This window comes from Nothobranchius furzeri, chromosome 16 (genome assembly GCF_043380555.1).
Source record: "Nothobranchius furzeri strain GRZ-AD chromosome 16, NfurGRZ-RIMD1, whole genome shotgun sequence".
Lineage (NCBI taxonomy): Eukaryota > Metazoa > Chordata > Actinopteri > Cyprinodontiformes > Nothobranchiidae > Nothobranchius > Nothobranchius furzeri.
This window is the reverse complement of record NC_091756.1, coordinates 31,605,804-31,746,449: the sequence shown is the minus strand read 5'-3', so window position 1 is coordinate 31,746,449 and position 140,646 is coordinate 31,605,804. Positions and strand designations below refer to the sequence as shown.

At 41.9% G+C, this 140,646-nt stretch overlaps 8 protein-coding genes across 19 annotated transcripts; 3 read left to right on the top strand and 5 right to left on the bottom strand.

The window, feature by feature from the left end:
• Nucleotides 1–492: 492 nt before the first annotated feature.
• On the bottom strand, nt 493–23,298 carry LOC107388083 (vesicular glutamate transporter 1). The gene is made up of 13 exons (XM_015963458.3): nt 22,944–23,298; nt 14,101–14,353; nt 12,362–12,480; nt 12,164–12,278; nt 11,979–12,066; nt 11,474–11,560; nt 9,931–10,067; nt 9,335–9,484; nt 9,123–9,255; nt 5,143–5,253; nt 4,909–5,036; nt 4,697–4,766; nt 493–4,564 (listed from the first exon to the last, which is right to left on the bottom strand). The coding sequence occupies exons 1-13, from the start codon at nt 23,003–23,005 to the stop codon at nt 4,287–4,289; spliced, it is 1,731 nt and encodes a 576-aa protein (XP_015818944.1). The 5' UTR covers nt 23,006–23,298; the 3' UTR covers nt 493–4,286.
• A 14,678-nt stretch (nt 23,299–37,976) lies between these two features.
• On the bottom strand, nt 37,977–46,526 carry LOC107388084 (sodium-dependent neutral amino acid transporter B(0)AT2). Of its 3 annotated transcripts, none has more exons than XM_015963462.3 (12): nt 46,434–46,526; nt 44,193–44,413; nt 43,852–44,009; nt 43,371–43,491; nt 43,095–43,270; nt 42,057–42,167; nt 41,734–41,975; nt 41,469–41,646; nt 41,181–41,382; nt 38,974–39,133; nt 38,726–38,888; nt 37,977–38,438 (listed from the first exon to the last, which is right to left on the bottom strand). In XM_015963462.3, the coding sequence occupies exons 2-12, from the start codon at nt 44,404–44,406 to the stop codon at nt 38,208–38,210; spliced, it is 1,956 nt and encodes a 651-aa protein (XP_015818948.1). In that variant the 5' UTR covers nt 44,407–44,413; nt 46,434–46,526; the 3' UTR covers nt 37,977–38,207. The 3 variants fall into 3 exon arrangements, with proteins under 3 accessions (XP_015818948.1, XP_015818949.1, XP_015818946.1); XM_015963463.3 differs by lacking the exon at nt 46,434–46,526 and adding an exon at nt 45,374–45,491; XM_015963460.3 differs by lacking the exon at nt 46,434–46,526 and adding an exon at nt 45,137–45,271.
• Nucleotides 46,527–49,896: 3,370 nt separating this feature from the next.
• LOC107388085 (epidermal growth factor receptor kinase substrate 8-like protein 1) lies at nt 49,897–65,301 on the top strand. 4 transcript variants are annotated; one of them, XR_008565529.2, is made up of 20 exons: nt 49,897–49,988; nt 50,699–50,750; nt 50,825–50,983; nt 52,907–53,056; nt 53,151–53,227; nt 54,212–54,324; nt 54,484–54,539; nt 54,624–54,753; nt 54,838–54,926; nt 55,006–55,080; nt 58,385–58,533; nt 59,994–60,138; nt 60,343–60,377; nt 60,466–60,568; nt 60,688–60,813; nt 60,890–61,040; nt 61,125–61,290; nt 61,376–61,508; nt 62,143–63,945; nt 65,109–65,301. XR_008565529.2 is itself a non-coding variant. In XM_015963464.3 (19 exons), the coding sequence occupies exons 2-19, from the start codon at nt 50,721–50,723 to the stop codon at nt 65,193–65,195; spliced, it is 1,974 nt and encodes a 657-aa protein (XP_015818950.1). In that variant the 5' UTR covers nt 49,897–49,988; nt 50,699–50,720; the 3' UTR covers nt 65,196–65,301. The 4 variants fall into 4 exon arrangements, 3 of the variants coding, with proteins under 3 accessions (XP_015818950.1, XP_070401648.1, XP_015818951.1); XM_015963464.3 differs by lacking the exon at nt 62,143–63,945; XM_070545547.1 differs by lacking the exon at nt 65,109–65,301 and having other exon boundaries at nt 62,143–64,046.
• Nucleotides 65,302–65,448: 147 nt separating this feature from the next.
• On the bottom strand, nt 65,449–83,148 carry luc7l (LUC7-like (S. cerevisiae)). Of its 4 annotated transcripts, none has more exons than XM_054749128.2 (11): nt 82,924–83,144; nt 76,697–77,602; nt 69,048–69,142; nt 68,817–68,915; nt 68,173–68,283; nt 67,924–68,067; nt 67,649–67,825; nt 67,396–67,484; nt 67,284–67,313; nt 67,020–67,181; nt 65,449–66,407 (listed from the first exon to the last, which is right to left on the bottom strand). In XM_054749128.2, exons 4-11 carry the CDS (start codon nt 68,910–68,912, stop codon nt 66,314–66,316), a joined length of 903 nt encoding a protein of 300 aa, XP_054605103.1. In that variant the 5' UTR covers nt 68,913–68,915; nt 69,048–69,142; nt 76,697–77,602; nt 82,924–83,144; the 3' UTR covers nt 65,449–66,313. The 4 variants fall into 4 exon arrangements, with proteins under 4 accessions (XP_054605103.1, XP_070401649.1, XP_015818953.1 ...); XM_070545548.1 differs by lacking the exon at nt 76,697–77,602 and adding an exon at nt 70,164–70,234 and having other exon boundaries at nt 82,924–82,977; XM_015963467.3 differs by lacking the exon at nt 76,697–77,602 and having other exon boundaries at nt 82,924–83,148.
• A 242-nt stretch (nt 83,149–83,390) lies between these two features.
• On the top strand, nt 83,391–90,738 carry fam234a (family with sequence similarity 234 member A). 2 transcript variants are annotated; one of them, XM_015963473.3, is made up of 12 exons: nt 83,391–83,526; nt 84,143–84,449; nt 84,543–84,653; nt 84,776–84,958; nt 85,322–85,446; nt 85,569–85,701; nt 87,207–87,321; nt 87,405–87,545; nt 88,803–88,884; nt 88,954–89,106; nt 89,193–89,295; nt 89,377–90,738. In XM_015963473.3, the coding sequence occupies exons 2-12, from the start codon at nt 84,179–84,181 to the stop codon at nt 89,577–89,579; spliced, it is 1,620 nt and encodes a 539-aa protein (XP_015818959.1). In that variant the 5' UTR covers nt 83,391–83,526; nt 84,143–84,178; the 3' UTR covers nt 89,580–90,738. The 2 variants fall into 2 exon arrangements, with proteins under 2 accessions (XP_015818959.1, XP_015818960.1); XM_015963474.3 differs by having other exon boundaries at nt 83,426–83,526; nt 84,146–84,449.
• A 1,102-nt stretch (nt 90,739–91,840) lies between these two features.
• cox6b1 (cytochrome c oxidase subunit 6B1) lies at nt 91,841–97,007 on the top strand. Its single transcript, XM_015963476.3, has 4 exons — nt 91,841–92,490; nt 92,966–93,078; nt 93,309–93,409; nt 96,779–97,007. The coding sequence occupies exons 2-4, from the start codon at nt 92,973–92,975 to the stop codon at nt 96,830–96,832; spliced, it is 261 nt and encodes an 86-aa protein (XP_015818962.1). The 5' UTR covers nt 91,841–92,490; nt 92,966–92,972; the 3' UTR covers nt 96,833–97,007.
• Nucleotides 97,008–97,169: 162 nt separating this feature from the next.
• On the bottom strand, nt 97,170–112,837 carry katnip (katanin interacting protein). Of its 3 annotated transcripts, XM_054749125.2 has the most exons (30): nt 112,568–112,837; nt 112,161–112,255; nt 110,560–110,648; nt 110,121–110,296; nt 109,651–109,763; nt 109,458–109,559; nt 109,170–109,319; nt 108,734–108,974; nt 108,484–108,615; nt 108,177–108,313; nt 107,221–107,318; nt 106,785–106,881; nt 106,482–106,691; nt 106,251–106,388; nt 104,898–105,717; nt 104,749–104,814; nt 103,490–104,257; nt 103,193–103,401; nt 102,996–103,074; nt 102,736–102,913; nt 102,491–102,656; nt 102,245–102,405; nt 102,108–102,172; nt 99,772–99,882; nt 99,527–99,666; nt 99,356–99,457; nt 99,099–99,259; nt 98,930–98,956; nt 98,561–98,646; nt 97,170–98,474 (listed from the first exon to the last, which is right to left on the bottom strand). In XM_054749125.2, exons 1-30 carry the CDS (start codon nt 112,608–112,610, stop codon nt 98,416–98,418), a joined length of 5,019 nt encoding a protein of 1,672 aa, XP_054605100.1. In that variant the 5' UTR covers nt 112,611–112,837; the 3' UTR covers nt 97,170–98,415. The 3 variants fall into 3 exon arrangements, with proteins under 3 accessions (XP_054605100.1, XP_054605101.1, XP_015818956.1); XM_054749126.2 differs by lacking the exon at nt 104,749–104,814; XM_015963470.3 differs by lacking the exon at nt 98,930–98,956 and having other exon boundaries at nt 112,568–112,836.
• A 291-nt stretch (nt 112,838–113,128) lies between these two features.
• dcun1d3 (defective in cullin neddylation 1 domain containing 3) lies at nt 113,129–123,800 on the bottom strand. The gene is made up of 5 exons (XM_015963477.3): nt 123,416–123,800; nt 122,343–122,409; nt 117,700–117,749; nt 117,052–117,599; nt 113,129–115,483 (listed from the first exon to the last, which is right to left on the bottom strand). The coding sequence occupies exons 4-5, from the start codon at nt 117,486–117,488 to the stop codon at nt 114,937–114,939; spliced, it is 984 nt and encodes a 327-aa protein (XP_015818963.1). The 5' UTR covers nt 117,489–117,599; nt 117,700–117,749; nt 122,343–122,409; nt 123,416–123,800; the 3' UTR covers nt 113,129–114,936.
• Nucleotides 123,801–140,646: the final 16,846 nt, after the last annotated feature.

Below are 140,646 nucleotides of genomic sequence, written 5' to 3'. Positions count from 1 at the left end.
TAACCATGCACGTGCTTATTTTGTTTACGTGCTCAAAGAGCGAAGGGGCTGTTTGTTTTTTGCCACCACGCACCCAAGCACCGATTCAGGCCTGCAACGTGTTTATATTGATTATCTTTTTTCATTCAACTGTAAGTTGCTCATGTTTGTTAAATGTTAATTAAAATGTTCATATAAATTTTATTCTCAAGTTGCCTATTGGGTTTCAGTAATTTCTTAGCAGGGCTAAACGGGTTAAGAAAATTTATTATATTCCTGCTAAGTGGAGGCACTGCCATAAATAGATTTAAACATTAGATAAAAACGTAAACGTGTAAATAATTGTATCTCCTGTGAGCCCTTGTGTAAATGCTTTTAGCGCTTCGACTTGTTGTTTTAAAGACGTGTCCAAGTCATTTAGAACAGAGGAAAGAGCCACAGCGAACTCCGCTTTGGTCGCCATGTTCGACAAACTCTGCATTATGGTGTGTGACGTAGGCTGCTCAGCGCTGATTGGCTCGGTTAGAATTCTCACAGGGTGGGGTTATTTGAATAGGAGAGTTCCCAAACCCTTTCTCTGTGCAGAATTAAACTGGGGAGGAGTCTGGCAGGCCAGGCTAGTTAGAAAGATGACTTGTTACTTTATTTTTTTGTAAAGAAAGTGAATTTTACGCTTCATTTAACTGTTGTTGATGTTTTACCTGGAATTTTATGAAATTCAAGAGTAAAGTGATTCACTGTTGTTGTTTTGCATGTCTGTTGACATAAATGGAATAAAGTTCAACATATGACCTTATTTGATACACAGTGTTTATTCTGAACAATGTCAAACACAATTTTTATGTGTAAAATTGTTCCATTAAACATTCTAACAAATGAATTTGGAAATTCATCATTGAAGAAACAAATATTATCATATCTAAACAATGATACCCTTTTGATGCCCACATTCAGATTTAGACAAATCCAGGTCTGAGACACTGACACCAATAAGGACTGAGTTGGCATAGTCCAAACGTGAGGTGATAAAGGCGTGAACGGCAGACTGCAGATGTGGTCGTTTATCTATTGACTTTAAACGTAGCTGAAAAAAACAAGACCCGACTGTAGCATTAATTTGTAAACTCATTGACAGATCAGAGTCAAGTTTCACTCCCAGACTGGTTACACACGTTTTCCAATTTAAAAACGGTAGAGGGAAGTCACCAGGTGCATGCTTCGGATTGACTGGATTAAAAAGAATGGCGTCTGTCTTGTTTTCGTTGAGGCAAAGGAAGTTCTCTGACAGCCAGCCTTTAACTGCAGTAATACAGTCAACGAGAAGGCGAGTTGAGTCAGGTTTACTTAAAGCCAAATAAATCCGACAGTCGTCAGTGTAAAGGTGATAACTTATTCCAAAATTTGCAACAATCATCCCCAATGGCAATAAGTAAATCGAGAACAGGAGTGGCCCCAGAATCGAACCCTGAGGCACACCCCAGCAAAGTGGGGTAGATGGAGAGGAAAAGTTTTCAATGTGAACACCAAAATTGCCTATCAGACAAATAGGACCTGAACCAGTGAAGTGGGGTCCCTTTCACCCCCACCCACAACTCCAGCCTCCTAAGTAGGATGTCATGGTCCACTGTGTCGAAGGCAGCAGAGAGGTCCAGGAGTAACAGTTGGACATGGGAACCAGTATCAGTTGTCACCAGGATATCATTTAGTACACAAAGGTGTGCAGTTTCTGTGCTGTGGTGAGGCCTAAAGCCAGACTGAATGTGGTCAAGGCTTTGATCTCCCAAGTAATTGGAAAGTTGAGTGTGAACTACTTTCTCAATAATCTTGGATATTTACGTGGTTAGCAATGATATCGCTACATGCAACAATTTTAAACCCCGCTGCTTATATGTTAAAGCTAGGCTATCAGCTAAAACCTTCAACCTGCAACCACACAGGCTAGCTGTGTCCAAATCCAGTACCTGCTTCCTTTATGAGTATGCCTTAAAGGCCGATTACGTAACAATGAAGCTACAAGGCAAAATGTGTCCTTAAATATGTCTTTATTTACCCAAATGAAAAAGTAATACCTGAAAGCAATTGTGTCGGCTTTTTTCATTTGCACATTTGTTCTTTAAATGTTTTGTCGTCAAAATTAGCAAGAAATATGCTCGCAAATGAGCTCACATGATGGGTTTCATAGTTCTTCATGTATTACTGCTTAGTTTAGTTTTAACTTCTGCTTAGCAATGTCACGGTTGCTAAGCGGCAGGAGATAGGGAGGTCTTAGCATTCAAAGAAAGACCAGACCTACGTCGTGCATTGAAGATGAATACTCACAAGAATGCTCCAGTCAACTCAAGTCAAAGTAATGTCCAGTCTAGACAAGTCCTTCACATTAAGTCTAGTATGATTTGTTGAGTCAAGTCAAGCTGAGTCAAGCCATGTCACGCTGATCCAACCAGGTTTTCCTGCTGAATTAATGATCTTTTATTCCTTGTTCCGTCTGTTGTGTGTAGGTTGAATCCTTGGGTCCAAACCTTCTGAACATAACAACAATAATACATGTTTTTTGAAGGAGACATACAATGTAAAACCTTCCTTTTGCATCTTTTTGGGCTGCAATGTGGGTTTCCACATGAATAAATCCCATCCATCTGTTTCCTGTCAGTGATAGTTTTCAGGAATTTTGTGCCTAAAATGAGCCATTTCATAAAGTTCTCATCTCTAATATCAGCAAGGAACCACCTCTTACGTGCAAGATAGAGCTTCTACTGCAAGCAGCTGTTCTTTTCTCCTCCCACTTATCAGAGCTTCTCAGCTTATAGCAGCCTAAGAGGCGGAAGGTGGACATGGCCAGATCCAGCTTTCTTAAAGGGACAGAGCCCTGAAGTGGCTCATTCTGGAAGGTACTGAAACTTTCAAGAACAAATTGGCTATAATAGCTTCATGTGAGAGGAATTATATGCAACGAACTGCATGAACTACTATAACTAAAGAAAAAAAGTCAAAATGTCTCCCTTTTAATTCAGCTGTACACAAACTGACAAAACATTTGCTCTGGAACTGATTCCAGTGCAGCTAGCCGTTAGCTGTCACCCCGCTAAGGGATTTCTGCCTAATTCTCCAAACTGAGGTTGTTCTGATTGCTATCCACTGCAGATAAGATATTGACTGTTAATGAGTACTCTTCAAAACCCAACTTAAATCAAAACAAACCATTTCAACATAAAAAAAATGTTACACCTAAAAGGGATTGAAGAGCAAATTGTAAAAGAAAACGGACTCAAGGATACTTAAAAAATTCTTCATTTAACTCAAAAACAATTTGGAACAATCCTGTTTTGTTTTCACTTTTTGCTCCATCACAAGTCCTACAAGATGCAATTCCAGTCGTCAGTATTTAACCAAGCAGCTATTTTTGATGTGTCTGATGTGTTTAACCGAATCAGTTTTCCATTTACTTCACCAAAAGCTGCATACATCTGCAGCTGTTTATTTACTTACTCAGCAAACAGCTAAATACAGGGGTTTTCCTGCGTTCAAATTTGCATGGCGGCCGCCTCCAGCTTATTTTGTGCCGCCCCAGCCTGATTTCACTCTGCCCCCAGCTAAATGAATGTTATTTAACTGCAGTTGCAGCTTTGTGCCACTGTAGGGGCGCTGTATCAGCAGCGGTGCACCGAAAAGCACTAGAACCGCTGCAGAAAAAGAAGATCAAAAATTGCATGTGCTGGCGCATGGTCAGGATGGTACCACCTCTGCCTCAATTTGAGCCAGGAAAAACCCAGTAAATAATTATGCTACTAAAGGACAAAAGATTGAGATGTATTGGCACAGTGTTTTTTTTTTCATTAAGGACATAAAATAACACTGTTATTGCAATAATCTTCTTGTTAACATAGGTGGAGCTGGTTATTCCTCTGCCGATTGAACACACCTCCTTGACTACTCACCCAACATGAATATGACCGTGCACTTTTCCAGCAGTTAGTGAGAGGCGTTAACCTAAATACCGAGTGGTCTCTAGTAAAGACATTTCTACAACCGCCGAACATCACAGAAAGCTCGTCAGGCCTAAAGTTCAGACCAGACGGCTTCTGACTCCTAAAACATTCAGGATACACGACTTCACTCACAAACACACATTTTACATTTACTAATAAATTCACATCAACAGTCTTTATCAAATCTGTTATTTGGTGTTAATACAGTCAGACTTACTGAGAGTCATGTGATCCTGAACATGAATATAAATGCACTCCTTCCAAGTTCCTTTAGACAGAGATGTCACACAGTTTGTGCTTCTGTACAGGAAGCTGCTGCTTCTACGTTAGCTCTCGGTCTCCCTCGTCTCCGTAGAGGTAGTTGTTGGTGCCGGCTGGCTGGATGTATTCATCAGTTTTGTCCCAGTCTGAGACCCAGCCTCCCCCCGCTCCATTGGGGTCAGAAGCCAGGTTCATGGCGCCGTAGCCTGCTCCGCCGCTCGTACGGTACAGTTCCTCTGTCTCGTTTGCAAGCTCGTCCTCATCCAGGATGCCACATTTCTCCACGCTGAGCTCCTCTGGCTCGGCCCATGGTTGTTTCTCTCCAGAAGCAAAGATTCCTTCAAAGCACAAAATGAAAAGGAATTACGTGATTAAATTAGTGCAGAAAAGAAGTGTAAAGAACAGGTTTTCTTGAATTGATTCCAATAAAAACAGCATAAAGAGTTTAATAAATGGGATGAAATACAAACCATAGAATAGAACTCCTCCATAATGAACAATTGAAGCAATGAGAAACACACCCTGCCACTCTTCTCGTGTCTGTTTAAAGAAAGGCAAAAAGCATAGTATGAAAATAAAATCATGCTTCTTGTATGGATAAGTGTTCTGTAGTAACTCCGGTGATAATTCTGCTGGATGACCATGATGATAAAAAACTCGGAGATTCTGAATCAGCCCTCACCTTGTTTTTGGTCATGGCTCCAACTATTAGTGGACAAACCATCCCAGACAGAGTGCCCACACCGTTAGAAATGCCCATGAGGATACTAGCGTACCGTGGTGCGATGTCCAGGTGGTTCACATTAAAACCTTGGGAGGAAACACACAGTTACCTTGTGAGATGTTAAATTTAGACATTTAAATTTACATTTTTTAAAATCTGTGGGGCAAAGAATATGTTTGTATTTTCTTTCACCTGAAATGGCAAAACCAGAGAAACCCACGGCGAGGACCAGAAACGTGATGGCAACACCTTTAGTATGTGAGAAGCCAACTACCAGCAGGAGAGTGGCCTCCATTCCAAATCCTGGTGCACATAAACGCACACAAACAACAAGTCAGGTTCAACGTGAAATGTTTATTTGAAGCGCTTTATTTATTTGGTTTTCATCCTGTAAAAAGGGCTGTTTTATTCGGGTTGCTATGTGCACACTGCTCGCGTCTCTTTCTTCATTTTGATTTTATTACAATGGTGCAATTTAAAAGTATCAGACAAAGGCAGAACTTCTGTTTCACACTTAGTCACCGTTTGCCTCGTCTGAGCTGTGGTGTTTTCACAGCACTCACATGACTGAGAACTCAAGTCTGTGAAATCTTGCTAAAATTACTTTTAAGTGATCTCAGGTAACTGCGTAAAACGGTGAAGACTTGTCTTGGTCGGAACTTTGCAATAGTTTCCATCTCTCTTATATTTTTGGCTAAATACCAAGTTTACTAGTTTTTTCAACACATTTGCAGTGGTCTCTAGCATAAATGTGGAGGAGAAAGCCCCGGAGCTCCTGTTGCAGAAGTAAAAATTAGCCAGAGGAGCGGGGAGCAGAAGACGGCAGGATTTAGAGTGTTATTTCCTGATATTCAGACATCTAGCCTCTGATTGGCTTACAGCAACGTGACTTTTCCACTGACTCTGGTTGCTCTGCAACATTGATGTTTTATCTCCACAAAAAATACAAGCCTGGATGAGTTCTGCTGTGTGATGGAGTTGCTAATGCTAATGGTCAGCTTCTACTAGCCGAGATGTTGTCTGTTTGCTAATGCTAACAAGTAAAAACTGTTTTTTAGTGAACCTAGTCTTGGCAAATCTGCAAAAACAAACTGGGTTTTAAACAGACACAGTCGCAGATCCCCTCTTGTTGGGCCACATTGCTCTGATATGGGAACTCGTGCATTGCCACAGTAAAGGACAGTGCTAAAGACCAGCCACTGTTTTTTGGGTCCAAACATCTTTGTTTTCCGTGACTTTTAAATTGTGTTTTTCTTGTTGGGACTCTGGTAGTTTGTCTTAAATTTGAAGTATGGAAGAAAAATAGTCTCACCAGAATATGATTTATTCTTTACATTGAATTTATGACAATGTATTTTTATTCTGTGAAATTATATATTAGAAATGTTAATTAAATGCATAAAAATTCTACTGCAGAATTTCATGTTTAAAAATTCAACAGAGTTCCAATGTAAATACAGGGAGTGCCGAATTATTAGGCAAATGAGTATTTTGTCCACATCATCCTCTTCATGCATGTTGTCTTACTCCAAGCTGTATAGGCTCATAAGCCTACTACCATTTAAGCATATTAGGTGATGTGCATCTCTGTAATGAGAAGGGGTGTGGTCTAATGACATCAACACCCTATATCAGGTGCGCATAATTATTAGGCAACTTCCTTTCCTTTGGCAAAATGGGTCAAAAGAAGGACTTGACAGGCTCAGAAAGGTCAAAAATAGTGAGATATCTTGCAGAGGGATGCAGCAGTCTTAAAATTGCAAAGCTTCTGAAGCGTGATCATCGAACAATCAAGTGTTTCATTCAAAATAGTCAACAGGGTCGCAAGAAGCGTGTGGACAAACCAAGGTGCAAAATAACTGCCCATGAACTGAGAAAAGTCAAGCGTGCAGCTGCCAAGATGCCACTTGCCACCAGTTTGGCCATATCTCAGAGCTGCAGCATCACTGGAGTGCCCAAAAGCACAAGGTGTGCAATACTCAGAGACATGGCCAAGGTAAGAAAGGCTGAAAGACGACCACCACTGAACAAGACACACAAGCTGAAACGTCAAGACTGGGCCAAGAAATATCTCAAGACTGATTTTTCTAAGGTTTTATGGACTGATGAAATGAGAGGGAGCCTTGATGGGCCAGATGGATGGGCCCGTGGCTGGATTGGTAAAGGGCAGAGGGCTCCAGTCCGACTCAGACGCCAGCAAGGTGGAGGTGGAGTACTGGTTTGGGCTGGTATCATCAAAGATGAGCTTGTGGGGCCTTTTCGGGTTGAGGATGGAGTCAAGCTCAACTCCCAGTCCAACTGCCAGTTTCTGGAAGACACCTTCTTCAAGCAGTGGTACAGGAAGAAGTCTGCATCCTTCAAGAAAAACATGATTTTCATGCAGGACAATGCTCCATCACACACGTCCAAGTACTCCACAGCATGGCTGGCAAGAAAGGGTATAAAAGAAGAAAAACTAATGACATGGCCTCCTTGTTCACCTGATCTGAACCCCATTGAGAACCTGTGGTCCATCATCAAATGTGAGATTTACAAGGAGGGAAAACAGTACACCTCTCTGAAGGCTGTGGTTGCTGCTGCACGCAATGTTGATGGTGAACAGATCAAAACACTGACAGAATCCATGGATGGCAGGCTTTTGAGTGTCCTTGCAAAGAAAGGTGGCTATATTGGTCGCTGATTTGTTTTTGTACTGTTTTTGAATGTCAGAAATGTATATTTGTGAATTTGGAGATGTTATATTGGTTTCACTGGTAAAAATAAATAATTGAAATGGTTTTTTTTTGTTAAGTTGCCTAATAATTATGCACAGTAATAGTCACCTGCACACACAGATATCCCCCTAAAATAGCTCAAACTAAAAACAAACTAAAAACTACTTCCACAAACACTCAGCTTTGATATTAATGAGTTTTTGGGTTCATTGAGAACATGGTTGTTGTTCAATAATATAATTATTCCTCAAAAATACAACTTGCCAAATAATTCTGCACTCACTGTATTTCATTAGCATAAACTCAACAGCAAAACAACTAATGAGGTGACCTCCTGGTGACCCAAGCCAAAGTAATCGTCACTTGATTGAGTAAATGCCTCACCTGCGTCACGTGATCAGAGAAGCATGTCTTCATTGTGACTCGACAGAGACGGTTCCTTTGGCTTTGATTTTACTGAACAGAGAACCTCTCACATCAGTAGTGTTCTGTTGCTAAATACGCGAACGGACGACCCAGGGAAGTGCAGAAGAGCGGTGGTCCGGTGAAAAAGACAACTGGATAGTCCAATCGGTTTCGGACTGAGCCGTGTTTTTGGCTGAGGTTTTTGGACAAATCTGGCAGAACCACTTGATTTTTTTAAACCTCCTCAATATATTTATAGCTATACAATGTTAGAACTTTGTTAATAGGCGTTAAAAAATAAATCTCAGACTGTTTGCAGATTTTCCCAGAAGTGTGACCAAGTCACTGCTTTGCAAGTCACAAGTAAGTCACAAGTCTTTCCAGTCAACTATTGTTTTGTTTGAAAAGAAAAATTTTATGTTAATGCTATAAACCAAAATAAAGACCCAAAGAAAAAAAAAGAACTCTCGAGTCAAGTCCAAGTTAAAGACAATCAAGTCCAAGTCTAGCCCAAAGTCAATGATGTGGAAGTCCAAGTCAAGTCTAAGTCCTTAACTTAGAATTTTCAAGTCTTAATCAAGTCATCTGTCCAACTTCACTTTAATGATGATGACAATAAATAAATCCCAGAAATAAAACTTCTTAAAGCTTCATTTATTTGCTGAAACAAGCAGAAAGTGCAACTGAAACTGATTATAAACAAAGTGCTGCAACGAAGAATAATTTATGATTTTTGTCCATGTCGTGCCACTTTTGTGCTAAAATATCAAATATGCTCAAGTCGTCATCAAGTCATCATCAAGTCAACATATGCAAGTCGATTCAAGTCGCAAGTCATTGGTGTTCAAGTCTGTGTCCAGTCATAAGTCTTTATAGATTTTATCAAGTCATGTCAGAAGTCATTAAAATAATGACTCAAGTCTGACTTGAGTCCAAGTCATGTGACTCGAGTCCACACCTCTGGATTTTCCATTGTAGCTTTAAAGGTAAAACACCAGATATTGCTGTAAACTGACACCAAACACACAAATATGGTACTTTTTTAATTCTTACCCCCACAGTTCATAAGTTTCCTGACGTTAGTCGTGGTCATGATCTGGTTAGAGCGCAAATAGTCAGCGATTTGGCCTCCGATGGGCACAATGATGGTCATGACCAGATGGGGTAGAGCTGACACTATGCCAACCTAGACGTGTAAGAGAAAGCACCCATTGTAAGTGAGGTAGTCATTCATTTTAAAGTGGAGCAGGATTACATGGAGTTACCTTGCTAATTTCAAATCCAAACACCTCCTCAAAATAGGCCGGCTGGCTGATGAGGAGCAAGTAGAAGGTCCAGCTTCTGCAGAAATTGGCTACAATGATGGCGTACACTGGCATGGAGGTGAAGAAGGCCCTCCACGGTGTGTTAAATTTCTATAATACAAATAGTTTCACTTATTTCCTTTTACTTAACTGAATAGCTATATTCAACATATACACAAATGGATGCATATGAAACAGCTATAATTAGCCGAAACGTTAGCAAACAAAGTAAAGAACAACTCTTTTTCTCTGTGTTTCAAAAGAACAAAACAAGTTGACAAAATACACAAAATGAACATACAGAAGTTGTTTATAAGATCAGTTTGTTGGTAGAACCTTGAGCTCGGTGAGAAGGTGCTAGAGTGGAACGTTTTTTTTTTAGATTGTCAGGGTTTCTAAATCTGTCTGCTGCTGTCGGTGTGATAAGCTGTTACTTCTGCATGACTCAGCCTCTTCTTGTGTGCAGTTTCTCTACACTTTGTTTAAACACTGATGCAAGGATATAAAGTGCAGGCCTGAGATCTGATGCATACTAATCCAAATCTGCCTTAGCTGACCGTCACTGAGTGCTGGGCTGACTCGCCGATGCTCTCCTCGATATATTTCCTCTCCTCCTCTGTGATGGTGGGGTGTGCCGCTGGACTCTCGTATGAAACCAGGATCCAGAAGCAGTACCAGAGGATACCAAAACTTCCTGGTTCACAAGAAAACAAACAAATACATAAATAAAAGCTGAACAAGAGGAAGCTGGAGGAAACGTTTAAAAGAAAACAGGCTTGGACTCAGTGGATACGGTTGGAAAAGTCTAGAAACAAAGCGAATCAAGAGTAGCTACATCCAAGCATCTTGTCTGATTCAACTGGTTTTCATTCCATGCTTTTACGACCATGTAAATTTTTCATAAAACAAATATATCTTCCATTTATTAATTTGTTAAAAATGTCAAATTATTTCAATTGGAATTTTTTTTCTCAGCAATTTTGGTTTGCTTTAAGCGTCCCCTAGTGTCCGTTTGTAGAACTGAAACCAAAATCTATCTCCTTGCTGTTTGTTCGTCTTTTTAACACCTTAATCTAACAGCTGAAATGTCTCCTCAGCCTTCATTAGTGTCTACAGGAGTGGCTCATCACTAAATTAAACAAAACAGCTGTGTTTGTGATCTAAAACAAGCAGGAAATGTGCTGGAAGCAGAATTCAGCACCAGGTATGTCAGCGCTATGTTTTCTAAGTCACTTGATTCAGTGGTTGAATCACCTGTGCAGCAGCTCATCAGGCTCTGCAGAAGCCCGTTAATCACCTGCTGATGGAAATCAGGTGTGTTGAAGCAGAGTTAAAACTAAAACGTGTTGGATACCGACAATTAATCGTGCCCCTCACAGGGATAAAATGTGAATAAATGGGTTTAAACAACAGTAATTTTTATCACATCTTGTAAGTAAGTACATTGGTAACACTTTATAATAAGTGCACACTATTAAGCATTAGTTAATGTGCACTTATTATAAAGTGTTACCAGTACATTTTATGTATTTTAGCACTCATCACAGACAGAAAGTCACAAAGTGTTCCACATAAATCAAAACAAAACAAATAACGCAATAAACACATAAAGATAAAAACAAAGTCATAAAATTATACAATACAATGATCGATGATTACAAATTAGGGAAAAAAATAAGAAAATAAAAGATTTAGGTACAGGCCGCTGTAAATACAAGGGTATTTTGCTGTTTTTTTTATTTATTTCTTTGAATGATTTTTAGATATTTGTCTTATATCAAAATCAAAAGTTGTTTTCAGTGAAATTTATAAGAGAATAATTAATTTCCATGTCCAAACATTAAAGCTCCTCTGTAAATCATATGTGGGACATTCATTTCTATTTGCAATCCCTGCCAGTTGTGGTTTCGGGTCCTTTTTGTTTTGTATCAGCTCCTTTTGTGTTTCTGTGTCAGCACAAGCAGAACTATTGTCATGTCTAAACTTTTAATCCTTTTTCACTAATATTGAACCAGAGAACTCTGTTGTTGAGTTTTAAACACTAATTTCCTGAGTTTGGATCCATCTGACTGGAGGTTTAGATGGAAGTCGGTGTATTACCGTAGACGTAGAAGACAGACGACCACCCTGAGTACTGGACCAGGATCCCAGCTAAAGGCATGGCGATCACAGCTCCTGCATATGAGCCTAGGAAAGGAAAAACATCTGGTTTACCACAAGTCTTGCACATTTTTACAAAATCAACAGTATTTAGAAAAATAACATCACTGCTGGTCTTTAAGAGTTGCTTGAAGAATAAATTTTATCGTCTGACTTTTATGTAACATAATTTTTAGAATTTCATCATCTGTGTTTTATCTTCTTAATTACTATTTTGTGTGCTGCTACAACTTTTTTAGTTTTTCTCTGTTATTTTATGATTTAGTTAATGTCAGGTTCAGCGCCTTGGGCTCCCTTAAAGACAGGGGAAAGCACTACATGAACAAAATTGGATTTGTTCACGAAGTTAACGAATTAACTTAGTTTTTACTTATCAAGCTAACGATCTGAGCTCTGCTGTTTGGTGAGAATGTTTTAAAGACAGGATCAGTGTTCCTGAACTCACCACAAAAGGCAGTTGTGGCCAGTCGGCTTCTTTCAAGAGGAGGAGCCCATTTAGCCCAAATCCCATGACAGGCTGGATATGAAACACCCTGTAGGTCAGGACCAGACTTTGTGATTAAAACTCTAAAATGTACACATTTTTAGTGTTTGTAAACAGAAGTGCTAATTAGGAGGAGAATAACGCACCTCTACGAGACCTTGCAATATTCTCACGAGGATCACACATCCAAAGTGTATCCGTGCTGCTGAAGGGATCAGCATGTTCAGGCAGGATGTCGCCACGACAGCAAAGCCAAAAACCCTGAAACAATAATGAAAAAGAAGAGATTATTCAGAATTCAGAATTATTTTGAATATAATACACTTTAAGGAGAATAAGCAGACCTGTTTGCGGCAAACTTTTGGCAGATGAACCCTCCGGGGATTTGGGTGACTATGTATCCCCAGAAAAAAGAGCCATGGATCATTCCCACTGTTTCTGGATCCCAGCTGAACTGTGCTTCCTGTTTGGGATAGAGAGGGGAAATGATGCATCTGGAAATACATTTTACCTAAAGCTGCAATTTATAATAATAATAATAATAATAATAATAATGATGATGATGATGATGATGAAATTTGTATAGCATTAAAAACAGGCTCTGTTGGTGCACTTTGAGTTAAATTATAAGTGAACAGTGACCCCTACAGAAAAAACCACAGTACTTCACTTCATTTATAATAATCAATATGATCGTGTTATTTTTTCTCTTAGATTTGTTTTTCTTGTTGTTGACATTTGCTTTTTTATTTAGGTCGATCCTGGATTTGTTACAGTAATTATGGATGGTACTGTTGACTTTATTAAAGACATTTGCAGAGGTATGAGGGCCTTCCTCTACCTTGAGCATAACAAGAGGTACACTCTCTTGTGATAGCATAAAACATATCCCCTCATTGGAATTCTCATAGCAACACTTGATACTGAGTAATTGCAAAAAAAAGAAACCTGAAATTTAAAGGGAGACTAGGCAGTTTTGATTTGCTTTTAGCACACTCTAGTGTCCGTTTGTAGAACAGAAAGGAAAACGTATCTCCTCGCTGTGCGTTCGTGTTTTTAACACCTTAATCTAACAGCTGAAATGTCTCTCAGTCTTCTTTGGTGTCTACAGGAGTGTTTCCTCACTAAATTAAACAAATGCATTGTGTTCATGATCTAAAACAAGCAGGAAACATGCTGGAAGCAGACTGCAGCGCCAGGTATGTCAGCTACATTTTTTCTAAATTGCATCAGAGTGGCCTGCCAGTCTAAAGTTGCAAGTGGAATATTCTGGCCACAGGGGGTGATAGGGGCTGGATGGCCTTTCATTAAAGTTAGAATATGGAACATTTTAATAAAAAACTATATTAAAAAAACAAAAAATACCTCCGCGGGGCATTCAGAGGCGTGCAGAATGAATGTACAGTTTATCATTTAAAAGCTATATTTAAAAAGATAAATAATCAAATGTTTTTTCTGTCGGGCATGATGCTGTGTTTTTGTTTACATCGAACAGCCACTAGAGGGCGCCACTGCGCTAAAAGGTCTGCTCAGCAAGGCAAGGTTGGGACTGTGTAAAATGGCAGACGTAACAAGTCAAGCAGCTGATTCTGAGCCCAGAATCTAACAGCCCCAGTTCTAAAAGTAAATACTGCTGTAACATAAACATATTAGTAGAAATGAGTCCTCATTCTGTACGATTTGTCTCTGAACATGGTGCTGGAAAGTGTCAGCAGTGAACCATCATCCCGACTGCTGGAAAATTAGTCTTCTTGCTGCGATACCACCTCTGAACACCAGAGTTCGCCAGAGTGTCCGCCAGTGTCAGCATTCCATATTCAACCTTTAACCCTGAAAAGGATCGTTTTAGTACATGACAGCACAATTATTGTTAAATATAAAAAAGTTGCAAAGTATCCCTGTAAAAGAAACTTTTTCTTCAGTCAGTTCTAGAAAGTTGTGTCGGGACGTTTCAGAGATCCTGATGAAAATGAGTCGTCGATGATGAAACACTCGCCTAATTTACAGGCTGTTTTGAAAAGAAAGAGGCTATGTTCTGTTTAAAAACACTGAATACATCTGACACTGTTGAGTCATCACTCACCACTATGACCTCCTTGTTGTCTCTGAAGATGGTGTGGCTGTTGACCATGCTGACGATGGCCACGCCCAGGTTGCACCTGATACCAAAGGAGATGCAGAAGCCAATACCGGAGAGGATGGCAATAATGTAGCGCCTGGGCAGGCCAAAGCACGTGCAGTCCACCACGGGTAGCTCTTTCTCCTGCACCAGTTCAGGCCGGCCCTCGGCTGACAGCTCAATGGTTTCACCATTTTCCTGCTTCTTTTCTAGAGCTCTGAAAGAAGGAAGTCTGGGTGAGCTTCCAACACATCTTTGACTCCTGCAGAAGTTCTTACAGATAACGTAGTTGAAAACAGAAATCCAGAGTTTTTCTCAAAGAAGAAAGAGGTGGAAATAATTAACTGGACCTCTGTACTTCCATGATTAGAGCTGGAAGCAGCGCCTCTCATTCATGTGACTAACATCTGTGCGTAAGCAGATGTCTGAGGCCGCTGGCTAATGCTGAACAGTGCTCATTCAAATAGAAAAGTACGAGACAGGGAGGACATAGTAAAAGAAATTGATATATTTTTGACATTTTATTTCAGCATGGAGTAAAACTTTGACTTTCATGGATTTCCAACAATTCTACATAATCCCTGAAAATGGGAAAATTCTGATTGTGCTTTACGTATGACTCTGATTGTGAACAAGTACCTGTCCAAACAAGTCTCTGAAAAAAGCTTTAACCTGTCCTCAGGGGTGGATTTAATGTAGATTTTTATTTATTTGTCTCCAGTTAAAACTGACCAATAGTGAGGAAGAAGAGTTCAGAGGTGATTACAGAATCTTGTTCATCCGCTCCTCTTGCTGCTCGGGGAAGGTGTAGAGAAACGTGAAATTCTTCTGGCTTCCTGTCTAACAAGCATCAAGTGTTTAAGGTGTGGTTCACTTGTTTACTCAATACGTTTGCAACGGTCTCTAGTGGGATTGAAGGCCTTCAAAATCGTACTCTGGGGGAAAAAAGCCTAGGAGCACCTGATTTGGAGACTTCCTGATATTTGGACATCTTGCCTCTGATTGGATAACAGCAATTCAACTCTCCCACTGACTCTGTTTGCTCTGCAATGTTGATGTTTTATCTGCTGTTTTGTTGAGTAGCTAATGCTAATGGTTAGCTTCTACCAGTTGAGACATTGTCGGCTGTTTCCTGGACACTAAACCAACAACAGCCTTCCCCGTTGTGAGACAAGATGGCTGAGTCCATGAATGTTAAGTGACAGTGTGATGTAGATCTGTCAGGATTTTCAAATTCTAGAGTTTCACCATCTATTTTCTATCAGAAGCTAATGCAGGAGATAGGTGTAGGAGACTGTTTTCATGTTCAGCCTGCGTGAAACACTCAAAATGACTGATGATCAGAAATTATCATTGAAAATCATTTTTTCTGTGATCCACACCTTTAAGCACACCATGGCCTGGGCTGATCTCACATCTTTTTTCCATGCTGTAAGTGGAATCTGTTGTGGTGAAGAAGACCACAAGCTACAGTTTTAATGCATTTTTTGTAATGTTTGCCTTTCATTGGATTTTCACCCTTTCTTTTATTTAAATATGTTTAAAGGTTCCAGATCATGCTCTTTTAAACCTTTGAGAGCAGAGGTATTTGATAAAATATGATCTGATATGATAATATATTACTGTTGGCACTATTGAGGTATCATTTATCTTAAATACGAGTTATTTTCATCAGCCTAAATTTATACCTACAAATAAAATGGTTTGTTTAAGTGAAACTCCACCCACTCCGACAAAACGGGCCTACAACAGCGCCTTAGGCGAGTCAGTTGCTATTGGCTATGGTAGTCCATAGGTTAAGGTGTGCTAATGTGGGTTTGAATCCCGGTGGTGTTGGCAGTAATTTATTTAGGCAGCTGAAACAGATTTCATTTATTTCATAGTTTTGTTTTACTGATTATTTTCTGCAAAATATTTGGTGCCTCTACAGATCTTTGAATTTGGTCGTTTCCTACCAACATTTGGTCGTTTCCTAGCAACATTTAAGCAGATTTACTCTGCTCGCCTCACATGGACTCACACTGGCTAAATAAACAAAAAAGGTAAAAAATAAATAATTAAATAAATAAACAGATTAGTCCTTATAATTTAAACAGTTTACCAATAAAGTGTTGAAAACATCATACCGGCAAGTGTAGCTAAAAAAGAAGAAAACAAGTGACTGCTCAGACCAGGATGTGAACCTGCACTAAATGACATACCAGCCCAGCATACCAACCACTAGAGAATCAAGTTTGTTTCATGATGTTTGCTGCCTAAGCTCCATATCCGGAGACAGGTTTCAGACCAGAGACTAGCTTCCGGGAGAGGAGCAGGTCCTGATGACCAGATTAGTTTCCATTAAGGCTTTATAGGATTTTCAAAGTAAAACTCAAAATTTGCAGCTGAAACGGGGAGATGCATGAGTGGTGATAGAGAAAAAGTGGTTTTCGTTTACTTTACTGCTTAAAAACCATAACTGCCTTTTTAAGTAAAACACCTGATGCTTCATTAAATGCAAGTGTTATCCTGTGCCAGTCCTCCCATCCCAACATTTTGACGACAGCCTTCCTCAGATCATGCTGTTCTGTGTTATCGGATATACTCCCATGAGAAATAGAATGTTGACTGGAAGCACCTGGGTTTGCATGAAGGAAATGTTGTGACATTGTTTTCACTCCCTATGCTAAACAGCTTTCCATCTGACGGAGTAGTTTTGGAATGTGATGTGTGTGCGTTGTTTGTGTCTGTAACTCTGTAACTCGAGAAGGCCCCACCTTCTTCATCCTGTCTTATCAATAAAACTTACTGTGGGACAAGGAGGGGCAGAGAAGTATGGTGGAGACCCAGAGGGGTTTTGCCATGTCTTCCCTCCGCTGCTCTGGCTATACAGCGTAAAACGACCTCCCTCCTCTTTGTGTGTGTTCATTTCAAGTTTAAGGGTTAATGAATTTTAAAATAACCCAACAAGTGGGTTTTGGGAGAGTTCACGAGGGCATAACAATATCTCATGGTAAAAAGCTCCAAAAAGTGAATTTTCAATGATATGGCGTTAATATCAAACACCATTCTAATGTCCAGGGGAGAAGGCAAGACCTTCAGCAGTCAATCAGTGGCAGCAGAATTTAAAACAGATGCCTCCAGATGGAGCATGTTCATCATAAACCAAAGTTTAAATGTGAAGATATATTAACTCTCGAGTGTCCATATTAAGAAAAATGTCCCTTTTTTCTTTTGGGTAATTATTTTGTTTGGTGCAATAAAGAATAGAATCAAATCTAAAGTAGTAATATAAAAACAAATTAAATCAAGGTATAAATAATATAAGGTGGTATCATTTAACATTTTTTTATTCTCATATTTTCATGATAGTTGTAAATAAGATACAACAATTCAGGCATTTGTGAAAACTGAGTATTTACATCCAGCCTTGAAGAACCCAACACACTCCACGGATGTCGAGCCATCTGTAAGATTTCTGATGGTTTATCAGAGCAACATTCACAGCTCAGTTTTCATCTTTTTAACTATTTCGTTATCCACGTTCAGCTAGTTGTGCTCTAAGACCAAAACTCATGTCTCTGATGTTTCAGAGCTTCTCACATCCTACTGAGCCACCTCACCTCAGCACCTGAGTCAAGTCTGGACACATGCTTAGAGCAAGCACTCTGATTGGCTAAGGCACATCCATCGTAACCCTCTCTGAGCTGGTCTGCAGACGATTCCTGTATCAGGATGGATGAGGTTGACTTTAATACCATGCAGACCAAATGGAAATAACTGATGGGCCTATAGCCTGGGACCCATAGGTTGATGTCAAAATTGTCAAGTTGGAAATAATCATGGGGCACAAAATAGGAACGTTTTAATTTAAAAATCCAGAAATTAATAAGAATCTTACAGATATATTTTAAAAGTTGGTTTTCACATCAGCAGGCTGTGCCAAATTCTGTCATGTCCTGTGTCTTATGTCTTCCCAGTCCCTCCCATGTCTGTCCCCTTTTCCCTGTCTTTGGTTTTCCGGTCTTCTGTTCCCATATCCCCAGCATTCATTTTAGTTCTCTCACATTCCCGATGCAGTTTAGTTTCCCGTTGTATTGTTTAATCTATTTGGTATTCAGTGTAGTTCTTCTATTCGTGTGTCCATGACCTTTGACCTCTGTGTTTCCTCAGCTGTTTGTTTAGAGTAATCAAATCTCAGTTTTCCTCAGTTAACTTTTGTTTTGCTCCTTCCCTTCTGTCATCAGTTTTCATTTATAGATCCTGTTTAAGTTTCATAGTTTGTCCTTATTTCCTCCAAGCCTTTCCGTAATCTCCAGGTTTTGTTTTTCTTAGTTACATTAATCCTCCACCGTCTTTAGTTTGTTTTATTATCCAGTTATTTTATTTTCCTATCCTCCCAGTGTCTTGTGTTTCTGCCTCAGTGAACTAGGCACACCTGCTCATCATTGTAATCTGTAAGCATGACACCTGTTCCCTGTATCTACTCACCTCCTCAGTCTATTTAAACCCAGCTCAGTCCTCCACTCATCGACAGTTCCTTGTGTGTGTTAGTTCATTGCTCCCTCTGCTCCTCCTGCCCTTGCCCTCTATTCCATTAAAGAGTTTTAACTTCCTCTTGGGTTTACTGCATTTGGATTCCACTTCAACATCCACCATTTTTTGACAAATTCAACAGGAAACATTTAAAGGCCAGTAGTGACCCACGAGCCACTCTTTGGACATCCCTGCTCCACCATTAAACACAAGTTTATTAGATAAAAAACAAGCTGGGTGATGATTTGAAGTGCTGAAGAAAATAATTTTCATTAAAGATGGAGAGTCGGGGGGGCTTTGAGTTGGGCTCTCAAATCTCTGGTGCTGAGGCTACTGAGGTGGTTAAAAAGCTCCTCTGTGGCAAGGCTGCCCTTTGTCACCGATTCTGTTCATAACCTTTATGGACAGGATTTCTAGTCGCAGCCAAGGTGTTGAGCGCATCCATTTTGACGGTCTGAGGATCAGATCTCTGCTTTTTGCAGATGATGTGGTCCTGTTGGCTTCATCAGAATGGGATCTTCGGCTTTCGGTTTAGCGGTTTGCAGCCGAGTGTGAAGCGGCTGGGATGAGAATCAGCTCCTCCAGGTAAGGGATGAGGTCCTACCCCAAGTGGAGGAGTTTAAGTACCTGGGGGTCTTGTTCACGAGTGAGGGACAGATGGAGCGCGAGATTGATAGGCAGGTTGGTGCTGCATCTGCAGTGATGTGGGCATTGTACCAGTCTGTTCTGGTGAAGAGAGAGCTGAGTCAGAAGGCGAAGCTCTTGATTTACCGGTCGATCTACGTTCCTACCCTCACCTATGGTCATGAGCTTTGGGTAGTGACCGAAAGAACGAGATCGTGGATACAAGCGGCCAAAATGAGTTTTCTCCACAGGGTGGCTGGGCTCTCCCTTAGAGATAGGTTGAGAAGCTCAGTGACATCCGGGAGGGGTTCGGAGAAGATTCTCTGCTCCTCCACATCGAGAGGAGTCAGCTGAGGTGGCTCGGGCATCTGGTCAGGATGCCTCCTGGACGCCTCCCGGGTGAGGTTTTCCAGGCACATCCAACCGGGAGGAGACCTAAAGGTAGACCCAGGACACGGTGGAGGGACTATGTCTCTCACCTGTCCAGGGAACACCTTGGGATTCCCCCGGAAGAGCTGGCCCAAGTAGTTGGGGAGAGGGAAGTCTGAGCCTCTCGACTTAGGCTGCTGCCTCTTTGGTGTGTTCTTGCTGTGTTGAAGCAGCCTGACAAAGTCTGCAGCCGCAAACGAAACATTGCAGGTAAATAAAACCTTTCTGTGTTTTAAAAAGAACTAAAAGATGGAATTAGGCTACTGCCCTCGCGACCCGACTCTGAATATGAGGAAGAAAATGGATGGATGGATGGATGGATGGATGGATGGATGGATGGATGGATGGATATGGAACACTGAACAAACTTTTAAAAAATCATATTTCTGATTATAATCTGACGCTCTGAGTGTTTCATGCAAGTTAAACATGAAAGTTGTCTCCTACACCTATCTCCTGCAATAGCTTCTTATAGAAAATAGATGGTGAAACTCTATGATTGGAAAATCCTGACAGATCTACATCACACTGTCACTTAATATTCACAGACTCACCCATCTTGGCTCACGATGGGGAAGGCTGTTGTTGGTGTCTCATCCAGGAAACAGCAGAGAACATCTTGGCTAGTAGAAGCTAACTGTTAGCATTAGCAACACCACCACACAGCAGAACTCTTCCAGGCTTGTGTTATTTATGGAGATAAAACATCAAAGTCACGGAGCAAACAGAGTCAGCGGCAGAGTTGCATTGCTGATAGCCAATCAGAGACGAGATGTCCAAATATATGGAAATAATACACCAAATCCTGCCGTCTGAAGCTCAGCTGTGATGTGGGACACTTCTAGTTCCTGAAACTGATGCACTGGTGTATTTTTACCCCCAAATATGACATGCAAGGCATTTATTACAGTAATAATAAATATTATAATAGGTTTATCTGTATGCTACTAAATCCCACTGCAAATGTGAGCCACACCTGTACATTATACAGCAATAAACTGACTTGGAAACGTTTTAAACACACTTTTGATTTTATCTGTATTGGATGAGCAGAAATCTAAAGAAAGTGTGCTGACAAACATAAATCCTTGACCTGTTTCAGAGTTGTAGTAGATCACTCAGTTTATTTCAAACAAAAATGCGCTTGTTTGAATCATCATCATTAGTTACAAGCTCCACTCGAATAACCCAAGGCAGTTATCCAAAATCTTGCTAAAGGAAAGCTGCACAGCGATGTCGTTGGTTTGCTTTTACAGTCATAAAAAACCTGAATGTAATAATAATTTAAATGTTTCTGTCACAAGACTGTGTGTGACATTCACACAGACCTTCCCTTGGTAAAACAAACCTCTCTTATTTACTGTAGGCGAGCATTCAGGACTGTCGACCACTTTCTCCATGATGAAGTATTAATGATCCTCAACGTTCAATTATTAATAGGATATATCTCTGACTCTCGGTCTATTTTTGTCAGGGCGTGCCTCTCCTCCTTCTTCCTGTCTCCTCCTCATCATCTTCACCCTGCCTTTTTACCAGCATCTCCCCTGACTCACACATCGCCTCACACGCACGCATTCACTTCTTTGACACCAATTTATCTTCTGCTTTCCAGAGGATTTTCCTTGTGTGGTTTTATTTTTATTTGTTTGCGTGTGACTTTTTATCACTGCAATGCAGGAAATCTGACGTAATCCCGAAAAGCTACCTGGATTTCTTCCCATTACAACTTGAGACAAAAGCCTGAACAAAACAGTTTTTGCAGAATATTTTAAACAAACTAAAAAAAGAGTATTATTTGGGATCTAATGAGCTAAACTAGTATTGAAAGTTAATCTCTTAATTTATACGTCAAGGATGGATAAAGCAGATGAGCTAACTCAGAGTTTAGCAGCTTGGAATAACTGATTGGATAAAAGAGGGTCAACCAACTTCTCCAAACTGAAAGGATAAAATGACGTTGGACAGATGGAAGCCCTGGAGGGACATTATTCTTAAATGATGTGACTGTTTTCTAAATATTAAAAGGTTTGTACAAAGAAAACAGCTAGAACATCATGTCATATTCTGTTTTAAGCATCAGTGTGAGCCCTTTTGTCCTGATCTTGAAATTTGATGCATCCAAACAAGTGATGCACACAATAATTTGCATATTAGGAGACTATGTGAGTAAAGCTGAGATACAGCAAAGTAGACTTATGGTTCCATCTCAAAGCCACCTCCTCCTCCTCGGGATGTTGCGTTCAGAGGACAGGAAATGTTGGGTATAACTCAGCCGCAGAGGGAACACCTCAGAGCACGTGCACCTAACGGAAACGACAGCTTACAGCTTTCTGCCGTGTGGGCCGAGTGGTCTAATCCCGGTTGTTAGATGCCCTATAAGATGAGGGGGGAGGGAGGCACACAGTGACAGGCTACTTATGGGGGAGAGATAGCCCAGGTGAACATCCTACAGGGATTTACGCAGGCCGGCAGCTTGGAGAGGAGAGGCTATTTGTGGAGAGGATTTAAGTGTTGAGACAGTGCATCAAATCCCACGAGAGAGAAAGGGGACTCCATCAATAGCTGCTGGTCCTCACATCACTCCACTGATCTCAGCCTCAGAGGGGTGGGAGGTGTTAAAAAGTAGCCCCGCGATTCCACTGCTGGCTAAAAACAGTCCGGACTCATCATCGCATTTGTTGTTCTTTACCTGATCAGAATCTTACTGTGAAAACAAACTTTTTATTGACCTTTAAAAACCCAGAAATGTGTTTTTATCATTTTTCCAGAGATTCTGTCCACTGACAAACAGTGAGAAAATATCAAAGGTAACAAAAACACCCCATCAGACAAAGCCTGTTTTATATTCCAGGGCTGAAATGGAAAAATTATCCAACTTCCCTGAAGGTCGATACCATAAGAGCACAGCAGAAACGGATCCAGTTATTGATCCGGGATCAGCTTACACTGATGGGACACATTTGGACTAAAATGAAATTTAATTCTGTTCTTGGTCCCCAGAATGTAAATCAGGTCATTTGCAGTTTTACTGAACTGTTCGTGTTTAGGTTTCAAAGCCTTTAAACGCTCATAACTTAGTTGTTTATAGCTTAATCAAACATGTATCAGTCTGAAGACGTGGCAGATCATCCAGGGCTGAGAACATCTTGATCTTCCCAATAACGAGACACCTTCCAGCTGCAGCCTCCACATTCCCACCTACAGATAACTTGTTAATCCAATAAGAATAATTGACATACCCGTAGACTTTCCCCAGAGTCTTTGCTGCCACGCTCTTGAACCTGTCCGGCCGGATCTCCATCCTGACGACTCCAGGACCGGGACGCCGTGGACTCCTGGCGCGCGCCTTGTGAGAGCGCACAGCTTTGGGCTTTTTCCTCACAGATCCAGAGTCAGCTCTGATTGTCCTGCGATTTTCAATTAACTTCTAACGAGTTACCATCGTCCGCCCCGGTTTGAAACTTTCCAGGATCGCGAGTTTTTAACGCGTCTTTGGGTAACTTCCGACAGGATTCATGGCCACACGGTGCCTCTGGCCTTGGTCCTGAAAAGAGATTACAGCTGCCGGCGCGCTAATCTCTGCAAGTGTGTGCGGAGTGGAAGGTAGATGTCACTTCCTTCCACGCAGAGACGCAGGTTTAAGCACCGACTGTTCAGGAGGCTATTCTCGGAGCGCACCAGCCCTGGTGGTAAACACGGGTCCGCGGCGGTGGGCTTTAATGTAGCTAAATAAACGCCTAATAATCAATATCCTTCAATACATCTGGGAAAAATTAGATTATTGGATATTAAATGGAAATTTCCCGATTCTGTGCGACTTTTGTGACCGAAAAATACTCAAAATTTGATCACAAATGTGCAACAAGATCCTAAAGCTTTAGAGTTGTCTTTATTTATTCAATTTGTGTATTTATTATTATTTTTTTTACCTTTGTAAAAATTAATATTAATTAATAAAGTTGCTTTGATCATTATGGGGATGCATAAAGCTGCCTAAAATAATCCAGATTTTTAAAATTGATATAATAATTTATCCAGTTTCAGCCATTTCGAGAAATCTGCCTTTGCTGAATAACTAATAGATCTTTAATATTTTTGATGTGCAGAAATTTAGTTTGGCAGGATGCTGCAAAACACACAAGACACTGATTTATGTTGAAACTCAAGAAACTGCAAAATACAAATGGGGAGGAATAGAAAAAGTAAACTTAGTAATGACTGACTGTTCAAGGGTCACTAGAGGAATCAAAGAGTCCAGAAAGCTGGAATGCTGAGGGGGAAAAGTCAGAGAACTTTTGTTTTTGACCTAGTTTTTACTCTCTTCGTTATATTTTGGCCTTTGTTTTGACATTTCAAATGTTATCTTGGCATTGTATTTTGAGTTTAGTCTTTATGTTGGGTATTCTTATTCCTCTGCTGCACATGCACCATCCTATATTTAAATATTAAGGTTTTTTTTTCATTAAAACAATATTTTCTCAACTCAAAAACAACCTTCGGGGTGGATCCTACCCACATTATGAAAACACACTCATTTTCCATCCTGATTTAAAAATATATATAAGAATGTAAACAAACAAAACCGAAAAAAATCAACATGAAAATTTGTGTGAAAGAGTTAATAATGTCACCTTGCTCTGTTTATATTTTGTGTTATGTTTCTGATATTTGAAATTATGAAATGTCATTGAAGCCAGATTTGAGAAATGATCAGTGCAAAATGGCCAATGTGTCAGTGCGTGCCTTTGTTTAAGTATGGAATCTTTTAGATTTATTTCTGACCTTTCAAACAAAACCTCATAGCCAGTTAGTTTGTTATTAAAACCTTTGGAGGTTAGTCTGCAATAATAATCTGAAACAACTAAAAACAAAGCAGAACGACACGTTTCTGTCTCCGATGTACAACATTTCAACACCTCAGTGTGGCATTAAGGCCCTTTTAATATACAAATGTTTTTAACACATAAATGATTATATTGTTGTGTTTTATACCTTATATTTAAGAACATCAGTCCTCCCTCTGCTGGCTCCTTCCTGTTTCTGAAGCTGCTATGAGACGGAGGTGTGTTTCTGCCCCTAGTGGTCCCTCTGAACCATAGCCCTTTCATGTCTCCATTATGTCTCAGTACAATTTAATTTTTCAAATCATTTGACACAATTATGTAAACAAGGGACTGTTTTCCTAGAGATGATGTCGAGACTGTCTTTTCCCCAGCCATTTCTACTAGCTTCTCCAGTGGGATTATAGGTTTAATCCCTTTAACCTATCCTAAATTGACCCTGGAGGGGTCCCTATTAGAAGGCCTGATCAACCTCCCCACTCCTCCTGTACCTACCACCTTAGGGTGGCAGAGGAGTTAAGTGCCCACCCTCTAACCGGAGGGCTGCAGGTTCAAACCCTGCTCAGTATGTTGCAGTCTTTGTGTCCTTGGGCAAGACACCTCACTGCCTTTGTCTGCTGGTGGGGGTTGGAGGGACCGGTGGTGTCTGTGCATGGGAGCCTCACTTCTCAGTGTAGCTCATCATCACCAGTGTGTGAGTGTGTGTTTGAGTGGGTGAATGACTGTTTGTGTTGTAAAGCGCCTTTGGGGGTTGTGTAAGCCTAGAAGGCGCTATATCAAATGCTGGCCAAGGTCTGTTTACCTTAACTATTTTGTTACTTAGTGCATTATTAGGAATTGATAAACTATTACATAAAGTACTAACATCGTAATAATTATTTTTAATAAAATGACTCATTGTAAAGTGTTATCAAAGCATGCTCTGCATTTTTGTGGCTGCTTTGATGTGAAAATTACTCAGACAAAATGGGGCTAAAATGTCATGTTTGCATAATAAAAATAACATAAATCATCTGTGTGATGGACAGGAGACAGCTTCAGGGTGTCCCTCACCTCTCACCTCACTGCTGGGGATAATCACCAGCTCCTCGTGACCCTACTCAGGTATTAGTGGTACACAAAATGAATGAGTGAGTAAATGAATTAATTAATAAGTCTAACACTTCAGATTTGGTATGAGCTGTGGATTTAGTCTGATGAGTTCAATGAAGCATATGCGGTTTGTGTGTGTGTGTGTGTGTGTGTGTGTGTGTGTGTGTGTGTGTGTGTGTGCGTGCGTGCGTGCGTGCGTGCGTGCGTGCGTGCGTGCGTGCGTGCGTGCGTGCACTATTTATCTGAAGCTGGGATATTTAAAGTTTCCACATTTTATAGATTCCATCAAGAAAAAGGACCAAAAAGCCATCTAAAGCTGAAATCCCAATTTATGTAAAACACCACATTGCGCATTCTTACTGTTTTCAAGTTTAGCAAAAATCAAGAACTTCTGTTTGAAACAGAGTTTATTTTATTGAGTTGGTGACAAAAACATCTACTTAATGTAGCTAACATACAACAAGAATCCATACGTCACACATATGAATGATAGATGTTTGCAGCGTAGAATAAAAACAGAGTGGTTGAAGATCTCATTTCAAGTATGGATAAGTCATTTCTGTACCAATATTAGAAATAACACAAAAAAGCACATTTCACAGCTATTTTTCCTTACGGGCCATTATGTCAGATGCAACCTTTCTCCAAATCCTGAGCTGATATAGTCCTCAGGGAGCGAGAGGAGAGGAAGAGGGGAGGGAAGGGCATGGCAGAGGGAGGAGGGGAGAGACAGGGGGGAACAGAAATAATGGACGGAGTGTCTGAGAGGGAGCCATAACCAGATTTCAGCATGCACGTTGCACTGGAGTCAGCAGAGGTGTGGAAATACACAGGAGGGTCCATGGAGTCTGTGGTTGCATCTGCACACAGAAAAGCCAGAAAATCTTTAGACGTAGAAAACTGCAGGAAATAAAACCTCCAAAGTGGTGTGCTCACAACTTTCTACATGTCTTTATATTCAAGCTAAACTAAATATTTCCTGAAAGATGAAAACTGGTGTTATTAAACCAGACGAGAACCCCTTCCCACAGGGGGTTGGAATGAGGAGCAGCCATGGGAACCATAATGTTTCCGAGACATTTTAGGAAGGGGGAACCTTGACACGATGACTCGTTCTTTCAAGAACTTTGCATGTTCCACTCCTTCAGCAGTGAATGATGTCACTGATCAGTGTCAAAAAGCAACCGTGAATATTACTAACAACAAAAGTTTAATTCTATCAAAAGTGTGCCCTAATTTCATCTATTCTCCGCGGTGCTATTTAAAATGTGGCATTCAAAGACCAGAAGGAGCATCATTTTTTACAGTGCTCTGTGAGACAACAATGCCTCACGAATTATGTAGTTTGGGGGCATTTCCGCTGCATTTTTCAGTGTTGGGAGTTTAGAAATGGCGATTTTAAAGAAAACTTTACTTCTTCTCAACTCTTCTACTTTTACAAAAGTTGGTTGTTTTGAGTGATGGCTGCCTACTGGGTCACAACCAGTCAGCTTGAGTGAACCAAAAGTTCCCTTCATTGACTCTACCGGGTCATCTCCGAGGGTCTACCCCAGCTCGGGTCCTTTTGCTTGGCCCGCTGAAGTGGACACATGTGCATGCCGTGAAGTTTCAGTAAAATTACCCTCAAGTTCCGATAGTGGAAAAAGCCCTAAAGAAGATCTCGAAACAACAACATAATCTAAAGCCGTAACCGGAGTTTGTTTTATGCTTTTAATTTTTGCACCTAAATGATTCAGATCAGCAACAAATTCCAAGGTCAAAGATGACAAAATGTAGCTTTTAAACAATGATTTCATTCATTAAGGTCAAAAATCCAAATTAACTGGTTGCCATGTGAAAACGTAATCACCCCCTAAAGTTAATAACTGGCTGTAACATCTCTGAGGCAACAGCAACGTATGATAACAATAATGAGACTCAAATAACTGTGCAGGATTTTTGTCCCACTTTTTCACATACCTGTTCTAATTCAGCCACATTAGATGGTTTTCAAGCATGAAAGGTCTGTTTAGGTTCAAAGTTCAGGCAGTTTCTTTCAGGATGTTCTGCTAGAGATCAGAATTCATGGTTCCACTAGTTACAGCAGGTGATCCAGGTCCTGAGACAGCAGAGCAGCCTCAAACCATCACACTGCCCCCACCATGTTGGACTGTATGATGGAGTAACCACCAGGCCCCCTCTTTGGTGCAGCGCTGCCATCTAGCTGCTTTAAAATGAAACAAAGCCTACGCTCTCCTGCTCTGACTTTGTCACAGACCTGGATCGTTGTTGAGTTGGGTGTGCAGGTACTGCTGTTTGGTGTAGAACTTGTTGTAGATGCAGTAAACTGCAGCCATCAAAGCAAACGTCCCGAGGGACGCAGCGATGAAAAGGCCTATCTTATCGTTGTCTCTGTCACCAAGAGCATCTGAGGCACAGACACAATAAAATGCATCCATTATGCCAAAGTTACTGAGTCAACACTGTGAAAACTTGCAGTTCTATAGAGAAATGGCTGATTAAAGGCTTACGTGTCCGTCTAGCATTGAGATGGGGGACATTATCCTGTATGAGGAGGTCTCGTATGTGTGCAGGAGGTGGAGGAGGTGCTGCAGGGTCCTGGTGGATGCCGACCTCCTGCTTGGACTGGAACGTGCTCTGTGAGCTGCTCAGTGGAAATATCAGCAGCAGACTCAGAGCTGCCAGGGACCCCATGAGGATCATCAACTGGGAAAAAAAAACAACATTAAAAATAAAGACCGAAAAGTTTCAAAAGCTTCTGCTCACACACATTTTTCTCTGGTTGATGAAGTATCACAAAAATTATGTTTTGGTGTCAAATAAGTGTTTATCCACATAATTCTGCCTTCTTTACCTAATCGTAATTAACTCTTACCTGGTTTCCCCAAATGTACCTAACTCTGTGATCTACAAAGTTAAATGCAACATTTTAAATCGATCAGGTGTGTTTTACCTGATGTTGGAGCGAGGATGTCGTTTGTCTCCTGGTTGGGTGTTGTCCGCTCTGTGTCTCCAACTGACTGAAGTGAGACCGGATCCAAGACGACTGAAGTCCCCAGACACACAATTATATCTAAGGGGACACCTGAGGAGTCCATCATGTGGGCGTTTAACAAGAAGACAACAGATGGTGCACTCAAGGCTTGCTTGAGTACTTAAAGAGAGAACGTGTGAATCTCATGAACGATGAGGCTGTGCCTGGGCACATTTTTTCAGAGTGGGATCTACAAATGAGAAAAGTGGTCAGGTGGAGAACAATCGAGCTAGCCCTAAAGGACCCACCACAGCAGATGAAAGGTGTGTCACCAAGAAACAAGCAAAACTAGAAAAATTGCATTTATTGCACAAATGCTGTTTGAATGCTGGATAGCTGAAACTGTAAGCTGAAGCTGCTGAACAGCTGAACTGAAGCTGAAATTAAGCAAAACTGTCAAAATGAGCTGAATGTTTTGAAAGATGTAGAAGCAAAAAGCACCAACAAGCAAATAAAGCACAAAAAGTAAGTGAAGAATAGAGAAAAAATAATGCTAAATAGCAACAAAAAAAAAACGTACATCTGTGAACATTGTATAAAAATCTGGACAGCTTAAATGTCTAAACACCTGTTATTTCAGTTAGCCAAGTTTAACAGTTTAATCTTTACATTTAGCTGAACTGTGAAATTAGCAGTTTATGCTAAATTTGTTAACTGATTGCTGAAGTTGTTGAATAGCTGAAGTAAGCTGAAACTAAGCTAAACTGTTAAATGAGCTGAATGTAGTGAAAGATGTGAAAGCAAAAAGCACCAAGAAGCAAAAAAGCACAAAAAGTAAGTGAAGAATCAAGAAAACTAATCCTAAATAGCAGAAGACTCAAATCTGTGAACACTGTTTAAAAGAATTGGACAGCTAAAATGTCTAAACACCTGTTAATTCAGTAGGACTAGTTTAACAGTTTAATTTTTACATTTAGCTGAACTGTGGAATTAGCATCATATGCTGAATTCAGAAACTAATTACTGAAGCTGAAGCTAAGCAAAACTGTTAAAATGAGCTGAATGTTTTGAAAGATTTAGAAGCAAAAAGCACCAAAATGTAAATAAAGCACAAAAAGTGAAGAACGGAGAAAACAATCCTAAAACTCAGAAAACTGAAATCTGAACATTATTTAAAAATCTGGACAGCAAAAATGTCTAAACACTTGTTGTTTGAGTAGGACTAGTTTAACAGTTTAATTTTTATATTTAGTTTAACTGTGAAATGAGTAGCATAAGCCGAATTCAGAAACGGATTGCTGAAGCTGCTGAATAGCTGAAGTGAAGCTGAAACTAAGCCAAACTGTCAAAATGAGCTGAATGAATTTAAAGATTTAGATTTATTATAATTCCCAAAATGTTTATTAAAAACATTAAGATTTTTTAAAGCTTCATTTAGACATGGGGGGTGAAATCTTCTAATCCAGTGGTTCCCAAACTTATTTAGCCGCGCACCCCCTTCTATGTCCCGACCATGTCGACGCCCCCCCCCCCCCCCATCGGGGCATGGCTCTATATATATATATATATATATATATATATATATATATATATATATATATATATATCAGATGTCAAGCTAAACAGACAGGGTTAAAAAAATTCCCCATCACTTTCATTTTTTAAATAGTAATTAATGAACATTCGATACCATTACAATTTCCTTTGATTTCATTTTAAATAAATATTTAGAGTGCCCAGGTAGCACATAAACAATGCAATTTAACGGTTTTCTTAAAGTAGGAACGTTTAACCTGTGCGGCCAGAGCGCTCTCCTTCCTTCTGTTCTGCGTAAACCTGAGCTGATCACCTACTTGTGCGTAATCAAATGTCAATAGGGGACAAGATATAGCCATGATGTTCACTTTTACCTCAGACCGACTTATTGCTGTTTTATGGTGTGGCTGAATCTGTGATCCGCTGTCATGCGGACTGGAATGACAAATGCTGCAGTAACAGGAGTTGTGGTCAGGTTCATGAGGAGTCACTGGCTGTAGCGGACCCGACTCATCCCAGAAGCTAATATCTTAATTTGACCTTGAATGAAAAATAACCTCTTAAAAGTTTTGATCATGGTGGAGGCAGCGTTCATTTCTGCCTTCAGTCTGACCGCGCGCCGGAGTTAAAGCAGCGTGTGCGCTTATTGAATCTGTGTGTGTGTGCCGCGCGCGCCGCTCAAGTCACCGCGTCTCGCGCTATTTAAACCAATGTTGTAAAATGACTTCTGCCCAGCCCAGATGTGCTCACTTGTGCACCCGTGAGCCGTGGTTCAGCCGGAACGCGTCTGACCTCTGACAGACGCACTCTGAACTTCAGATCTTCAGCGCGCTGTCAATAGCCTGAATGGGAATCATTTCTTGTTATTTTGTTACATCCACAATGTTCTGTGTGTGAGGTTTACAATGTCAGAACACCTGCATGAGACAGGGTGTTAATTACAATCTGCCAGAATGACTCACCACCTTCAGATTCCTCCAACACCGTTAAAAATGATCAAATAAGGAACATATCAGCGTGCGCAGGCCAGAGTGCTGAAGCTCGGCACATTGTTATTATGAAGCTAGGGCACATGTGGAGGACACGCGCGCGCGCGCAAAAGTATACTTGTTTTCAATTACATTTATTGTGCCCACTTACTTTTTCTTTGGCCCACCCACAAATGAGTTTCTACGCTAATAGTGACATATGACAGTCTTCTCTGAGCTCCGCAGCCATTACAACTATTCACCTCGCGCACCCCCTAGTGGCAGCACCACACTTTGGGAATCCCTGAATCTGAATGGGTCAAACTGAACTGCTGTATGTATCCAGTGGCGCAATGGTTGGTGCTGTTGCCTGGCATCAAGAAGGTTCCGGGTTTGCCTCTCGGCTTGGGATAGTCCTTTGTGGAGTATGCATTTTCTAAGACTATTCTTAAGACTGTTTTAAAGCTTCATTAAGACAAGGAGGCTGAAACGATCTATTCTAAATGGCTAAAATGAAATAGGTGCATTTACAGCAAACAGCCACCGGAGGGCAGCATTTCCCACCTTCTCTTTATTCCTTACTGCTGTTTGTGGCCACCAGAGGGCGCAAATTTCCCACTCTTTTAAGCAAAAAAACAGTGTTTGGAAGAAATTAGTGTTTCTACTAAGGAAGTCTTTTATCTTTACCAATACAGGTTCACCCCCTTCAAATCCTCCTCCTTCATAATATTATAATTCCCAAAATGTTTATTAAAAACATTAAGATTTTTTAAAGCTTCATTTAGACATGGGGGGGTGAAATCTTCTAATTTAAATGGGTCACACTGAATTGCTATAGTTATGCAGTGGCGCAATGGTTAGAGATGTCGCCTGGCATCAAGAAGATTCCGGTTTGCCTCTCGGCTTGGGATAGTCCTTTGTGGAGTATGCATTTTCTAAGAATATTCTTAAGACTTTTTTAAATCTTCATTAAGACAAGGAGGCTGAAACGATCTGTTCTAAATGGCTAAAATGAAATAGGTGCATTTACAGCAAACAGCCACCGGAGGGCAGCATTTCCCACCTTCTCTTTATTCCTTACTGCTGTTTGTGGCCACCAGAGGGCGCAAATTTCCCACTCTTTTAAGCAAAAAAAACAGTGTTTGGAAGAAATTAGTGTTTCTACTAAGGAAGTCTTTTATCTTTACCAATACAGGTTCATCCCCTTCAAATCCTCCTCCTTCATAATATTATAATTCCCAAAATGTTTATTAAAAACATTAAGATTTTTTAAAGCTTCATTAAGACAAGGAGGCTAAAACGATCTATTCTAAATGGCTAAAATGAAATAGGTGCAGTTACCAATTTGGGATCTTTCTGCATGGAGTTTGCATTTTCTAAGACGTTCGGTAGATCCCTTTGGCTGGTTAGTTAGAAAGTAGGAAATCTAGGAAACAGTTTTTCTGGAAGACGGAGAAAACATGCAGCACGTAGGAAGTTTAGAGAGAGAAAGGGCAGGAATTTATTAAAATAAAATCAAGAAAAAAGTAGGCAGATTTATCCCCAATACACATTTTTACCAGCGAAAAGCAATAATATATAAGCATTTAATCTTTATACATGTGATAGAATCAGATCACCCCAGAAGTCGGTCTCCAGGGCCGTATCAAGGCATTTGGGGACCAAGGCAAATATGGTCTTGGATCCCCCACCACCTCACTCCTTGCTCAGTTAATACAAGATGGCAGCGTGCTGAGTACAGATTGTTGTTGCTTTTATTTAATAAACAATCATTCAAAAGAACTGTTTTTAACAGCAGTCCTAGCTCAGACACCACACCACTTTCCACATATATGTCATGAGCTCACTGAGCGTCAGATTACCAGATTCATACTGAAGTTGTTTTGGTGAAAGTAACTTAAAGTAATGCAAAAGTAGTGTAATGCCTTACATTTTAAAATCAGTGATCTTGTAATGTAATGAATTACTTTTAAATGAGGGTAACAAGTAATAAATAATGCATTACAGTTTTGAAGTAACTTGCCCGACACTGATTTTAAGTGTATAGAGCTGGTTGGTTGGTTGGTTGGTTGGATGGATGGATGGATGGATGGATTCCTTAGGCCTAGCCGATCGATTAGATGTCTCACACGTATGGGTGTGTAATTCCATTTAGCCAGAAGATGATTGACCTTTCTCAACCAATCAGGGGGCTAGGTGGGAGCGGGGCACTTTCCCACCTTCTGACGGTCAATCAAATTGAACTTGTTTCTAGTTTTAAGTACAGATAGTTCAAAAAGATCAAAAACAGGCGTCTGTTATTGGCTCATTGTTCAGCTTTTTAATATCCATTCCTGTGAGACTTGGTTAAAGTGATATGTAGTTCCTTGTGTTGCCATGGTAACAGATAACGCATTTAAAATTGATTACAAGATTCCTGAGACCAAACTGGTCGATTTGATGTGTCATATATATGGGTGCCGGATCCTGGTTGGACAGAAAATGGTTGAACACTCTCAACCAATCAGAGAGCAGCACTGCCTTTTCACCCAGCTATTTTTAGGCCTGCGGCTGTACTCCTGTTAATGAGAGAAGCCTTTAAATCTGTCCTTCAGATGTGAAATTGGACCTGTCAAACTTCTCATCACCATTCGAAAAGTACTGCACCGAACTGAAAATTTCAAAAAGCATGAGCGGCAGAAGGCTTTGTTGGTCATCTGTGTGGATTTTTATGTGCCTACCGTGAATTGTCTTGAAGCTATGACGAGAAACTTTTAGCTGCCTGAAGCCGATCAGAGGAGAAAATCTCTGTACCTTTAACATGGGTTTCAATGAGGCAGAATCTGGGTCTCTCCTCCTTCTGAGGCTTGTAGCGAAAGAACGGTAACACTTACAGAAAAAATGAAACCCATTCTGAAAAGCTGACAAAAGTTCCTAATTTTTGAGTTATAATTTGTTTTGGTAGTCCAAACAGTCTGGGGGTAGTAAAGAGTTGTTCACAGAAGATGTGAAGTTCAAAAGTTAGAGTGGGAACTTTCAGTTTAGAGTGGGGAGAGACATTTTTTTATTTGAATTTTCTCAAACAAATGAACCGTACGGCCACAATGTTTGGAGTACAGTCATGAATTATAGCTCAAAACGAAGGTATATTCGTTAGATGTAAGCCAGCATGTGTCTCATTTCAATCTGACCTACGGTTCTCTCGGGACAACGCCAGAAATGGAGCAAGGGAGGGTCACTGCTCCTTCCATTATAACTTTTGTGAATTTTTCTGAAAATTTCAAGTCGTACCTCAACTTCTACCTGCGATTTTACAAAAACCGTAAAAGATATTCAAAAATGCCTCTTTAATATGTTAAACAGGAAAGTCTTGTGAGTTTGTTAAACTTTGAATGAAGTCTCTAAGTTAAAAGGAACCCAATAGAGTTTTAGGTCAAAAAAGTGATAGGAATTTGCTGAAAATTGACCAATCCCATTCATTTCAATGGGAAAATTTTCGCAGAAAAAGCTTAATAACTCGAAAATTTTTAAAGATATCAATGCCAGAAGTAATAGCCGGAAAGAGCTTAACGAGCTGAACGTTTTGATATAAAATTGTTGAAATAGCTCAAAATTTGAAGGAGAAGAAGAGGTTCAAAAAGTGTACGGAAGCAGAATAAGAAGAAAAGAGGAAAACAATAGTTTGAATGCTTAACAGCATTCAAACAATGAATACAAATCCACCAAAGAGCACCAAGTTCTAGCTCTTTGGGACTCAGCTTGTTGGAGCTAAAATATTACTGTCAGAGAAATTCAGTTGTTTTTCTCTCAATCAGGTAATCCGGTAACAAGTGTATGAGCTCCCAGTTGTCATAACAACTTTTATTATTGTTAGGTTTTGTATCAAACTGATTAATCCTATTTCTTTTAAAGATGATCAAATTATTTCATCTTTTGTTGATTTTCTGATTTAGGATTTTCATCTAAAAATGAAAGTTAAATTAGATATTCTGCACACAACCATTTAATCTGGACTTGTGTCCTGTTAATAATCTGATATTTGACCCTTTTAGTGTTCTGGTTTGAATCCCCTTCCGTTAACGGAGCAGTTTCCCATTCCCAATCTCTTTCCACATAAAGCCGATTCAGAGAAGCGGACGGTCTTGGTGTCCTGACCACCTGCGCTTGCTGTCACAGACACGAGACTGTGGAGAGGGACTCTGATACTGACCTGCACTCACACAGGTGGGAACACACATCAGCTCCTCTGCGTGCAGTCTTCATTGCAGGCGCTGCAGATATTGGCCCCAGTCCCGATGTGCTGCAGCTTTCCCAAACAGATAGTGATACAGGCAGAGCGCAGAGAGCACAGCAGGTAACGGCTGCCTTTTGTTTGGGAACATGGGATCAGAATGTTCTACATCTGGTGGCATCAGGAAAAGGCTGAAGAGAAAACTCACCAAAATCACCGATAATAGGTTAACTTTGCTCTGCAGTGTTTAAATACAGCCTTTACACACACACACACACACACTCCTGATTTGAACTGAAATGCAATTTAAAAACTTTTTCAAGAAATGAGTTTACAATGATAATGTTCATGTCTATCGTTTCTCTGCCGAATTATTTTTAATAACAAAAATTAACTTTGGGGGCCAATTTTCTTTACCAGTTAAAATACGATTATTCAAGATTTATTAATTACAAAGCCTCTAATTAGATTTATCTTTAATCGAGTCCCAGCCCTGGTAAAAACGTGACTTTAAAGAATTGGAAGAGTAAGTAAAAGTTGAGGTGGCTCGAGCATCTACTTAGGATGCCTCTCTGGTGAGGTTTTCTGGGCACGTCCAACCGGTAGAAGCCCTAAAGGAAGACCCAGGACACGCTGGAGGGGCTATTTCTCCAGGCTGGAAGGAAAGGAGGAGCTGGCCCAGGTGGCTGGGGAGAGTTAAGTCTGGGCCTCCCTGCTTTGGCTGCTGCCCCCACGACCCGACCCCGGAAAAGCGTTCAAAAATGGATGGATGTGAAAAATTTTATTAAAAGAGCTAAAAACAAGACAGAAACTATGTACACACATCTACAGCAAAATAAGAGGTTTCATAATTACAAACACACTGGAATGATTCAACACTTTGTTCTCTCAAAGGCACTCAGAATACAAACAGCATTCACATTCCTGATCAATTCATTTTGACTGTAAACAACAACCGATAAAACAGTAACTAATCCACCGAGTCAACACAAGTCACAATACTCCCATAGCCAAGTCGAAAACAGGTTAAGTCCTCGGCGGGTTCAGGAAGCAGGTCACTACTCTTCTATTACAAAAAAAAAAAAAAAAAAAAAAAAAAAAAAAAAAGATTTAAGCCAATTCCTAATTTACAGCCACAAACTGCAGAACAACACATATTTATATATTACATTTTACATTATGAACATATTTACAACAGAACTTTCTGATTCAGGGGTGCGTGGTTAATGCTGACTTTTAAAGAGTCAGAACCAAATCCTCAGATACCATTTAAGAGACAAATGTCTCATAAATATCAATAATCTGCACAGAAAGCTATCGTAACAGATCAGGGCACAACAGAGACTTGAAGTGTTTTTTTTCCCTGATGGGCTTTGATTTAGCAGCAGCAACACTTTAGGGCTTGAAACAGAAAGGGAATAAAATTCAACAGGAAATGTTATTTTTGCCTTAAATGACAGAAAACATCTTTGGCAGTGTTACAAATGCCCAAAAGGACCTTTATAAAAGCTATACTCCTGTTGAGCCGTTTATGGAAGTGTTACTGAAAAGTTCATCTTTCATACATGCGTTTTAAAAAGCTCCGGCTTGGAGTGATTCAGATATAACGTAGCCCTTTGTTCAGCTCCTGGTTCTACGTCTGCTGAAACACTTGGTGTGGTGATAAACCTGACCTCTGAACGCTGTAACCAACAGTGGAAAAAATACAAATAAAACATGCAGCAGCATAAAGTGTGACAAATAGGGATGCAAGATCCATCGGCGCTGGCCGATGCTGGTCCTTTAACACATCGGTCCGTTTTCAGAGGGAAGGGGAGACGACGCGTAGTTGTTTACTCGTGTGAAAGTGACGGCAATCGTCTCTGAAGCATAAATGTGTGTGGTGTGTATACATTGGGGGGGGTGATGAGAACCTGGCAATACAATTTATATAACTTAATATGAGAGGACACGATAGATTGTGAAACTAAAAGTCAGAAAATATCTGCAGTGTTTTTACACTGATGTTATTGAGAAACTCGGGCCAGATGCTCATCCAGTGTTATCGCCAGGTCTTGTTCAGTCAGAGTGAGGGTGGTAAAAACTGTTGCCACCTAGCAGTCAGACTAGTTCACCATGCAAAAGGGAAAAAATGTATGTCTGCATGTAAATTCTTCATAAACAAATCTCTACACTGCTTTTATATGATTGAATAGGACACCAAATATTGCGATATTTTAGTGAATCGTTATTTTCTTACATCCCACATATACTAATGTAATACCGGTTATCAGATTAACAGCGATTTCATAATCGGATATTGATATCGGCCTTTACCTCGTCACATCGGTGCACCCCTGGTGACATCAGGATACGTTCTAGGGAGCTAGAGATAACTAGACGTGTGTGATAAAAACGTGATTACATCTATAAACTGAGCTTTTTTTGTTCCATGTTTTTCATGTACAAAACTTTCTAAAAGTTGTGCAAATTATAATTAAAATATAACAAGACCAGTATTGACAATAAAGGATTAGATTTATATAGCGCTTTCCATTATTCACGCGCTCTCACATTACTACGTAGCCACAGCCGCCCTGAGATGGCCCGACAGAGGCGAAGCTGCCATTATGCACCATCAGCCCCTCTGACCACCACCCATACAGGCAAATCAGGTAAAGTGTCTTGCCCAAGGACACAGCAGTAGAGAGCTGGAATCTATCCTGCTCTACCTCCTGAGCTACTGCTGCCCCAATATCCTCTGGATACACACGAACATAAGTTAAATAAAGATATGGGGGTTTAAATATTAAAAATAGAAGTTTCGGATTCACACTTGTGGTAAACTTTGTTGAATAATTTAAATGTCTTTAAAAACGGCCAATCTATCTTTCTTCCAGTGTTCAGGAAACAGAAGCAGGGAACGCGTTCCCGTTGTCCAGCTCCGACATGGGAGTCTCATCGGTGCTGACGATGCTGTAATGACCCGTCTCCGTGTCCCTGTGTGTCCGTCGTCTTCTGTCCCACACAACAGAGTGGACCAACCCCACTGGGACAGGCAGCATGGCGAAAATGATCAGTAATGACAGAACAGCCAGCGCCCAGCCAGGATACGGCAGATGGTCCTCAGACGCCTGAAAAGAAGAAATCCAAAAATTGACCTGAGTGGCACTTCTCATTTAGTTTATATTTAAAAAATACAGGAGTAGAGGAAAGAGCAGGACACAGCCCGTTGCACCTAAGCAATGTTGACTTTGAACAAGGCTTGATGTGTTTTGTAGCCGTCAAGCTGCCAAAACTGTTGAAGCATTAAACTTTCAGATGCACAAACCAAAATGTGTCAAAACCATTTCATGCAACAGTTCTGTGTCAGCAGGAATAAACCGGTGCGATTCTTCTACATCAGTGCACCTTCTCTCACCGTTTCCTGGTTCCACGCCATGTACGTTGGTGTTTTTATAAACATGCCGATAATGGTAGCTCCCAGCAGGCCCAGCATGGCCAGCAGGCACACGTATTTCCACAGGTACTTGTAAATGACGGGAGGACGCCAGCCCAGCATCCCCTCGATGTCGTCGAGGAATCTGGGACAAACAAAAAGCACACGATGCAGTGATGCTGACTTTAAACCTCCCATCAGACATTGGAAGGTGTGTGCAGAAACCTCACCTGTCAGCTCCATACAGCCACGACACGCTGAAGGTTTCAAACACGACAACAATGATGAGCGGAAGCGTGGCGGAGTAATCGTCAAACATGGTCACAAAGTAGTTCCCGCAGCGCTGGGTGAAGAGGAGGCCGATCAGGAAGCCGATGATGCAGCTGCCAACTGAAACGACAGAGACTACCGTGAGCCATCGGTCTGTGAGACAGCTGCTCTCTGGGCTGTTAGACACAAAAGTGTTAGAAAGTTACATAAACAGACCGGTCCCATGGGGCATAGGGTCATGGTTAGACTCACTGACCCCTCCTTTCCACCGGAGCCGTGACGGAGCAGTCAGCAGCACGTCATAGCTGCTGATAGGAACCGCTGTGGTCAACAGAACCTTTTCCACCGGAGCCGTCAGCAGCGCGAGTCGACCGGGTCTCAGGAGCAGCATGTCGCGGCCCTTATGCGCCGGTTCTATTTTCTACACGCGACGCCTCTGAAACGGGTCAAGTTCGACATTTTTGGGGAAGGAAAGACAGGAAATCGGACGCGGAAACGGAGCGAAGCTTCATGAGATTTTCAGAATAAAGAACGTACTGCCTTCCGGTCGCTTTACTTTAAAAAAAAGTTACTAACTGTGCGGCCCCGTGAGAAGTCATCACCCAGCTAGCGGTCTCCTTTGTTTTTCAGGTCCGTATTGGCAATTATAAAACGGACAGAACATAAAACACAAACCTTTTGGAGCCATGTTGTAGTTTTCTCCTGCTTGTTGTTGTGTTTACTGACGAAGTCACTCGTGTGACTTCGTGCTCCCCTGCTGCTACGCGTCTCTGGGGGGAAGGGACAAGCAGCAGCTTACGCGAGCAAGACGTGCTGCTGCAGTAACGTGCTGCTGACGGCTCCGGTGGAAAGGAGGGGTTAGTCTGTTTACCGAATAAGTTTTGCAACATTGACTGCAATGCTCTTCATATACTGATGGAAACCAGTAAATGAAATTGTTTTGTCAAAAAATAAATGTAAAAATGGCGGTTATTGTCTGGAAACACAGTCTGAACTTTTCCGGCTAGCAAAAGTGTGTGTTCTGGAACGTCTGTCACTCACTCACACACTCTCACACACACTCTCACACACACTCTCTCACACACTCACTCTCACACACACACACTCTCTCACACACACACACTCTCACACACACACACACTCACACACACACACACTCACACACACACACACTCACACACACACACACACACACACACACACACACACACACACACACACACACACACACACACACACACACACACACACGTCATGAGCCAGCAGAGAAGGGCAAGGTGGTGCTGAGCTGTGATTTTAAAGTTAAGAATAGGGCAAGAGAGCTAAGACCTGCCTTGTTCACCATAAAAACACCATGAAGTAGGTATAGGGTTATGAATGTAGGAGTTATAGCAGAACGATTGTGTTATTATGGTTGTTCGATGGTATCTGTTTCAGACTTGGTGACTTTTGAGGGGAGGAGGAGGAAAGAGGGTTGAACTCTAAAATGTTTTTAATGTAGTCTGCTTGAATGTCTTGTTCCAAGAACAACTACTCTACCTTTAATTCCATCTAAATGTATTTCATTTCATTCAGCCAGGTTTCCAACCCCTCTTGAAGTTCTTCACACTCTGGCTCATGGAAACCAACATGAGAAGGGTTCCAGACCCTTTCCAGATGCCCACAAACACTCTGGGGTAACTTGGACTTTAACCGTTGAATTAGACTCCCTCACCGTTGACCTTAAAGTTTAAAGAGCAAGTCACCCTCAAATCAACTTTTTTTTCCTGATAAATAAATGCGTGTCCAATCGTGCTGCAGACACGTGTAGTCAGTAGTTTTGCACTTTAGTGAAAATTTAAATTTTCTGCCTAAAACTGTCAGTGTTGTGCCGTTGTCAGGTAAAAACTCTGCACTACATTTGAATTTAAATCTGCCATCGCTATTCGCAAAGAGGTGCACTATGATGTTAGATGGTAGATTATGAAGTCACAATGTCGTGTGTGTATTTGTTAGCGGCTCTTCCCTCTTGGTCTGCTAGGCAACAGCATTTGTTGCATTTTTCAAACAGGAAGTGGGAGTTGAGTAAGAATCTGGCAGGGGGTGACTTGCTCTTTAAATTCCATTTCATCCTCAAATGCCAGACGAGCAGTAAGTTAACATTCCTGTAGTAGAATCAGGAGCTTACTTGTGAGTTTGGTCTTGTTCTTGGACAGACACTTGAAGCGGTCCCTCAGGGGGGCGAGGATGCCCTCCATGGTACCAAACATGGTGCTGAGACCCAAGTTGAGCAGCATTAGGAAGAACAGGGCCGACCAGAAGGGGCTTCCAGGTAGCAGGGTCATGGCCTCTGTGAAAGCGATGAAAGCCAGACCCGTTCCCTCAACGCCCTGAGCAGGACCAGAATCACCTGATGTAGTTTCAGTGTGCAGCGAAAAAAAGAATAAATCATGACATAAAGGACAGAGCTTGTCACCTTCTGCATCTCCTTTTCCAGGTCACAGGCTGTAATGTTACACGGTAGCTGGTGTTCATTCTGTTCAAGCCAGCGGGTGTAGTCCTCTAGAGCCACAGATCCTGGATCAGAGTAGTTGAAGGTGGGCAGCAGGTGTGTGTCCAGCACACAGCTGTGCTCTGACAACTTCTGTACATTACTGAAACACAACACAACAGACACTTGTGGTTCTCCGAGTTAATAATCAGTGTGTTTGAGTAGATTTTCCTCACTGCTGTAAACACACCTGGACACACACGCCATGACAGTTTTTTTGGCCCTGAATCCAAGCACAGCAAACACCACCAGAGTGGCCAGCACCGACGTGAGGAAGTTAATGAAGGAGACGGTGAAGGCGTCGCGGTGGCAGTTGTTGTTCTTTGGGTTGTATGAGGAGTAGGCGATGATGGAGCCGAATCCCAGGCCCAAAGCGAAGAACACCTGAGTGGCTGCCTGACGCCACACCTGTACATCCGCCCAGATCTCCAGCTGGAAAAGCAGAATAAAAGGTTAATCAGAGGAACCTGCCTTGCTCCCTTTCCTACAGCCACATGTTTAATTGTTGTGTACCTTGGGGTAAAACATGTAAGCGATTCCTTCTGAAGCTCCGTCCTGCAGGAGTCCTCGGATCAGGAAGCAGATCAGCACCACATAAGGGAAGATGGAGGAGAAATACATCACCTGCAAGATGGAGGGAAACAGATGTAATTCCTACTGATCATGTCCTCATGAATTCACATCTGGATTAGAGTCTTTGTGGGAATAGGTATAAATATTCACTATCTTACCAGCTTCCTGAACGACCTCTATTTGGAAAAACAGAGTTAACGTCTGACTGGCAAGATAATAAGCTGCAGCCAAGACCAAAGGGCACTGCTGTTACCTAATGTTTACACAACTGTAACGTGATGAAGGAGCCATTTCTCCCCTCTAACAGCTGTTAGAGTGCATGAAACAGCCCAAGGTCATGCATTCACTCCTAATGTTTACATTCCAGCAGTGAAGACAGAAGAACAAAGAATGAACTCTTTTCTTTTAATTAACCAAAGAACTCTATTTTAATAAAGCTAATCAAAACAATTGTTAGTCAATAATAACCATGTGACCGATCTGTGAAATCACAATGTTATGATTAATGTTTAATAAGGAATTGACGTATTGTAGCCACTAGACAGCTGATTCACAAGATAAATAATCATGACACATTCCGGTCGCAAAATCCAATCAGAACCTCCACATCTGAAGCGTGGCAGAGTCTCTGTGGTGTTTATTAATCTGTCAGCTGTGATTCGTCCAGAAACGAAAACATCAAAGATTAATAAGTCAGAACAACGCCATTTTGAATTCAGAATTCAGCCAGCACCCGGTTTCACCAGGCCGGCAGCCGACCGAAGTTCTAGAAGAGCCTCTCGGTCATAAGTCAGCAACAAAGTCACATTACACACGAAAACACTCAAAAATAATACAAAAATCAAATAACTGACAGGACACAGACGGCCTGCCACGTACACCGGCGCCATCTTGGACTCCAATCAATACCTCTTCAGAGGATGAGATGAATGAAACACTTGTTAAAGCCAGGGACATCCATGATTAAATGCTAAGTACCTTGACTGATGACTTGATGCCCTTGAACATTCCCAGGCACACGATGGTCCAGGCCAGCAGCAGACAGCCAACGATATACACATTAAAGGAGCCCATCTCATCGATCGAGTCCGTAACGTCCAAAGCTTTGCGGTACCAGAAATAGGATGTGGGAGAACTGCTCTTACATTCTTTTACTGGTAAAAAACAAATAAGCAGTTATGTGTCACATAAGACAAACTGGTCACATGTTCATTTATTTAACTGCTCATAGTTTTGAACTTTAATTTTGTTTACCAGTTATATTTCCCAGTTCCGGACACTGTTCCCACGGTAACGGGTACTGGAACGAGTTCCCAAAATAGTAAAGACTCCAGGCGAGGATCACGTTGTAGTAGAGCGCCACAAAGAAGCAAACCTGGAGGAGTTTAGTCAGGGTTATGTCTCAGTTAGTGGAAAAAGTAACATATTAAGGTGAAGCGTCTAAATCATTGAGTGTGCCTTTATCTACATTATACAAGTTATTTCTAATAGCAGAAATATCAACAAAATTCTGCAGTTACATAAACCGACTGTTTGCTTCAGTCTGAATATATAAATATGTTTTGAAAGGAAAGAGAAAAATAATTTAGTAGCTCTTTATCCAACTGCAGGATAAAGAGGCTCCAAGCAGGAAACTCCAGACCGAGGTGAAAGTGTGCTGAACCAACAGGCCTGAGGAAGGCTCTCTGTGGCCTCTCAGTATCAAAACAGTAGTAAGTGTGGAACATCTGTTTACCACACAGCTGGAGTAGCCGATGCCCGAGAGCTTTGGAGAGATGTACTTCCACACTCCGATGCTTCCCTGCCGGATGGCCTGACCGGCTGCCAGCTCCAGGAAGAACAGAGGGATCCCCACAATCAGCATCAGTAAGATGTACAGCAGGAGGAAAGCACCTGGGACGAGTAAATAAGGCTCCATTAGAAAAGACAATAACACACTGTTTTCCGTACACTGAGATTTTATAACAAATTCAACGATAAAAATGTTGAGGACCTGCTCAGCCATCAGGATAACAGCTGCATGCACTGCCCGCCTGTCATTCTGTCTCCTGTGAATGCAAAACAGTCAGGACTCACCGCCTCCATTCTGGTGGCACAAATACGGAAACCTCCAGACGTTGCCGAGTCCAACGCTGAATCCGACCTGAGCCAGAAAATACTCGATTTTACTGTTCCATCCCGCTCGAGAGGCCGGCTCAGAGGAGCCCTGCTCCGGGGCATAGCAATCGACCTCCGGCTCTGCGGCTTCAACCTTGTCATCATCATCGGTTGGCAGTGGCTGCTTCTCCATCTGAGACCTGAGGGACATCACAAAAGACAACTCTAAAAACAGAACTGAACTGAAGCTATTTCAGTGCAGAGCAGGCGTCCCCTAAAACAAGGCACGGTCAGAAATAGCTTTCATTTGACAACAGGTGACAATATTTTCACAGTTCCTCTCTAGTGTGCCACCTTTACAATCAAGAGCCATTTATTACATTAACCAAAACAAGCCTAGGGCTGCTTGAAACTGAGCATTGGGTGTTTATAAAAATGTAAAACATTAGTTGGCTAAAATATGAAATAAAGGAATCATAAAGAACTGGTGATATGTTGTCTTTAGGATTAAAACAAATGTATAAGTAGAACACTGCAATAACCTTTATTTCTGTATATTTTCGTGTTTATTTTATTTTTAAGTCTTAACTTATTAATCTTTAAAGCTAATGATATAATGCCTTAATAGTATACATAGTGCGTTATTTTAATGTAAATGTGCCTTACATACCTGGCCAGAAGGTAAACTAGTTGTTTACTTTGCTGCCCTAGTTTAGGATAATCCCAGATTAGAGGTCCCTAAATCCATTCACTCTTGTACTAATTCAAATAATTTAGAGGTAGTGAACGGTAATTAAATTACTTTTATGAAGTGAGGCCAGAGCTGCACACCAAACGACGTACACCCATAGCCTCCTCCCCCCTCTGGAGACCATCTTTATTCAACACGTAAAACATGAAATACTTTTAAAATAATGACTCACATTACGTCCAGGAAATATCTTTAGCAGAGAGGTAGAAGAAGCTGGTCTTGAAAAACGTAAAGATTATCTTTACCCTGCTTGTTGGGGGTACAAACGAGCACGTGCAGCTTTAATGTCGCGCTACGAAACAAGGCTCGCGCGACAAGTTTTGTTTTAAAAATACAGTTTAGATATTAAAACCATTATTAAAGTAAGGATATAGGTTATAAACCCAGGGAGACGAGGCAGCGCGTTTACCCGCGTGTTCCTGTGGTTTGTAGACACACGGAACCAGATCAGCGTGTGTTCCTCCTTCCGCGTGATGCAAGAGTTCCAGGAGGGATGCGCTCCTTGTTCTGTCGCCGGCGCAAAACTCAGCCAAGAGGTCATGGGTGTCGACCTGGTGTCGACGAGGGTTTTTCCGTGTGTTCATTTTAAATAAAAAGCATTTACAGCATTTGTTGAATCACAGATTTGATGATTATTTTAAAACTTCATTGCTAACGTGGCACAGAAACGGGTTCCCCGCAGGATCCGAGGAGCGCATTGACCGGTGCGGTGGATATGAACACCGCCCACTGGCCGCGCCTCCGCCTCAGCCACGCATACCCTTCTCCGATGATGTGGAGAGATGAGCGCTCCCTGAAAAAAATTAGATGCCAAAACAAACAAACAAACAAACAAAAAAACACTTATATTTGGCCTATTTGCGTTTGCGTTAGTTTTAAACCTCTTTTATTTGGGGCTCAATGTTGCCTCTTTTCTCTCCATATTTATAAATACAATTTTTATTTTCCCAGTTGGAACATCATGCGTTTCATACAAAACACAACAAAGTTTAGGCTTAACCTTCTCCTGTCATAAAGCCCATATATAAAAATAATTGGATAGTTCAAAAATGTAATAATTTGAGGAAATATTTTTCTACTGTTGAAACTGAAATCTAACTCAATTCAGCCTGTGACACGTTAAAATCTGTTTACCCTAGATTTAAAACTGTGCTTTTTAAATTTATTATAAAACACTAAAGTAACAGTCAGACACTTGATTATTAAGTATTTTAGTTACTCTGGCTTTCTGGTCAAAGACTAACCACGCGCGCGCGCACACACACACACACACACACACACACACACACACACACACACACACACACACACACACACACACACACACACACACACACACACACACACACACACACACTGCCACGTATGTCTGTTTAGAAGGTAAATAAAACACTGCAGTGAGTCATAAGTCACAAACTACTTCAAACACATAAAGCACTTCTCACAAACTCAGTAATAATGTTAAATACCTTGTGTTATCTTAGCTGGACCTTCTTGGATAAAGTTGTCCAAATGTCCAAACACAATGTCAAATGTAAAACTCTGAGATCCGGACTCCGCCCAAATCAACTCTCATTGGAGGATCAGGAGCAGCTGGCTGGAGAAGTCCATTTACACAACACGCGTGTCTGTGTGTGTGTCATGTGAATTAAATGTGTGTGTTCTCGTTTTTGACTCATTAAAAAACATTTTCTCTTTGTTGGAAATTCCTCCCTGCTCCCCTGGACACTTTATTCCTCCGCCTTTGGATGTATAGCTCTCTCTTCTGGAATTAACACGAACAGCACCTGAAGACTACAGAGTACATATATTTCGGGCTTTGTGTCATATTAATAAATTAATTTCTTACTATTTATGGATAGCTCTTTGAACGGCCTCAGTATGTAGAAACAGAGATTATTTCTGATTGACCAGACAAGCTAACAATTACTCATAAACAGAACAGATTCAAACCTCCCAAATTTAATAGCTTTTAAAGCAAATATTATTTTATGACTTTTATAGTGCCATAAATTTAACATTTCAAACAATTTTCCTTCATCCTGCCTGAGTTTTCCAACATGTCTCAAAGGTTTTATGCTTCAACACACCTGATTTTTATCAGCAGGTGATAAAAGCTGAAGAGCTGAGAAGGTAACTCAACCATTTAATCAGGTATGCTGGAGTACAAGACACAACCAAACAATGCTGGACAGGGGCGAGGACTAAGATTGGATACCCTGTCTCTAATTCAGCTGCAAATAAACCACATAATTCTATGTAAGGAGTTTAAAAATTAAGATATTGTCAGAAGTTTAATATTGTTGTCACTTGTTTCAGACAGTGAAACTTGTATATAAAAGTTTGTTTCTTGTAATGTTGATGATTGCCTATGCCTATCGCAACAGATATGAGTTGTGTTTTAAACAGGCTTCTGAAAAGAATGCTTATTCAATGCATCAAGTTTAGATTTGGCCTGTTTTTGCGTGAATTACTGCATCAATGCAGCATGGTGGCTATTAGCTTGTGTTAGGGTTAGCTTGCGCTGGGGCTCTGCTGAGGTGGCCCAGATTGCTCTGATAGCAGCCGTCAGGTCAACTTCATTGTTGGGTCTGATATCTTGAGAGTAACCCAGAAATTATCTTTGGGAGGTTCATGTCAGACAAGTTTATTGACCAAGTCATCCCAGTAACACCATGGCCCTAAAACCAGCTTCAGGTCAGTGATAAATACTGGATTTGTCTGAGAATGGGACCATCAAGGGGCCACATAGTAGTCAACATCCTTACACAATAGGTGTTTCTCAATGTCAAGGCACCTGGCCTTGTGAGGCGATGTCTTGCGAGGCCATGTGCCTTGCTTACGAGGACACGGTCCTTCCTTGGTCAAAGAAAACAGTTAAATGCAACAGACTTGCATCACGTGACCGCGGCTTCCACGGCGGTCACGTAACATCACGTGACACGGGAAATAATGTTATATTTTATACGTATTAGTTTTAATATAAATTTATAATGAGGCTTTTACTTTTTAAATTGTGTATACCGGTATGTTTATTGAATAAAAAATATAAGTGAGTTACTACCTGCTAGCCACCGAAGCTGCAACTACTAAGCAACTAATCAACTATGGATATGGATCTAAAAAAACATTTTAAATTAGTTGACTTACTTTTAAACTTGAAATTTGCCCCCGAAGTAGCTGCCAGCTTCTGATCCACCGTCCTTTTGAAAATACCGTGGTGTATTGTGGGTAATTTTTGACCAAGGCTAGACTACAAGACACCTCCCATGTATCTTTGCTCAGCTAGTTAAACGGCTAACAAACGGAGAACCCACGCCTCGGTAGAATATGAACAATATGTCTTGGCGGCTCCCGATGACGTATCTCCTAGGCAACCGGGGCGGGGCCAAGACATCAAGGCAAGGTTCCTTGGCATTGAGAAACACCCAATATTTTACACTGTAAGCTCATATTCAACTCATCAGCGACACTAGTGTTTGGACTTGAAATAGCACAAATCTATTACTAATCTATAATCTGATCATCATGCTAGGACAGATGAGTAACAGGACAGGGGCACTTAAGGAGACCAATCAGATTTCAGCAGGGCCTAGTGCCCCTGTGGCCCTGCCCCTAGAACCACCAATGCTTCATGTAGGATGGTTTTATTGGATAGATGTCTGTATTGCCCCTAGACTTCAGAAAGCCCAGTGGGCCGACACCAACAGAAGACATGGAACCCAAATCATGACACTTCCCCTGGACTTCCAACATTATGGATTCTCAGCCAATCCTATTTGTTCAGACTAGGGGATTTTGATTTCCAAATTACTTGCAGACTTCTAACAAAAGGACTCTGGACCACTGAGCAACAACCCAGCTGTTTTTCTCCCCAGCCCAGATGAGATGCTTCTGATGTCTCTGGTTCAGGAATGGACTGACACCAGGAATATGACATTTGTAGCCCATGTGTAGGATCGCTCTTTGTCTCTTGACTCCAGTCTCGGCTCCTGGTGAAGCTTCCTCAGATTCCCAAATGGATTTAGTTTCACAATCCTCAAGGTTCTGCTGCTGGTGTACCTTTTCCAGCCAACTTTCAATGAATATCCATGGATGCAGCGCTCTGTGAACAAGCAGCTTCTTTAGCCTTTTAGAGCTTTTTCTGGTTTCCCCTCTTTGTGAGTGAAATGTAAGTTTAACCCTCCCACTGTCCTAATGGGAGTGACCCCGCGAGGAAAGTTGACCATTGAGCAGGGTTGATGGTTTATCCCTTGGGTCCATGTGGCAGGGGTGAGGAGTGAGCACCACCTTACCCTTGCCACGTGGACCTCAAGGGATCAACCATCAATCCTGCTCAATGGTCAACTTTCCTCACAGGATCACCCATAAAGACAGCGGGAGGGTTAACTTTTTCACAATATTCCAAATTTCTGAGATGGCAGATCTACAGCAAAATGCCTGAATGCCTGAAACGGAAAAACCTGTCGCAACATTAAATTCCAAAGCAACTGAAATCCTGAAATGGCTCAGCCAAAGTTCCTCCATGGCCGGGAACATACTGTACCCGGCCACTGTACCTCAAAGACTTTGACCCATTCGACTCTGTCTGTGTTATTGGGATCAGTAAATGGTAATAACTGAAATTCAGATTATTAGAAAAAGTCTTCCAGTTATTGAGATCAGTTCAAGTTCATTTCTAAATCCCATTTAAACTACATGTGATCACATTTGACTAACTATGAAAACTGAGCCAGCATAAATGAACTTCAATTCTTGCAAAGATATATTTTTTTTACATTTAAAATGAAATAATTCTGACTTCTCCGACTCCCATCCGACTGACACGAGTGATTAATAGCAAAAATTTTTATCTGTGGGGTAGGGTTGTGTTTGGGCGGGACTGTGTGAGGTGAGGTGACACACCTTTGCTTTGTCATACCTCAGAAGTGGAGAAGGACGGATAGACCTGTAGTCACACGGAGATTCAGCACAACTTTTAGAATCAGATCACAGGTGAAGCAGCGGGAGCAAATATATCGGAGGTGAGTTGATCCAACACTGCTCACCATAGATGTTCCAGCATTTTAGACTATTTGACTCTAAAGTTAACATTAAACTAAACCAAAGTTTTATTTCCACCATCTAAAACCACATTCCGGCTTCCAACTTAACAGTTTCATAGAATTATTAATAAGAATAGTCGGAAAACCAAAACGCACCAAATTAACTTTATAATTTCTTCTTTATTCTATTTAATCAACAAAATTATTTATTATTTTTGGATAAATAAAAAGACAAATTAGTTTTTAAACCTTAGCAGCCATTTTCAATCAAACCAGAGTTATTCTTCCTGCATACATTAATTCTTATTGGAGTTTAAATCTAGTCTCTACTCTATTTTTGACTTAATAAACTAACATTATAGTCCAGCTAAAACCAGTATGAAGGAAGTATAAGTGATACTGAATGTTAGCTCTCTGTAATACCAGTGAGTCCTGTAATGGTCCCCACCAAGGAGCTGACTGAGCGATGAGATTGCGCTGTAGCCCGACTGGTTGGACAGCTTACTCCCTACAGGATGAACTTGTGTTGCTCAGATGCAAACAGCATGGAGAGATATGGTTCATTTGAAAAGCTGGAAAAGATTAGGTCTGCCGCAGGCATAAAACCACATCGGTACCAGATCACTAGATGGATCGGGTTCTGATCCTGCTTTCAGTTCAACCAGTTTAGATCTCTTTCTTCACAACAGAGCAGCTGACAGAGGTGGAAAAATGACAGGAATCACAAGGCACCTTGTTGACGTGAGTCCCTATCTAGATACTGTTTGGTGAAATGTTTTGAGTTTCTAATATTTACTTATTTCTCTGTTTTGCAGCATCTACTGACATTTTCACTCCAGAAAAACGATGTCCAGAGCGTAGAGGAGGCCCAGACCCGTCTCTCTTTCCTGGCTGAGAACAAGAAGCTGTGGAGTCAGAAGATGTTCCTGGATGTTGGCAGGGACTCCATTCTTCTCAGAGATATCAAAAGTCAGGTGGGAATGGGCATATAGTTTATTTGCAGCTCAACAGTAATTAAGAGGGAATGTTTGGCTCTGTCGGTGCACCCCAGGGCAGCTGTGGCTACATCGTAGCTCATCCCCACCAGGGTGTGAATGTGTGTGTGAATGGGTGAATGACTAGTTGTGTTGTAAAGTGCCTTGGAGGGTTGCAGGACTCTAGAGGGTGCTATATCAAATGCAGGCCACTTACTATTTGGCTCCGTTCATAGATTCAAATGTATCTCCTTTTTTTGTGGTGGAAGAATCATGTTTTGTCTTTTTCTGCCTGAAACCCTCCGTGCTTTCTTTTATCGGTCTTCTGAAGAGCTAAGGCTGCTGTAACAGATCAAAACGATCAGAATGCAAAACCAGTGCAGGTTCTGATCCGAGCTGTATTTGGTATTGGAAGCATGTAGATGAGCAGACTGGAACAGAAACCAGAAGTTACAATAATCACCTCTGCTGTAGGAAATGTTACCAAAGTAACTAAAGTAGAAGGACTCGGCTTAATTAATTGCTAATAAAAGAATTATGAAATGTCACCCCGCTGTAATTCTGCTTTAATCCTGGCAGGTGAGAAATGTTGGCTGTTGAAACAACACTGCCACTATTTGTAGCGGCAAAAGTAATAAAGAAAGCTGGAAAACCTGGTTTGAGGATCATCTGTGAGGTTTGGGAAAAATAGAAAAACGACTTGACTCAGATTTTATCACCAATGGATGGAACTAAAGAACAAACTTGGTCAAATGATTTGACCAGGGCTTGAAATGGAATGTTTAGAGCTTGGAATTGACATTTGCGAGTCTTAGGACTTGACTTGAGTTGAGACTAGAGTGAAAAGACTTGCTCGTGACTTAGTCCCAGCTCTGTGAATTGTTGTGGTGATAAACACTGATCCAGGGGCAGTGTCAGGATTTTATTTTCCAGCAGTTGCCTAGTGAGCGTCGGCCCTTCTATCCACTACACTTGAAAGCGTTGCAAAGCTTATCCTACTACGCAGCAGTTGGCCACCATTCTAGTGGATGACTTCCTTTCCAGTGGCAGCAAAGTGTCATGATTTGGATTCTGTCATTACGTTCGGAGTCTATTTTTTATGCATTGTGCTTCCAAAACACGTCAAACTCCACAGTTTAGATCACGCCAGACAGGAAGTAAAACACAACAGCAAAGTAAAACATTCAGAAACTTTCAAAATAAGTCACATGCAGGTAAACGTACGTCATTTCTTTTTTTAAAACCCTGTAGCCGATGTGAACAAAATAGAAAAGAAACCAGACCTTTTTGGTACATCCAGCTGTCTTTCTCCTTGTTATCGTGTGTGGACGTCTGAAATCAAGCGTGATGTTCAGTGATTTTGTGACATTACGAGATCAGCTGTGTGGAACGCTTTCACTCCCGTTTTGCTCAGAATTGCTCCCGGTCGGGAATGGGCTTGCGGGAAAAACGCCGCTATTACATTATGCAATCTCCTCAAACGAGCGGCGGAAAGAAGGGTGAGGGGTTGCTGTTACGTTGACGTGAACTGAAGAGTGGGCGAGGGATGTTCAAGAGTTGGGGTTGCTAAAGCGTTCCGAATCTGGCCGTTGCTTTAGCAACCCAAGGCTGCCGCCTGGCACCGCCCATGCACTGATCCCACTGCAGACATCATTTCTAGTGACGAAACTGATAAAATAAACAGAAAAAATGTTGTCATTTTGTCTCAGTTTGATACAAAAAGGCCCAGCAGAAGGCCTACTGAATGTAGAAGTTCTACCTGTCATAAGAATACGATGCAGACTCCACTGGAGACACATTGATGCAGAGTAACCATCTCCAGTGTGGACTTTGCAGATGATTCGGCGCTCAAAATGCTCAAACCTGTTTTTAGATTTTCTTTGTGTTGTGCTACACCCATAATGACCTTCAGCTTTTGCACAGGATGAGCTGGAGAAATATACCTTTGAAGCCATCTATCGCTGCCAAGCCATCTCCACAGAAAAACACTTCCCATCGCTGCTTCTTCTGGTCTGTCAGAGTTCAGACCAGAAGAAGCCCGACATTCACTTCTTTAGCTGTGAGACGGTAAAGGTGAGCATCCGAGCGCGTCCGGTTTCACACAGTGAGTCAGCTTGTTCCAGTTTTACAGTAGATGTTTTTTTTTTGTGTGTTGTTTTTTCCACAGGCAGAGAAAGTCTGTGATGACATTTCACGTGCTGTTTCCAGTTGCTCCACCAGAAGCAAGAAGACGACCAGCAACAGGTACTCTAAATGTCAGGGTCATGACTTTGCAGAAAATCCTAGAGAATACACGTGGCTTTTTAGAAAAAGGATTAAAATCACCGATCGGCACTATTTTTCATGGTTTCTACTCATTTTTGATGGGGGGAAAAAGTCCCAAAACACCAGAGGAAACCACAGCTCAAGGTAATCCTTGATAATTAGGTAATTTTTCCTAGAAAACAGGTTTGTTTCCTCCTTTTTCTGTCGTCACCATGTTTCGATTCTCTACTCAGTCAAAGCAGCCTTGTGTCACCAAGCCACCTGTTGAGACCAGGCAGGAACACAGGGAGGAGAGTGTAAACAGCTGAGAGAGAGGGACAAGGACTCGTTTTACCAGTTTCTGCATAACTTAAGAAGGTGTGACAGTGCGAGCAAGGCCATTGTGACAGAAATCTGCGAGAGCAGAAGATTGATGACAGCAGCGGTGCACAGATCCTCTGGATTTCCAGTTTTAAAATACTTTTGTTGTTTTTGGAAGGATACGTGAATGAAAGATTCCTCTGGTAAGACTGGCTGGTATTGGGGCTTAATCAGGAATCGTTTTAAACTCTCCTGAGGGTGTTTGATGAGTATCAGCCTATCAGCTGATGGGCTTTAAAAAGGATCAATCTAGATGCTGTTGTTTAAAGACGATGAGCCGATTCAGTTCAATTGGAACAATCCCGTGTTTAATTCCACTGTGTGAGAGAAATGAGGGCTGGGTTTGTGTTTCAGAGGAACCATTGTGTGAACCTGGGAGTGTAGAACTAGAACGACCAAACAAATCAAAGATCTACTCAAGCTGTGCATATTTAAAAATGGATCCATTTAATGTGTGTTTGATTCCTGGAGTCCTTGCTGAAGGGCGTTTCTGGTGGCAGGGCTGAGTGATCAGCAACGCCACCATCAACAAGAGGGTTGTTTTCACTAGTCTCCCTCAGCCCAAGAGCTGTGACCAGTGTGTAAAACACTCTCCTCTCTCAGACGGCCTCAGAGCGAAGAGGAGATGTACGAATTCTACGAGATACCAAATCATCCTTTCCTGCATGCTCCGAACCCTCCTCCAGTCAACCCTCCACCATATCCTGGACCCAGAGGTGAGAAACAAGAAATTCATTCAAGCCAATAGATTCTAAGCTCAATGGAGCACAGAGGGGTGTGTGTGTGTGTGTGGGGGGGGGGGACAGAAAATCCAAATCAAGGAGAGAGCAGAATGAAAATGGCTGAAGTGAAATCTCTGCCTCCTTTTAAAACAGCTAATGGACTGAACGGCGGGCCTGATATCTCCTTCCTGCGAGCAGAGAGAGAAGTGGTACGTCTTCTCTTTGCATTTGGGTCTTTTAGGTCAAGAATCATGTCTGGGATTTATTTCCAAAACATCTTTACTTTGCTTCAGGCGATCCTCAACCACTGCTTTGATGACATTGAGGGCTTCATGGCCAAGCTGCAGGAGACGGCAAATGCTACAATGACCCTAAACCAGAGGAAGAAGAAGAAGAAGAAAAGTAAAAAGCAAAGTGCTGAAGGTAAGAGGAGTTGTGAACTATGAAGGTGTCATGTTACTGCTGTCGTCATGTGTGATGACTGCAGTGTTTGTTGTGCTGAATCAGATGATTTACTTGCTGAGAAAGCTCGACCCCCACCAGAGGAGGAGTTTGTCGATATTTTCCAGAAATTCAAATACTGCTTCTGTCTTCTGGTGTGTAATCTACTCAAATCACATTTCACCTGGTGGCCAACTTAGTGGTTCATTTAACTATTATTATTGTTTTTTTTAGGCTCGTCTGAAATCAGCCATCACCAGTCCTTCATCAGAGGAGCTCGTCCACCATGTGTTCAAAGCTCTGGATATTGTAAGTGGGCATTAAAAACTTCCTCACCTGCTGCATCTATTGTTAAGATGACAAACCATTTTTCATGGTAGTGCTATGCAGAGAACAGGATGGATGTCTTAAAATAAATCCACAAGTCTTGTGATCATGGACTGGCTGAAGCCCAGGCAACAGGCTCTTAAAAAGGACCACATGTCCCAGTTAAGAGTTGGAAAAAAGCACACAACTACATCAGAAAGACAAAATTATTTGACGGGGGCTCTAAAAGGACTGAAAAAATGTTCCAAAAGATGCATCAACTGTTTGTTTCATAGTCCTTGATGCCATATTGTTTACCATTTTCAATGGGGATCAACCAGCAAATCAATGTAGGAAGCCTAAGCCTCCTGCCTCTCCGGTTGGATCATGGGTCCCCAGAAGAATGATAAAATGAATGCAATTAAGAGAGAATGAAAACAATCTTGTAAGGAATAAGGAGATGATCAGTCTTTATTTGTACAGCGCCTTCCACTGCCTTTACATGAGCCCAAGGTGCTGAACATAAAATACAGTTAAAAACACAGATGGCAATAAAAAGGAGGTAAAAACAACATACAGCCATAAAAGCACCAAACAAAATGTAAACTAGGACCATAAAAATATACAACCAGGTCACAAAAGCCAAACGATAAAAATAAGTCTTCAAACAACTCCTAAAAACCTGCAGCGACGGTGGCCATTTAATATCAAGTGGAAGCTCATTCCAGAGAGAAGCCCGTCACCTCTAGACCTGTACCTAGTCTGTGGGACAGTCCGTAGCTCCAGGTCCGCCGAACGTAGAGTGCGTGATGGGGTATGCCTTTTTATTAAATTATGGTGGGGCGCCACCATAAAGGGACTGGTAGACGTAGCACATAACTTTATGAAGGTCACACCAAAGCCAGCCTGATCAGGTGAGTTTTCAGCAGCTTCTTAAAGGAGACCACTGAGTCCACAGATCTCAGGCTCAGGGGGGGAGAGTTCCAGAGCCTGGGGGCCACAGCAGCAAATGATCTGTGACCTTTGGTCTTAAGCCTGGTGCGCTGCACATCCAGCAGACTTTGGTCACAAGTCATCGAGGCTAAGGAGCTATTTTCTAATCTGCTTTGCCTTACGCCCTGGATCACACACACATTATACGTCCATTTAAATGAAAAGTAATGATGTGCGTTTCGACCATGCCGGCATAGATGTAGTTTGGGGTGGGACATGTCCCCCCCCCCCCCCACACACACTTTTTCCAAAGTCATTTTTGTTCCCTGCACTTTTTACCATTCAAGAAAAGCAATTACGCTGATTTAAATAGACACAGGTTGAGCACTAGGACCAAGCAGAAAACAACCACTTGTATCCCCCCCCCGTCCCCCCCCCCCCCCCCATCCTCTTGCTGGTTGTGCACCCCCCACCCTCACCCCCACTTCTAAGTCAAAACTACGTCCATGCACGCCAGTTACATACTTGGCTTGTAAAAGTTCTTAATTGCCGTAATTTCCTGACTATGGAGCACACCTCAATATAAGCCGCACCTACTAAGTTTAAAAAAAAATGGAACTGTACTTATATAAGCCGCACCGGGCTAAAAGCCACAGATATCTACTGAGTTGAAAACGTAGTTTAACTGAACGTAACTGAACTGATCAGTATCAAACAAAACAGAAAAGTTATTGATTAGTTTATTCTTCATCCTCCTGCGCTCTGAAACCACTGAAGTCATCTTCTTCAGTGTCGGAGTTGAAGAGCTTCGTCACATACCTTTTTTGTGGCGATGTCAGTGTCGCTGTCCGTGTTGCTGTCATCATCCCGGGTGAAGCTGGCTTGAATGAGTTCTTCCCCCTGTCGTCTCCAGTGCCGAACCATGGATTCATTCATGCCAAGCTTACGTGTAGCAGCACTGTTTCCCTCCTTTACTGCCAGATCGATGGCCTTCAACTTAAATGTGGCAACATATGAACTCATACGTGTAGTTACCATGATGAGGGGGTATGGATTTGAAAAAAAATCTTCGTCGTGCCGGCTGCTTGCATGTGCTAAATTAAAATGAGCACTTCCTTCGATTTCCACTTTTGACTTCCACCTGTTTCACTTTCTGCTAAAGCGCCCCTGGCAGGTGAAGGAAAATCTTCAGTAAAGCTGCATGGTTCAAAGCGTGGGGAAAAAAGTAGCGGCTTATAGTCCGGAAAATACGGTAGCATGACTACAAATCGTACATCACCACAGAATCTCCTCTCCGCTAGCATAGCTGCTACTTACCACCATGGTCAGATTTATGGTGTTTCTTTCCTCCTGAAGGAAGGATTTGAAGTTTGCTGAACTTTCATCCATTGTTCTTCTGCTTTTCCTTGTGTCTGCTTCGATGACGCCAATTTGGTGATGCACATTTGTAGTCCTGGACGTGTTTTCGCACAAAACCTAAAATGTAAATTTTCCCCCATTGAAAAAGAAGCATTTTCTTGGCATCAAAATGTCTTTAAAATTCAAGGACATCATATGTGAAATCCATGACACACAACAGGATTAGAAAAAAACATTTTTAGCCCCATTAACTTATATTCATTTTTCATTCTTCTAGAGACCCATGGAAGTAGATGGGCGTGACTTAGACTTCCTCTATTAATGTTGGTCAGAGGATTTGATCTATCTCTTAGAAACAATTAGACATGCAGGTAAACTAAAGTGTAAACATGTGTCATGTCAAAATAATGAACAGGTCCCAGTGGCATTCAGCTGTGTTACTGGAAACCATGCGTGCCTTCAATGTTGACACAGAGCTCGTCCAAGATGGAGGCTAAAGTCTCCAGGACCTGTCTGATCTGCTCTGATGAGATGCAGGAATGAACTTTCTGTTGGGACTTTTTACAACATTTGGTTTAGATCCGAGCTCCACTCAGCTGCCCTTTGCTGCTTTGAATTATAAAATAAAAAGAAACTAAAATAAGGGTTGCTTTTGCTTTTTATTAATAAACTTTACAGTAATAATCTGATTTTACTTTAATTCTGCAGAAACTCTTAACTTCTGTAAAAGTTGATTTAAAAGCATCATGTGAGGATTTGAGGTGTTTGACGCAAATCAAACCTGAGGAAAATAATCAAACCAGTTTGTTTGATTTGTGTTTGTTGACACAACTGAGTGAAACCATGCAGCTGCACCTCCCAGGGCCTCTTTATGCATCTCAGTTTGCTGCTTTTGTGATCAGATCATCTATCATTTTATCCCTGCCTTTGCTCTGACAGATTAATGGGTCATAATGTTTAGTATCTTTAATGGCTCTGATGTTCTGTGTGTGTGTGTGATCTCTGCATCTCACAGATGGTGAAAACCACAAGCGGACCAGCTCTCGCGGCCTCGGTGTCCAGCCCTGCAATGACCAACTCTGCTGTCTCACTGTTACAAGACACCCTGAACGAGGAGGAGCGGGAACTGTGGACGTTCCTGGGCTCCAACTGGACGCTCCCTCTGTCAGTATCAGCAAACACAACACAACACAAACGGTCGTACTCCGCAGGACAAAGAGACCACTTCGGCTTTCCTTTTCTTGATTTCTTGTTTTTTAAGGTAGCTTTTGTTTTATCTGAAGAAAATATTATAAATAACCCCTGGTGAGGTTTTTCCGGGCACATCCAACCTGAAGGAGGCCAAAAGGAAGACCCAGGACACGTTGGAGGGGCTGTTTCTCACCTAGCCAGGGAATGCGTCGGTATTCCCCCGGAGGAGGCTGGGGAGAGGGAAGTCTGGGCCTCTCGACTTAGGCTGCTGCCCCCACGATTCGACTCCGGATAAGCGGAAGAAGATGGATAGAGCTGACTGTTTCTATTTAAGACATAAACTCTTATGTGATTTATTTTCTCTACTATAATATTTTAAGGGAAAATAATACATGTTAAAGGTGTGAAACACTGAAAACATTTAATGGATGTAGGCTGAACATGAAAATCGTCTCCACACCTATCTCCTGCATTATCTTCTGATGCAAAATAGTGAAACTCTAGGACTTAAATCCTGACAGATCTACTCACACTGTCACTGAACATTAATGGACTCACCCATCTTGACTGTCGGCAGGGAAGACTGTTGCTGGTTTAGCATCCAGGAAACAGCAAGAGAACGTCTCGGCTAGTAGAAGCTAACCGTTAGCAATAGCAACTCCACCACATAGCAGAACTCCTTCAAGCTTGTGTTTTTCTGGTGGAGATAACTCATTCACTGCCAGCTGTTTCCTGATCGCTAAAGCCCTTCGCTGCCAGTGCTTATCACCGGTTTTCCTTTTTTTAAGAGCCACAGAACGTTGCGCGCCAGGATGATGTTGACGCCAAAACTACCAAAACAAAAAGGAGATTCACCTCTTACATCAGGAAGAATCCGAGTGTTTCTAGCGTTATCCATTCTTTCATAAGCTGTTGTCGAATTGTGATCGACAGAAGCTTTTCCGGTTCGCGCCTCACTTTTTTTTAAGGGAACGGCCAAAAACGGTCTAACACATGGATGTTCTGCTTCCTGATCATGTGACGTATGGAGATGAACACACAGTAAAAAACTGTAAAAAAAATGCAAATGATGACTTTAGTTGTCATTGGCAGTGAATGAGTTTAAACATCAACGTGGCAGAGCAAATGGAGTCAGTAATAGAGTTGCGTTGCTATTAGCCAATCAGAGACGAGGTATCCAAATATCCAAAACCTGTCGCCTGAGGCTCAGCTGTGATGTGGCTCACTTCTAGTTCCTGGAAATGGTGCACCAATGTAAAACTTTTACCTTCTCCACCTTTTTGTTAATTATCGCTAGTATTTTATTTGCAGTTTAAAAACTTGAAAAGAGAAAAATCTGAACATCAGTGTTCAAACACTGAACTTTAGCTGCACTATCCTGTGTAGAGTTCCTGTCTGATGAGGACACAGGAAGTGACTTTGATCTCTCTCAGCTCTCAGCTCAGGAGGCCCGTGGCTCCATACACACCTGTGTTCTTCAACAACTGGAAGCCGGAAGCCTCCAGGCCAGATGGACAGGTTTGGGAGGATCCTGTCGAGTCACAGCACAAGCATGAAGCCCTCCGTGTGAAACAAGAGGTATGGAATACCTGTATAAGATCACAACTTGTTCCACCTGTGCTTCAGAACACGAACGATGTGACAGAGTGCAAGAACAAGGTGGTGGAATGCTGGCCAACTATGGACTTTAAGATCTTTGGTGAAATTTGATGGGTTGAATCTTTTACTCAGTCACCAGCAAATTTTCATGCAGATCTTCTCTTTTCTGGTGTTTTTCCACAGACTCATCAACCACTTCCAGATATCAACCATGAATCGTAGGTTATCTTCAGCAGCATCACCACTCAGTAGGTCTTCTTCTTTCCTGATTTCATAACAAACCGTATCTCCTTTGTGTGTATTTAGAGGTGTGCCCACTCCTGATACTGACAGACTTTACAGCTGCAGCTACGACTTCATAGCCAGGAACAGCAGTGAGCTGTCAGTGCAGCACGGAGAGACTCTGGAGGTATGAAGTGGTGTGTGTTTGTTGTGAAGCTAGTCTCATCTGTTTAAAAAAGAAAATATCTTAAATTATTTCTGCAAATCCTGTATGAGAAGCGTAAGAGCGACTCCTCCATCCAACAGGTGATTGAGTCATCCAAGCGCTGGTGGAAGTGTCGGAATCGCTACAACCAGGTTGGATTTGTGCCCTTCAACATCCTGGAGCCTGTGGCTCACGCAGAGAGTCCTGTCTCCAGCAAACCTCCCAGTGTAAGCCAATAAAACACACCGCAGGTGTGCATGCCAGAGTGAGGTTATCTTTTATCTGTGTTCCTCATTCTTGCAGGTTCCAGCTGCACCCCCCCTTCCTAAGACGCTGTCTGTAGTCCCACCGAGCCCCCCTACTCTGCACAACACCCTCTCCCACTCCCCACAGCGCCCTCGCAGCTTACCACCATACGCCCAGCTCGCACCGGCTGTAGATGAAACCGATAAAGGTGAGATTTTAGATTTGTTCACAGGTTTTTAAGTGAGTGGAGTGAAGCAGCCTTAAATGAAACCTCTGTATCTTCTGTGTTCAGTCATGATGGTGAACGATGAGCTGCTCCAGAGGCTGACCAATGGGAAGGCCAGTATGAGCAAGCCCCTTATCATCCAGCGGGCCTCGGAGACCTCCGTCCCTCTGGATTTCCACTCCCCTCCAGAGGAGGTGGCTGGGTGGCTAAAAGGGAAAGGCTTCAGCGAACCGTGAGTTGCCTGGTTTATTCACTACATCAATTTTTATGTAAATTGCTTGACTGTTTTTTTTTTCTGCCTCGACTTCCCACATTAGGACGGTGACGTGTTTGGGTGTCCTGACTGGTGCACAACTCTTCTCCCTCAATAAGGAGGAGCTCCGAGCGGTGGTTCCAGAAGAGGGCACCAGGGTGTACAGTCAGCTCACCGTGCAGAAATCATTGCTGGAGGTAACTTATTATATTTTTTTAATAAATATATGGAAGTAAATGGGTCTTGCCAGATTTTGAACCGTTGTAAACATGGATTATAACTCGAAGACAAAGTATAATTAATGTAATTGTTATGCTCTTCAACTCAGTTCTTTGTGAAGTGTTGGTAGCAGTTCCCAGAGTGAAATCATTTAAAGCTTTTGTTTTTTAGTGTTAGAAATTCAGTCGAGATGTGAAGCTTTAAGTTAAGTACTCGCTTCATAATCACAAGGTTGCAGGGTCCAGCCCCGCTCAGTCTGTCGCTGTCATTGTGTCCTTGGGCAAGTTCACCAACTCACCAGAGTTCACCAGTGTTGTCTTGGCAACCGTTTATATTCCACCTTCAGCCATTGCTGAAAATGCATGTGATGCCATCAGTTCTGTTGTCACTAAGCTACAAACCCAGCACCCCAATGCTTTGTGGCTATATCTGGTGATTTTAATCATGCCTCGCTCTCTGCTACACTTCCAACATTTCAACAGTTTGTCAGCTGCTCCACCAGAGAAAACAAGACATTGGATTTGTGTTATGCAAATGTAAAGAATGCATACATGTCCAAAACAAGACCTCCTCTGGGACAATCAGATCACAATCTTGTTTTTCTCTGCTCAGAATACAAACCACTTGTTCAGAGGCAACCTGTGACAAGAAGAACTGTGAGAAAATGGTCACAGGACGCTGAAGAAGCCCTGCAGGGTTGTTTTGAGACCACAGATTGGATGACTCGCTGCCAAGGATATGAAGAGGACATCAATGCCATGACTGGATGTGTCACTGACTATATAAACTTCTGTGTGGACAACATCATACCCACCAGAACAGTGAGATGCTTCGCTAATAACAAACCCTGGATCACCAGTGAACTGAAGAATCTGCTAAATGAGAAAAAGAGCCTTCAAGGAGGGAGACAGGGAATTATGAGTATACAGAAGCAACTGGAGATCAAGATCAGAGACAGCAAGTAGGCATACAGGAAGAAGCTGGAGAACAAACTACAGAGGGACAATATCAGATGTCTGGTCAGGGATGAAGAAGATCACAGGCTTCAAGCAGAGGAAGGATTGCACAGATGGCAGCCTGGACACAGCCAATGAACTGAACAAATTCTTCAGTAGGTTCAGTTCCAGAACAAACCCAGCATCATCCTCGCCTGTCCCCAGCCAATCACACACACCATCCTCCTCTGATCCAACATTTTCCTGTCACACGCCAGCTCTTTTGTGCTCTAACATGGTCATGGACTCTTCTGGTTCTATAAATCTGTCTTCAACCAAGTCAGGAGATGCCCCCCCCAGAAGTCAGGTGAAGAGGCAGCTGGAGAGACTGAACAGGAACAAGGCTGCAGGTCCAGATGGTGTCAGCCCCAGAGTACTGAAGGCCTGTGCAGAGCAGCTCTGTGGGATTCTGCAGCACCTCTTCAACCTCAGCCTGGCCCAGGAGAAGGTTCCAGTCCTGTGGAAGACATCCTGCCTTGTTCCAGTTCCAAAGAAAACTCGCCCATCAGTCAATGACTACAGACCGGTTGCCCTGACATCCCACATCATGAAGGTCCTGGAGAGACTCCTGTTGGTCCACCTGAATAAGCAAACTAGGACATAGCAGGACCTGCTGCAGTTTGCTTATCGCCATGGAGTTGGAATTGAAGATACCATCATCCAGTTGCTTCAACCAACCCACTGTCATCTGGTCAAAGCAGGCAGCACTGTGAGGGTCATGTTCTTTGATTTCTCCAGTGCATTTAACACAATTCAGCCTGATGTACTTTGCCAGAAACTCCAGAAGACACTGGTGGGGGCCTCAACTATCGCCTGGATTAAAGACTACCTGACAAACAGACCACAGTTTGTGAGGCTGAAGAACTGCACATCAAACCAGGCGATCAGTAACATTGGAGCACCACAGGGGACTGTACTCTCACCATTCCTTATTACCCTATACACCTCAGACTTCCAGTACAAATCAGAGACCTGTCATCTACAGAAATACTCAGATGACTCTGCAGTTGTCGGGTGTATCAGAGATGGACAGGAAGCTGAGTACAGAGAGTTGGTGGAGCGCTTTGTGGCATGGTGTGGAAACAATCATCTGACCTTGAACGTGAACAAAACAAAGATGATTTTAGACTTCAGAAGAAACAGGGTGGAGTCAAACACTGTTTCCATCATGGGAGAAGAAGTGGAGGTGGTTGAGGAATACAAATACCTTGGAGTTCACCTGGACAACTAGGGATGACTGTGGAACCACTGAAGGAGATAATGCAAAGAAGGATTCTCCAGAGAATCAAGAAAATTATGGACAACCCTGAGCATTCTCTTCGCAAGATTGTCTGACAACGGAAGAGTGGCTTCAGTCAGGCTTCTTCAGTTTCGCTGCAACACTGACCGCTACTGGAGATCCTTCCTGCCAACAGCCATTGTAATATACAATAACTCTTTGCTGTAGTAGCTCAGAATAATAATAAGTCATCAATTTCCCTCTGGGATTAATAAAGTATTTTTGAATTGAATTGAAAAACACTTAATGCCCCTTGCCTGCTGGTGGTGTTCAGAGGGGCTGGTGGCGCCTGTGTACGGCACTCGCTTCTGTGTGTCCCAGGGCAGCTGAAGCTACAATGTAGCTCACCACCAGGATGTGAATGGGTGAATAACTTACTGTGTTGTAAAGCACCTTGGGGGGGTTCCAGGACTGTAGAAGCCGCAATATCAAACACAGGCCATTTAATTTAAAAATTCTAACAAGACACCAATTTTCCTTGTTTAGAGCTTCAAATTAGTCTCTAGAAAAGCAGCTGCAGTGATTGACACGGGGCTGAATAATATTGGACTGGCATCCAGCCAATCCAATCCTATGGTTTTGGTCATGTGACTCCATGCGTCCAAGTTCAATTGATCCACAAAAACCTGGAACACCAAACCAGAGTTTGAATTTTCACCATGAACAAAAACTTTCAAAACTCTCCGTATAATAATTATAACAAGTCTTTAACATGAAACTAAACTAAATCTAAAATGTAAGATAAAAGGAATTTGAACTGTCACCATGTGAAGAACAGGATGTTTAATTGTTTTGTCTGCAGATACCTGAACAGCATTCACTAGCGCACTGTTGAATTTACATTGAGCATCAATAATCCAGTGTTTTTTTAAATAAATGCAGGTCTTTGATTAATCCTTTCATGTATGAATTATGAAAACTGTTTCATTCATAACCAAACTGGTATATTTATTTACTTTTAATTTTCAAATAAATTATGGCCTCTGTGTTGTGAACATAAAATATGCTGGTTTGTGGAGGCTCAAATGCAACAGCAGCTTTGCTTCATTAAAAAAAACCTTGAGTAGCTGTCCACTGTAAGCAATAAAAGGTCTGTTTACAACTTTTTAGCTCATAATCATGAGATCTAGACTCGTGTAAACTCCTGAACTTTTGCACACACTAAAAAAAGCTAATCTGCTCGGCTTCAATAAAAGACCAAATTTAGAAAGAGGCAAACTACACCATCTGTGAAAATCTATAAAACTTTGAGTTTAGCATTTAATTGAAGTCTATTTTTCATCATTTGAACCCGTTTCCTACAGGATGCCAGGCGAGCCACAGAGCTGGAAGCTGTCATGGAGAAACAGAAACTGAAGGTTGACCTGAAGCTGGAGAGCAGCACTTTGTGAGCTGCTACACACCTGAGAGGAAGGTGGTGTTTCATCTGGAACAAGCTGCCACTGAAGAGACTAAAGAAAAACTATGAATCTGCTTATTTTAAGGGTAACATGTTGTGATTTTTAAGATGTTATCACTTCAAGTTAAAGGGAAATTAAATCAAGTTTGTAATGCAAGAAGGCCATGTGTATAATATTTAAAATGCCATATGTTCATAAATGTAAGTGTGCTGCCCTGGTGGAAAAAAAAACTGCAGACAGTAAATGTGATTTTTCTTTTAATGTAAATTTAAAGAATCCAGGAGAAAAACAAGGCTCGACACATCAGGGGAAGCAGTGCATTCAGAAAAATCTCTAACCAGATTCTCGTCCTAGCCGTGATGGGACCGGTTTGCCTGGTTTGACTTCAGTTGAACGGTTCTGCAGCTGTGGGACCAGTTAACTCATGACTGCTAAACCTGCTTCACATCACTAATTCTGAAGACACCATTAAAGTTCATTATGATAAATAAAATTGTAGATTAACTCAAGATCCAAACTAGCTTTAACAAGGAACTTGCCACCAATACAATTCAAAACAGAGCCTTTACTGAAAGTGGCCAAACACAACTTTAACTTTCTAAAGCAAAGAAATAAAAATAAAAACCAGATTTGTTAAAACATGGATGGGGAAGTCATCAGTACAGCAACTTTAAAATGCTCTGGTGGTTTGAATTTGAGGCCGTTAGTGGGCCTCAGATCTAATTACAATCGACTTTTATGTGGACAGACGTTTCCATGACAACATGAAGACGTTTCCATGACAACATGAAGCTGCAGAGGGAGAGAGAACTACTTGAAGGCCTTTTAAACTGCGTGAGCTAAATATATTTACAGATTTTTAAACCCATCAGTTGATGAACTAGAAAAGTTATTTTTGTTTCAGACCAGACTGTTTGTGTCAGAGTCTTTAAGGTTGTTAACAGAGATGGTTTATATTACAGCTCAGGCATAGAGGGGATCTGCCTTAACAAAGAGAAGAGGAAAAGGCAACGACTACATGTAACATCAAGTTATTAAAAATGGGACAGGTAAAAGACAGGAGGGGGTTTGGGGGGTGCTGTGAATCATCGTTGATGCGGTTTTAGGCTTCAGAAGTCGCCAGCTTCCCTGCCGTTCATCCCAACTCTCCTGTCTCGGTCTCGTGACTTGTCTCGAGATGAGCGTTCTCGGTCCCTGGACGACCTGTCAGAGGAAGACTGATTCAAACTCAAGCACCTAATGCATCTGCTGGTCTTGGCAGGACTTAATCTAGTGGCAACCTGCCAGAGTTTTAGCTTAAAAGAGAGGATAGGCAGTTTTGGCTTGCTTTTAGCACCCCTAGTGTCAGTTTAGTAGAACCAAAAGCAAAACCCATCTCTTCGCTGTGTGTTCGTCGCTTTAACACTTTAATCTAACAGCTGAAACATCTCCCCGGCCTTCCTTAGTGTCTACGAAAGTGGTCCATCACTAAATTAAACAAGTCAGCTGTGTTCATGAGCTAAAGCATGCAGGAAACATGCTGCAGCACCACTTTCTCAGACCAACTAACCGGACTGGCACTCTGAAGTTGCAAATGTGGTATTCGGCCACAGGGGACGGTGGGGGTCTGAGTAGCATTTTATTACCCCTGTAAATTCAGACCACAGCTTTTACACAGCTGACTGTCATATTAGGCAGCGGGAGCTCAGGAGGTAGAGCGGGTTGACCAGGTGACTGGAGGATTGTGGGACCAGTCCCAGCGCCTGCCAGGAGTATTCTGCTGTTGTGTTCTTGGGCAAGGCAATTCACTTGTGTAAATGTAACGTGGGTACTTACTTGTGTCTTGAGCTCGGCTCGTGGCTGTGACGATGTCCTCTGCTGCGTGAGCGGGATCGGCTGCGGTGCCGCCTCCTTCGCTCCCTGGAGCGCGAGCGAGAACGCCGTCGGTCTCGTGATGTTGAGTGCGAGCGCCTCCGCCTGCGGTCACGGGAACGCGATCTGCATGAAACAAAGAGTGATTTAAAGTGGATTCGTACCTTAACTTGATCATTAGCACACCCTAGAAGTAAAACAGACTGGAGAAAGAAAGGAGTCCTTTACCTTCTGTGCTCTCTGCTCCTTGACCTGGTCCTACAAAATAACATGAAACATGAGATGAAATGCACACGACACAATAACTAACACCAGAAAAACATCAAAAGTTTTAGCTCACCTTCTTTTCATCCTTTCTTCTTTCTCCCTCTCTTCCCTTCTCTTTAAGCGGTCCTGGTTCCTCTTCTCTTGCTTCTCAACCACAGTTTTCTGATCAACAATAAACGTTTTAAAAGAGGCAAAAATAAGTTCCTATAACCATTTAGGTTTAGTAAGATATTTTTAATAATCCTCTCGTCAAGTTCTAATATCTTCTGAGTCCATTTAGGTGGAAGTTGTTGGTTTTAAGACTACCTGTTGCAGTTGGCACATACCTTTAGCTGGTCCAGTTTCTCTCTGATCTGAATGAATCCCAAGTGAAGCTTCCCACCAAAATGATCAGCTAAACGACGATCATTGTCATGAAGACCCAAGTACGCAGAGCAAACTTCACACACCCGAAGTTTCTGTTGCTGAAAGCTGGAGGCTGGCATAGAGTTTCTATATTCTTCCTGAAGAAAAAATAATAATTTATGGATCAGATGATTGATTTTACCAGCTAAAAAGGATCACCTCCAATTGCACAAGGCTGAAGAACAACTTAACTCACCTCTGCGTCCTTTTTCCTGCTACGCACTTTCTCCACCTCCTGCAACACTTTCTGAGCTTCGTCCACGTTTCCTTCAGCTCCAAGCTGCTCAGCCTTGGCCAGAAGTTTCCCGATCTCCTCGTTCAGCTCATGCACCTTCTCTGCCTAAAGTTCAGACAGGACAGGTCAGGTCAGATAGCACACAAGATGACAAAAACACACCAATAAAGGCTTCAGTTTCACACGATCAGGAAGTTTTGTTTTGTTTACCTTTGCAGCCACTTCAGCACTGATCTCTTCTTGGGTCTCAGCCAGACGCTTCTTGGCTAGTTCAGTCCTTCGATCACAGTCGGCAATGAACGACTCCAGGTGATCCACCGCCTTCAGGAGGGGAAAATTAGGGACAGCCAGTAAATTAAAACTCAATTTGCTGGGCAATAAATAGAATATTTATCGTTATAGAAATTTCTGACTCGTTGAGAATTTTTCCCACGTCAATAAATTTGATAGTAAAAAATAAAAAGATGTGTGTAGGTTGGTAACATTCATGTCCCTTTAAGAAGCTGTACCACCGTGAGTCATGTAAAAATGTGACTCAACATAATACATGTGACAACCCCATCTAGTGGACAACTTGTTTCTGCGCATACCCGTAGTTATCGTCTATTTATCGTTATCGAGGCGAAATCTTCAATATATCATGGTATTGATTTAATGCCATATCGGCCAGCCCTATTATGTAGATACATAAAACTTGATATTTAAACTCAAACTCCAATTTGAACATCATGCTGAGTGTTTTGGTGAATCCTACTGTTTCCTCACCTGATGTCAGTGTTAAGCGTGCGTAATAAAATGGTAAAAAAACAAGTTCCCACTGATCTCTGATGCATTTACAGAGTTTCATCACTTACATCAAGTTCAAAGAAAAGATCCCTCTCCTTTGAGGCAATCTCATAGTCCGCCCGAAGTGCCAGGTCGTGGATCTTTGTGCAGTCCCCCAGGTCCATACGCTATCAGACACGAGATTCAAACCAAACAAACACACTGATGATTGTGGACATGAAATCTTCTATAAATCAAGTTTGTTTAGTAAGATTTCGAAGTTAAGTCTGTAACCAACAGCTGGCGTGCGGCTCACTTACGGTTCCAGACAGGATATCGTGTGGACAGCAGTTGAGGAGGTGACTTTTACAGACTCGATCATCTGTGAACTTGACCCTCTGACGCGTCTCATCTCCTGCAAAAGTCCAAGAAAACAACAGTGAGAAAAACATCTCGTTTGACAAGAAGGTCGACGTATCAGAGCTTTAACACAAACTATTGTAACTGTAACTCATTTGGCAAATGTGTCTTCCTAACAGGACTTAAAGACAAGTGTGCTTCTTACTGATAACTGACTCATCTGTTCTTGTTACAGTTCTTTATTTTTAGGTTTCTCAGCTGTTTAAATGTCTATGCTCATGTGAAACGTTCGGGACGGTACTTGTGCTTATTCCTGGTGCTTACCTTACCCAAGCCTCAAACACCGAGAGCCTAGGATTAGACTAACCCGTACTGAGGATCAATGTCCACTTTCAAGGTAAAATACCAAAAACATGAGAGCTAACCGGTCAACCTCTTGTCTGGGTTGACTTCCACTACTCTGACACCGACTATGCATGAATGATGGTTTTTACAACTATTAATAGAAATGTGTGACTAGTGCATAAACGTTCCAACCAAGCCCTTTATAAATAAACAACCAAGTCCTTTATAAATAAACACAGAACAGACATTTTAAGCAAATGCAAAAGAAATCCAAGGGAAGAAAATGTGTTTATACACACTGCGATCCGCACCACATACTGTACCCTTTTGCATCTTCAAGACCTCAGCTGCAGAATTTTAAACCCGCTGTAGAAAAGTATAAATGGGAACAGTTTTCTTGCCCATACCTGTAGTAAGAAGTTGGGAGTCATACACAGGTCAAATTGTAAATGTTTTCAAAGGTTTTGTTCTTTTGTTTTTCCTTCTTCTGTGTGGCCTGCTAAACAGACGTGTAATGCGTGTAGTAAATGAAGAACTGCTAGTGTGGACAAAGCGCGACTGGGCGTCTTAGCACAAGATGTGTAACACTACCCAAGTGATGATTCTAGTGCCAATGGAGAGATTTATCAACTTGTGTATTTGTAAGATTCAAAATCTACAATAGCTTCCGGAAGGCAAACAAATTGTTTGGATATTAATCATAACAGCTTTAAAAATTATGTGTGACTCACGGCTCGATGAACATGAGGCTTTTCTGCAACTCCTTTGCAGATTGATGTAGGCTGGCAATGATACACTGAACCTTAATGAATAAAATAAAGGGGCCACAATTGTTCAGTTTGTATGGGAAGAATTTGATATATCATCACACAGACACACACACTCCCACCCACATACAACACAAATTCACTCTTGCTTAGCAGAGTGGCTTATCAGTTTAAGAGTCAACAGGGCTGCTTTTTATTCAAGCTGCTGTCACAATCAAAGATTTACTTATAAAATGGTAGGGCAGCAATTTTCTACTCAAAACAATCAGACCTGACAGCTACGAGTCATTTAATGTTACCATCTATGTGGCTAGAAACAAGTGTGTACTTCCTATTTTGTAGATCACTACAATAGTATGACCAAAAATGACGATTCAGCTAAAACGGGGGTTTTCCTCTCCACTGTTGCGGCATGCTTGCTTAGTCTGGGGATTAATGAAAAGTCACCGACACAAGTCAGTGACTCAGTGCAATCTGCTGGCTTCCCTTAAAAGAGCAATAAAACAATAGCAATATATATTTTGAAACAACTTTTCCATGATAGACATGAGAACGGGTCGATAGAACTTTGATATAAGAGCAGATAAACAGCCGATGCTAATAGAGCCACACGGCTAATGCTGGTGTAGCTTTAGACCCCCTGCTGCAGACGTCGGGTCACACAGCTGGTAAAAATAGAAAATGAGTGTAACAAATGCAGAAAAGAGATGGAGAATAGGGCTGAACGGTTTTAGGAAAAGAATGAATTGCAATTTTTCTAGCAGAAATTGCGATTTTGGTTCAATTCACGATTTTATGCAAACAAAAAGGTCCAACACTGGCCTGCCAGGCCATCCTGTAGATTAAGTGAAAATATGGTCTAGATTCTAATCTAGTACAACACATCATTCACATTAATATTTACTATTTAATCATACAATAAAAACAGTTAAAGCTATTCATATTTTCTCCCATTATTATCTTTATTTTTTAAATTTTTTAATGTGTTTGTGAAGCTACTTGAGCTTGTGATTTTTATCTAGAGGAGCTTTATAAAAACACGTTCTACTCCAAAAATGCATGGAGGAAATCTGTAGGTAGAAATAACTTTTAAATGTATTAAACAAAAAATGCACACAGTTTTCCCTGCATTACCAAGGCAGGCTGGCTGCACGTTTTTGAAGCCATCTGATAGTTTTTCCTCACCAACGTCAGTTCTGTTAGAGACGCACGCATTCTGACACCTTTAGCTTGTTTGAATTAATGTGCGCCATCAGAAACATTCAAACCACTTTTAAAAGAGAAGTTAAGCTTTCAAGTCAAATTAAGTGCATGACTCCGCACTCGCGCTGATGAAGCATAAACCAAGCTTTAGAAATCAGCCTGAACCTGCTCCGATGTGGGAGGAGTCTCTCTCTCCCTTACTCAACTACGTTCTCTCTCTTTCTCTTTCCCCGGCTCACCTAAGGTGCCATTATTATCGGCTCTAGCAGCGCTGTGTGTGGAAACATAAAACAGGGAAAATAACCTGAACATGCAGCTCTGTCAGCAGTGGAGCTGGGCTCGGCTCTGGACGGTACATCCTACCCACCTCCCCCGCGTTGGCTTTTGCCGCCGCCATAACACAGGGGGAAAACCCGGGATGTAAAAAAAAAAAAAAAAAGTCACAAAACTGATCCTGGATCAGTCAAAACTGCTAAAACCTCAGCTTTGACAGTCACGTGATCGTGCTGTTTGAAATCGCAATTTCGGTCCAAAAACGATAGATCGTTCTGTCCTAATGGAGAACACAGAATTATGTGGTTGAAAATAATGCCACTTCCACATTTGGCCTGGTCTGGGCTGGGTGGCATCAGTTCAGGTCCAGCACTGGTAGGTTTTGTTCACACACACACAAACACACACATCTCAGTAACAAGGAAATCTCCAAGCATGTGGGCGGGGCAAAAGATGTGTGGGGAAGTCCATGGTGTCTCCTTTAAATTAAAGAAAGTGGGCAGTGTTGGTTTTAGAGACTGACACTGATATTGCAACCAGACTGCCATTGTCGGTACAGGATCGGGGTCCTTCCACTGCCGATGACGTCAAAGTAGTTGACTGGCTGAACATGAAGCTTACGGAAGTTACGTTACCACGATATGATTTTGATTGGTCAGAACAAATTTGCAGTCGTAGTCTTAGATGTTGTAGTCCTGTAGTCCAAAAATCAACACTTTTTGGCGAAAATATGTTTGAATTTCTTAAGGAAATGTAAAATATGAGCAAATGATAAACGGTGACCCTCAAAAGCTCTTGATGTTGATGAAATGGGGCAAAATAAAATATAAGAACTTTACTGAAAGACACCAAGCAATATTTTGAATCAAAGAATGTATTTAGATAACAACTAAGGAAATATACAGACAAACTCCACATTAATACAAACAGACATGGCTGACATAAGAACTAGAGCTGAGGAAAATAATCAAATAATCGATGCATCGGGATGCGGACATAAACGATTCTGCATCGTAGAAGAGTACGCCATAATCGATTATAGTGGAATATAGTTTTGTTTTTTAACGGCGGCACCAGCGCTGATCCAAATCTGTCAAGAGTGAGCGTCCTCCACATTTACCAAGTGGTTCCGCCTTAATGTGGTACTGCAGGGCTGAGCGCTAGAGTTGTAACCTGAGACCGAACGGGAACCGAATCAGCCCGACCAGTTCTGTTGGATTTGGGCTGTGAATTAAGTTAATTGAGCGGGTTGTCGTGTGGCGCGCTCCGCTCGCTCGATCAGCGACTGAGAGAGAGAGAGAGAGAGACTGTCTGCTCACACGAGAGGATCGGAGGACGCTCCTCCGAACCGATGCTCCAAACATGCATTATTATTTTCATAATTTAATTATTATTTCTCCTGGAAGCGCTCAGTCAGTCAGACCGAGTGTTGTAATGCTGGGAGATACGGTCTTGGGGAGGGGTCAATGACGGCGGCTGCAGCGTGATCGTCTGTCTTTTATTTAGGGACACGGAGAAGTTAAAAGGAGAGAGAAATAGAAGAAAGAAGTTCTTGTTCCACTTTATTCTTTTGTTTCATGAAGATAAACTGATGTTAAATTCAGCTGAAAGAGAAGCTGGGAGGAAGCTTTGGTTCATTTTAGGTTACAGGAGGTCTTGTCTCCTATCTGCTCCTCCAGAGACAGCATGGACATGAGGGTTACATGGTGAGGGTCACACAGGACAGGTTAGTGGAAAGGTTTGTAGTTAGCTGGTTAGTGAAAGAGATCCATCAGCTGGGTAATTTAATCCTAATCCAGCCCACAGCCTTCTGTTGGTGTTATTATCAGAAAGAATAAAACACACATCTTAAGTAATATTGGAAGTGTAGAATTTGTTTTATGTTTTATTATTTTCTGCATCAAACAGAACTTGATTCATTCTCCAACAATTCAGAAACGAACCACTGGGTTCAAATAAAATTACAAACTAAGTCAAACATTTAATTTGGTGTTATTTCTGACACCCTTCAACTGCAGCATAAATATCTGACTCTAAAGCTGCTCAGAGACATTAAACACTCATATATGAACCCATTATGTATTTTATTATTACATTATGTGTCCTGTAGGTTTTCAGTACTTTTTTAGATTTTGCAAAGCGTGTTTTTCTCAGCCTGAGGTGTGGCTGTTGAACGAGGAAACAGATGTTTTACTTTGTTAAATCTTCTTAAATGTTTAAAATGTTTTGTCCTAACCTGTTGTGAACGGAGAGCTTTTGAGGGATGGCAGGTTGTGTCAATTACGTTTTTGATAAAAATAAAAATAAAGCAATTATCTGACATCTTCTATTTATCGATGAAAACAAATCAATATGAAATAATCGTGATGCATCGTGATATCAAATCGAATTGAATCGTTGACCCAATAATCGTAATCGAATCGGGAGACAAGTGAAGATTCACTCCTCTAATAAGAACTGTTCTATTTTTTGTCAGTCCGATGTTGGTTTTATGCAGTTTCACATTCTTTACAAAACAAAGATAATATGGTGTTTTATTAACAAATTACAATTATAAAGGAAACATTTAGGTGTTAACAAACAAGAATTTATTAACTAAACTGCTGATGTCTTTCCAAAACGTATGTGTGAAAGCAGAGTAGATTTGCAGTAATGTGACGTCATCGGCAATCGAAGGACCCCGAGCTGATCCTGCACCCGAGCAGATCCTGTACCGACACCGGGTCTGTCCTCGCACTGTACAGCTGAAGCCTGAGCAGCGCTGTTTCTCTGTGTGTGTTCCTCACAGCATGTCTCGGTGACGGAGACTGAGGCCTAGTCCACACGTAGCCGGGGTTTTTTAAAAACGAATATCCGCCCCTCCAAAAACTTGCATCCACACCACCGCGTTTTAAAAACAAACTCTGTCCACACGTACCCGGATAAATACGTTGTTAAGGACATGCCAGACCTGTAGGCGGCAGTACTTCCCCCGTTCTTAACCTCGTCCTTTGTCTGTGGTCTTCCGCAAGGAGAAGTAATTCCGCTTGCAAAAACAAACAAGCAAAAAGCGCTTGGACAATTGATGGATCGGGTAGTGACAGAGCGCAGCTCTGAGGGCATCCATGATGCCGGCTAGTGTAAACACAGGTCGCACACGTGATGTCAGCATTTTTTTGTCGCGGAAAGTGACGTTGCGGACCTTAAAACTCCGGTTTTGTCCGTCCACACGCAGACACCCAAAACGGAGAAAACGCAGATCTTCACTTTGGACGGAGTTTTTAAAAAGATCCGTTTTCGTGTGAAAAAACTCTGTTTTCGTGTGAATGACAGGCCAAAACGTAGAAAAATATCTACGTTTTGGCAGATCCCCGGCTACGTGTGGACAGGGCCTCAGAGACGGCTTCAGTAAAAAAACTAATGTTTACTCCTCAGTATCCAGAATGATAATGAACTGCACATGCGGGAAGCCCCTACTGCCTGATTCTACCCACCAAACAGAGGCTCCCCCTAATGTTAGGTGTAAATTTGAGCTTGCCAATCAGCTGGCAGTGGGTGTGTTGAGTCAGTTCAGCCCAAAGCAAACAGCCTTGAGAAGAGGTGTGAAAAAAAAACGACCGGTTGAGGATACAAAAAAATTAAATTAAATAAAATTAAATTAAAATAAATAAATAAAACAGGCTATCCAGATGTGAACACTTCACTCCACACCAAGAAGAGACTGAGTCTCCCTGGTATGCATAGTTTGGCTAGCAGCAGCTACTAGGCAGCTCGTAGCTGCACAGCTAATATGTTGGGCGCAGGTTCTGACAAAGTCGGGGAAAACCACTGATCTGTCAGCGCCCATGAACCAGCGCCACCTGCTGGAGCAGCAGGATGTAAAATTTAATAATCCCAGATGCAATCAAGTTTGAAGAGATTTACTTTAAGCACCATGTATGTAACAATAGATTGCTCCAGCAAAAATACTGCAGAGGATATAAAGAAATTTTACTTCTTTGAGCATAGACAATGTCTGTTTCATCTTTTGATGGTTTTTACTCTAAAGCAGTTTAAATTTCCATCGATATAAATCATTGGATTTGTTTCTTTTATCCTTATATTTTATTGCTTAGTCTTAAAGAAGTTATATTTAAAACAAGCAGATTTTGAAAATGTATATTTTGATGCCTGTAAAATTGAATGTTGTTTAATGCTTGAAGATTTTAGTTTAAAATAAACCTCTTAATACTCCAAAACAGTTATATACTGTTGTACATGTTCAGCTATTGAAAATAAATCATTTAAATAAAAAATAGCCTGATCAGCGCTGCCGCAAATTACTATTTTAATAGTCTACTAATCGCCAGTTTTGTTGACGATTAGTCGACTAATCGTGTCATTGGCTGTGTCTCAATTCAGGGTCTGCATCCTACGTCGGCCGGATTCGTCGGCCGGTTACGTCACAGCGCCGCGACTAGGCCTGTCCCAATTCGAAGACTCCTTCAAATGCAGTCGACGAATGCGGCCTTCTTTTCGCCTGAATGAAGGATGGGTCGGGTGTATCCTTCAATAGGTAGCATTTCCCAAGATGCCTTGCGGGCCGGCCGGCAGAAAAACTTAAAAACAATGGCGGACAGTGAAGCGGGAGCTGTCGGAGAGGATTGCGCATATAAATGTAAGTATAAACTTGAAAACTGTTAGGTTAAGGACTTTTTGTGATACATGAACGTTATTTTAGTTAGAAATGTTACAGTAAAAGTGCTTGTATTGCGGTCTCGGCTCGTATGTTCGGCCGCGCTCAGTGTCGTACTTCTCCCGCTACGTTTTCCCCCTGATTTTATTAGGAGTTTGTATTTTAGGAACAAAAGAGAAAACCAGGGAATTTATTAAGCTTAGGGCGGAGATGGACCACATGATCACCGGAGCAAAATATTCGGCGGCTGTGGCATGGAGGTACAATAACATCTCATATTTTAAAAAAACTCGTTTGAGTTTTTTTCTGCGAAAACATGAAAGGAATAACCTGTTGTCCTCTTTTCTCTTCCTGTTTCTTTTCTTACATGTTTGTTAAGACTATTCTGGAGAAAATGGGCATCCAGGGGAAGGTGACAGCGATGACCAGCTTCTGGAGCTGATCTGGGAGGACACGAGGCTGCAGAGGGAGGCAGAGCAACAGAGGGCACAGGAGAGAAGGAAGAACTTTGACAGCTTTTTACTTTGCTAGAAAAAAATGGTTAAGGAAGATTAAACATGTACATAAAAAAGAAATATCTAAATAAAATCAGTTCTGCATTAAACTCTTGAATTTAATTTTTGTTTACAAATGAGAATTGTTTACTAGAGGGTATCCGCTGGGTCTTGAAAAGTCTTAAAAGGTGATAAATCGGTTTTGGTCAAATTAAGACACTTAGAAAGTATTAAAAACTATTATCACATCTTTGCTCAGGCTCAGCTTGTCTAAAGTATTTTCTCTGAATTAGCTCTCCAACAGTCAAGGAAATGATTAACCCCCAGAGACCCACGGTTGTAGTATTACAACATCAGATTTAAGTCCACAAAAACAAACCTTCCCCATTTTTTTCTTTTTAAAACCACATTTACATTGCTAATAGGTCCTATTGTTCAGTTCTGCAACACTATTGGCTGTTAAAATGTGTAAATAGGCCCGTTTATCTGGCCTCCTAGAACAACATGTGAAAGGTTAAAAAAAGATTTTGCAGTTGTTTTCTAAATTTGGGTTTCTGGGGGTTAAAAAGCTAAATAAAACGTTGAGCTCCATCGTTTAAAGTTACTTCTCCCTTCTGCCCAGCGGTTCCACAGTTGCTAGGCGACGGAACGTTCGCCGAGGGAGTTCATGAAGGCTAGGCCTGTCCAAATTCACAGCCGTTAACATCCGGTCTACCCGGCCGATGGAGGATGCAGCCCACGTCGGCCGGGTGGGCTGGGTCCTTCGAAGGATGCAGACCCTGAATTGAGACACAGCCATTCATAAAAGTTTAGCTTATTGCACCAGGATGCTCCAACATTCCCATCATTAGCTTCTGGTTAAGTGTGATCCATTATGTGCCATCTACTAATAAAGACCAGATGATAGCTCATCAAACACCTTTGATTAACTTTGTAACCTGTTAATACAAATGTTACAGTCAAATGGAGGTAGGCACCTAAACCCAAATTGTACACAAAAATGACTTGTGCTTACAGATGTACCCAGCTAAAATAGTCTTTTTTTTTGCTTTGTAAAAAGAAAACTTGTCCATTGAAGAGGAGGAGTGCTTTTTTTAACACTATAAGGTAGTGGGATAAAAGAAATCATTAACATTTGTAACTGAGCAAATACATATGTGTTCTGAAGGTAATAATTAGAGCTGAAACAACTAATCGATTTAATCGATTATAATTGATTATTAAAATAGTTAACAACTTTTTTAGTCATCGATTAGTTGTTTAATAATCATATTTTACCACATAAAGTCTATTTTTTACCACAATCTGACATCGGTTACAATCTGTTAAATTTGCCGCCAGTGTGTGGCAGTAATGAGCCACTGATCTACCACTGGAGCCGTAGAAGAAGAAATGAGCCAATAAGTGCCCTCGGTTTTCATGACGTATCACGTTACTGACGCTCATCTTGCTGTGAGAGATGGCGGAACGAGAAGAAATACGGAAGAAAAATAGAAGCGACAAAACAAGAGAAACCCCGGACAAAAACCTCACGAGTATGGGAGCACTTCACTCTAGATGCCTTGAAAAGACGGGTGACCTGCAAAATATGCAAAAACCATGGCACGACAGAAGCACGACGTCCCTAAGTGAACATTTGAGACGAAAACATGTGGGGGCTGATGCAGCAGAGGAAAGTCCGGTAAGTAACAGAAAATAAACAAGCTAACGCAGATCAAATTTGGGACTTAGTGTTTTAGCCGAGTTCGTTATAGTGAATGTTAAACATGTTTTTTGCCGTGTCAGTCTACGTTGTTCTACTTCTGACTGACTAGATGCAATCGTGAATCTCCTCCGTGTTGTGAATCATGCGCTTGCCAAATTTAGCACGTCTGTTTATAAGAATGTTCTCGTTAAGAGAAAAACGGCACAAACCCATAACTATGTTCCTCATTCAAAAAAGGACAACTCCGCGGAGAAAAATATACAGACGAGCTGTGTCCAGGTGAATATAACACGGCATAGTTGTACGTTTTCAATTTTTAAATACAGAAGAAATTCAGAAAGTCCTTTTTTTTTACTATTAAAAGGCTGTTTTACTGTCTAACGCTGTAAAACGCCTCACAACACATTTTTGTCAAAATAAAGGATCACTGTATATTGTTAATTAATTCAAATAACGTAATATTGATTTAGTGTTGTAGTGTGTGTGCTGCTTTATTTTATATGTGTACTTATTTCAGTCTTTTTGTGTTTCTCATGCAGAAAAAAACAAGCAACGATGGACAACTACATGGGGAACAAGACACTCACCCCCCAGCAATGCATACCACTTACAAACTCTATTCTAGATTCTACATTATTTTTTATGGAATTTACCTCTTATATTTTGATGCCAAAAAATTATTCTGGACTGATATTTTGCACTGTTTAGCTCATTTTACACTGCTGACTGTGTTCATGTGCAATAAAATAGATTGCAGTCAACTGCACAATTCTATTATGTTTTTCTTTTTCTTAACTGAAATGTATTCACCACTTGTATAGGTTAAATAGCGAAACAATAACAAACTGATTAATCGAAAAAATAATCGACAGATTAATCGATTATGAAAATAATCGTTAGTTGCAGCCCTAGTAATAATATCGCCTTCATTACTGCTGTTGCTACACCTATGAATACGAGTAGCTCTATTGATGTTAGCAGCTAACAAGAGGTTATTAACTTACAGAGGCGACTGTCCTTCATTCTCCACCATGACGTGCATCGATTTAAGGTGTTCATGCATTCTCGTTGTGCTTCCGTGAAATGAGATTTTCACTTTGCAGATTTTGCACTCTACTTGCTTCTCTTTTGTCTTCGCAAAATGCTCCCAAACATTTGAGCTCAGTTGCCAACTTGCCATGATGTATTCTCTCTCCGGTGATCCAAAGGCTGATCTGAATGGCCACTACTGTGCATGTGCCTCAAGGAGAAAATAGCAACTGACCCGGATGGCGACTATTGCGTATGAGCCTCAAGCAGAAACGCAGCAGGTGTCTGCAGCAGGCGAGATTAAAAATGCTCACAGAATAAACAACGCGTCGACTTAAATTTAATGTTTTGTTTGTCTACACCATTGTGACGTGCCGACTAATCGTGGCTTTTTCCCCACACAAAGAGTATGTATCACTACTTTTGATACCTTCAAATCTCCCTTAAAAGTACCATAGAACATCAAAGATAGATAAAAAGTCACTTGTTTAATACTGTGATATATATTGACCAATATGAAAATGTACATCATGATAGGAAATGTTCCTCATCACTACCTTTAAATAATTAGCATAATGAACTAAACTTAATTAACTGATAAGAAGGTTCAACTGGAATGTTTACTTTGTAAAGTGCCTAGACTCTTGCTGAGATTTGGCACTACATAAATAAACTCAATTGAAAATTACTGTATGACCCAATTTGAATTTTTATGACTAAATATTTTAAAATTTACTTGAGACGTTCTACCAAAAACTAAGTACCTTAATCAGACAAAAATCACGAGCTTAAAAGGACAAATATGATGCTAATTAATTCAAGCAATAATGGATCAACCATATCTGGGCAGAGGAGTTAAGTGCCCCCCCCCCCCCCCCCCGAACAGAAGGTTTCAGATTCACATCCCGCTCAGTCTTTCAGCCACTGTGTCCTTGAGCAAGACACTTCACCCTCCTTGCCTGCTTGTGGTCAGAAAGAACTTATGAAATCCAGTGTATATGGCAACCTATCTGTCAGTGTGTCCCAGGGATACTGTGGTTGAATTGTGGTTCATCTCCAACATCGTGGGAATGGATGGATGACTGCTATGTTCAGGGTATATACAGCAATCCTTAAGTAAAATTTACTACTTTTTACTACTTTTTTTACTACCTTCAGAATTTTTTTAAAACCATCACAACACTAAATTGCAAGTGTTAATCAGCGACCTATTTACACATATTTTAACATATATAACATACAAAAAGAATAGACTTAGAGACTCACTGATGTTGACAACGTATTTCACATATTTATTTTACTTAGAAAATAAGCCAGGCACTTCTTTTCAGCGGTTCAGACAGTTGACCAGGCCTGAAATGATGCAGAACGACCACTGAATATGACGTCATCATTATGTGACCGGATATGCTAAAGTAGGGCTGCTTGATTATGGCAAAAACAATAATCACGATTATTGTGACTGAAACTGAGATCTCGATTATTTAAGACGATGTTTCAATTTATGTAGATTTTTATTTTTTTATTTTTATTCAGTCATAAAACAGCTCAGGGCACAATCAGGGCAAAAATAAACAAGATGATCACTAAAAGAACTCCTGATTCCCAGTATAAAAAGACCAATATACTTATAGCTCATAGTCTATGACCCAAGGCCTATAGACCTTGGTTTAACTCATTTAAGTCTAACCAGTACAGACCCAAATACCAATATCTTGCAAAAACTGACAACAAGAATTATACAGTGGCATTTATAACAAATAAATGCAAATTGATGTTCACTAAATTTTGCATAACATTTATTTAGTCGTGTCAAGGTGCTGTAGGAGAGTGCACTAGCACCGTGTCCTCAGAGAGATTAGTTATTATTTATCAGCGTGAGGAACTTATTTCTACCTTATTTATAAACTATTTATTTACAAGTCCATCAGTTAATGTAATAATTGTCCCAACCACAGCTGCACCCCCCACCCCCCCAACCCGGTCTCACAGCAATCAGGGGCAAGCTGCACGTGTGTTTAGCATGCCGCACGCGCACATTTAGCCGTTTTTAGCGGCTCAGGAGTCCGCAGGTACGGTGTGTGTGTCACTCACTCTGGTTACTCCAACAGGGAGCCGGCTCCGAGAGCTGTTTCTTTAGCGACTGACACATCACTACATCATTCCCTTTCCTAATGTCCTGAAGAACGGTCCGGAGCGCAGGCGGTGTTTAGCTAACCTGCAGGAAATGTCGACGACAGTTATCCAGAAAGTAGCTAAGGGTTACCAGAGATGTTTCTGAGGTGTTCGCTAGGTACTTTTAAGATTTAAAAAGTCAAGAAGGGGGTCTGAGAAGCTGTTAGAAATAGCGTCAAAGTCACCAAGTTGGCAACACTGTGGAGGAGCGCTTCATTTGCGACTCAGGGCAGCGCAAGTGGGCGGAGCAAATAATCGGCTTGTTTTGTTTTTATAATCGTTCAAAACATTTCATTCGGAATATACTTCTATGTCGATGTTCAGAATACGACATCTGATAGTCTGAAAAAAATAATACCTAATTTGGAAAATATAATACCTCTGAGACCAAATTTAACACTTTTAATGGCCTTAAATTTGATTATTTTTATTTATCACTTTTTAATACTTTTTAAAACCCCGCGGACACCCTGTATGTTATAATGCACCTTGGGGGATAGAACTCTTAAAGGTGCTATAAAAATATAGGCCATTTAAATGTAGATAGTTGTAATGTAATGTAATTAGGGGAGGTTTTACCTCACTAAAGCCCATTTTTTCAGTATAGTTATGATATTTCGAGGTATTTTGGAACTGATGAAATTCAGTATCAGCAGGTCAAAACTATAAAAGCATCAGAAAAGATTACCAGTCTTGAAAAGCAACTCATTGTTGGACATATAATTCAGATTTGACCAGTCTACGTTTTGCAAAAACGAATAAAGCAATCAAACTGGGTTATAAAGCATCGAAATACGGATGTTGTCTGACTGCCAGTATGAAAATACTGTAAATTTTAAACTAGACCCGAGTTTGATTTGAATGACAAAAAGCTGTGATACGGCCATTTACTAAACTGCTGAATGGAACGTCAACAGCGCGCGAGCAAATAGTTAGCTTTTATGCTAAAGATGATGAATGCGAAACAACCCAGTAGTAATTAAAATCTAGCCACTAAGGATGGAAACATTAACTCCTAACATCAATCCCTAAATTGGGACTCGGATCTATCTTTGTTTTGTTTTAGGCAGCCCTTTTGCGGTACATTCATTCATGCAGTTCTGTTCATCACACGACAACCACAAGCCAGCCTCAGCAGAACCTCCATTTTGGCTAGCCCGCTAGCTCAGTTAGCATTTTACGGCGACTCACCATCCCTTGCTGTTCCCATCAGCTGGTCAAGCAACGCTCTCATTTGAGCTTGAGCAGACATTGTTGTTGATGTTCCGTCGACAGGTCTAGTTATATATCCAACCAACAGAAAACAGTTCCCTAATTTGTTAGTTTTTCTGTGTTTTAATCATTCCACCATCACCACTCGCAGCTTTACGCAGTTTTGTCAACTAGCCAGTTTCCGGTTATTTTGGAGGAAATTGCGACACAACTTAGATTCTAAAATCAACCAATCTGATCTTTACAGACAAGCGGAACATCCAATCACAATAAGGACAATGTCAAGGGATTTTTAACCTAAACCAGGACTTACAGGTTGTGGACTTACACAACTATTGTCCTGTTGTAACGTATTTTATTAAACTATACTTTTAGGCCAAATTAAAAAATATATATTAAAGTTTAGCTTTAGAAATAATCATTGTCTGATTTAGCCGTTTTTCCATCTTGAATTACCTATCAGACAAATTTAAGGTTCAAATTTTCAAAGATATTTGCACTTGCCATTTGTTTACTAGCAAGTTTGTTTGAGAGGTCTGGTTCTCTGCAGTGAACGCATGAAACGAGAGTGGAAAGTTTAAAGTAAGTAAACCGTTTTCCAATTTGTGTAAACTTTTTACATTCGTTTTTGTTTCTTCCAACTGTTGGTATGTCGTGTAAGCGTTACCTTAGCACTGCTTTTGGGAGATGCGGTCGTTCAACAAGATATGATAGAATAATAAAAAAAAAAATTCTACCTTTTTGATCATTCTCACTTATTTTGCCAACGCGAATCCAACAAAATAACGTTCGCGTTTCAGAAATATAAGTGAGTTCACTGATAATCTGATTTTATTTATTTTTTGTTGCAAATATCCGTTTTAACTTTGAGCAACAATAGCCTGTGGCTATTGTGCTAATAACAGGGTGTTTCTGAGTCAGGGTGACAGGCTTTTGCTTTGTTGTTGTTTTGTGCTGAGAATCTTCTAGTGTCATTGCTGGCTCATCTAAACAGACACAGATGCTGCAGTGCAGACAGAGTAGAGACAAACACTGCAGCTTCCAGTATTTTCATTTGCTTTATATTAATGCCCAGTGCCTTTTTTTCATGCAGACATTTTTTTGTGATTTATTCCAAACGTGGGAACTGACGCAGATCTAAGCTATGTTGGATTTCGTGCCACCAGTAGCTTTGTTGGAATTCATCTTCTCTTTCTAGCAGGTTTGTTATCAGTAATGGAATAAGCAGGCAGCAATGGAGAGGTCAGACCATGCAACGGAGGGCGATCCTCTGAAGAGGGGAGAAGATGGGACAGAAACGGTCACGGGAGCAGCGTCAGCATCAGGACCAAAAAAGAGGAGCTGTAAAGGCCTGGGTTTTTCCAGACTGACCCACTGGAGAACTGCAGTCTTCTTCCTTTCCTTGTTTCTCTGCCTCATCATAGTGTTTGCCTTCTCCTTCATCATGCCCTGTCCTGTCAGAGCTCAATACCTCGTTACCTGGAAGAAGACTTTCTCAGAATCAGGTCTGTTTTTTTTATTTTTTTTTTTGTTTATACTTCACCTCAGAAATATTTTAAATAGGGGATTAACTGTCACTTTAACATTCTCCCACACAGTCACCTATGAGTTCCTGGCTTTTGAACATTCAAACGACGACAAAGTAAAGGATGTCCTGTTCATCATCAAAAACACAAACGGCACGCTGAACCAAACATGCACAGAAGCAGGTATGAAAGTGTTTGAGATCTGGAGTTCAAACGTAGCTTCAAAAGATTTGAGAACAAAACAAAAAGGACAGAATTTTTTTTTTGTTTATTTGTAACTGACCTGAGGTCTGTGTGTTCCCCAGGCCTGCCTTCGCCGTGTGTGTTTGTGGTAGCGGTGGATGGCACTGATGGAGACACACTGTGGGAAAGGCCGCTCCACCCCGAGTTCCAGTGGGCTCATTGTGATCAGGGCAAAAAGACGAGCAGAACCTGGCACTGTCTGATGTCTCACTCTGGTAATCTCACGGCTATCAACAAGAACACAGGTTAGGACTCAGCTCCATTTGTATGTTAAAAAGGGCAGTAGATGCATTAGAACCGGAGGTTCTTTAGTTTCAATAGTGTCAACAAAGTTCATGGTAAATTTTAAAGAACCTCACCAACTTGTAAACATGAGTTCATGAATGACGGCTAGTCTGAGGTAGGGGATGGCTCTGATTAAACTTGTTAGCTTGAACAATATCAATTATGTCAATAATTTTGCCAGAAACTCCTCAGATCCTGACTCAAGTTATCGTAAGCAGACAAGTTTATATGATGATGCTGCATGGAAGCCTGTGGGATTAAGTCAAGCTGTGGATTATAAAGCAAGTCAAACCAAATCTCTAATTAACTGATGTGTTTGTCAGGTCATGTCATTTGGCAGCAGCCTCAGCCTACTGTTCTCGTCGGCTCTTTACCAGTTCTTAGTGTTCCGGATCTGGATCAGGACCAGGTTGATGATGTGGTGTTGGTGGCGTCGAACAGCACACTGGTGATGTTGTTAATTAAACCTTTGGTGACACAAACTGTGTCTTTTTTAAAATCAATGTGTTTACTTTTGGTCTTTTTCCCTTTGATAACAAAATTTATGTAAATGACTTTTCCAATTTGCAGACTCAGCTGATTTTACTCTCAGGGAAAACGGGTGCTCAGATGGGTTCTACCGTGGTTCTTGATTCCGTTCAGACTGCCAATCATCTCATCCATGTCACTGTAAAGGGTTTCTACTACATACTACTACAAAACGGTTTGTATCAGCTTTTTAAAAGGAACCCAGGTTACAAAACGTTGTGGTTCTTAAAAGATAAATGTTAGTATCAGTCATATTAAAATGGTGTAAAAAACCTTCTTAATGTCTTCATTTTTATCAAATTTATTAAAGTATTTTAACTCGTAGGTCGCCATTGTTGTTAGTGTTGCAATGCACTCTGGGTAGTGACGTCAGATGGTTGTACCTCGGTTGCACCGGTGGCTTTGGTACCCTGGCCTGTAGTGACTGTTCAGCGACATCAGCATGTCATCTGTTCAGCCTTTTCAATTTGAACCAGAGCGACACATTAATGATGACATCACTGACCATGTTTCACAAAACGAGCATCAAAATGAAAAGCAAGAAGGGCGGGATGAAGCGAGAGCAGGACAAAACCGAAGGTGCGGCAAATGCGTCTCCATGGTAACCGAGAGGGAGAGTGTTTGTTGTCAAGAGCTCACATTTTTGTCAGCAGAAGTTAACGGTAAGCTATCGTGTGATCAAACTTATTCAATTATGAATGATTTGGGAGAATTTTAGCATCCAGAGCTGTCGTGTGTTTATAGATGATTAGAAAATTCAGTGAAACATCTTTAATCGTTTAGCAGATATTATATATTTGGAGAAGACTGTGTTGCTACGTTTACTGCTTGTTTTACTGACGGCAGAGGTGAATGTTCAGCTTCATCCGTGACGAGTGGCGTATCCGATGGTTCGCTGAATGTGACAGAAACGGCAGCTGCAGGAGCGGGTTATCGGCTCAGGAGAGCGCCCAGTGTCTCTCGTCTCTCCGAGGGCGTTTAGGCTCCTTGTGTTGGAAAATGGTCGGTAAAGCATTTAGTTTCCGCCTTCTCTTGCACCCAGCCGCTCTGGTGAACTCTTTAAGTAGTCGTGGTCGACTATAAGCCTCAAACGCATCAGGAGAAAAAGGTTGGGAACACAGCCGCAGATATTTGGGAAGTTGTGTCCGTCCACAGGCATCTTCCCACTGCTTTCTCCTTTTCTTGCCAGTGGGAAAGCTCTGTAACCTCACATCACTCCTCTTTTTGCCCTTTGACTGGAAATTACATCCAAAAGCAGAACAATGCAGCATTTTACTTAATTTTGAATACGGTGAGCGCGTAAACAAATACTAGCGTCAATAGCTATACTTCCAAGTGCAACCAATATACGTTGCCCCCAAAGTGCATTGCGTGCGGAAAACATGGCGTCCTACGTATGTCAAAAAATGTACTAAATATTATAGATTTATAAATAAACAGCAATATTTTTGTGTGTTTCTAACAAATAGTTTGGTACAACAGAAAACTTGTGGCTTATTAGGGCACACATGTCCTCATAGCTGGAGTTCCTATTAAGCTAGGTCAAATAAAAGTTTCCCTCACTATTTTTTGTCTTTCTGCAAAAAGCCTCATTTGTGATAGAGGGGCTAAATAACCAGCATGCTTCTTCACAGCTCAGAATGTACGTGGTGATATGTGCTGGTGTGAATTTCCTCACAGACACAGATGTGTATGGGCTGGAACTGTTGGGGATTGCAGCCAAGGCAGGACTCAAAACGGACAAAGTCATGGAGGCAAAAGCCAACTCTGCTGTTACCCTTTTACCCATTTACCAGTAAGAAGCAGCTCACACTCATCCCTTGTTGATATTGTGACTTTGGTTTAAATATCTGTAAAATATTTGATAATACTTTGTAGATCCAACGCTGTGAGCCTGGTGAGAACTAAAGAAGCCGATGATTCCTCTGACCTGCTGGTTGTTTCTGGGAATGAGGTGGCTCTAATTAATGGGAAAACATTAAGGCTAAAATGGAAGTTCAGCTGCAGCTCGGTCATTGGGTAATTCCTCATTTTTATTCACTTAAAGCTGTTCTAGCAAATCTACAGAACAAGCTAGGTTCTTAGCACGAACACTCGCCCCCCCCCTTGGGTATCTTCCCAGAGACTCTTCTGCCAGGACCAGAAACCCGTGATGCCAGAGGAAACGATAGAGCTCTAAACATCGGTCGCCGTTTTCTAGGTCCAAACATCTTTTGTTGTCCGAGACTTCAAAAGGTGTTTTTCGTTTTGGGATTCTGGTAGTTTGTCCTAAAGTTGGAGTGGTATCAGCTCAGCTCCCTCTCTGATATTACTGAGTGGAGAACCTCTCACACCAGTGGTGTTCTGTTGCTGAGAGTGTGTGAGGAGTGGACGACCCAGGGAAGTGCAGCGGTTCAGTGAGACCGACAACCGGATGGTTTAATAGTTACTTTATTTATTTTTTTGATAAATGTGAGAAAACCACTTCATTGATTTATTTTTGTGTATTTTTTATCTTCACAATATTTTTATAGCATTTATTTTTAAATATTTTTAATGTTATACATTTTTTCTTGCCTTGTCGAGAGGCGCAGCATTAAAGGTCGTTTTCTTTCTTTTTTCTTCTTTCTTTGTTAGAGCATAGTTAGGAAAGGTGTATTAAGCTAAAATGTTTTCCAAAATTTGCCATTGTAGCTTTAGTTGTTGTTTTATATCAAAACTTCTTCAAGTACAAAAACCCTCATGCATACGAATGCTTCTGTTTTATTTAACTAGAAAAGTTATGGAAGTCCGACAAAAGTCTCCACGAGCTTTAAATGAAAAGGGATGCTTTTAATTTGAAAGTATCACCTTTCTTGTTTTGAGATACATGCTGTGGATACAGCGTGTCTCCTGATGTGTAACAGGAGTTTTACAATTATTTAATACAATGATTGAGATGCAAATAACTAGAAACTCATTCTGAAACCTTATAAAGTTGTGTTCTATTTTTTGTCTGATTCTCATGATATTTTTATTATTACAGTCACATTTTTAGTCACTGTGCAAATGAAGAACAACCAAATTAATTCAGAAACACATCAAGGCTAGCAGCTTTGTGTCGACTATGAATGCTGTTGATTATCTCCAGCTGTGATCTTTTTCAATCGTAGTCGTCGACTGTTTTTTAGGATAAAATTTTGATAAAATACTTTTAAAAAGATGCTAAGTGAACGATGAAAATTCATCCTCTGCTTTAGTAGTTTCTACTTTTGAGTGAAATATTAAACTAGTTAAACGTTTATGTTGTTGCTTCAGAAAGCCCTCCCTCGGCCACTTTAACAAAGATGGTGTTCTCGATGTCGTTGTTGAGGACGACGTAGGCAACCAAACGAAGAGGGTGAGTTCATTCATTATTCTGACTTGCTGATGGGCTTGATCCACATGCTCCCGTCTCTGATGTCCGTAGATCATTATCCTGGATGGGAAGTCTGGTGGCGTGTTGTGGGAGGTCAGACTTCTTGCTATTGCTAACTCACCAGGACCCGCCTCCATCTACACCACCAAATCAATCTCAGTCTTCATAGTTTGGGGCTTGATGCCATCAGAGTCCAACTCAACTGTAAGGAAACTGCTTTCAGGGAAACAAAAATATTTACATCAAACTTGCGCGTTTCGGAATTTCACATAACTTTTTGAATGTTTCAGAAACCCCTATCTATCTCTCAACGCTCTTATTTGCTGCATCCACATCACTCTGAAGTTCTCCTGGAGATCACCAATGTCACAGACCACATTTTATCATTTAAAGGTGATTCTTCATCTTTCTAACCTACCTGCACAATCCCAAAATGATAAAGTAGTGACACATTTTAATATTTTGTTGTTTCAGCCACACTCATGGAGCATGGGCGCCATGCTGCCTACCTCCTTCTGACGGGTCCCGAGAGTGAAGACACCAACGGCACTGTGGTCCTCACTAAGCAGAAGCTGAAGCAGAACATCTCTAAAGATGATGTTCGTCATCTCGGCACCAGCACAGAAACAAATGAGGAAATCGTAGAGGCTTTTCAGCGACTCCGCTTCAGTGACTAGTCAAAACGTTTGGATTTGGTAGCCTGTCTGGACCTTTAACCTACAACATTTGATCACTTGGAACCTTTCAACTTAAAACAGCCAAAGAAAATCCTCTTTTTATTTTGTTTAGAGCTTTACTTTACCTGACAGGGTTCTTCCAAAGCATTTTAGTGTCTAAAAGTAGGTCTTACACATCCTCAGGCTGGACCACACTTATGCTGCAAAAATCAAGCTGCTGTTTGTTCACGGCCCCTCGGCGCAGTTCGCTGTTCTCCCACTGAAAATTCTAAGCCTACCCTGCTGAATTATAATTAATGGGCTCATGCATCAGTACAATTGTCTTTGAAGCTGAATTATTTGAATCTATGCAACCGATTGCTGTTGTGTTCTAAAGGTTGCAGCCTCGTGTCTTTACAGAAGCCTTCAGAGGTTTATTACTCAGTGGTTGGGCTAATTAGGTAAATGTGTTTAAGATTTAAGACCATAGCAAACATTCACTGGTACTGTTTGAAGACACTTCAACCCAACCAAACCACTACGTTCTAAGAGATTGTACTAAACAAATACAGTTTTATTTTGTTTGTGAATGTGTCAATCGGTCTTGAAGTCAATGAGTTGACGATCAAGACATAAATGCTGGTTACTTAATCCAAGATGCTGTAGTTTGTGCCGCTATTTTCCAAGAAATGGGTTATTTATAAAGTTGCTGAAATGAGATATTTAATTAAAGTCTCTATTGAAAAAAAAAACATCTTAGTCTATGAATAATCATAACCCTCCCACTGTCTTTATGGGTGACCCCGTGAGGAACGTTGACCATTGAGCAGGATTGGTGGTTTATCCCCTGAGGTCCATGGGCCCAAGGGATAAACCACCAACCCTGCTCAATGGTCAACTTTTCTTGCAGGGTCACACCCATTAGGACAGCGGGAGGGTTAAACCATGTCTTGGAAAGTGAGCTGCAACAAACATCAAATCTGCTCAATAACGAGTGTCAGATCTACTATAGTTAATGTTATGAAGCCAATTTGGATAAATAAGTTAAAAGGTTAGTTTTTTGAGTAATTTTTTAAATCAAGTGAAACCAGCCTTTATTGAGTTATTTTCCTGTTATATTAACATGTTTGGTTTAGATGCATGAACATTTTTAATACATTAAATTTGGTTGAAAACAGGCCTTTGTTTGTACTTAATTGTTATTCTTTAAAAAAAGACTAAATACTGCTCAGTTGTTTCGATGCATGAAAAAAGTCATTTTACCAGACAAAACATAATCCTTATAGTTTTTACAAGCACAAACTTGTTTACAAACTAATTCTTGAGCCTTATGTGATTATAATAGCACATATAACATGTTTTTCATGTTTGAAGGGCATTCCAGTACTGAATTTAACACAATAGCCTGTTAAATAATAATAATAATAAAAAAAAATTATAAAATGTTTGAAAATATGCAACATTTGTATTTACTGCCTTCTGATAATTCACTTTACAGGTAAGTCAAAACACAACACGTACAGCTGGTGTGCTCATCTACACAGGTTCATAGTGACAATATGCAGTGGTGTGTCTAGGAATTATTTTGGGGGGTGGCCAGGTAGGGGCACACATTTGGACAAGGGTGGCACATTTAAACTGCTAAAAATTTTGAAAAAAAGTTATTTTTTTTATTACAAAGCATTAATCGTAATCGAATTGGCTTCTATAAACCAAAATGAAGTCAAAGCACAATACCAGTGGAGAACTATGATCAATTATGACAGTTTACCATGAATAAATGCATAAATTTATCACAATAAAACTGGGACTTTCTTTTCGAAAAGAGAGGATGGTGCACTTTGATGAATGAGATGTCATTTCCAGACATTTTAATGCATTTAAACTTTTTGCTTATCTGTAACTGTTTAAATATTTTTCAGCTAACAAAATAAGTGACTTTTAAAACTACCAATGAAACAATATCAGCAACAAGAAATGAAATGTCTGTTTAGTTGAACCCAGTAGTCTAATCAGAATTCCTGAAATGATTTGGAGGATGAACCAAACACTGTTTAATGCTACAACCTCCCCCACACACACACACACACACACACACACCTACCCACCCCAAAAGTAACTTTCAAATGCCATTTCATATTTGATATTTTATTGTTTAAATATTTTAGATTTAATGTTTTTTTTAATTTATTTGTTTATATATATTCTAGATGCTTCTCTGTCTCAGTCTTTGGGGTAGGTTGTGTTGTGCACCCCCAATCACCCTCTGGAAACGCCCCTGAAAATACGCAGGAAACTTTAAACCAGTGTTTATCCTAACGGAAGATGAGAGTCATTACTGTTAAACTATCCAGACTTCACTAAAAGCTTTCCAACCTCACGGATACCTGTTTCATAAAGACCACGCGCGAACCGGTAATGAATGTTATGGTCCAATGAAAACGCGGAACTTTTTCTAGTCACTGGTTATCGCTCACCGTCGCCAGATATTTCGTTTTTTTTAGCGGAGCTAACTAAATGTTTGTAGTCACTCACATAATTTATTTAATTGAATGTTAGGACAAGAAAAAAGGTAAAATAAAACAATCCACCTGTGTGTCAGCATCTGTAAATGATTGACATCTACTTCCGCCTTTACCGGAGAGAACATTTCTGTTCTAAACATTAAATTAAGCTCTGAGTGTGTTTAAGCTAACACCGGGTACCCATGACAGCAGATACCGTAGTGTGAAAGCCTAAAAACTCTGAAATTACGTATTTATCATCTCAATGTGACCCGTGTCCGCCATATCCTTACAATGAGATGGCACGGCTGCAGTCATTTCTCTGTACAGGAGGCACGCGCCAGGCGCTCGCGGAGGAGCGATACGTCAACCATCCGGTGAAAAAGAGAAAAGTCACTCTGGGGTCGAGTGCTTAACTGCGACAAAAGGTAACGTTTACCTGCGTCTGGTTACCTACGTAAATGGTGTTTCTGAAGAATTTCAGGTGAATAACGTCAGGGCGTGAATGCTGCGAGTTTTGGTTTCTTTCGTTAGCAGAAAGCGATGTCGTGATAGGAAAACGCATAAATGGGGAAGAAAGCTGTAAGAATAAAAATATAGGAAAAAGGAAACTAGCTTGTTATGAGGAAATTCCTCTTTCCTAAAGGACGCGGCTATTAATGCCGTTCAGTCTTTTCACACGACTTATTTTGTCCCAAATTTAGGTTAAAATGGGGAGCATTTTGTGTTTATTTTCAGCCCGTTTTTATAATCCCGCCTTTGATAGGACGAGTCAGAGCCGAATTTCTATAAACAGCTTCAGGTGCCGCATGCGGCGCAGCGGGGGCTTATCTGTGGGGTTATTTACCCACCAAAGTCCGTCCTTTCTCTGCTTGTCTCATCCACACCTGCTTCTTTTGACAGACTAAAGATGGCTGAGGACATTAAAGCTAAACTGGAGAATTACCGCACTGCCCCCTTTGATGCTAGATTCCCCAACCAGAACCAGACCAGGAACTGCTGGGCCAACTATGTTGGTAAGATTACACAAGGTCAAAGCTCGATTCTGTTGTGTGAGATGAACACACCTCAAACACCTTTTATTATGGGTATTACCTATTAACTGAATAGATGGGCTTGAACGCTATGGGATGCATTCTACTGGAGTTTATTAGGCTAAATTTGACCTCTAAAATAATCAGAGCCGCTACCAGTTTGACAAGGTTCATTTTCAGTTCATAATCTCTTTATTGTGCTTATTTCACAGACTACCATCGCTGTCAGAAAGCTTTGACTGCTAAAGGAGCAGACATAAGCCCTTGTGAGTGGTACAGTAGGGTCTACAAGTCCCTCTGCCCCGTGGCTTGGGTAAATATTTATCCCTTCCTTCTTTCTTAAATTAAACTAACCACATTTTAAACCATCTGAGGTGATGTCAAGGGAATTAGGACAGTTTTGTTTAGCAGGGGTCCAATAAGTAGTTTTTACAGCCATTTATATAAAAAAATGCAGCCCTGTCCAAAACAAGCTGTTTAAAACAGTCTTGTCAGGTTCAATCCCTGGTCATTATTTATGCTTCAACACAGTGAGTGGAGCACAACTTCTTACTTCTATTTTCCAGCCCTAGATAGCTGTATTTACTGCTGTGTAAAACAAAGTGCTTTTATCGACATTGAAGAGGGCGTATTTGAGCCCAGCGGAGCTGGTTTTGGTGAAAAGTGGGAGAGTTCAGTCATGAAAGACCTGGAGCTTGAAAATCACATTTCCAGGTCCTGTAAACGTTTTAGAATTTTACTAAATCCAAGTTCAAACCCTTAGAATTAATGCAAAAATAAACGAGAAACGGACGCTAATGCCAAAGTGGCTTGGTTGGCAGACACAAGCCGAAATGAAGATATCAGAATGCCAGGGAAATGCAGCTTGGATTTTAATGGACAAATACCGAAGATGGATGTAAAAGGATGCCAAGTCAAGACACTAAAGCCTAGTTCATGCTTCTCCATCTGGGGAGGTGTGGAGACGCAAATTGTCCGCGTTTGCAAGGGCTCTCCAACAGGCACGCAAGGATGGATGGAGTAGAGCCCAATTTTCTAGTTATTCATCAAAAACAACAGAGACCGTAAGTCTGTGGTTGGTCAAGATGCCATTTTCTTTAAATTTGTCTGCAGCCTTTCCCCCCAAAACGGAACCGATTGAAGAAAGTGACGATATAAATGTTCATACAACCACGACTGGAGGAGTGCAGAGATACGCAGCCGACTTTTTATTTGTGTCAGAACATTATGGGAAACATGGGTTTGGAGATACCATACCATACCAATTTTATTTATATAGCACATTTAAACACGGCATGAGAGCCGACCAAAGTGCTGAACAAAAACACACAATAAAAACAATCAAAAATAAAAACTAAATCCATTAAAATCAAGTAATCCAACTCGAAAAGAAAAGGAGAAAGGGAGTAAGTTAGACAGAATTAAAAGCCAGAGAATAAAAGTGAGTTTTTAAACGAGACTTAAAAAGGGAAAGAGAGGAAGAGAGTCTGATCGGGAGGGGCAAGTGGTTCCAGAGCTTTGGTGCACAAACTGAAAAGGCGCGCTCCCCGCGGGACTTACAGCGAGAGCTAGGGACATGTAGGAGGTGTTGGTCAGCTGATCGGAGGGATCTTGTAGGGACATATGGGTGAATGAGCTCAGACAAGTAGCCAGGTGCTAAGTTATTGAGGGATTTAAAAACAAAAACCAGGATCTTAAACTCTATCCGGAGATGGATGGGGAGCCAATGGAGATTTGCTAAAACCGGTGTGATGTGTTCCCGCTGCCTGGTGCCAGTCAAGAAACGAGCTGCTGCGTTCTGCACAAGCTGAAGTCGAGCGAGAGTGGAGGAGGAGATACCGTACAGCACTGAGTTAGAGTAGTCGAGACGGGAAGTAATAAATGCATGGACAACTGAATGGAGATGACGCCTTTTTAAAATGGGCTTAACTTTAGAGAGACGCCTCAGGTGGTAATAACAGGTCTTAACTACCTGGTTGACATGAATGTCCATTTTTAGTTTAGCATCCATCACAACCCCTAAGTTTGTGACACGGTTTTTCAACCCACTTGTGATAAATGGAAGGGTCAGTTGGGGACTTTGAGAAGTACCAGGGCTGAAAATGATGGCCTTTGTCTTAGCGTCGTTCAGCAAAAGAAAGTTTTCTGACAGCCAGCTCTTCACATCATTGCAGCATTCAACAAGGGGCAGTAAGGAGTCATTAGGCTTCACAGAGGCATATAATTGGCAATTGTCTGCATAAAAATGGTAATCAATGTGGTGTTTTTTAAAAATGTCACCCAGGGGCAAAATATATAAATTAAATAAAAGGGGTCCAAGAATAGAGCCCTGAGGAACACCACAAGTCAAAGCTGCAGAGGGGGAGGCAGCACTACCCATCATAACATTAAAGGTGCGGAGATGGTGACTGCATGAAGAGGTGGAGGAGAATAAGGAACAGTGACACACTAGAGACACGACTGCAGGGATGGCAGGATAGGGAGCCTAAGTTACGTAGCCTGACCAGCCAGCCCCATGCTTCCACCTTGTAGTTCTGTGTAGAATTAAACAGAGGACCAGTTGGCCAGGCCAGGCTATACGTTGCGCCCACCTACTTCTGCTAAAAGAAAAAATGAATGGGAGTCTAAGAGAGGGATAAAAGATTTTCTGGTTCTGTATGGTATGTGCCATTAATCTCACGTAAAAAACATGTTTTAATGCAAATAAAGTGTTTATTTTCATCAGGATCTGGAAGTAGATGGGCATGATTTAAGCTCCCTATTGTACTCCTATTCCCATCAACCTGTTTTTAGGACCAAGTGTACAGAACACCCCGAACCAGTTCTTCGACTACAACTCAAGGAACTTTAGACTTGTCATCTAAAATGAGGCACTGAAAGCCAAGATACTGCGGGTGTTTAAAATGATGAATTCCCATTACTCGTATTAATCATCAGAAGACACGAGTCAGCTTTTCGCAGCTATGTTCCCGGACAGCCAAGTTGTGACATTTGCCTGCAGTGAGAGGTTGTGTGCATAAATCGACACATTTGGGCTTGAGCTGCATTCTAAGAGGCTCTTGATGGAAGTATCCAAACAAAGTGCATACGTTGTTATATGACCGGTGTTTGAAATGAAAACAAGTGGACATTCACATACGCTTGTGGGAAGGAGAAGCTAAAAGCAGAAACATCGTCTAAAGTTGGATTTAAAAACCTTATCCAGCTGTCTGGAAGGTTCTTGGCTTGATCCAGAGGGAGATGCAAGAACAGGTGGATGTGGTAAGCCTAGCAAGTTTGAACTCACACACTTACACACGTGCTGATGCTGTGAAGCAGTTCTCTGCCAGGACGACAGAGGGCGTAGTGCTTTTCTGAGTTATCCTGCCATCATTGCACACTAGCAGTGACGGCTCAGAGGCTCATTGTGGGACGTACATTATCTGATGACCCATGAGTTTTAATCGGCTGTGTTGGAGCAGCTCAACCTCTAAGATCATCATGATAAAGTAAACTGAGGAGAACATTTCTCTCCTCTGGCTAAAAGACACACATTTGTATTGATTCTGTTTAACGGATCACATAACTGATAATTAACAAATCATCCTTTGAGAGTTGACATATTTTAGTGTAGTTTGCTAGTGAAAGTATCGAGTTTCATTAAAAATGGTTTTCAAAAGTTTTTCCATTTTTGTATTTTTAGGTAGAGAAATGGGACGAGCAGAGGGAGGCGGGGACCTTTCCTGGAAAAATCTGAGACTGCCATGCCCGTAGGCCTTTGCCTCCCCAGACTGTCAGCTAAATGTTTGTATCAGAGATGCTCTTCATCGTTGCTGTTCCACCACTCCTGACCCAGGAGCACACTGACCTGAATGGTCATTCCCAACAGCCGCTAATTGTGCATTAAAAATTCTCAGGATGTATGTACGGAGCTCAGTGGTGTCATGTTTATTTTCCTGTTAAAACAATAATGAATGCATTGTTTGTTTTGGGCTAATCTAAACAAACTCACGGCGCCGACAGGAGAGCTGCAGAGTGCCTTCACACTGATTGATCCCCAGAATCTGAAGGAAAAGAACTGCACAACAGTAAACTTGAATTGTTTACATTTTATTAAAATAAACTTACATCAAATATACATAAAGATTAGAAAAATAAATATTTGAAAACGCTCGACGTCGGACAACAGCCGCCACCCTGAGGAGCAGATCTGATGATCGTTGTTCCTGTGGGATGTTGGGAAATAAAATACATAAACCTGCATTTCATACATTGGTACTCCCAGGTGTGGGGGAGTGTGAAGTGATATGATCAGATGGTAAAAACTAAAAAGACCATTTTCAGATTAAAACATCGACTCTTGAGAAGAACCTTCCATGCAATGTGTTAAATATTTACGAAAGCACACCAGATTACTAAGTTATAGTGAAGGTGGAACCACGTGTCCTCTTTTTAAACATACATTTTCATTTGAGGTAAGATATTAGGATTTGCATATTAGAGGTTGCTTATCTACATAAAAAAAATCTTTGTAAAAAAACGTTTTTATTTAAAACAAAACATTTACCTCCACCTTTGATCAAGGCCACTTGGATTGCTAACAGCCTTTTCCTAATCAGAGCCAAGCAGACTGAAGTGAAGACAGGTAGTTTTATACAAAGCTTTGCATAAATTAAATCCTTTTAAGGTTGAAATATACTGAAATGACATTTTTTTTATTACACAAGCCATTGCGATCGCCTTAAAAAGGTACAAATCTTTCCAAACGCACTTTAAATTCAAACCTGCTGTGGAGGATTGCAGCCAACTCTCTAACAGCCATAAAAACGAGCTGCATAGCTTCAAGAGGAGATGCACTGATGAGGTTTTTGCATCTTTCAGGCTATGATCATTTGGCTCGTCAGTAGTTAAGTTACATTTAACAACATCCTGATGTGTGCATCTTCCTCTGGCGTTGAAGTTTGTTTTTAAGGAGTATTTACATGCCAAAAGTAGCATTAGCATACGCAGCACGAGTCACAGATAGCAGCCACAGGTTTAGTGTTCAGTACTAGAGGCACGATAACGCGGCTGATCAAACGCAGCCTCACAAAACTCTCCTGGCACCGTGGGCGGGATAACGTGTATGTGTCATGCATCTGTGGGGGGTGTTTTCACAGAAAAGGAGGACAGAACAGAGTGGAATTCACTGTGTGTGTGTAAACCAATAGTCCGAGCACAGTCCTCCCTCGTGGTTGCTTGGAGATTTAATAAAAAGGTTTTTCGAAAGTCGCCTACCGAGAGAGGAGCTGTAGGTTCTCTTGTTCAGTTCTACACTCTGAATAATTTAACCACGTCTCTTTAGTATCTCCTCCTCCCGTGTTTCCCACCATCAGTCATGCAGGTTTTAGGCCGGAGAGCTGCGTCGTGGAAGGAGAAGAAATATATTTTAGAAAACTAAGCAATACACCAAGAAATGAAGGCCCGCTTGTTTTCCCTGAATCACCTGGATCTGCCGCCTGCTTCTTCTTGTTGTGATAAACAATCTGATTCTCATTGGTCATCATCACATCCTGATCCTCCACTTGGTTACTGAAACAACAACAGGAAAACAACAATTACTGCTTAATAACTTGGAGAGAAAAAGTTTCAAAGATAGAGGAAATGATTGGATTTTATACACCCTGGCCTTTAAAAAGTACCAATCACAGAATATGGGGCAACAAGAAGGTCGGATGAAGGAAGAGAGGGGAGACGATCAAGCATCTGGTGGGGAAGGGGCGGGATGGTAAAGGGATTTCTGAGGAAACTGGAGGAATCTCCAGGACAGGGATTGACCACCAGGGGGTGCTGACACAAAGCTTTCAGAACTTACTGTTGGTGGTGTCTGCTGTCACAGGGGCTGGAGTGGACAAAAGTTATGTACAATCACTGAATTATTGGTGCTGTGTTGTTTATCTAACCCTGTCAATAATTCACTACTAGAATGTGGAAATAAAAGCACCCTTAGACAAAGAAAAGTGATTATCAGAAAGCCAGGGTACCCGATGACGGAGTTCCTCTCACGGTGTGTGATGTAGATGTCATCGGTGAACAGGATGGTGTGGTAGGGCACCTCCGGGTCACAGGTGGGTAGGATGCCTCTTGCTACATGACTCACAATGTCCAAGACGCCATTATACACCAAGAGGTCATCCACCAGCAGCTACACACACACACACACACACACACACACACACACACACCAGATAAAGATCCCACACAGGGTCTGCCACACCCTTCTCCAGACACCAAGGCTCACCCCAAACTCCTTCACTCCTCTCTGCGGTGTCTTGGAGTAGTTCCACAGTTTGATCATGGAGACGGTCACTGGCTGGTCAAAGATGACGTACACATGATTCACCTACATCATAACAAAAAACGAGATAAGCTCTCAGCATTTAGATCTGAACCTGCCCACTGGCTTCCTCACCGTTCCAGGCAGGACCGGGGCCAGCCACATGTGTCGGCCATCGTAGGTGTCACTGACCCCATCTATTAGTTTATCAGGAGTCCTTACGTCACCACTCACATTGTCCAAAACGTTGACGCTGTCTGGGAAAGCAGCAATGTCTGATGGGAATTATGTTGAGGACAGATGAGATCTCATTACAGAATGTGGCTAAATACGTTAAACGGGAGTTCTGATTCAGGGTCACTGTACTTCTGAAAGGATACTGTTGTCGGTGAGACTGATCTTGTCGTGGTTCTGGTCATAAAACTCCAGGCCGTTCAGCCCAATGTAGTATGGGTCTCCCCAGGTTGTTAACAGCTGCAGCTGAAAGATGACTGTGGGGGTTTTAGTTAAAGAACAAGCAACAAGATGCACTTTTCGCCTGTTAAGCCACCAGCAGGACAAAAGAGCAGAGAACTGCTGGAGGGTTTGGGAAACGTTTTCACCGTTGGCCACAGAGGACAAAAAAAATCTTTTTCTCATTTCTGTGTAGGAAAGCTACAAAATGTTCTTCTCCAGTAAAGATAACATAAAAATAAACTTCATAACCACTTTATATTTATTCACCTGTGATTTAAACGATAACAGAAAACCCACTGAGGACGTCATCAGAATCATAATAAACCACATAAGAGGGTTTACTCCAACGACCCGTCCTTTCATGTTCTATAGATTTGTTTAATAGTCGAAAGGCTGCGCAAAATCACATTAATATTCATTTTATAGTGAAAAGGACAAAGGAAGCATGCACCCATTCATGTAGAAATGATTTCTTTTGTTATAACCTGGACACTCATCTACTCAGGGTATACGGCACACACCCCGGTAGCCGACCAAAGTGCTCCACTTGGGCCATACTCTGACTCACGTCCCGGGGCTGAGAACCACAACTAATGGTCATCCTTTTGACCTCCAGGGGGCACGGCACAGCCTCCCTAGTCCGACACAAGTGCTCCACTTGGGCTGTACTCTGACCCACGTCCCGGGGCTGAGAACCACAAATACTGGTCATCCTTTTGACCTCCAGGGTAGATACTACTACCTGGATACTCATCTAGCAGTTTTGGCTTGCTTTTAGCACCCTCTAGTGTTCATTTGTAGAACCGAAATCTCCTCGCTGAGCGTTGGTCTGTTTAAACCCCCCCAGAGACCCATGGTTGTAATATTACAACATCAGATTTAAGTCTACAAAAATAAACCTTCCCCATTTTTTTTCTTTTTAAAACCACATTTACATTGCTGATAGGTCCTATTGTTCAGTTCTGCAACACTATTGGCTGTTAAAATGTGTAAATAGGCCCATTTATCTGGCCTCCTAGAACAACATGTGAAAGGTTAAAAAAAGATTTTGCAGTTGTTTTCTAAATTTGGGTTTCTGGGGGTTAACACCTTCATCTAACAGCTGAAACGTCTCCCAGCCTTTCTTAATGTCTACAGGAGTGATTTTTGTAAGACCTTCTTCACCTCTCTCTCTTTATTCTGCTCTCCCCACCTATTCCACCTTCCTCAGGATCCACTGATTTCCCTCTTTCCTATTCACTCTCTCTCTTTCTTAACATTTTTTCTTTTAAATCGCAATTGCCTATTTTTGCTCATTTTAAATATATTTTTAAACATTTTCTAAAATGCTTTTTTATATTTTTACATTTTTTGTTTTTGTGAAGGGCCTTGTGATTTTTATCTTGAGAGGCGCTATAGAAATGATATTTTCTTCTTCTTCATCACTATATTAAACAAACCAGCTGTGTTAATGATCTAAAACATCCCACACTGCAGCGCCAGGTATGTCAGCTCCACTTTTTTCTAACTCCCAACAGCCCGGACCGGTGGACTATTCTGGCCACAGGGGGCAACAGAGGCTGGGTGGCCTTTCAGTAACCCTGTAAAGGGTCATTATAGCCCACACTGGCTCTAGAGCATGATTTAGAAATATGAAAAAACAGTTTTGCTAATTATAATTTAATTATAAGTTAGCATTTTTAGTGAACAAAAGCTTAAATTCTGATTACTTTAATCAAGATTGCAGCCTTCCATAGTATGTTAGACATATATCGGAGAAAGTTCTGAAACTTGGGTTGGACGTAGGAGTCTTATGAGAAGCAGGTCAAGTGTCTTCATGGAAAACCAGCGTAGTCCAGTTGTTCCAACCAAACCTTCAAGATTGCCGTGCCCTGGATGACTGAGAATCTACACAAACGTTAGAGATATTCTTCCTCAATAAATCCAACTGTAGAAAATTAGAGGTTTGTTTGAATCTACATTTAAAGTTTGCTGTTTGACCACAAAAGACCTCAAAGATTGTGCATCTGGGACGTGCTTGGACTCTTTTCTACACCCTGCAGCAAAAGAAACGTTTCACTGCTGAAGGAACAGCTGAAATGAAAATCCAGTGTCTCTACAAAGGTTAAAGGTGGAAACAGAATGGATGGTGATCTTATATAATACTTCAGGAGAGTCCAGAGCTCACAGGTGTCAACCTGAACGTGCTAAAAACCCAAACAGACAAAGAAGTTGACCGTGACTTATATGATACGCTGGTTTTCTGTGTGGGAAAGGATACAGCCACAAGGCATGATGGGAGCTTCATAGTCCATGCTGGCCTGCTCTTGCTTCTTACAGCTTCCTCTAAATGAGATCAAATGAATGTGAATCAGTGTTTACATGTTGACATCAAAGAGATTAAGTTTAGATCTGAACCTCTGGGAGTCTTGCTGGCTCTTATCGGGGGTCTGAAGGAAGTTGATGAAAAGGATCTCCTGGGCAAAGTCAAAGTGACAGTTTCCCAGGCCTTTCCGGATTAGGAATCCCTCCCTTGGGGAGACGGGGACGTTGTCTATGTACAAATGGAGGACTTTCACCTAAAGAGAACATTAAGATGTGTCCAGGTTCATGATGCGCAGAGAAAAGTCATGTTTGTGCTTTAAACACAGTGAGTCAGCTCACCCCTCTGTAGGAGTCCTCAGGTGACTTGTTGTAGTTCCAGACTCGGAGCCCAGCGATGGTTTGGGCTTTGCTGAAGGAAATGTTCAAGACATGAGCCTCTCCGTTGGAGAAAGGGATCATCCACATGTGGTGGTCATCGGTGGTTATGTTGTGGCCATCGATGAGTCTGAGTTATAAAAAACACACACCGATGATCCGACTTTGGACTAGTGAGCAGATCGGTCCCGTGAGATTTACGGTCATACTTATCCAGCGTGCGTAGGTCATCTTCATACTCCGGCAGGTCGTTCAGGTCCCTTGGTGAGGCGGTCATCATGCTGAGATCTAAAGGTAAACTCTCACCGTCCTTCCCCACCACCTCCAGTCCTGTCAGGCCCATGTAGTGGTGGTCTCCCCACGTCGTCACCAGCTCCAGCATAAGGCCTGGGACAGCGCGGGACAATCACAGCCACACAGGAACCACAGAGAGAGAGAGCTGGATGTGATCACGGGACAGTCTACTCACACTTTCCAGTGTACATCCCAGGAATGTGGTCCACGTTCTCCTCAGACTGGCTCACGGTGGGATTCAGCTGAAGCTTCAACTGAGACAACAAAAGAAGACAGAGAATGGAGTTTATAACACAGAGCTGAGCTTCATTAGTAAAATCTGATCTTTGTCAACTCAACCTTTTGTTTTCATGCATGTTCATATGTACTTACAGTGAGGTCTTCCTCTCTGAAGCCAGCCTGAGTGAAAGGTCTCTCCTCTCCCTCCCCATCAGCAGTACGAGGTCGCTGCAGCTCCTCTTCATAAACCAAGCTCTCAGGACTCTCCCCTTCGTTGAGGAACGTTTCATCGTAACAAGAAATTGCCTCCAGGATCTCATCATCAGTGGTGAAAAGGATGGTGTCCCCAAACTGTTCCAAACCTTTACAAGGCAGAAATGAGGGGGGGTGTTGCTCGTGGTTAAACAGAGAAAGAACATGCTAATTAGTGAAATGTCTCCGGACATGTACCTCCAGTCAGAGTTCCAGAGGCTTTAGCAATTTCTCCCCTGAAGATGCATCTTCCATCCAGCATCATCTCCACCTCTTTCACGCCGCGGAATGAGTGGATGCGTGACTTGTTGTAGTTCCAGACTCGAATCATGGCGATTTGCTGGGGAGCTCCAAAGTCCAGGAAGATGGCGTGGTTGCAGTTGGGGGTGAATGGCGCCAGCCAGAGGTGCATGTCGTCCTGAGTGCGGTTGACCCCGTCGATCAGGTTGGTGACCACGCGCGGATCCTTACCATAAGCTGAGAGAATGTTGATGTCAGGAGGGTCAGCGTAGATTTGCGCCGGCTGAAGAGGCTCTCCGCTGGAGCTGAACACCTCCAGCCCATTGAGACCTACATAATGTCTGTCCCCCCATGTGGATAAAATGTTGATGACCAGCCTCTGGCCCTGCGGCAAAACTGGGATCTCAAACTCGTCCTCCCGCTCCATGAACGAACCCTCCTCAGGGCCGTCAGCTAGCAGCCCCTGGGGGTTTAGGGAGGAAAGGGGACTTCTGGGTGTGGTGAAGGGGGTAGCTGGGAGTGTAGGGGGACCTCGGCCCTGTCGCTGAAGGAACTCATCAAAGATGTCTCTTTCAAAGCCCACATTGGAGACGCGTCCTCGCTGGCACAGGTTGAACTTGGTGAGAGAGTCCCAGGACTCCATCAGAGTGTGGTCCTGCTGGCTGTGGAGCTGGGCCCGAGCACTGCTCTGCCTCCTGCTGGAGTTCACCAAAGACACCGGCTCCCCTGGAGAATGCGCGCACGCGCGCATGCACGCACGCACGCACGCACACACACACACACACACACACACAAGTCATCTCCAGCCAGGATGCATGTGTAACACCAATAAACACATGCAAATGAGATGGAAGTATCAAAACGGAATACTGGAATTTTGCTGCAGAAACTGCAAAAAACAAAACTAAATACACAAAATGCAATAATACACAAATACATTTTAGAGTTAAAATACGTTTAAGAACGGGGCTGCTTTGTGGAGCAGATGGTAGCACTGCGCCTCGTGATTTTTATCTTGAGAGGCGCTATAGAAAAGATCTTCTCCACTGTTGCCTGGCAGGAAGAAGGCTGCAGGTTCAAATCCCTGCAGCTAACTTTCTGCATGGAATTAGTATGTTGTCCTCATTCATGAGTGCATCATGCTAGGGTAACTGGGTACTTAAAGGTATGTGTGTGTGTGTTTTTGTGTCTATGTGTCCCTCTGATGGACTGGAGACCTGTCCATGGTGTCCTCTGCCTCTTGCCTGATGACTGCTGGACATAGACACCATCTCGCTGAGAAACTAATGGGGAATTAGCGGTGTGAGTGAGAGAGCTACATTATTATACAGAAACAGAGCAGGAAGTAAACCCTCTCCCATCCTACCGATGCTTGTGGCGGCTGCAGCTTTGTGCGGCTGCTCCTCCGACTGTCTGGCACTGGCTGGTGGCTTTCTGAATGAGCTCCTACGCCCACTGATGGGCCTGTCTGGTTTCGGCTCTCCCAGTTCCCCCAGCAGGTCGCAGCCCAGGTCCAATGACTCATCCTTCCACTGACCTCCATTCATTGTCCTATCAACCCCCCTGCACACCCGTCCTGGGTTACAGGGCAGCTCTGAGAGCATGGAGGAGGAGGAAGCAGAAGGTGATGGTTTGGTTTCTGAGTGCTGCGGTACCAGCCAGCGGGGCTTTTCCCTGCTGGCCTCACAGCCCTCTGGAGCTCCTCTGCTCATGGGCTGAAGCCACTGGGGGGTGACCCGACAGGAGGAGGGCTGGGTGGTGACGGTCTGCTCCGCCTGCTGCCTGGGGGACTGAGGTTCGTCTGAAGCACAAAGGTCGAACGAGCTTCTCTGTGATGAGGGGCGACGAGCCGTACTGATGGGTGGTAGTGGTGTCAGGGACTTCTCCTGCATGTCTACCATATTCTGACCTGCTGGGTCTGATGAGCCTATCGAACTTTGGTAACTCTGCGTGCTACTGCCCTCTCCACCCTTCTTGTCCTCATTGTGATGAGGACTCGCACCCCGCAGATTGTGTCCCGAAGACACGGGGCTGGAAAACAAAGAGTCAGAGGAGCGGAAATCCTTCAGATCAACGGTGGTGCTGTAGTCAAAAACCTGGTTCCCACAGCCCTTCTCCAGCTCCCCTTCAAACACCAGAGTGCTGTTAAGGTACAGCTTTATATGGCGAGCTCCGATGTCAAGGTCCTGCCAAAACAAACATTTTTTATTTACACCTTTAACTCACTGACAGCTACACTCGTTACATGAGCATGCCAGGCTAATGGTAATTAGCATCATCACACACATTCGTTACGAATCTCTAAACCACAACTTCCCAGAATCTGCTTCCCAGCAGGAGTTTCTTACCTGGGTCACACGTGGGAAATATTTGTAAACTTTGGAAGAGACCAGACAGAAAATGTGGCGTTTGCTCCTTTCTATGAACAGCCGTTACGCTAAGAGACAGAAGCTCCTGCTACGCTAATCCTCCCAGGGTAATCTCTCAGTGCTCCACATTCAGACAAACTGACTGGCAGCTCAGGCAGCCACTGCTTAAAGAGAAGTGCCCCCCCGACTTCACCACAACAAATCCGTTTGTCTCGTTCTAGTAGATCGGCCCAAGCTGTGGCGTCCATCTGCCAGCGAGATGACGCCGTGATGTCTGATGTGTAGAGCAGATTGTGTTTCTTAAAAACTGTCATGGCATAAATAAAAACAAACAAAAAAATTGGACCAACCATTAAGCTTCTGTTGTAGTTCCAGATTTTAATACACGATATTCCAAAATCTGGAGAGTGCTCCGTGTTCCTGATGATGAAGTAGAGCTGGATGGGAGGGTGGAAGGGGCACGTCCACATGTGACGCTCTTTAGTGGTCTGTCGATGCAAGAAAAGAGACAAACAAAGACTGATTGAACTAAATCCAGTTAGTTTTTGCTGTGGCAGATTTCAGAGGCAGCAGAAACACACCTTCACATTTCCGTTCACCAGAGCCCCCAGGTTCCCCGGGTAGTCCACGTTCCTAATGTCCAGGTCATGAGGCGATACGTACAGCTTCTTGTTTCTGTGGCAGAAGAACTGCAGCTCAGTCAGCCCGACCTGCAGCGCATTTCCCCAGTTGGACAGAATCTCCATGGTAACGTACGAGGCCGGGGTGACCTCTGCTGACGACTGCCCTTTCTGCAAGTGCAACGTAAGACCATTTCACCAGAGTGACACCTAGAAGTCTCCGGGTTAATCAGGCTGACCTGCAGGCCAGTGCCGGGGACTCACTGGCTGCTTGCTGTTGTCCGTTTGGACGCTGGGAGGGATTTTGTGCCTAGGTCCAACTTCCAGTTCCACCAAGGCTTTCAGGAGTTTCTCCTGCTGCCTGGACAGAATGATGATACTTGAGATTAATGTTCTGAGCACCACAGCTGCTACTTCAGAGCATTCATCTTTAAGAATAAGCCTTTACTGTGTATTTTATCGCCTGCTGCTAAAAGGCAGGTAACGATGTTTCTGCCTGTGTCAGTTAATCTGACGAACCACAGGAACATTATCATCTTGGTTTAAAACTCTGTCACAAAAGATGGCAAGTGATGGTTCTTCAATTTCTTTATTTGGTGTTAGGCTTCATTTAATTTTATGACGAAAAGGATACAGATGTGTGGTTTCCCCCCACCACTGACTGCATATAGTGATTTTAGTGTCACTGCTTTAAGCATACCTGTGACCCATTAGCGTTATTCCCTGCATGGCCCGAGTGATGTTGTTCTCATCCTTTTTGTGTTGCTTAAGGCCATTTGTGGTCTGATGGCCCCAGACCTGGAAGGACAGAAACCAGTAAAATCACACAGAAGCCAAATCAAGCATGATGTCAAAGCTGAAGCCTAGAGAAAACAGTGTGTGTGTGTGTGTGTGTGTGTGTGTGTGTGTGTGTGTGTGTGTGTGTGTGTGTGTGTGTGTGTGTGTGTGTGTGTGTGTGTGTGTGTGTGTGTAGATCTAAAGTCACTATTGAAGGAGCAATAGATCAACAGAAGGTTCAAACTCAGTAAAAACCAAATCATGTCCGATTCTACGGATCTGTTCTGTGAGGTACCCCAAGGCTCTGTTTTGGGGTACCCTGTTTTTAAACATATACCCTCTTAGACAGAAAATTAAGTCATTTCATAATTTCTCCCACTACCAACGCTGGTCCAAAACGGTTCTAATCACGTGAGAAACGTTTCCAAACTGTGATGGTTGGTGTCAAAACATGAACTTGAAATGGTTATCCATGCCTTTATCTCCTCCTGTCTAGATTACTGTAACACACTTTTCACGTTTTAACAAAAAAGCCCTTGACCGCCTTCAGTTGGTCCAGAACTCTGCAGCGAGGCTCCAAACTGGTGCAAACATCACTCCCATTCTAATGTCTCTGCACTGGTTACCCGTTAACTTTAGAGTTCATTTTAGAATCCTGACAAGAACTTTCAATGCTCCTCCCTATATTACTGAACATTTAAAGCCTTATGTTTGAATTTTGATGTAATTTTCATTGTGACGCACCTTTTTCTTTCTGTAATAGGTGCTATAAAACTTTACCTACTTATCAAACACCTGCAAATGGTGAAGTTAAAGCATTGGCTGCTAGCTAAACGAGGAAACGGGAATAATCAGGAGGCAGAGCGTGCTGCGGCTCACGAGATCAGGGCTCTTCACTGGGGTGTTCTCTCTCTGTATGGCTTGGCACACACTGAACGCCACCTCTTCAGGGTCTCGCTCATCAACAGAAGTCTTTCTGGATGACGAAACGAGCCTTTCCGTGCGACTCCACGGCCCTTAAACAAAAATAACAAAAAACCTGTTATATGAAGCAAAAACTGTACATTTACCTTTTTATAACAGGATTGTAAAAGAAGACCTATTCAGACCTGGAAAATCAGAATCGGGAAGAATAATCTCTTTAATTTAAGCATAAAGAGACACTTTAAAAGGTGAAATGACTCACTCTGATCATCCCAGCTGTCTTTAGAAGGAGGCCTATCTAATGTTTTGCTCTTGACCAACAGAGGCTTAGTGGGTATGAAGGGGTCAACACTTTCATTCCTCTTGGCAGACAGAGAACGTTCAAGTTTACGACCTGCAGCAGATAGAGGACGCGTTCGCTAATAAAACCAGACATTAGACCTATAGCTGTCGAACAGCTGGTATGATTGCTTAGTTTAGTCAATGTTGAGGAGAAGATCCTTAAAGACTACCTTTAGGTGAGGGGCCAAAGTCCAGAACAATGAGGTTTGCGGAGTCAAAATGGCCGTGACTCCCGCCTGTCCGAGAATGAGTGGAGGACTTGGAGGAGGAAAGAGGCAGCCCAAGTTCATCCAGACTCTCGGTGCTCTCATCCCTCTCAATCTGCTCCTCTACCCACTCCTCGTCGGACTCCTCCCCTGCTGAGCCGCTGCTGCTCCGTCGCATGCTAACCTCCAGGCTCCGACGCAACACCTAGCATACAAAGAGACAGTTTTTATTCATGCATCAGTGCTCACACAGGCGCAAATACACAAGAGAGGGGACATGAGTGTAGGGATTTCCCTGACCTCTGTGAGTAGATCTGAAATCATCACTTAACACCAGGCAGCATCACAGTAACATGTGAAACTCACCAAATCTTAAGGTCATGGGTGGTTTTCCTCTCACCTTCACTTCCTCGAGGTTGAGGAGCACCTTCTCGCTGTGCTCCTGGTTGCCCTGGTCTTCCTGGCACTCAGCTCTGGAGCTGAAGGAGCGAGAAACCCTGCAGGCGTCTCTTTGACTCCGAGGACTACATGGCGAGCGCAGACTAGAGCGCTGTAGCAAACATGGAGAAAGAGAAATAAGGAAAGGGGAGAGACAGAGAGGTGTTAGGAGAGTTGCGTGTGACACACAGCTCCTCCCCTAAAACGACAAAACCCACACACAGTGTCTTGGCAGGAATTGTCACTCTACCTCCATGTTCACACTTTCATAAGCCTCAAAATCGTCAGAGTAGCACGTCGCTGGAGATATTTCCAAACTTGGGCCATGCTCGGTTTGAATTTTAACACAACCCTGCACACATCAGATAAGAAGATATTGTTACTACATGCACTTATATGTATTTTTATATAAAACAACAAATTAAGACATCAAAGCTCTTTACCTGCACCCATTCTTTCCTCTGGACCTTTGCTGGAGCAGTCTGGCTCCTCTTCCTGCCCGACTGATCCGGATTACGGCTATCTTCAGTTAGATGGTGGGCGCTTATCCAGAAATCTGAGGATGAGTCACAGCACAGAAAGGAACATGAGCAACTCGCTGCAGACTATAGCCTCAGAGGAGAGAAAACACTAAACTCGTACATGCAGATGGTCCACAGCACATAAAGGAAGCACCAGAAGAAAGCTGGCAGCTACAACTGTCACTATTGTTTAATCACTGAGACCGGGCATGGACTCACACAAAACAAGCAGCAGAGCGGTGGCAATTAGCTCATGCTCCATATGCTTTACACACGACAGAGGGACCTGCAGCTTTTAGCACAATCCCAAAGCACAAGCTCATAAATAACTAATGAAAGTATAATCAAGGTCTTACATAGGAGCAAACATTTACACTCGCCTAGCTGCATACCGGCTGTGCGTGCAGGCCTCCCGGCTGGCTGAGGGGCCTCTGGCTTGTTTTTGGGGTTCTTGAGCTGCTTCCTACTGGACTCAGCATTAGCGCCGTTCAGATAAATTGAGAAGCCTTGCTCCAGCTGCTCCAATTCGATCTCTCTTGGATTTTTCACTCTGAGGCGCTTTAGGATTCTGCAAAGCATAAATGAAAATGTAAATAAATAATGCTATATGCTGTATCTGATGAAGAAAAGTCTAAAAATGTTTTCGCTAAATTCAACCAAACATTTTCAAATGTATGCTTTTACTATTTTAAATAAAAACGTGTTTTTCCTCTAAACAAAAGCACCAAACTAAACAGAGCTTCAAACTGTTAGAAAACAAAACTGTGATGCATTTCCTCTGTGAAATCCAATCAGTCCATCTGCAGCAGCCTGTGCTCACACACACGTCACCTGTTTTTGTGCTGGAGGTCAATTAAATATTCATCCAGAGTGTCATCTCCGGCAGAGGCAGGCTTCTCTCCTCGGTACGTCTCACTCTCCTTCACACGCGCGCGCGCACACACACACACACACACACACACACACACACACACACACACACACACACACACACACACACACACACACACACACACACACACACACACACACACACACACACACACACACACACACACACACACACACACACACACACACACACACACACACACACACACACACACACACACACACACACACACAGAGTCAGGAAAGCATAGAGGAAAGAAACTTCCTAATGAACACACAAATGTATTTACAACCTATACCAACATAATTCTACGCACCACAACATTCATGCATGCAAAATGCTCCTCTAGATGTGTAAACAAAGCTTCAGTTAAAGTTATGTAAAGTGACAAGTTGTCACGTTTGTTAGAAATATCACAAAATCTATGTATGAATGAAAAAAAATTAAATAAATCCAAGCCACAACTGCTTTTTCTCAACCATCAATACTTGTTTATTTTTCAACTGAGCCTTTTTGTTGTAATATAGCCCTGTTATGTGCTACTTAGGTTAAGCAGTGACTGTGCAGTAATTTGAACTACAACTTCTGTTTCCTGCAGTAATTTATCTCTAGATAGACAAATGTGGTCTTTGTGATTTGACTCCAAACCAGAAAAGTGTTGGTGCAGCTTCGCAACTAAATCCATAAAATGATTGTTGACAAATGTCAGAATGAAAATCATGTGTGTTTATGTGTACATCAACACACCTAAACTAAGGTAACCAGATTGTGTAATCATTTAGATGAACTTGATGTATCATTATGCAATTTGCATACAATGCTAAATTAAAATAATCATCAGTCATTATCCCTCCAGATGCATCTGAGCGTACAAAACACAAGCCTCTTTAAAAGGAGCATCAGTCGTCTGTACAATGCAGCCACTCGTGCAGTTCCATTACTTTCAGTACAGGTGAAACTCGAAAAATTTAGAATATAGTGCAAATGTTCATTTATGCTTTAAAGGTGAAGTGAGGTGGACTCATTATGTGCAAAGCCAGACATTTCACACCTTTATTTGTTATAACTGTGATGATAATGGATTACAGCTGATGAAAACCCTACATTCAAAATCTCAGACAATTAGAATATTGTGAAAAGGTTCAATAAAGTGCCACACTCTAATCAGATGATCAATCCAAAACACGTGCAAAGGGTTCCTGAGCCTTTACATGGTCTCTCAGTCTAAAGCAAAATACTAAAATAAATTAATTTTGCACCATATTCTTGTTTTAGAGTTTCATCTGTATTCATGCGTGACAAATAAATAAAAAGAAATTACAAAGCTCTTACTGAAGTATTTACAAGTCAACTAGGATGTCAGTTTCAGGAGCAGAGAAGAGAGAAAGATGTGAAGAAGCAGGAAAATGCTGGTTAGTGATAGATCCCTGAGACACATCATGTGGAATCACTTAATCCTTTCAATAGTGGATTTTATGGAATGAGGTATGACATGAAAAGCACTGCTGACAGAGGCCGTTACATGAAACTCATCTCTTACTTTTTTCTCCATGGCGTGCTGCAGGGACTCATCTGAAAACACTATCCCATCTTTTGAAGAGAGATTATGTGACTCCCAGTTGAGTTTGATCCTCTCTGCAGCATGACACACAAACGCAGCTTCAAGATTGCTTGACACATCTTAAAGGACTTGTTTAATTTCGCCACACCCGACAAAAACATCGCAGCACCAGGTTGTGATTACATGACATCATCTCGTGTAGCACATCTGTTCAAGGTTTTTCCACAAACCCCCATTTGTTAGCAAGTGCACCTTTAAACATCAGAATCAGAAGGGTTTTATTGTCATATGTGCGAGAATCACAAAGAAATTAGGTGCTACTTGGTGGAAGAAAAGATAAATGACGAGCAAACATTTGAATTACGAAATAAACCCAGTGAACATACGTGCAGTTAGCGTAAGACAGCGCCTGGCATTTGATTTTGTCATTAAAAGCTAGCACGTTGATCGCTGGAGATGGGCCGATGGGCTTTTTCTTTATCGTGTCCTTTTTCCTTCTTTAAACCCGCAAAGTGTTGCTAGAGGCTAATCTAGCTCGCGTTGTAGCCAATGCAACATTAGCAACCTCGCGCTAAAGCTAACAACAAACCGATACGCTAATGAGTTAGCATGCATCCGTTTTACGTGACTAGATGTTTACATATGTAATGAAAAATAGTGACGTTACTCATATGTACATTTTTTCACAAATTACAAGACATACTTACAGTACTCCTAAAGAGTTGCATTATTAGTGTGTAAAAAAAATCGTATTTACCGATGGATTTACCCAATGTTGGAGGATTTCCTCCTGTGAGTTGTGTTGCTCGGTAACCAGGGGAGCTCTCCACCAATCAGGAGAGCTGAGGCAGCGAAGGACACGCCCCATCCGGACATACCTATGCCCTCTAACTCACCATTCAATTAAAAAAAAAAAAGGTGCGAAAAATACAATAAAGGCACACAGGTTTCCATGGCAAAAAAAATCAACACTGTTTTTATTTATTATAAATCAGTACATTTCTTATAAAAACAAAATAAAAGGGGATGAAATAAAACCATTTTAGATGTTTAATTAGATAGTGGCCACCCACTTCCATTCAACCCAAGTCACAGTCTGTTGACTAACCAGCAGGACTAACTAGCTCATTCCAAAACACCCTTGCTTATAATGATCAATCTACAATTTGGATACGCTTCAAATGGTAATATTGTGGTTAACAACAATCTCGGCAAAGCATTCCAAGTACAGCAAATTAGCATGCCATTAGTTTCTGTGCAATTCATTGCAACCATTGCCAGCAGCAGTACTTGCATTATTTGTGACGTGTGCACACATATTTTGAGTGTCTAGCAGTCGAAGGACGTAAAGACTAAAACTCCTGCAGTACAACAAAAGCTCTGTGAGGTGCCCAGGCTTAATGCAGTTTAGGCATCCCTCTGTAACAATTACCCAAATTTTTGATACAAAATTCCATTATTAAAATGAACGAGGCAGCTGAGAAAAGCCAACCTCATTCAGTTGCATACATTAAAACTGTTTGTTGAAAGAAGGCGGACATGAAAATGGTAGATGTTGCGGGAGCAACACATTCTCACACCCAAGGCGTCATAATATGACGTGTGTGACCAAGTCTCAATATATGACGATTCGGGACGCCCCAGTGCGTCAGGAGACGACGATCAGGGACACGCTGGGTCACGTGGCTCCGCTGGCGTCACTGTTTGACGCGCGCTGTCACACGGACGTTATTCGACTATTTAACCTTCCCGTCACCCCGATCCTAATCTTAAGGCCCATAAACTGTGACCTTAAGGTTAGGACTGGGGTGAGGGGAAGGTTAAGTAGTTCACAAGTACTTCTAATGTCCGTCTCACCACCGGCGTCGGACACCGACGCTCTGGGACGCTGCGTCAGTTGTTTGTCCCTGATCATAGTCTCCTGACATGCTGGGGCGTCCCGAATCGTCATATATTGAGGCTTGGTCACACGCGTCGTATTTTGACGCCTTGGGTGTGAGAATGTGTTGGCGGGTCATGGGAAAGCACAGAAGCTGCTCACTGTTCAGGTAGCACTCAAAAGTCAAAGAACACTGAATACTGGAGACAAGAACAACCAACTGGGATTTAAAAGTACTCAAACTGATAAAAGTATGCCAAAGTAACTGTAATTTGTATTTTTTTAAATGCCCCTATGACTGAATTATAATGTCCTTTTCCTACTATCTGTGGGCCAATCATGATAAACTCACCCTTGCTACACGGACACATAAAACCATCCACTCACTGATTCACCATCTCATTTTTGTCACTTTGAATTGATTTTAAAAAGGTAGTTAAGACATGATTTCCCTTCTTCATTAGAAACGACCCCCTTGAACAAATTATATCTACCATGTTTCAAGATTAAATCTGCTCACGGCTTTCTGCTGCCCATTCACTGAGCTAACTCTGATGGGTTGTGGTAGGTAGGTGTATGTATGTATGTATATATATATATATATATATATATATATATATATATAAACATCAACCACATTCTTAAAACGCAATGGATGGGGGAAAAGTAAACCAATAACTTAAATAGAAGTGCTTAAAACAACAGTTCATAGAGCCCTTTCAACAAAATAAAGCATAGCAGTAATCCCATCCCAACATACCAGGAGAGATAACTGAATAACTGAAATGATAATACTAATATTCATCCAATGATTCCCACATGTACAGTTCACATATAGAGCATATCCTCTCCCCCGAGAGCAAATATGGTTTCTGGTCAGTGCCCCCCCCATGTCTGTGAGCCACGGCTCCCCTCAGTTTCAAGTCTATCTGTGGTAGGAGGACAATCCGTCTCCGTACACCTCCCTCCTTCTTCCTCCTTTGCCTTCAGTGCCTGCTCCTCCTCTCTTTTCCTGCGCTCCAACTCCCACTCCACAAAAGTGTCAAAGAGGCTGGGCCAGGCCTCGTCCTCACTGTAGTTGCTGAGGTCAGACCCAATGGCCTGGGTGAAGTTGAGGAACATGTTCCACGTGTCCCTGGAGATGCCCCGAATACCGGAGGGGTTCTCGGCTAGAAACTCCAGCCAGCGTTCCAGAATCTCCGGAGTGTCTTGTGTGAAAACCAGTCGCCATAGTGCGATGGCAATTTCCCGCTGAAGCGACCGTTGGCCCTCTTCGGCGTCCAGACCGAACTGGAAGGTGAAACGGTAAAGGTCCTTGAAGTTCTCTTCAACCTGGGCTTCCAGCAGCATGTAAGTGAAGCGTGAGCAGATGCCCTCAATACTGTCCGCCCTGATGGCCTTGCAGCCCTCAACAAACTCTTTCCTGATGACATAAAAACAGGATCAGATGTCACAATGGGTATTCAGAATTACAGTAAAATGTCATTTACAGCAGTTCTGTGAGATCTGCAAAACCAAACTTGCCCAGTGGTGTTTAAAAATATCAAGTAGATGAGCTTATCTGCTCAACTTCAACAGCGGTCTGGGATTTTCAACATCAAGTGTCATACAAAATGCTTACGCCAGCATTGCTTAACAATGAAACATATGTTGCATTGTCCAAACACTTCGGAGTGAAAAGTGCAGAGTTTAAAATCAAAGAGAGTGGGGGGGAGCAGAAACAAATGACTCAGCCACAAACGGAGCGCTATTCAGTGACAGCAGGCAGAATGGGGCTCTGGAGCAGGACACACTTCCTGTATGACCTGACTGTGGGGTTTTGTGTGTACGGCTAGCTTTCTATGAACAAGTTAGCAAACATTTAAGATTAGAGGGAACGATAAACTGGTTCTCACGCAGATCCAAAGGGCAGTGTGTGGAAAGACTTGATTTTAGAGTTATGGGAAAACAATTTTTGGATAAGAGGAGTGGCCAAAGGTTTTGTTGCTGTGCAAGTACCGAGGTGTGTTTAACCTACGGTGTTTTTCCATTGTCGGAACTTCAGGGTAAATTCTGGGAGGGGGAAACTGACCGGGAGATAAGATGTCCCGGTCCTCCCAGGTGTTGTGTCTCCATGCAGATTTAGCTCTTTCAGGACTTTGCACAGGCGTCAGCATATCGCAACTTATTTTGCAGTCAGTGATGTCATTGATCAGCTCCAAAAAGCATCCTCAGTAACATTAAAAGTTTTACTCTGTCAAAGTACAACCTAATTTAATCCATTCAGAGGATGAGAGCAGCTGCGTGAGGTAAAAAACAGAAGAAGCTTGGTTTTTTTACGCTGCGATGCGAGACAAAAAAGCCCAGTGAACTATATCATCAGTCGGAGCTTCTTTTCTTTTGCTTCCATTCTGCTTCACAAGCAGCTCTTCTAATCTTACTAATGCCAGTTGTTTTGGACGACGTCTGATGATGTAATTTCCTACAGAGTTACAACCAATCAGTGTGAGTTGACGAAGGAGGGGTGCCCAATCCTGGTCCTGGAGGGCCGGTATCCTGCAGGTTTTGGTTTTAACTCTGCTTCAGCACACCTGATTTCAATCTGCAGGTAATTAACAGGCTTCTACAGAGCTTGATGAGCTGCTGCACAGGTGATTCAACCTCTGAATCAAGTGTTTTGGAGCAGAAAAACAACAAAACCTGCTGGATACTGGCCCTCCGGGACCAGGATTTAGCACCCCTGCTCTAGCGGGCCCTTCCGAGTACCTACCCCTGTTTATTTAATCTGTTGGTTATTTGTTTGTTGAAAATTATCCATAAAATGGCCGTTTGGCTGGCCGGCCCGGTGAAACGGAGACAAGCACATGCTGTTGAGTTACGGTAAAATTACCCCGAAGCTCCGGTAGTGGAAATACGCTTCAAAATTTTAATTTGGTGGTGAAAAAGTGAAAGTAAATCCAAGTGCAACAACAGATTTGGTGCAACCCCATCCCTTCCAAAACCCTGTTGTACCTTGTGAACTTGCACATAGTAGCTGCTTGAAACTTCCAGGCGAGAACAAGAACACGGAACTCTGCGGGGTCCACACACAGATCGTTACAAAACTTTTCCATGCCCTCCTCCAGGATGGCATCTTCCTGTTCATCCTTGTAGCGTCCGAAAAGCTCCTCGATACGCAGCATGGACAGCCCGTCTTTATCCAGACATTCGTCCTTGCACGGATCCCTCATCACTGTGGAGATGATGGTCGTCTCCGCAGTAGCCTCTAAGGCTTTGGTGCCATTCAATTGTTCACTGGATTTGCAAGATGGGGCACTGGAATCTTCCTTGTGACTGCCCCCACTAGCACTTTCAACTCTCTTGTGGGACTTCGAGCTGCTCTCTTTGTCTCCACTCTTGCTGCCGAGCGAGGACGTCGGATTCTTACACTTGGTGACACACTGGCCCATGTCTTCCCTCCTGGTCCCCCGTCTGGCTTTCCTCCTCACCTTCAGTCCCCGTCCGAACCACCTAGGCGCCTCTGCTCTGGCCTGGCAAGATGTCTCAACATACCCTCAGGCCTACAGGGAGAACACATTTGTTGTTTAGTGCTATATTACAGAGTGCAGCTCAAACAGAAAATGCAATTATTCAGAAAAAATTAAATCAAGTTAAGCTTACCTGTGCCAGATCTGTCAGGTACCAAACGTCAGGGGGCAAATTTAAAACCTCTAAAGTACAAGAACCACACATTACTAAAGTCTTAAGGCAGAACACCAACAACAACATCAACGACTGACCAGAGACACTGATGGGGAGAGAGAGACACATGGGCGAGGCAAGACAAGCCAGCTTTATTTATGTAGCACATTTCCTACACAGGCAATTCACAGTGCTTCCCAGATGCAAGCGAAAAGAAAAAACAAGCTTTAAAATCAAAATTTTCACATAAAATTAGATTTAACAAAAGAAAAGACAAAGTTAAAAGACAGATCAGTTACAGTGCTGAAGGTGCAACATAAGATGAGATCACTGCAGAGCACCGGGCTAAAGACCAAGGGTGGCAGGTCATTTGCTGCTGTGGCCCCCCAGTCTCTAGAACTCTCTATCCCTGAGTACTACTAGCACCGCTTGGGCGGTATGAAAGTAATTGTGGATTTTTTATCTCCACAAGCCTGGAGGAGCTTCTGCCATGAGATGGTGCTGCTAATGCTAGCAGCTAGCTTAAACTAGCCGAGGCATTCTCTGCCGTTTGCTGGAAAGTAAAACACCAACGGCCTTCCTTGTCGTGAGTCAACATCGGTGAGTCCATGAACGCTAATTCACAGTGTGACGTAGATCTGTCAGGTTTTTAAATCCTCAATTTCCACCCTCTATTTTCTGTCAGAAGCTAATGCAGGAGAGGTGTAGGAGACTATTTTCATGTCCAGCCTGCATGAAAAACTCAGACTCATGGATTAGAATCAGTCAACCATACCTTGAAGTGGCTTCTAGGGATGGACAATATATCAGCATCAATATCAGTATTGGCCGATGTTAGTCATTTTTAACATATCGGTATCAGTCCGATAAATAAAAATGGGCCGATATTAACAACCAATATTATTTCCCATCTTGTCTCCTTTTGTTTGCCTGTTTCAGAGGGTGATGTGTGTTTTAGTCATGTGAACAGTGATTGTAATCATCTCAGAAGCGTAAATGTGTGTGCTGTGTGTACATAATAATGTAAATTCAGCTTTAATAATTTCATTTTATTCAAAATTACTGATTTTAGAATCATTGATGTCAGTATATCGGTCATCGGCCTAAATAGTGATCTTAATATCAGATATCGGTATCGGCCCTAAAATTTCATATCGGTGCATCACTAGTGGCTTCCACTCATATCAAAGATCTTGGGGAAAAATAAACCCACAGATACGCATCTAACCTTTTTCTATTGTACCGATTAACAACAGCTCAGCATCTTCGTTCTGAGCTACCTTGGTTCTGCTTCACATCTAGTTTTATATAAACACGAGTTATAAAAATCAGTTTCAACACTGGAGGGACATTTCCCCATAACTGCTTCCAATGAAAAAGACTTGTGACTTAACTACAGGTCTTATTAATGTCTTGTTCCTATCCGCTACTAAATTTAGTGGCTTTTCAAGATGAGCTTTTCTTTGCACCACATACATAAACAGTTTATTGACTGCCACTCGTCCTCTGCTTCATCCGAATGTCAGCATTTCTTGATGAATCTAAACAGGATCAAGTATCAACTGCAGAATTATTAAACAACGGGAATGATTAAGATATATAAAGGTCCTTCTCAAAAAATTTGCATTTGTGATAAAGTTCATAATTTTCTGTAATGTACTGATAAACATTAGACTTTCATATATATTAGATTCATTACACACAGTTGAAGTAGTTCAAGCCTTTTATTGTTTCTAATATTGATGATGTTGGCGTACAGCTCATGAAAACCCAAAATTCCTATCTCAAAAAATTTGCATATTATGAAAAGGTTCTCTAAACAAGCTATTAACCTAATCATCTGAATCAACTAATTAACTCTAAACACCTGCAAAAGATTCCTGAGGCTTTTAAAAACTCCCAGCCTGGTTCATTACTCAAAACCGCAATCATGGGTAAGACTGCCGACCTGACTGCTGTCCAGAAGGCCATCATTGACACCCTCAAGCAAGAGGGTAAGACACAGAAAGAAATTTCTGGACGAATAGGCCATTCCCAGAGTGCTGTATCAAGGCACCTCAGTGGGAAGTCTGTGGGAAGGAAAAAGTGTGGCAGAAAACACCGCACAACGAGAAGAGGTGACCGGACCCCGAGGAAGATTGTGGAGAAAGACCGATTCCAGACCTTGGGAGACCTGCGGAAGCAGTGGACTGAGTCCGGAGTAGAAACATCCAGAGCCAACGTGTACAGGCGTGTGCAGGAAATGGGCTACAGGTACCACATTCCCCAGGTCAAGCCACTTTTGAACCAGAAACAGCAGCAGAGGCGCCTGACTACAGAGAAGCAGCACTGGACTGTTGCACAGTGGTCCAAACTACTTTTTTCGGATGAAAGCTAATTTTGCATGTCATTCGAAAATCAAGGTGCCAGAGTCTGGAGTAAGACTGGGCAGAGGGAAATGCCAAAATACCTGAAGTCCAGTGTCAAGTACCCACAGTCAGTGATGGTCTGGGGTGCCATGTCAGCTGCTGGTGTTGGTCCACTGTGTTTTATCAAGGGCAGGGTCAATGCAGCTAGCTATCAGGAGATTTTGGAGCACTTCATGCTTCCATCTGCTGAAAAGCTTTATGGAGATGAAGATTTCATTTTTCACCACGACCTGGCACCTGCTCACAGTGCCAAAACCACTATGTTTACTGACCATGGTATTACTGTGCTCATTGACCTGCCAACTCTCCTGACCTGAACCCCGTAGAGAATCTGTGGGATATTGTGAGGAGAAAGTTGAGAGAAGCAAGACCCAACACTCTGGATGAGCTTAAGGCTGCTATCGAATCATCCTGGGCCTCCATAAAGCTTGGTTTATGCTTGACGCATTCACTTTCTGCGCGGTGATGCGGCTCGCGGCTGGAACGTGCTTCACAACTCGCAGTGTTTATGGTTTGTGCGGCTCGTCTCTGCGGTGAGACAATATTCTCCCATACTGAACGGGGCAGCATGGAGCTCTACAGCATGCATCCAACACTACACCATAGTAGAAGTAGAAATCACTGTTTACAACATGGCATTTCAGCATTTTTAACAGCGTCCTCGTCTTTTCCGACAGTGCGAGCTATTTCTCTCCAAGAATTATTAACAACATGTTGATCATGGTGATCTTTGAGAGCTGAATCATACAAATGTCTGTATTTACCAACCTCTGCCGTACTAGTTCTTGCCGGTCCGCCATGTTTTTCCGCGTCCGACCGTCCGCGTGGTTAGAAATTTTCCGAGGTGCGCGTTGCGGAAATTCTGGGCCGTGCGGAGGCGCGGTGGAGGGGCGTGGTTGTTAAAATGACGCAAAATGACGCAACTTTTCCGTGCGGACCTCGCGGACGCGTCAAGCATAAACCAACCTTAACAGGTGCCACGCCGCATTGAAGCAGTCATTTCTGCAAAAGGATTCCCGACCAAGTATTGAGTGCATAACTGAACATAATTATTTGAAGGTTGACTTTTTTGTATTAAAAACACTTTTCTTTTATTGGTCGGATGAAAAATGCTAATTTCTTTGAGATAGGAATTTTGGGTTTTCATGAGCTGTACGCCAAAATCATCAATATTAGAAACATTAAAAGGCTTGAACTACTTCAGTTGTGTGTAATGAATCTAATATATATATGAAAGTCTAATGTTTATCAGTACATCACAGAAAATAATGAACTTTATCACAATATGCTAATTTTTTGAGAAGGACCTATATATAATGAGCCAGAATTGTTACAGTCTCTTGTAACACACAGGGCTTGTCTTCAGCTCCTGCAGGGTGGGTGTTAAAGAGAGCAGAGTAAAAATCTGTGTTATGAGGGATATGAATGATGTACAGATCAATTTCATTCCATCCACCCACACAGCTTTGTAGGTGATGTCTCATCAGACTGTGTGCAGTCCGTGAATGTAGGTAGTTACTGTTTAAGCTAGTTGAACAAGCTAATTACTTGGGTCATATCCCTTGAAGCCATGTCAGCATTTTGTGTAATCCTTTGACTGATGTGATGATGGGAGCCAACAGAAAAGTGTTTCTACAGTTTACATTTAGGTTAGAGCTAAACCTGATGCCTCATGTCTTGTTGTTGCTGAGATTATTGTTGCAGCATGTGAAAATAATGAGGGAAGTGCTTTAGAAATATGTCGCTAATGAAGTCTGGGATCGTTTAAAACAAACCTGCTTTTTCATAAAGGGAGAGTTTCCAAAGCCCTGTTTGTTGCATGTTTTGATTGTTTAACTAACTTTTATCAGTAAAACTCTAAAAAATTGATACGTAACTTTGCACCCAGACACAACAAATCCTGTGATCATTTTTTTAAAATCAGAAAGACATTCCATTAACATTTTTCAGACTGAATGCTCAACAATGCTTCATATATTTTATATTCTCATAGATGTGGTTGTAATTCATGAGTAAAACCAGATCAATCACTTTTTGTTTTTACTTGCAAACATCAATTTGGTAGTTTGTTTAATCTGTAAATGCATCATTTTCTTTCCACTAACCTAATTACTAAAACAGACATGGTTACCACACACACACACACACACACACATGATGTGATGACTTCATGCATTATATCATAAAAGAGCAGCTGATGACAATTTCACTTACAGACACTCCGTCAGATGGCATTGTCTTTCAGTTCTGCTCCATCATTGTGACCTTGAGATCAGCAACGCTGCAAAGACACATTATATTGTCATCATAAGCAGAAAGCAATAGCTCTTCATTCCCAAATCTGCAGGGACTATTTTTGTCAATACAAAGAGAAAGTCAAAACTCTCCTCTTGCAAAATAATTATTGGACAGTTTTAAAATACCCTAAAATGACAGTTAGAAGTCATTGTGCAATATTTACACAGTGGGGTAATCTTTCTGTGTCTCCACTTGAAGGGTTTCTGTACAACTCTTTGCTTCCACAAAGAAAGAGTCTCACATGTTATAATGAAACATAATTCACAATGCTTAATGCAAAATACACAGCTTTGATTTTTAAACCCAAACTCAACTCTGTTCAGATCATTGATAAAGTCACTAGTCATACATTAATAAGAAGAGTCAGGCTTCAGGGGCAAATTGCCAGTACAGATCAATGTCCTGGACATGTAGAGGCACGTCTCCCACACTTCTAACTTGGCCAACTTCAAGTCTCTGACATCAGATGGATGTCTAAAGGCCCCCTTTTCCACAATAAACAGGCATCACCGTGTAACACATCCAGACGTCAATTTAACTGGATTAGCTGGTCTTAAAAACTGTCCGAGGCGAAGAGCAGCCCAGATATTAAATTGTAATATCTGCAGCTATGTTGTCACCGAGCACGAGCTGCTGGGTTTAAAAACACACATCTGATAACGATGATCTGAATAAGTTATGCTTGTTGGAGACAGACAAGCTCTTGATCAGGATCAAGGGAGCTTAACAGCACATGTACAGCACTTCCAAATGAAATGTAAACACTGATTCAGTTTCTGTTTAATAGTCCGCTTAAACTGCTTAAAGTAGTCGGGCAATACTCGCTAATCGGTTACTGATCAACGATCCATCCTCGTCACCGGGCCATTTAAACATCCACATCTAAAGTGCCTGGCCCTGACCACGTCGACATAGCTAAAAGTTAGCTAGCGGCTATGCTAAGTCTTCTCCGGCTGACACAACGAGATAAATATCCTCAAAAAGCTTACCTTTTTAGGAAAACGTAGGCCGCGTCATTTGAATGTACATCACTTCATAAATGTCACTGAAAACAAAGGTGGGCAAATAAGTTGGCCGAAATACCAGCAGTAACGAACTGAGGCAAACTCGTCGTCAGATTGTTAGCAAACTAGCAGGCAGCTGACCAAAAGAAAAAAAAAGAAAAAACTTCCATAATAAAGTCGCACTCTATTCTACCTTTAGGGAATGATAAAATGATTAGCAGTCAGAGTTTGTATCGGAATTCATTTTTGTTGGTTCGCAGTTTAAAACAAGTTAAAGAGCCACTCTCGGACTAAGGCTGCCTATTTCTTTGTGCTTCCCCCTTTTAGTCATTGAACTACATTATGGACATTTTCCTGCATCACTTCCTCTGTCTGTGCTAACAGCCAACAGCTGATCTCCATCTGAGCGGGGGTGTCACACCGAATTCTGTCACCATAATAGTTTGGGACTTGACCGGGGAAGTCGAAAAATGTTTTTGTTTTGTTTTCCAGAGTAAAACACTGGATATGGAAAAACAGGAAACAGTTTGTACAGATTTATTTATGCGCTCATTTGCATTTTTAAAATGTAAAGACATGTGGTACAAGTGTATAAAAAACACATCTGCAAGCAGTTTTTTTATTTAATTTTTTAATTGGAGGGTAATTTTATTTGCATTGAGTAGCTTGGTTTAGATTTCACACACCCACACCAGTGGCGGCTGCTGAAAATAATTCTTGGTGGGGCTATGTGAAATATTTCCCTTCTTAGTCCACAATTATTAAAATGCACAGTTGAAAAATGACTACAACTGCGAAACAATCATTAATTTCCCTCCTTTAAATAAGCAGTTTTACAGATTAGATAGATTTTCAAATTTACAGCTAAAAAGACTATAATATCAATAATACTCAAATAAATGCACACGCCAATCATGTGAGCCTTTAAAAGCAACCACAGTCAATAATTTCCATTTCTGTTTTTATTTCCATTTTCTTTTGACAAGCTTGAGTTTTCAGTCTCCTATGTCCTATTTATCTCTCACCTGCTCATACAAAGCATGCACACCTCAAAGCGCAGCACTCAGTGCCACCAGTAGGTTTAACAGGACATAGAAACTGAATTACATATCCTGCTTTAAAGGCACATTTGGCAGTTTTGCTTTCTTTAGCACCCCCTAGTATTCGTTTCGTAGAACCAAAAGCAAAACACATCTCTTTGCTGTGCATTTGTCTTTTTAACACTTGAATCTTAATTGCTGAAAATCTCCCCAGCCTTCCTTTGTGTCTACATGAGCGATTTATCACTAAATCAAACAAATCAGCTGTGTTCATGATCTAAAACACGAAGGAAACAGGCTGGAAGCAGGCTGCAGCACCAAGTATGTCAGCTCTATTTTTTCTAAGCCCAACAGAGTAGACCGGCTTTCAATTCAACTTTGTTTTTCACCTTGTTAGTCATTTTCATTCCCACTCCTATTGCGTAATATTGTTTTTGAACGATTAAAAGTGCAGAGGACAAGAACTTACATTGAAAAAAGTGTGGGGGACACCCCCCATCCCAAAAAACAAACAAACAAAATTATAATAACAAAAACTACGTCCATTGTGTGTCATCAATGGAAACCTTTTGCCTCATTCACTTGGTGGGTCAGTAAGCTTAGAGAGCCAATTGTAATTTGAGGATTGAACTGCCTGAATGTCTTTTTGTTTATCATTTTAATAATGTGACCAACTCTGTGCGGTGCATATGTATGTAGTGGAGGCATAGTTACATCATTGAACAGGACTGACCCACACAATGACAACAAAGGTCTTCTGATTAAGAGAGTTGTCATAATTATTTCATCCATCCATTTTCTGAGCGCGCTTGTCGACGCGGGGTCGCGGGATGGGGGTGGGGTGGGGGGGCTGGTGCCTATCTCCGGCGGTCAATGGGCAATCATGCGGAGTACACCCTGGACAGAGAGCCAGTCCATCACAGGGCAACACAGAGACACACAGGGCAAACAATCATGCACACACACACACACACACACACACACACACACACACACACACACACACACACACACTCACACTCACACCTAGGGACAATTTAGACAGACCAATCAACCTAACAGTCATGTTTTTGGACTGTGGGAGGAAGCTGGGGTACCCGGAGAGAACCCACGCATGCACAGGCTGGGAAGCGAACCCAGGACCTTCTTGCTGCAAGGCGACAGCTCTAACCACTGCGTCACTGCGCAGCCCCATAATTATTTCATTTCACTTTATTTATAGAGTGCCTTCCACAACCCAGATAGACGTCCAAGGTGCTGCACACTACAATAACTGAACATGCAGAAACAGTATAAGATAAACAATAAAAATAGGTGTTAATGCAACAACATTACAGACAGAATCAAATACTAAACAAGTGGAACAGTAGCACCAGACTACTACAGCTATTGTTTAAAGCCTTGATATAAAAAATGTGCCTTCAAAAGTGTCTTAAGAATCGGCAACGATGGCGAATGACAAACTGTCAAAGGAAGCTCATTCCAAAGTTTTGGAGCCAAGACAGAGAATGCCTGGTTCCCCCACGATTTGTCCTTGGTAAGCGGCACTGTCAACAGTTCCCCATCAGCCAAGCGTGATGCCTGTGGAGCGTAGCAGCACAGTACAGTCACCAGTCAGGTATGATGGAGAAGTTTCATGCAAGGTCTTGTAGGCAATTGTTAGCACCTTAAATTCTGCCCTATAATGTATTGGAAGCTAGTGTAGCGATGCCTTAAAGTAACAGTGGCGTAATATGCTTCCAGCATCTGGTGCTGGTCAAAAATCTCACAGCCGCATATCGGACCAATTGCAAACGTGCAACCACACCTTGACCAAGGCTGCAATACAATGCATTACAGTAGGCCAATTAAGGCATACATTGCTGATTTGAGATGTTCACGAGTCAGCATGGCCGTAATGACCTTCTGGCTCACAGTGATGCAGGGGACTGTTCTGTTCAGGTCCTGCTGGACCTGACGGCAGCCTTTGACACTGCTGACCATCACCTGCTACTGGAGAGGCTGAGAGACTGGGTAAGCCTATCAGGAACTGCTCTGGAGTGGTTCTCCTCTTATCTTTCTGAGAGTTCCTTCTCTGTGGCTGTCTCCAAGTTTAGGTACTCCACCACCACCCTTACCCATGGTGTCCCACAAGGTTCTGTGCTGGGGCCTCTACTCTTCCTCCTCTGCCCGATTCCTCTTCAGCACATCCTGAGCTCCTTCAAAGGAATCTCCTACCATCTTTATGAAGATGACATCCAACTGTACATCTCCTTTAAGCCCCATGAGATGTCTAAGCTGCGGATGTTACACACCTGCTTAGACTCTATTAAAATCTGGATGGCTGGGAGCTTTCTACAGCTGAAGGAAGATAAGACTGAGATCCTCATCTGTGCCCCAGACAAGCTGGTTCCCAAAGTCAGAGTCTCTCTTGGGCTTCTCACACCAAACCTTCCGTCAGGAATCTTGGCATGACCTTTGACCCAGCTCTCATCCTGGATTCTCATGTCAGTTCTCTTGTTCGCTCTTCCTTCTTCCATCTTAGGAACATTGCTAAGCTGAGTCCCATTCTGTCCCGCTCTGAACTTGAGACTGTTATCCACACCTTCATCTCCTCGTGCGTACACTACTGTAACTCTCTTTTCACGTGTCTGAGCAAAACCTCCCTGAACCATCTACAGGTGGTTCAGAATGCCTGTGCTCGACTTCTGACTAATGGGCCATTCCCATCTGTACCGGGTCGGCCCGGGCCGGGTAGCGTAGGTTGTTTACATATCTGGGTGGCCTGGTATTTTTCCGTGCCAACCAAGGCTCATTCTCAGCCAGTCGCCTCAGCCAGACTCTATCAAAGCCTGGATGGCTGGGAGTTTTCTTCAGCTGAATGAAGATAAGACTGAGATCCTCATCTGTGCCCCAGACAAGCTGGTTCCCAAAGTCAGAGACTCTCTTGGTCAGCTTGCTTCCCACACCAAACCTTCTGTCAGGAATCTTGGCGTGACCTTTGACCCAGCTCTCACCCTGGATTCTCATGTCAGTTCTCTTGTTCGCTCTTCCTTCTTCCATCTCAGGAACATTGCTAAGCTGAGTCCCATTCTGTCTCGCTCTGAACTTGAGACGGTCATCCACGCGTTCATCTCCTCACGCTTAGACTACTGTAACTCTCTTTTCACGTGTCTGAGCAGAACCTCCATGACCCGTCTACAGGTGGTTAGGAATGCCTGTGCTCGGCTTCTGACCAAGTCCTCCAAATACACCCACATCACCCCGCTTCTCCTCCAGCTTCACTGGCTGCCTGTCAACTTCAGGGTTCATTTCAAGATCCTGGTTCTGGTCTATAGGGCCCTACATGGACAAGCACCATCTTACATTGGTGATCTTCTTAGTCCCTACACCCCCAGCAGGTCCCTGAGGTCCAGTGATCAAAGCCTACTGGTTGTGCAGCGCACCAGGCTAAAGACCAAAGGTGACAGATCATTTGCTGCTGTGGCCCCCAGACTTTGGAACTCTCTCCCCCTGAGCCTGAGATCAGTGGACTCAGTGGTCTCCTTCAAAAAGCAGCTGAAGACTCACTTGTTCAAGCTGGCTTTTGGATGACCTTCTTCACCCCTTTCTCTTTATTCTGCTCTCTCCACCTATTCCACCTTCCTCAGGATCCACTGATTTCCCTCTTTCCTATTCACTCTCTCTCTTTCTTAACATTTTTTCTTTTAAATCGCAATAGCTTATTCTTGCTCATTTTAAATATATTTTAAACATTTTTGAAATGCTTTTTTATATTTTTACAATTTTTTTTATTTTTTGTTTTTGTGAAGCGCCTCGTGATTTTTATCTTGAGAGGCGCTATAGAAATGATGTTTTCTTCTTCTTCTTCTTCTCTTCTCGAGGGGGTCTGCTTCAGGCCAACCAGGGCCAACACACCCACTGCTGACAGCAAATTCACTCCTTCCATTAGAGCAAGCCTCTGATTGGTGGGTGGAATCAGCCCACATGGGCTTAAGACAAGGATGTGTGGAATCAACTGGGCCAGGCTGGGGCCGACTGGGGCTACCCGGCCCGGGCCAACCCGGTACAGATGGGAATGGCCCAAAAGCCTACTGGCTGTGCAGCACCAGGCTGAAGACCAAAGGTGACAGATCATTTGCTTGTGTGGCCCCCAGACTCTGGAACTCTCTCCCCCTGAGCCTTAGCCTGGCAAGACAGACTAAATAAATGTATTATTTAGTCTGGTAATGCTCCATTGATGGCTCTCGGTTGTGGGGCGAGTTCTACCGTTGTCTTTCAAATGATCTCCGCATGCTACTGGACAATGAATGTGACATACTCTTGTTTCACTCTGTTGCATCATCCCACCCACCAGGCATATAGAGTGCCCTGATTGGCCCACAAAGCGGATAAAGCTCTGTGATTTGTTCACTAAGCAGATAGAGCACTATGATTGGCTCACCATTATGGACCAATCACAGCTCTTTATGTGTTTGAAACCCCTCCAGAGAGCTGTGATTGGCTAGCCAGAATCCTGTTAGGGGCTGCAGAGGTTCCAGTGGAGCATTCCTAGACCAAACTTTGAAAAGCAAGAATTTGGTCTAGTTCACTAGGCTACCAGAGCCTGATATCTTTGGACTCAGTGGACTCCTTTAAAAAGCAGCTAAAAACTCACCTGATCAAGCTGATTTTTGTATGACCTTCTTCACCATCCTCTCCTTATTCTGCTTTCCCCACACATTCCACCTTCCTCGTGATCTTTTTCTTCTTCCGGCTCTTGGGGAGTACAGACGCTTTTTTCCTCCTCTCCTCCCTATCTTATCCTTTGTCTGTCTCTGGGTGTACGGCGCTTCTGAAATTTTCTGGAAAACTGGAAACTGAAATTACTAAAATGGACCTGGTCAGTTGGTCTCTCAACGCGATTGACAACATTTTTTCAACGATGAGAACGGGAGAGGGGGCTCCCGGATGCCCCTATGGAACAGAGCCAGTTGGGCATATCATGGACTCCTGGAAACAGTGGAACTTGGTCTGCCTGTCTCAGCTGTCTGTGGAGGATTCTGAAGACGTCTGGATATTCGTGGTGATGGTGTCAGGTTTCCTGCTCTTTGGCCCGGGAGGTTACCTGGCTTACCGGAAAATTAACGAGCTGTCGAGGAATATTGGCTCACTCCTGGAGCTCAGAGATGGATTACACCGTGCTGTAAATGCACAAACTCATACAATTGTCAAGAAGAGTCATAAGCTTGGAACTTTGGCTGAGATTCAGACTCTGGCACAGAAGGTGGATTCCATCAAGGAGAAAGTTGACTGGTCAGCGCAGATTGGAATGGATTAATTACGCCATTATTGGATTCAGAGGGGTTGAGGACCAACGGAACTTTAAGACAGAGAGGAAATTATCTCTGTCTGGCCCCAAAACAATTTCTTATCTGAATCTGGTGCCCTTGAGCCTGTGAGGCTGAAGCAAATACTTCCCCCTCAGAAGAAATGTGGAATGCTGCCGTCGCCATGGCAACTCTGTCTCCCTATCCTAGCCTGGGCAGGACTGCGACCGGAGAAGGCCGTTGAATCGTTCCAGCAGTCACTGTGCTCTCTAAATCCTACAACCTCCCCCCCGTCCAAACAGAGGTGACGAGCGCCGCTTGTTGTAGCTGTATGCACTGATGTGCGGAAAGTCCCCATTCCTACCTCCCCACCTAGTGGACACTTATGTTGTGTAATGTCTGAAGTCTGTTGCATCTCTATCTGAGGTGTTTTTTGCAGAGCAAAGCCCCCCCCCCCCCCCCCCCCCGGAGGGTGACTCTGAAGTGCCTTTTTTTTCCTCCACCTGACTCAACCCTCATGTAGCACGTCTCGGGTTGCGAATGACCACAGTCACCAATTCTTGTCATGTGTCTATGCCTGTATGCATGTCTGATCTCAGAATTGTGTTTATTGAAACTCTAATTTCCCCCTGGGATTAATAAATTATCTTTGAACTGCATTGAACTGAACTGATCCACTGATTTCCCTTTTACCCATTCACTCTCTTTCTCTTTCTTTACATTTTTAATCACAATTTGTCTATTTGTGCTCATTTTAAGCATATTTTTAATCATTTTCGAAATTCTTTTTATATTTAAAATTTTTGTTTTTGTGAAGCGCCTCGTGATTTTTATCTTGAGAGGTGTTATAGAAAAGATCTTCTTCTTCTTCTTCTTCTTCTTCTTCTTCTTCTTCTTCTTCTTCTTCTTCTTCTTCTTCTTCTTCTTCTTCTTCTAATTTTAGAGAGGCAGTGTTGGTGCCCAAGTAAGTAACAGTGCTCTTCACATTTGGCGCTAAATCCTCAGATCCACATCAGGACAGGTGTTACCATATGACCCAGGAGAGAAATCAATTACCTCAGTTTTGTCTTCATTAAGAAGCAAAAGGTTAGAAGCCATCCATGATCTAACCTCCCTTACACATTGTAAAAGCATGTTGACCGACCCACTTTGCTCTCGCCGCAGAGGGAGATAGATCTGGCAGTCATCAGCCTATAAGTGAAAACTCATGTCCTGGTGCAGAAGTAGATACCCAAAGGAAAGTAGGTAAGTGGCAAACACAGAACCTTGTGGGACCCCTCCACAGCAGCCCCATCCAGGATAATGAGGTATCCCCTATTTGAACACAAAATGACCTCTCAGATGAACCTATCCATTGCAAAGCTGCAGCAGTGACCCCCACTTACAGCTGGAGGTGATCCAGAAGGACAACTTGGTCAACCGTGTCAAATGCTACAGACAGGTACAACATCAAAAGAGCAACAGCATGCCCCCTATCAACGGCAAGAAATATTATTCAGGACCATTAGAAGTGCAGTGCAATGTCCTACTCTAAAACCAGACTGACATTTTTCCCATAAGTCATGGCTGTCCAGATATTCTACCAATTGAGAATGAACAACTATTTCCAGCAACTTAGAAAGGTTAGGGAGGTGCAAGATAGGACTATAATTTGCCAAGACGGTGTCATCCAAACCATCATTCTTCAGTAACAGATTTACAACTGCCCTCTTTAAAAAGGCAGGAACCAAGCTGTGTGCTGCACTGGCATTTAGTATTAACAATAAAACTGGAGCCAGCTCAGTGAAGGATTCTTTAAACTATGGGGCAGTATGTCACAAGGCAAGCTACTAGGTTTCAGTTGAACTACTAAATCCTCCAGTTCGCTCAACGAGACGAGCTGGAAGGTTGAGAGTGAGCTCCAAGGGGCACAGGCATCATCACGACTGGCCTCAGATCAACAATTGCTGCACTGATTGAGGCCACTTTGGCAACAAAGGGGTTCAAATAAATCGCCAAAGTTGCCAGCCTCTGTAGGCACGGTGGAGTTTATGGCATACCGTACATGCAAAATCATAGTAGCTTCCATGTTTGTAAGCTCATTTATTATCATTTGATTTCAGAACTTTCTTATCTAGTATTAAAGACTAATTCCCCAATTCTCTCTGCTTCCTGCAGGATCAGAGTCAGATGTGTGAACCATAGAAGGTATCTGCTACTGGTTCCGAAGACAGCTCTCACAAACCTTTTTAGTCAGCCAAACTGTCTCCACGGGTGTATGGAAATAATTGATAAAAATGACCTATAGTCATTTCTTTTCAAATAACAACAGTTAAAACAGGATGTGAAGATGCTTAGACTTCCTCCTGCAAGCAGAGCTCATAGCTCAAAGATCAGTTCCTGTATTGGCACACAAAAAAGGCGTATGGACAGATTTATGCACAGGTTAAAGGTCAGTGAGGGTTATGACTAAATCTTGTAATGATGATCAAATAAATTCTGTTCTAATCTTTGAATTATGGTAAAATGGTAAATGGCCTGTATTTGTATAGCACCTTCTTAAGATTGTACAACCCCCCCAAGGCACTTTAAACCACAATCAGTCATTTACTCATTCATGCACAAATTCACGCGCTTGTGATAATTAGTTATAATCTAGCCACAGTTGCCCTGGGCCACACTGACAGAGGCTAGGCCTGCCATACACTGGTGCCACCAGTCCCTCCGACCAAGGAGTTAACCTTGCTAAGTTGAAACGTACTGATCTATAATTGCATCAAACTGTTATGATTTGGTGTTGATTTATTTTAGGCAGCAAATTGTATCTTTCATGTCAATATCAACACAATCAGCAGGGCCCTGCAGAGAATCAAACCCTGTCTCATTAATGAGCGTACCCCACCAGTGTGATATAGGAAGGTAAAGCTATACCTCAGCACTGTTTTCACTTTAAAGTTGGTTTACATTTTAACCAGCAGAGGGCGCCCTAATATAAACAGAGCAACTCTGTGAGAAGCAACGATTGTAATTTAGAAAAAAGCTGAGTGCAGTCATCAGTTAGCCAAGTGGCTTTTGGTTATTTTGCTGTAGTTATTTTTTTATTTTGTAAGATTTTTTTTGCTTTTATGGTCTTTTTGTGTTTGTTTTAATTTGTAAATTTATTTTTTATTGTGTGCGTCATAACTGCTGGTGTTGCCCCTCATCCCCGTGAACAAAAAATAAATTACTTCACAATCAAAGAGTCATAAAATCATCAAAAAACGAAAGAGCAAATGTTATTTAATTAATTATAGTCAGGAGAAACAAAGTCATGAAATTATAAAGTGATCATAAATGTAAAACAAATGAAAGATAAATGTGAGTTTTAAAAACGAAAACACAGAAGATTTAGGTAAAAGCAGCTTTACATAAAAGGGTCTTCAGCTGTTTTTTAAAAGTGTCCAGACTGTCAACACTATGTAAGGATAAAGGAAGGTCACTCTAAAGTCGGCGTGCAACAGCCTGGAAAGAGCATCATCTCGACTTTTATATCTGGTCTTTGGAATTTCTATGTTAGCTGTTATGCCCCTAACATTAAATCTAATTCTAATGAGACCCAAACACACACACACACACACACACACACACACACACACACACACACACACACACACGCGCGCGTATACACACACACACACACATCTGAGTTGTTCTCGAGACTGAATACATGAAAGAGCTAAGATAAATTTAAATGAAACCTTGAGTTGGGTGGAACATTTAGAGGAGTTGGCCAGAACCCAAAGGTTCTTGAAAAGCCCTCTGTAGCTGCTCTCCTCTGCAGGGAATTAACTACATTTTATGCTCTGCTCCACTTTAGCTGTAAGTGGAAAAATCAGGAATGTGGATCATGAAACAGGACCTCCGAAAATCTCAGCGAGGTACACATTCATAGTTCGTTTTATTGTTCTATCTGGTGCAAAGCCGAGCCGTAACATCCCAGAACTCAAACCGTGGACTTTATCAGATCATTTGGATTTCACACTCTGGACAGAGTCACCTTGCTAAACAAGTGTCTCGTCTTCTCTAGAGCTTTACTTCCTTAACCCACGTGCAGCCACATGATGGAGCCCAACGAACAACAGACTCAGAGAAGTTGTTAGAGGTGACGTCAGCGTCGACGCACAGAGGGTACCACCTCAGGCATCTGGGCCGGGGTGTCTTCAGAAGTGACATGGCCTTGGTTTAAATGGGGAAATAACATGTCCTACATCAGTGGTGATGTCCTCGCTCATGCTGAAGGGGACAGGGGATATGTGACCTAGTGGGACGCACACAGAAATTAGGGTTTGTGACCAAATCCTCAACAGAGGCTGTTTATAAAGTCATCTTCTAAATAACAAGAGATCTGACAAAGAAACATGAGGAAGAGCACCACACACAACACTAAAACAATGTTTTATAACTACTCAGATGAGTTAATAGGACCAGAGGTCAAACCACACTCACCGTTAACATTTCTGAAAGCTTTGTCTGAATTTGACCACAAAGGATCCCAGCTAGCCAACATAAGAACACTCAGGCAGCAACTCAACTTTTAGCAGAAAAAAAAAATCAATTTTTCTCTTTTACGGTTAAATTGATGTTTCTGATTCTGGTTCTCCCTCTGATGAGCATCCTCATCAGGACAGAACAACAACAACAACACATCTGCACATTTTCTCAGTAAGCTAAAGTTCATTTCTGCATCAAAAAACTGTTTTCAGTCCATTCAGAGGAAACAGAAATAAAATAGAGATTATGGTGTTTCCACAACCCCAGGTGTTGTTAAGCATAACAGCTAATGTCTAACTGTAATAACCAGCCTAGGGCTTCAGTGCAGGGCTCTAAGTCCAAGTCCTTAACTTTGAACTTTTAAGTCATAATCAGGTCAAGTCAAGTCACTTCAATTTAATGACAATGATAATAAATACATTCCAGAAATAAAGCTTCTTAAAGCTTCATTTATTTGCTCAAACAAGCAGGAAGTTCAACTGAAACTGATTATAAACAAAGTGCTGCTGCATTCAGCAGAACAAAATCAAACCCAGAACGAAGAATGATTTATGATTTCTGTCCATGTCGTGCCACTTTTGTGCTAAAATATCAAATGTGCTCAAGTTATCATCAAGTCAACAGATGCAGGTTGATTCAAGTCATGAACCAGGCTTTAGTTTATTGCAAATAATCACAGAAGGAGAATCTAATAGACCATATTGTCCACAGTCTTAAAGCAACATGTTTTTTTTAACACTTTACGGTATTGTTTTCAAACTGGTTTCAGTGGTTCTTGAGATAGAAACTTAAACAACTTCCCATTGGACAGCACTCTCTCTGCTCACTCAAACTGAACAGTTTTGTGGTTTAGATACACTAGTGGGCTTTATAGCAATTGCTGTTTACTGTGCCAGTAGCTCATATAAAGGCTTGTAATTAGCTTTTTCAGTTTGTCGACTGTCAATAAAAATCACACAAAGAAGAATTTAGCATATTTAGTTGGCATCATGGTGGAGCCTGGAAGTAAAAGTAAGAGAATAATGTCTTTAGAGGTGTAGCAAAGATCTAAAACCAGAGTGAACATCATCACAGCCTACACTAGTTTGAGGGAGCAAAAAGAGGCTACAGAATCATGGACTGATGATGACCTGGCTTTGTTGCTACTGGACTTGTAAGAGCAGAAAGCATGCAACCTCAGCGAGACTCCACAAACTTTGATGGTCCTTCAGTTAATTCCACCGAGAGAGTGCAATGCAGCTTTCTGGCGCTGTAGTTTCTGTATCTGCTCGGGGTCCTGCACCTGTTGACTACAGAAACATCTCTCGACCAAAATATATTGCATCTATTTTTTGATTCAATTCAATTCAATTCAATTCAAGTTTATTTATATAGCGCCAAATCACGACAAGAGTCGTCTCAAGGCACTTCACATAATAAACATTCCAATTCAGGTCGGTTCATTAAGCCAATCAGAAATAATGTTTCCTATATAAGGAACCCAGCAAATTGCATCAAGTCACTGACTAGTGTCAGTGACTATACAGCAATCCTCATACTAAGCAAGCATAAAGCGACAGTGGAGAGGAAAACTCCCTTTTAACAGGAAGAAACCTCCAGAGAATCCCGGCTCAGTATAAGCAGCCATCCTCCACGACTCACTGGGGATCGAGAAGACAGAGCAGACACACACACACACACACACGCGCACACACACGCACGCACGCAGGCACGCACGCACGCACGCACGCACAAAGACAAGTAATGTGTCTATAGGTATATTGTGATGTCTTAGTAAATATTCTATTTGGTGAGAGATAAACTTTATTGTATTTATCCTAGTGGATCTATAATTAAACGGATAAACTAGCAGTAGCACATCCAACGTCAAGGAAAGCAAAAAGCCATTATCAGGAGAGAGAGAATGTTTAAGTGGTTAGCAGCAGTGTGCTAGTCGATGGCCCCCTCCATGAGGCCACCATAGTTCAGCAGAACGTCGTTGTAGCTTCTTCTGGGGAGAAAAACACTTACAGAGAAAATAAAGTTAACAGCTGAAATTGCAGAAAATAGTACAGTTAAAGAGCAGACTGTAGAAGAAAGCAGTAGAATGTGAAAAGTGGTCAGTGTATCCTCCAGCAGTCTAAGCCTATAGCAGCATAACTACAGAGATAACTCTGGATAATCTATCCTATTTAGATGGAGGCATGTTGGAGGCAGGGCAAGGGAGAGTCGTCTTTACCGACTGTACACTCCACCTCCCTCTACTCCCCCACTTGTCCAGATTTAGGCTAACATCAGATTTTAACCATAGGCCCTATCAAATAAAAATGTTTTAAGCCTATTCTTAAAAGTAGACAAGGTGTCTGCCTCACGGACTAAAGCTGGGAGCTGGTTCCACAGGAGAGGAGCCTGATAACTAAAAGATCTGCCTCCCATCCTAATTTTAGATATTCTGGGAACCACCAGTAGACCTGCAGTCTGAGAGCGAAGTGCTCGGTTAGGAACATATGGAACAATCAGATCACTGATGTATGATGGAGCTTCATTATTAAGAGTTTTATATGTGAGAAGAAGGATCTTAAAATCGATTCTGAATTTAACAGGTAGCCAATGCAGGGAAGCTAAGACAGGAGAGATATGATCTCTCTTTTTAATTCTCATCAGAACTCTAGCTGCAGCATTTTGGACAAGCTGAAGACTTTTAACTACATTCTGTGGCCTTCCTGAGTGTAATGAATTACAGTAATCCAGTCTTGATGTAATAAATGCATGAACTAGTTTTTCAGCATCACTCCTGGAAAGTATGCTTCTAATCTTAGCAATATTCTGATGGTGGAAAAAGGAAATCCTACAAACTTGTTTAACCTGGGATTTGAATGACATGTCCTGGTCAAAGATAACACCAAGGTTCCTTACTTTGTTCTCGGAGATTAATGTAATGCCATTCAGGTCAGGCGATTGGCTAAGCAATTTCCTTTTCTGGATTTCTGGTCGTTATTACACGCCGTTATTCGTCGGTGCAAGGGCTCTCCGTCAGGCTCGCAGAGGGTGACGGAGACATGCCCAAATATATCGTCAAAAGTGACGAGGCTTTTAAGAGCTAACCTGTTTCTCCAAACTGAGGCTGGTCAAAGAGCTATTTTACAACAGGTAAGAAGTTCATGACCTTTCCACAGAAACCCACTTCTGAGAGCTGAGCTAAAGCCTTCCTGCAAGGCTTTGATCGCCACTGTCCTACATGTTTAAGTTGTTTCTCTGATCCCTTTATTACCCTTACCGATACTGTTAACTGTTACGTGTCCTTTCTTCCTAAAGTGCATTTATTTCTTTAGCCTTTTTTTGTTAACAGATGCAGCAGTGAGGTATTATCCCCATGGGGAGGATTACAATTGATCTAAAATCATTTTTCGAGAGCACACAAAGTTTATTTCCGGAATTAATTAAACTACTGAGAATCTCAGGGGTATTTTCTGTCCTCTCTCAAGGAAAGCACGAGTTCGAAACAATCACTACATTTCTATAAAAGGACAAAAATGAATATTTGCCCTTTAAAAGAATATTTATTTAAAACTTTATGTAAAAACTGTACCAGCAGTTGGTCATCCCTTCTAAGAAAAGCAAGTTCGCAAAAGTCTCAAAGCGGTTGGATGACCCATTTCTCTGATGATATCCCACACCGAAAACTGGATCAAACAAAATAAATAAATAAATAAAGAAACATGCATCTTAAGTAAAGGCTGTCTGTTTTAAATATAGATGTTTAGAGATTCACCTGAGAGCAGAGTCATTATAAAAATGATAAATAAGCTTCAGTGTGGGAATGGAGCAACAGCTCCAGAAGCAGGAGAGCCATCTATCTTGCAGCCCATCACTCGCTGTGCATTATTTAGGGGATTCGGTGTGACCCCGAGGGAAATATGGTGGCAGAAACATTGAGAGCAAAGGGAGAAAAAAGGAAAAGGATAGGGTGAAGAATAATGCAGGAGCTGGACTTCTAATGTTGTGCTTAAGTAGGTACAATACGGTAATTAGATGCTTGTAATTTAGGATGTCCATTCTCCGTTGTTACCTGCTCAACCCTGTTGTTTAAAGTAGATCACATTTGCTGTCCTGAAAGCCTTCATGAAATAAACATCCAGCTTGTTTAGAAGATACAGCAGTAACACTGATGAAATCTCTCATGGTGCTGGTAAACTACATAAACTGTATTTTTACATGCAGACAAAATTTGGACAATAATGTTTTTGAAAAATCTCATGACCCACCAAACAGATTTTAATAGAAAGTATCACCTCATGTATGCAGGCTGTGGGACCCTTGCCCCCCAGCTGCCCCCTCATTTTTGTGTTCTTAAGATAGGCTTCAGGCTCCCTAAAGGTGAAGTCTGAGATCAGTTCTGTTCAGTTTGTGTTCTTTTGTTTTGTCAGAAGTAGTGATGGTCGTGAACAAAACGGCTGTCAGAGTCAGCTCGTCGATAAGAGCCGGCTCCCTTTTGGAGGAGCCAGAGTAACCCCGGCCCGAGCTGCTAAAAGTGGCAAAATATGTGCGCGTGGATGTGTGCACGCACAAAACGCCAGGGACAATTATTACATTAACTGAGGAGACCTGTAAATATTGATGGGGACAAATCTGTAAGAGAGGAGGAAAGAAAAACAAACTGTGCTACAGAAATAAATTTGTCATTTAAAGTGTGTTTTTGTAGCACTCCGCTTCATGTTGAACAAAACAAGTTATTTGAATAATAAATATTTGATATAATGTATTTTGTAGATTATTAATTCAGTTTACACACAGGTTCTCTTATAAGAGCCAGATTTCTCATCACTAATCAGAAGTGGTAAGAACAATTAATATTTTGTTGACTCGGTTTACACAAAGGAGATTTTCATAAAATTCAATGAGGAATTCCATCAGTGCAACCCTGTCTGGACCACTTTTGCCTCCTCGTCATGTAAAACGTTAAAGGTCTGCTACTGGTTGCTCCCTTTGGGTCAGATATTTCATGAACATCTGAATGTTTGATTTAAATTCTCAGAAAAATAATTACTGATGGATACCTTTTGTAGTCAATCCAAATTTACATGACTGCCATAGCTGAAAATTACTATAACTCCATCAGTTTGAAATGCTGATCCATGATCACTGGGCGCCATTCACAGCATTGTGCTCACTGTTATTTTTATGATTGGATTGTAAGCTGTTGATATTTTTTACCAGACATCCAACTGGAACAAATGTCCACCGCTCCAGCATAGATTTTGAGTCCCACCCCCTCTGTGTAAATCAACAGGACCATAGAAAACATAAACGTGCATCTCAGAGAGGATTTATCAAATCAAATCAAATCAAATCAACTTTATTTATAGAGCGCTTTCACATGGCCAGAATGGACAAACAAAGCGCTGTACATCAATAAAATGCCACACAATAGGACAGAGATATGACCATTAAAATACATTAATAAATCCATTAAAATACACATAAAATCCCTGTAAAATACCGTAATAAATCCTATAAAAATACAATAAAAAATCCATTTTAAAATACAGTACAAAAACCTGAGTGCCAGTTCACAGTCCATATCCGGCCTACTTCCCCCAACTTCAACGTCCAAAAGCCAGCGAGAACAGATGCGTTTTCAGTCTTCCTTTAAAGGTTTCTAATGACTTGGCCTGTTTTACATCGGCTGGCAGCTCATTCCAGAGACTTGGTCCAAGTACTGAAAAAGCTCGACTACCACGAGATTTCAGGCTGTACCTAGGCACAGTTAGTAATCTCTGGTCAGCTGATCTAAGGGAACGCACCGGGACATGCTGGTGGATGACATCGGAAAGATATTTAGGAGCCCCTGTGTTTAACGCCTTGAACACAAACATGAGGACCTTAAACCTGATGCGATAAAAAACAGGGAGCCAATGCAAGGCACGTAGGACTGGTGTTATATGTTCAGACCTCCTGGTAGATGTTAACAACCGGGCTGCAGAGTTCTGAACCGCCTGGAGGCGTGCTACTGGAGCTTGTCTAAGCCCCGCATATAGCGAATTACAGTAATCCAGCCTGCAGGTAATAAAGGCATGGATTACAGTTTCCAAATGATTATGGGACAGAAATGGCTTAATTTTCGCAATGCGGCGTAGATGAAAAAAGCAAGATCTCACAGTTGCTGATTCACATGTTTCATACCTTACTAAAGGGTGCTTATGTATTATTTCCTCTTAGATTGTTAGCTGAGATAAGTTAGTGGTGCTTTAAAAACATCACCACACCCTGAGGGTGCAGACTCAACATAGGACTCATAATCACCTCATTGCTCCATACATGCTGGTGTCTTTGATACATTTTGTATCTGAACGATTCTGATTTAGCATATCTACCAGAGCCTCCGTTCAAAGACAGCACG

What these genes read in the sequence shown, in the direction of transcription:
- LOC107388083 (XM_015963458.3), bottom strand. Translation starts at nt 23,005, where the DNA reads ATGGAGATCCGGCCGGACAGGTTCAAGAGCGTGGCAGCAAAGACTCTG. An exon ending in GAAACTTATGAACTGTGGGG is followed by an intron (nt 5,254 to 9,122) that starts GTAAGAATTAAA and finishes TATGTGCACCAG; the next exon opens with GATTTGGAATGGAGGCCACT. An exon ending in CTCTGGTTTTGCCATTTCAG is followed by an intron (nt 5,037 to 5,142) that starts GTGAAAGAAAAT and finishes TTTCCTCCCAAG; the next exon opens with GTTTTAATGTGAACCACCTG.
- LOC107388084 (XM_015963460.3), bottom strand. An exon ending in GCATCAAGTCATCAGTCAAG is followed by an intron (nt 42,168 to 43,094) that starts GTACTTAGCATT and finishes TCCATCTTGCAG; the next exon opens with GTGATGTATTTCTCCTCCAT. An exon ending in TGGAAAAGGAGATGCAGAAG is followed by an intron (nt 41,383 to 41,468) that starts GTGACAAGCTCT and finishes GGTCCTGCTCAG; the next exon opens with GGCGTTGAGGGAACGGGTCT.
- LOC107388085 (XM_015963464.3), top strand. Translation starts at nt 50,721, where the DNA reads ATGACAGGAATCACAAGGCACCTTGTTGAC. An exon ending in TCAGAGATATCAAAAGTCAG is followed by an intron (nt 50,984 to 52,906) that starts GTGGGAATGGGC and finishes GCTTTTGCACAG; the next exon opens with GATGAGCTGGAGAAATATAC. An exon ending in CCAGATATCAACCATGAATC is followed by an intron (nt 60,378 to 60,465) that starts GTAGGTTATCTT and finishes GTGTGTATTTAG; the next exon opens with AGGTGTGCCCACTCCTGATA.
- luc7l (XM_015963467.3), bottom strand. Translation starts at nt 82,984, where the DNA reads ATGTCTGCTCAAGCTCAAATGAGAGCGTTGCTTGACCAGCTGATGGGA. An exon ending in ATCTTTTCTTTGAACTTGAT is followed by an intron (nt 68,284 to 68,816) that starts GTAAGTGATGAA and finishes CCCCTCCTGAAG; the next exon opens with GCGGTGGATCACCTGGAGTC. An exon ending in GTGCTGAAGTGGCTGCAAAG is followed by an intron (nt 68,068 to 68,172) that starts GTAAACAAAACA and finishes TCTGAACTTTAG; the next exon opens with GCAGAGAAGGTGCATGAGCT.
- fam234a (XM_015963473.3), top strand. Translation starts at nt 84,179, where the DNA reads ATGGAGAGGTCAGACCATGCAACGGAGGGCGATCCTCTGAAGAGGGGA. An exon ending in GGCTATCAACAAGAACACAG is followed by an intron (nt 84,959 to 85,321) that starts GTTAGGACTCAG and finishes TGTGTTTGTCAG; the next exon opens with GTCATGTCATTTGGCAGCAG. An exon ending in TAGGCAACCAAACGAAGAGG is followed by an intron (nt 88,885 to 88,953) that starts GTGAGTTCATTC and finishes TGATGTCCGTAG; the next exon opens with ATCATTATCCTGGATGGGAA.
- cox6b1 (XM_015963476.3), top strand. Translation starts at nt 92,973, where the DNA reads ATGGCTGAGGACATTAAAGCTAAACTGGAGAATTACCGCACTGCCCCC. An exon ending in CTGCTGGGCCAACTATGTTG is followed by an intron (nt 93,079 to 93,308) that starts GTAAGATTACAC and finishes CTTATTTCACAG; the next exon opens with ACTACCATCGCTGTCAGAAA. An exon ending in CCCTCTGCCCCGTGGCTTGG is followed by an intron (nt 93,410 to 96,778) that starts GTAAATATTTAT and finishes TTGTATTTTTAG; the next exon opens with GTAGAGAAATGGGACGAGCA.
- katnip (XM_054749125.2), bottom strand. Translation starts at nt 112,610, where the DNA reads ATGACAAAATCAAATGCCAGGCGCTGTCTTACGCTAACTGCAC. An exon ending in AGCCAGCAAGACTCCCAGAG is followed by an intron (nt 102,173 to 102,244) that starts GTTCAGATCTAA and finishes GATCTCATTTAG; the next exon opens with AGGAAGCTGTAAGAAGCAAG. An exon ending in CCCCGGTCCTGCCTGGAACG is followed by an intron (nt 99,458 to 99,526) that starts GTGAGGAAGCCA and finishes GTTATGATGTAG; the next exon opens with GTGAATCATGTGTACGTCAT.
- dcun1d3 (XM_015963477.3), bottom strand. Translation starts at nt 117,488, where the DNA reads ATGGGCCAGTGTGTCACCAAGTGTAAGAATCCGACGTCCTCGCTCGGC. An exon ending in ACTATGTGCAAGTTCACAAG is followed by an intron (nt 115,484 to 117,051) that starts GTACAACAGGGT and finishes TTATGTCATCAG; the next exon opens with GAAAGAGTTTGTTGAGGGCT.